The sequence below is a fragment of the Hyla sarda genome, unplaced genomic scaffold, assembly GCF_029499605.1.
Source record: "Hyla sarda isolate aHylSar1 unplaced genomic scaffold, aHylSar1.hap1 scaffold_452, whole genome shotgun sequence".
In the NCBI taxonomy this organism is placed as follows: domain Eukaryota; kingdom Metazoa; phylum Chordata; class Amphibia; order Anura; family Hylidae; genus Hyla; species Hyla sarda.
The window spans coordinates 123,552-257,321 of record NW_026610465.1 but is presented as its reverse complement, the minus strand read 5'-3'; the positions used below and the strand labels follow the sequence as shown (position 1 = coordinate 257,321).

At 47.0% G+C, this 133,770-nt stretch overlaps 2 protein-coding genes across 2 annotated transcripts; both read left to right on the top strand.

Moving 5' to 3' along the window:
* Positions 1-14,028: 14,028 nt before the first annotated feature.
* Positions 14,029-81,141, top strand: LOC130335587 (uncharacterized). Its single transcript, XM_056553903.1, has 7 exons — positions 14,029-14,094; positions 16,581-17,182; positions 34,607-34,928; positions 36,014-36,172; positions 38,579-38,707; positions 75,452-75,578; positions 78,170-81,141. The coding sequence occupies exons 2-7, from the start codon at positions 16,584-16,586 to the stop codon at positions 80,023-80,025; spliced, it is 3,192 nt and encodes a 1,063-aa protein (XP_056409878.1). The 5' UTR covers positions 14,029-14,094; positions 16,581-16,583; the 3' UTR covers positions 80,026-81,141.
* A 22,137-nt stretch (positions 81,142-103,278) lies between these two features.
* On the top strand, positions 103,279-124,462 carry LOC130335585 (uncharacterized). Its single transcript, XM_056553902.1, has 6 exons — positions 103,279-103,322; positions 107,557-107,878; positions 108,957-109,115; positions 111,622-111,750; positions 119,093-119,219; positions 121,341-124,462. The coding sequence occupies exons 2-6, from the start codon at positions 107,570-107,572 to the stop codon at positions 123,041-123,043; spliced, it is 2,427 nt and encodes an 808-aa protein (XP_056409877.1). The 5' UTR covers positions 103,279-103,322; positions 107,557-107,569; the 3' UTR covers positions 123,044-124,462.
* Positions 124,463-133,770: the final 9,308 nt, after the last annotated feature.

Below are 133,770 nucleotides of genomic sequence, written 5' to 3'. Positions count from 1 at the left end.
CAGGATTGTAGATGTGCGATCAGATCATTATACAGGATTGTAGATGTGCGATCAGATCATTATACAGGATTGTAGATGTGCGATCAGATCATTATACAGGATTGTAGATGTGCGATCAGATCATTATACAGGATTGTAGATGTGCGATCAGATCATTATACAGGATTGTAGATGTGCGATCAGATCATTATACAAGATTGTAGATGTGCGATCAGATCATTATACAGGATTGTAGATGTGCGATCAGATCATTATACAGGATTGTAGATGTGCGATCAGATCATTATACAGGATTGTAGATGTGCGATCAGATCATTATACAAGATTGTAGATGTGCGATCAGATCATTATACAGGATTGTAGATGTGCGATCAGATCATTATACAGGATTGTAGATGTGCGATCAGATCATTATACAGGATTGTAGATGTGCGATCAGATCATTATACAGGATTGTAGATGTGCGATCAGATCATTATACAGGATTGTAGATGTGCGATCAGATCATTATACAGGATTGTAGATGTGCGATCAGATCATTATACAGGATTGTAGATGTGCGATCAGATCATTATACAGGATTGTAGATGTGCGATCAGATCATTATACAGGATTGTAGATGTGCGATCAGATCATTATACAAGGATTGTAGATGTGCGATCAGATCATTATACAGGATTGTAGATGTGCGATCAGATCATTATACAGGATTGTAGATGTGCGATCAGATCATTATACAGGATTGTAGATGTGCGATCAGATCATTATACAGGATTGTAGATGTGCGATCAGATCATTATACAGGATTGTAGATGTGCGATCAGATCATTATACAGGATTGTAGATGTGCGATCAGATCATTATTACAGGATTGTAGATGTGCGATCAGATCATTATACAGGATTGTAGATGTGCGATCAGATCATTATACAGGATTGTAGATGTGCGATCAGATCATTATACAGGATTGTAGATGTGCGATCAGATCATTATACAGGATTGTAGATGTGCGATCAGATCATTATACAGGATTGTAGATGTGCGATCAGATCATTATACAGGATTGTAGATGTGCGATCAGATCATTATACAGGATTGTAGATGTGCGATCAGATCATTATACAAGATTGTAGATGTGCGATCAGATCATTATACAGGATTGTAGATGTGCGATCAGATCATTATACAGGATTGTAGATGTGCGATCAGATCATTATACAGGATTGTAGATGTGCGATCAGATCATTATACAGGATTGTAGATGTGCGATCAGATCATTATACAGGATTGTAGATGTGCGATCAGATCATTATACAGGATTGTAGATGTGCGATCAGATCATTATACAGGATTGTAGATGTGCGATCAGATCATTATACAGGATTGTAGATGTGCGATCAGATCATTATACAGGATTGTAGATGTGCGATCAGATCATTATACAGGATTGTAGATGTGCGATCAGATCATTATACAGGATTGTAGATGTGCGATCAGGATCATTATACAGGATTGTAGATGTGCGATCAGATCATTATACAGGATTGTAGATGTGCGATCAGATCATTATACAGGATTGTAGATGTGCGATCAGATCATTATACAGGATTGTAGATGTGCGATCAGATCATTATACAGGATTGTAGATGTGCGATCAGATCATTATACAGGATTGTAGATGTGCGATCAGATCATTATACAGGATTGTAGATGTGCGATCAGATCATTATACAGGATTGTAGATGTGCGATCAGATCATTATACAAGATTGTAGATGTGCGATCAGATCATTATACAGGATTGTAGATGTGCGATCAGATCATTATACAAGATTGTAGATGTGCGATCAGATCATTATACAGGATTGTAGATGTGCGATCAGATCATTATACAGGATTGTAGATGTGCGATCAGATCATTATACAGGATTGTAGATGTGCGATCAGATCATTATACAAGATTGTAGATGTGCGATCAGATCATTATACAGGATTGTAGATGTGCGATCAGATCATTATACAGGATTGTAGATGTGCGATCAGATCATTATACAGGATTGTAGATGTGCGATCAGATCATTATACAGGATTGTAGATGTGCGATCAGATCATTATACAGGATTGTAGATGTGCGATCAGATCATTATACAAGATTGTAGATGTGCGATCAGATCATTATACAGGATTGTAGATGTGCGATCAGATCATTATACAAGATTGTAGATGTGCGATCAGATCATTATACAGGATTGTAGATGTGCGATCAGATCATTATACAGGATTGTAGATGTGCGATCAGATCATTATACAGGATTGTAGATGTGCGATCAGATCATTATACAGGATTGTAGATGTGCGATCAGATCATTATACAGGATTGTAGATGTGCGATCAGATCATTATACAGGATTGTAGATGTGCGATCAGATCATTATACAGGATTGTAGATGTGCGATCAGATCATTATACAGGATTGTAGATGTGCGATCAGATCATTATACAGGATTGTAGATGTGCGATCAGATCATTATACAAGATTGTAGATGTGCGATCAGATCATTATACAGGATTGTAGATGTGCGATCAGATCATTATACAAGATTGTAGATGTGCGATCAGATCATTATACAGGATTGTAGATGTGCGATCAGATCATTATACAGGATTGTAGATGTGCGATCAGATCATTATACAGGATTGTAGATGTGCGATCAGATCATTATACAGGATTGTAGATGTGCGATCAGATCATTATACAGGATTGTAGATGTGCGATCAGATCATTATACAGGATTGTAGATGTGCGATCAGATCATTATACAGGATTGTAGATGTGCGATCAGATCATTATACAGGATTGTAGATGTGCGATCAGATCATTATACAGGATTGTAGATGTGCGATCAGATCATTATACAGGATTGTAGATGTGCGATCAGATCATTATACAGGATTGTAGATGTGCGATCAGATCATTATACAGGATTGTAGATGTGCGATCAGATCATTATACAGGATTGTAGATGTGCGATCAGATCATTATACAGGATTGTAGATGTGCGATCAGATCATTATACAGGATTGTAGATGTGCGATCAGATCATTATACAGGATTGTAGATGTGCGATCAGATCATTATACAGGATTGTAGATGTGCGATCAGATCATTATGGATTGTAGATGTGCGATCAGATCATTATACAGGATTGTAGATGTGCGATCAGATCATTATACAGGATTGTAGATGTGCGATCAGATCATTATACAGGATTGTAGATGTGCGATCAGATCATTATACAGGATTGTAGATGTGCGATCAGATCATTATACAAGGATTGTAGATGTGCGATCAGATCATTATACAGGATTGTAGATGTGCGATCAGATCATTATACAGGATTGTAGATGTGCGATCAGATCATTATACAGGATTGTAGATGTGCGATCAGATCATTATACAGGATTGTAGATGTGCGATCAGATCATTATACAGGATTGTAGATGTGCGATCAGATCATTATACAGGATTGTAGATGTGCGATCAGATCATTATACAGGATTGTAGATGTGCGATCAGATCATTATACAGGATTGTAGATGTGCGATCAGATCATTATACAGGATTGTAGATGTGCGATCAGATCATTATACAGGATTGTAGATGTGCGATCAGATCATTATACAGGATTGTAGATGTGCGATCAGATCATTATACAGGATTGTAGATGTGCGATCAGATCATTATACAGGATTGTAGATGTGCGATCAGATCATTATACAGGATTGTAGATGTGCGATCAGATCATTATACAGGATTGTAGATGTGCGATCAGATCATTATACAGGATTGTAGATGTGCGATCAGATCATTATACAGGATTGTAGATGTGCGATCAGATCATTATACAGGATTGTAGATGTGCGATCAGATCATTATACAGGATTGTAGATGTGCGATCAGATCATTATACAGGATTGTAGATGTGCGATCAGATCATTATACAGGATTGTAGATGTGCGATCAGATCATTATACAGGATTGTAGATGTGCGATCAGATCATTATACAGGATTGTAGATGTGCGATCAGATCATTATACAGGATTGTAGATGTGCGATCAGATCATTATACAGGATTGTAGATGTGCGATCAGATCATTATACAGGATTGTAGATGTGCGATCAGATCATTATACAGGATTGTAGATGTGCGATCAGATCATTATACAGGATTGTAGATGTGCGATCAGATCATTATACAGGATTGTAGATGTGCGATCAGATCATTATACAGGATTGTAGATGTGCGATCAGATCATTATACAGGATTGTAGATGTGCGATCAGATCATTATACAGGATTGTAGATGTGCGATCAGATCATTATACAGGATTGTAGATGTGCGATCAGATCATTATACAGGATTGTAGATGTGCGATCAGATCATTATACAGGATTGTAGATGTGCGATCAGATCATTATACAGGATTGTAGATGTGCGATCAGATCATTATACAGGATTGTAGATGTGCGATCAGATCATTATACAGGATTGTAGATGTGCGATCAGATCATTATACAGGATTGTAGATGTGCGATCAGATCATTATACAGGATTGTAGATGTGCGATCAGATCATTATACAGGATTGTAGATGTGCGATCAGATCATTATACAGGATTGTAGATGTGCGATCAGATCATTATACAGGATTGTAGATGTGCGATCAGATCATTATACAGGATTGTAGATGTGCGATCAGATCATTATACAGGATTGTAGATGTGCGATCAGATCATTATACAGGATTGTAGATGTGCGATCAGATCATTATACAGGATTGTAGATGTGCGATCAGATCATTATACAGGATTGTAGATGTGCGATCAGATCATTATACAGGATTGTAGATGTGCGATCAGATCATTATACAGGATTGTAGATGTGCGATCAGATCATTATACAGGATTGTAGATGTGCGATCAGATCATTATACAGGATTGTAGATGTGCGATCAGATCATTATACAGGATTGTAGATGTGCGATCAGATCATTATACAGGATTGTAGATGTGCGATCAGATCATTATACAGGATTGTAGATGTGCGATCAGATCATTATACAGGATTGTAGATGTGCGATCAGATCATTATACAGGATTGTAGATGTGCGATCAGATCATTATACAGGATTGTAGATGTGCGATCAGATCATTATACAGGATTGTAGATGTGCGATCAGATCATTATACAGGATTGTAGATGTGCGATCAGATCATTATACAGGATTGTAGATGTGCGATCAGATCATTATACAGGATTGTAGATGTGCGATCAGATCATTATACAGATTGTAGATGTGCGATCAGATCATTATACAGGATTGTAGATGTGCGATCAGATCATTATACAGGATTGTAGATGTGCGATCAGATCATTATACAGGATTGTAGATGTGCGATCAGATCATTATACAGGATTGTAGATGTGCGATCAGATCATTATACAGGATTGTAGATGTGCGATCAGATCATTATACAGGATTGTAGATGTGCGATCAGATCATTATACAAGGATTGTAGATGTGCGATCAGATCATTATACAGGATTGTAGATGTGCGATCAGATCATTATACAGGATTGTAGATGTGCGATCAGATCATTATACAGGATTGTAGATGTGCGATCAGATCATTATACAGGATTGTAGATGTGCGATCAGATCATTATACAGGATTGTAGATGTGCGATCAGATCATTATACAGGATTGTAGATGTGCGATCAGATCATTATACAGGATTGTAGATGTGCGATCAGATCATTATACAGGATTGTAGATGTGCGATCAGATCATTATACAGGATTGTAGATGTGCGATCAGATCATTATACAGGATTGTAGATGTGCGATCAGATCATTATACAGGATTGTAGATGTGCGATCAGATCATTATACAGGATTGTAGATGTGCGATCAGATCATTATACAGGATTGTAGATGTGCGATCAGATCATTATACAGGATTGTAGATGTGCGATCAGATCATTATACAGGATTGTAGATGTGCGATCAGATCATTATACAGGATTGTAGATGTGCGATCAGATCATTATACAGGATTGTAGATGTGCGATCAGATCATTATACAGGATTGTAGATGTGCGATCAGATCATTATACAGGATTGTAGATGTGCGATCAGATCATTATACAGGATTGTAGATGTGCGATCAGATCATTATACAGGATTGTAGATGTGCGATCAGATCATTATACAGGATTGTAGATGTGCGATCAGATCATTATACAGGATTGTAGATGTGCGATCAGATCATTATACAGGATTGTAGATGTGCGATCAGATCATTATACAGGATTGTAGATGTGCGATCAGATCATTATACAGGATTGTAGATGTGCGATCAGATCATTATACAGGATTGTAGATGTGCGATCAGATCATTATACAGGATTGTAGATGTGCGATCAGATCATTATACAGGATTGTAGATGTGCGATCAGATCATTATACAGGATTGTAGATGTGCGATCAGATCATTATACAGGATTGTAGATGTGCGATCAGATCATTATACAGGATTGTAGATGTGCGATCAGATCATTATACAGGATTGTAGATGTGCGATCAGATCATTATACAGGATTGTAGATGTGCGATCAGATCATTATACAGGATTGTAGATGTGCGATCAGATCATTATACAGGATTGTAGATGTGCGATCAGATCATTATACAGGATTGTAGATGTGCGATCAGATCATTATACAGGATTGTAGATGTGCGATCAGATCATTATACAGGATTGTAGATGTGCGATCAGATCATTATACAGGATTGTAGATGTGCGATCAGATCATTATACAGGATTGTAGATGTGCGATCAGATCATTATACAGGATTGTAGATGTGCGATCAGATCATTATACAGGATTGTAGATGTGCGATCAGATCATTATACAGGATTGTAGATGTGCGATCAGATCATTATACAGGATTGTAGATGTGCGATCAGATCATTATACAAGGATTGTAGATGTGCGATCAGATCATTATACAGGATTGTAGATGTGCGATCAGATCATTATACAGGATTGTAGATGTGCGATCAGATCATTATACAGGATTGTAGATGTGCGATCAGATCATTATACAGGATTGTAGATGTGCGATCAGATCATTATACAGGATTGTAGATGTGCGATCAGATCATTATACAGATTGTAGATGTGCGATCAGATCATTATACAGGATTGTAGATGTGCGATCAGATCATTATACAAGGATTGTAGATGTGCGATCAGATCATTATACAGATTGTAGATGTGCGATCAGATCATTATACAGGATTGTAGATGTGCGATCAGATCATTATACAGGATTGTAGATGTGCGATCAGATCATTATACAGGATTGTAGATGTGCGATCAGATCATTATACAGGATTGTAGATGTGCGATCAGATCATTATACAGGATTGTAGATGTGCGATCAGATCATTATACAGGATTGTAGATGTGCGATCAGATCATTATACAGGATTGTAGATGTGCGATCAGATCATTATACAGGATTGTAGATGTGCGATCAGATCATTATACAAGATTGTAGATGTGCGATCAGATCATTATACAGGATTGTAGATGTGCGATCAGATCATTATACAGGATTGTAGATGTGCGATCAGATCATTATACAAGATTGTAGATGTGCGATCAGATCATTATACAGGATTGTAGATGTGCGATCAGATCATTATACAGGATTGTAGATGTGCGATCAGATCATTATACAGGATTGTAGATGTGCGATCAGATCATTATACAGGATTGTAGATGTGCGATCAGGTCATTATACAGGATTGTAGATGTGCGATCAGATCATTATACAGGATTGTAGATGTGCGATCAGATCATTATACAGGATTGTAGATGTGCGATCAGATCATTATACAGGATTGTAGATGTGCGATCAGATCATTATACAAGATTGTAGATGTGCGATCAGATCATTATACAGGATTGTAGATGTGCGATCAGATCATTATACAGGATTGTAGATGTGCGATCAGATCATTATACAGGATTGTAGATGTGCGATCAGGTCATTATACAGGATTGTAGATGTGCGATCAGATCATTATACAGGATTGTAGATGTGCGATCAGATCATTATACAGGATTGTAGATGTGCGATCAGATCATTATACAGGATTGTAGATGTGCGATCAGATCATTATACAGGATTGTAGATGTGCGATCAGATCATTATACAGGATTGTAGATGTGCGATCAGATCATTATACAGGATTGTAGATGTGCGATCAGATCATTATACAGGATTGTAGATGTGCGATCAGGTCATTATACAGGATTGTAGATGTGCGATCAGATCATTATACAGGATTGTAGATGTGCGATCAGATCATTATACAGGATTGTAGATGTGCGATCAGATTATTATACAGGATTGTAGATGTGCGATCAGATTATTATACAGGATTGTAGATGTGCGATCAGATCATTATACAGGATTGTAGATGTGCGATCAGATCATTATACAGGATTGTAGATGTGCGATCAGATCATTATACAGGATTGTAGATGTGCGATCAGATCATTATACAGGATTGTAGATGTGCGATCAGATCATTATACAAGATTGTAGATGTGCGATCAGATCATTATACAGGATTGTAGATGTGCGATCAGATCATTATACAGGATTGTAGATGTGCGATCAGATCATTATACAGGATTGTAGATGTGCGATCAGATCATTATACAGGATTGTAGATGTGCGATCAGATCATTATACAGGATTGTAGATGTGCGATCAGGTCATTATACAGGATTGTAGATGTGCGATCAGATCATTATACAGGATTGTAGATGTGCGATCAGATCATTATACAGGATTGTAGATGTGCGATCAGATCATTATACAGGATTGTAGATGTGCGATCAGATTATTATACAGGATTGTAGATGTGCGATCAGATTATTATACAGGATTGTAGATGTGCGATCAGATCATTATACAGGATTGTAGATGTGCGATCAGATCATTATACAGGATTGTAGATGTGCGATCAGATCATTATACAGGATTGTAGATGTGCGATCAGATCATTATACAGGATTGTAGATGTGCGATCAGATCATTATACAGGATTGTAGATGTGCAATCAGATCATTATACAGGATTGTAGATGTGCGATCAGATTATTATACAGGATTGTAGATGTGCGATCAGATTATTATACAGGATTGTAGATGTGCGATCAGATCATTATACAGGATTGTAGATGTGCGATCAGATCATTATACAGGATTGTAGATGTGCGATCAGATCATTATACAGGATTGTAGATGTGCGATCAGATCATTATACAGGATTGTAGATGTGCGATCAGATTATTATACAGGATTGTAGATGTGCGATCAGGTCATTATACAGGATTGTAGATGTGCGATCAGATCATTATACAGGATTGTAGATGTGCGATCAGATCATTATACAGGATTGTAGATGTGCGATCAGATCATTATACAGGATTGTAGATGTGCGATCAGGTCATTATACAGGATTGTAGATGTGCGATCAGATCATTATACAGGATTGTAGATGTGCGATCAGATCATTATACAGGATTGTAGATGTGCGATCAGATCATTATACAGGATTGTAGATGTGCGATCAGATCATTATACAGGATTGTAGATGTGCGATCAGATCTGTTTTCTACCCGAATTCACAAATCTGTTTAACTTTCTGGCTCCAGTTGATTAAAAAATAAATAAAAAAAAAAAAAAAGTTTTAGCATTTATAGGATCCGGTCTGGAGTCTGCAAGAAGCACAGGGGATATCACCAGAGGCTTATGAGTGGCTTGCTGTAATGCTCTGCAGGGGGAGAGTTGCTGTAATGCTCTGCAGGGGGAGAGTTGCTGTAATGCTCTGCAGGGGGAGAGTTGCTGTAATGCTCTGCAGGGGGAGAGTTGCTGTAATGCTCTGCAGGGGGAGAGTTGCTGTAATGCTCTGCAGGGGGAGAGTTGCTGTAATGCTCTGCAGGGGGAGAGTTGCTGTAATGCTCTGCAGGGGGAGAGTTGCTGTAATGCTCTGCAGGGGGAGAGTTGCTGTAATGCTCTGCAGGGGGAGAGTTGCTGTAATGCTCTGCAGGGGGAGAGTTGCTGTAATGCTCTGCAGGGGGAGAGTTGCTGTAATGCTCTGCAGGCGGAGAGTTGCTGTAATGCTCTGCAGGGGGAGAGTTGCTGTAATGCTCTGCAGGGGGAGAGTTGCTGTAATGCTCTGCAGGGGGAGAGTTGCTGTAATGCTCTGCAGGGGGAGAGTTTCTGTAATGCTCTGCAGGGGGAGAGTTGCTGTAATGCTCTGCAGGGGGAGAGTTGCTGTAATGCTCTGCAGGGGGAGAGTTGCTGTAATGCTCTGCAGGGGGGGGTTGCTGTAATGCTCTGCAGGGGGAGGTTGCTGTAATGCTCTGCAGGGGGAGAGTTGCTGTAATGCTCTGCAGGGGGGGGTTGCAGTAATGCTCTGTCCCCGCAGATCATTACAGTGACCCCCCTCCCCCCGCAGACCATTACAGCGACCCCCCCCCCTTGCAGGACATTACAGCAACCCCCCCCCTGCAGAGCATTACAGCAACCCCCCCCCCTGCAGAGCATTACAGCAACCCCCCCCCCCCCTGCAGAGCATTACAGCAACCCCCACCCCTGCAGGACATTGCAGCAACCCCCCCTTTGCAGGGCATTACTGCAACCCCCCATCTCTCTCCTGCAGAGCATTACAGCAACAACACATAAGTCTCTGGGGATATCAACTGTGCTTCTTGCAGACTCCAGACCGGCTCTATAGGCCCCTGCAGAGTATTACTTGTCCCCTGCAGAGTATTACTTGTCCCCTGCAGAGTATTACTTGTCCCCTGCAGAGTATTACTTACTTGGTCCCTGCAGACTATTACTTGTCCCCTGCAGACTATTACTTACTTGGTCCCTGCAGACTATTACTTGGTCCCTGCAGACTATTACTTGGTCCCCTGCAGACTATTACTTGGTCCCCTGCAGACTATTACTTGGTCCCCTGCAGACTATTACTTGCCCCTGCAGACTATTACTTGCCCCTGCAGACTATTACTTGACCCCTGCAGACTATTACTTGCCCCTGCAGACTATTACTTGCCCCTGCAGACTATTACTTGACCCCTGCAGACTATTACTTGGCCCCTGCAGACTATTACTTGGCCCCTGCAGACTATTACTTGGCCCCTGCAGACTATTACTTGGCCCCTGCAGACTATTACTTGGCCCCTGCAGACTATTACTTGGTCCCCTGCAGACTATTACTTGGTCCCCTGCAGACTATTACTTGCCCCTGCAGACTATTACTTGGCCCCTGCAGACTATTACTTGGCCCCTGCAGACTATTACTTGCCCCTGCAGACTATTACTTGACCCCTGCAGACTATTACTTGGTCCCCTGCAGACTATTACTTGCCCCTGCAGACTATTACTTGGCCCCTGCAGACTATTACTTGGCCCCTGCAGACTATTACTTGCCCCTGCAGACTATTACTTGGTCCCCTGCAGACTATTACTTGCCCCTGCAGACTATTACTTGGCCCCTGCAGACTATTCCTTGGTCCCCTGCAGACTATTACTTGCCCCTGCAGACTATTACTTGACCCCTGCAGACTATTACTTGGTCCCCTGCAGACTATTACTTGCCCCTGCAGACTATTACTTGGCCCCTGCAGACTATTCCTTGGTCCCCTGCAGACTATTACTTGCCCCTGCAGACTATTACTTGACCCCTGCAGACTATTACTTGGTCCCCTGCAGACTATTACTTGCCCCTGCAGACTATTACTTGGCCCCTGCAGACTATTCCTTGGTCCCCTGCAGACTATTACTTGACCCCTGAAGACTATTACTTGCCCCTGCAGACTATTACTTGGTCCCCTGCAGACTATTACTTGCCCCTGCAGACTATTACTTGCCCCTGCAGACTATTACTTGCCCCTGCAGACTATTACTTGGCCCCTGCAGACTATTACTCGGCCCCTGCAGACTATTACTTGGCCCCTGCAGACTATTACTTGCCCCTGCAGACTATTACTTGCCCCTGCAGACTATCACTTGGTCCCCTGCAGACTATCACTTGGTCCCCTGCAGACTATTACTTGGTCCCCTGCAGACTATTACTTGACCCCTGCAGACTATCACTTGGTCCCTGCAGACTATTCCTTGGTCCCCTGCAGACTATTACTTGGTCCCTGCAGACTATTATTTGACCCCTGCAGACTATTACTTGCCCCTGCAGACTATCACTTGGTCCCCTGCAGACTATCACTTGGTCCCCTGCAGACTATTACTTGGCCCCTGCAGACTATTACTTGCCCCTGCAGACTATTACTTGCCCCTGCAGACTATCACTTGGTCCCCTGCAGACTATCACTTGGTCCCCTGCAGACTATTACTTGGTCCCCTGCAGACTATTACTTGACCCCTGCAGACTATCACTTGGTCCCTGCAGACTATTCCTTGGTCCCCTGCAGACTATTACTTGGTCCCTGCAGACTATTATTTGACCCCTGCAGACTATTACTTGCCCCTGCAGACTATCACTTGGTCCCCTGCAGACTATCACTTGGTCCCCTGCAGACTATTACTTGGTCCCCTGCAGACTATTACTTGGCCCCTGCAGACTATTACTTGGTCCCCTGCAGACTATTACTTGGCCCCTGCAGACTATTACTTGGTCCCCTGCAGACTATTACTTGGTCCCCTGCAGACTATCACTTGGTCCCTGCAGACTATTACTTGGCCCCTGCAGACTATTACTTGGCCCCTGCAGACTATTACTTGGTCCCTGCAGACTATTACTTGGCCCCTGCAGACTATTACTTGGCCCCTGCAGACTATTACTTGGTCCCCTGCAGACTATTACTTGGTCCCCTGCAGACTATTACTTGGTCCCCTGCAGACTATTACTTGGTCCCCTGCAGACTATTACTTGGTCCCCTGCAGACTATTACTTGGTCCCCTGCAGACTATCACTTGACCCCTGCAGACTATCACTTGGTCCCCTGCAGACTATCACTTGACCCCTGCAGACTATCACTTGACCCCTGCAGACTATCACTTGGTCCCCTGCAGACTATCACTTGACCCCTGCAGACTATTACTTGGCCCCTGCAGACTATCACTTGGTCCCCTGCAGACTATTACTTGGCCCCCTGCAGACTATTACTTGGCCCCCTGCAGACTATCACTTGGTCCCCTGCAGACTATTACTTGGTCCCCTGCAGACTATCACTTGGTCCCCTGCAGACTATCACTTGGTCCCCTGCAGACTATTACTTGGTCCCCTGCAGACTATTACTTGGTCCCCTGCAGACTATCACTTGGTCCCCTGCAGACTATCACTTGGTCCCCTGCAGACTATCACTTGGTCCCCTGCAGACTATTACTTGGTCCCTGCAGACTATTACTTGACCCCTGCAGACTATTACTTGACCCCTGCAGACTATTACTTGACCCCTGCAGACTATCACTTGGTCCCCTGCAGACTATCACTTGGTCCCCTGCAGACTATCACTTGGCCTCTGCAGACTATTACTTGACCCCTGCAGACTATTACTTGGTCCCCTGCAGACTATTACTTGACCCCTGCAGACTATCACTTGACCCCTGCAGACTATCACTTGGTCCCTGCAGACTATTACTTGACCCCTGCAGACTATCACTTGGTCCCCTGCAGACTATCACTTGGTCCCCTGCAGACTATCACTTGACCCCTGCAGACTATCACTTGGTCCCCTGCAGACTATCACTTGATCCCCTGCAGACTATCACTTGACCCCTGCAGACTATTACTTGGTCCCTGGTTTCCTGTCTTCTCTTCCCCAGCAAATCACTTGTGTTTCCTACAGACTCCACACTGGCTCCGCCTACTCGAGTCTGGTCACATGGCTGGTCACATGGTCATGACGTCATCACAGGTCCTTTAGCTGCCTAGGAAATAGCATCTACCCTGGTGCTGCTGAGGTTGGAAGCATTTCCAGGTCTGTTATTATATCTTATTATACTCGGTGACCATTAGAACTGTGCATGCGGGGAGATGGCAGCAGGGGATGCTGGGAAATGATTGATCACATGATCTATGTCACATAAGAAAGTAACATGGAGGAAGAGGCGATGCGAGGAATGTAGATACAATGTAGAGTTAGTAGATTGGCTGGAGGTCTCTTCTTCCTCTCACTCATTCCAGGTCCTACCATGTGAGCTGGAGGAGGAGGAGGCGCTGGGTCAGACCATCAGCCATGTCAGTGTTACCCAACCAGAGCGCCTCCAGCTGCGGCAAAACTCCCAGCATGCTTGGCTGTGTGCAGACTGGCTGGAGCAGCAGAGCACCGATTACACTGATCAATGTTATTCTGTGACACAGAACAGTGTATACAATCCAAGGATTACATGTAATAGTCTCCTATGGGGGCTGAAAAAAATGTAAAAAAAATATAAATATGATTTAACCCCTTCAGTAATGTTTGAATCGCCCCCTTTTCCCATTTAGAAAATAAAAAGTAAATGAATATAAACAAATGTGGTATCGCCGCGTGCGTAAATGTATGAACTATGAAAATATATCCTTAAAGGGGTACTCCGGTGGAAAACTTCTTTATTTTATTTTATTTTTTTTAAATCAACTGGTGCCAGAAAGGTAAAGAGCACCTGACATCAACAAAAACGTTTAATATGTTGTTCCTAATCATTAATGAAGACATATTGTAATATATCTTCATTAAAAAATATTAATAATTATAGCAGGTTTTTTCATGTTATACTTTTGGCCACTAGAGGTCACTCTTCTATGCCTTGTCTGCTTTGCATAGTAAATGTACAGCTCTTAGGACTGAATGCTGAAGGGCGCCGGTCCTTCCACAGGAAGTCCAGTGCCTGTCGATAGATCAGTGCCTGTCGATAGAGCAGTGCCTGTCGATAGAGCAGTGCCTGTCGATAGATCAGTGCCTGTCGATAGAGCAGTGCCTGTCGATAGAGCAGTGCCTGTCGATAGAGCAGTGCCTGTCGATAGATCAGTGCCTGTCGATAGATCAGTGCCTGTCGATAGAGCAGTGCCTGTCGATAGATCAGTGCCTGTCGATAGATCAGTGCCTGTCGATAGAGCAGTGCCTGTCGATAGATCAGTGCCTGTCGATAGATCAGTGCCTGTCGATAGATCAGTGCCTGTCGATAGAGCAGTGCCTGTCGATAGAGCAGTGCCTGTCGATAGAGCAGTGCCTGTCGATAGAGCAGTGCCTGTCGATAGAGCAGTGCCTGTCGATAGAGCAGTGCCTGTCGATAGAGCAGTGCCTGTCGATAGATCAGTGCCTGTCGATAGATCAGTGCCTGTCGATAGATCAGTGCCTGTCGATAGATCAGTGCCTGTCGATAGATCAGTGCCTGTCGATAGATCAGTGCCTGTCAATCATGCATGAGCAGCACTGTGAGCTAGAAGCCTGCATGTCACCTCCTATTTTTCGCCGTATAAGACGCACTTTTTCTTCCCCAAAACTGGGGGGGGGGGGGGAGTTGGTGCGTCTTATACGGCGAATACCTGCGGCCATCAACGGCCGGGACCCGCCGCTAATACAGGACATCACCGATCGCGGTGATGCCCTGTATTAACCCTTCAAAGCTGACCGCCGCATCTGAAGCGAAAATAACACTAATCCGGCTGCTCGGTCGCGCTGTTCGGGACCGCCGCGGTGAAATCACGGCGTCCCGAACAGCTTACAGGACACCGGGAGGGACCTTACCTGCCTCCTAGGTGTCTTCTCCGTGCCGGGATCCCCTGCGCTCTCCTTCGACGCCATCACGTCGTCCAATAGGAGCGGCGTGCGTAGCGACGTGATGGCGGCGACGGAGAACGTGGATCCCAGGGAAGAAGAAGTCCATAGCGTCGGGGACGCGGCGACAGCGATGGAGCGACATCCAGGGCAGCGGTGACGGGTCCGGAGCGGCGGGGACGCGTGACTACTACCTCCTATACCAGTGGTCTTCAACCTGCGGACCTCCAGATGTTGCAAAACTACAACTCCCAGCATGCCCGGACAGCCAACGGCTGTCCGGGCATGCTGGGAGCTGTAGTTTTGCAACATCTGGAGGTCCGCAGGTTGAAGACCACCGTTGGGTTCAGAATCTTTATGGGGGAGATTTATCAAAACCTGTGCAGGGGTCGAGTGGTGCAGTTGCCCATAGCAACCAATCAGATCGCTGCTTTCATTTTAAAAGAGGCCTGTGAAAAATGAAAGCAGCGATCTGATTGGTTGCTATGGGCAACTGGCCAACTTTTCCTCTACACAGGTTTTCATAAATCTCCCCCCACCCCCCCCCCCCCTATATTTTTAGATTTTGCACCTATAAATTGGGTGCGTCTTATGCGTCCTATAGGGCGAAAAATACGGTATAATAAATATCTAAAAATATCCGAAAATATACATTATAATTCTAACTATCTCTTTTTTTTTTTAAATCCTTTTATCCCCCTCAGAAAATGCCTATCTGCTATGTAAAAGCGTGTACCCCCCGGATGCGAGAGGCGGCCACAGAACTGATTATGCATACGTTTCCTAAAGAAAAGGATCGCATCGCGTCGTGGCTCCGTGCAATTGGCCAAGAAATTGAAAACATGGAAGAGCTGGTGGCTAAAATATTTCTTTCTAAAACAAATGCGTATCGGGTCTGCTCGTGCCACTTTACCCCGGGTGACTACATCTTTAACCCCAAAACTGGAAAGCGGAGGTTGACACCGGTCGCCGTACCCACAGTCTTCCCTGAGCGGGATGGCGTTGATGATCGGCAAAACTCATCCAGGAAAAGGAAGCGTCTAGCGGATGATTGGGAGACATCTTGCCAGTTAAGCGCGGGGGACACGTGTCCAACATGTAAAAAGACAATACCGAATACAACACAAGACAAATCAATTCAAGTTGACTCTACTGGGGATATTTGGAATCAAGAAACTTCCAAAACGGAGGCGATTCAATGTCCAAGACTGGTTGACCCCAAAAAAAGACCCGCCAAAAAGAAGCCCAAAAGACCACAAAAGCTATTTGGACCAAGGAGCTATGGCTACCGAGCAAAGTATCGTTTGTATGTGTCCACACCTGTAAAAACAAAAAAAATATAGTACCCACGAAGAGAGCATCCGCTGGGGAGGGGGGAGTAAGGCTGGGTTCGCGCTACGTTTTCCAAATACGGTTTTCCGCTAAAAAAACGTATGGCAAAAACCGTATGCAATCGTATACAACCGTATGACTCCAAATACGTTTTTTCCCCGTATACGGTTCTATCCGTTTGCATTAGAGATGAGCGAACTTACAGTAAATTCGATTCGTCACGAACTTCTCGGCACGGCAGTTGATGACTTTTCCTGCGTAAATTAGTTCAGCTTTCAGGTGCTCCGGCTGGAAAAGGTGGATCCAGTCCTAGGAAAGAGTCTACTAGGAATGTATCCACCTTTTCCAGCCCACGGGAGCACCGGAAATCTGAACTAATTAATGCAGGAAAAGTCATCAACTGCCGAGCCGAGAAGTTCGTGACGAATCGAATTTACTGTAAGTTCGCTCATCTCTAGTTTGCATCAGTTTTTGCCTACGGTTTTGCTATTTTGTTGGAATTAGTTTTCAAGCAATTTAATAAAGTTACTATTGTTCTATTGAAATTCCAATCTGCGCATGTGTCAACTCCAAAAAAAACGGATTAGAAAAACCGTGTGCAACCGTATTCTGAAATTCTGTGTACGGTTCTCATAGACAGCAATGTTAAAAGAAGCGCATACGGTTCGCATACGGTTTTCCAACCGGAGGCAAAAACGTGGTCGACAGGGTTTTTACCTGCGGTTGAAAAATCGGCAAAACCGTAACCGAGGCAAAACGGATGCAACCGTACACAACATTTGGAATACGGTTTACAATGCATTCTCTATGCGTACGGTTTCGGATACGGTCGTATATGTTTTTTTTGCGGAAAACCGTATACGGTTACCGTATTTGAAAATCGTAGTGTTAACCCAGCCTAAGGGTGCATGCACACTACGTATCTTAACCCCTTAACGACGCAGGACGTAAATGTACGTCCTGGTGACGTGGTACTTAACGCACCAGGAAGTACATTTACGTCCTGAGCGGGCCTCGGAGCGATGCTGGCATCTTGCGCGGCAGGTCCCGGCTGTGAATCGCAATCAGGGACCCGCCGGTAATGGCGGACACCCGCGAACCCGTGGATGTCCGCCATTGACCCCTCAGATGCCGTGATCAATACCGATCACGGCATCTGCAGGATCGAGGTCACTTAACAGCGCTGCCGCGGCGATCTGATCATCCTGCACGGGAGACGGAGGTCCCCTCACCTGGCTCCGCTGCCTTCCCGCAGACCAGAGCAGAAGATGACCGATAATACTGATCAGTGCTGTTACGCCGAGCGCTCCGGGTTCCCGCTCCTCCCCGGAGCGCTCGCTTCACCTCCTCCGCTGCAGCGCCCCGGTCACGTCCTCTGACCCGGGGCGCTGCGATCCTGCTGCTAGCCGGGATGCGATTCGCGATGCGGGTAGCGCCCGCTCGCGATGCGCACCCCGGCTCTCCTACCTGACTCGCTCCCCGTCTGTTCTGTCCCGGCGCGCGCGGCCCCGCTCCCTAGGGCGCGCGCGCGCCGGGTCTCTGCGATTTAAAGGGCCACTGCGCCGCTGATTGGCGCAGTGGTTCCAATTAGAGTTATCACCTGTGCACTCCCTATATTACCTCACTTCCCTTGCACTCCCTTGCCGGATCTTGTTGCCTTAGTGCCAGTGAAAGCGTTCCTTGTGTGTCCCTTGCCAGTGTTTCCAGACCTTCTGCCGTTGCCCCTGACTACGATCCTTGCTGCCTGCCCCGACCTTCTGCTACGTCCGACCTTGCTTCTGCCTACTCCCTTGTACCGCGCCTATCTTCAGCAGCCAGAGAGGTGAGCCGTTGCTAGTGGATACGACCTGGTCACTACCGCCGCAGCAAGACCATCCCGCTTTGCGGCGGGCTCTGGTGAAAACCAGTAGTGGCTTAGAACCGGTCCACTAGCACGGTCCACGCCAATCCCTCTCTGGCACAGAGGGTCCACTACCTGCCAGCCGGCATCGTGACAGTAGATCCGGCCATGGATCCCGCTGAAGTTCCTCTGCCAGTTGTCGCTGACCTCACCACGGTGGTCGCCCAGCAGTCACAACAGATTGCGCAACAAGGCCAACAGCTGTCTCAACTGACCGTTATGCTACAACAGTTGCTACCACAGCTTCAGCAGTCATCTCCTCCGCCAGCTCCTGCACCTCCTCCGCAGCGAGTGGCCGCTCCTGGGATACGCTTATCCTTGCCGGATAAGTTTGATGGGGACTCTAAGTTTTGCCGTGGCTTCCTTTCCCAATGTTCCCTGCATCTGGAGATGATGTCGGACCTGTTTCCCACTGAAAGGTCTAAGGTGGCGTTCGTAGTCAGTCTTCTGTCCGGAAAAGCCCTGTCATGGGCCACACCGCTCTGGGACCGCAATGACCCCGTCACTGCCTCAGTACACTCCTTCTTCTCGGAAATCCGAAGTGTCTTTGAGGAACCTGCCCGAGCCTCTTCTGCTGAGACTGCCCTGTTGAACCTGGTCCAGGGTAATTCTTCCGTTGGCGAGTATGCCGTACAATTCCGTACACTTGCTTCAGAATTGTCCTGGAATAATGAGGCCCTCTGCGCGACCTTCAAAAAAGGCCTATCCAGCAACATTAAAGATGTTCTGGCCGCACGAGAAATTCCTGCTAATCTACATGAACTTATTCACCTAGCCACTCGCATTGACATGCGTTTTTCTGAAAGGCGTCAGGAACTCCGCCAAGATATGGACTCTGTTCGCACGAGGCGTTTCGTCTCCTCGGCTCCTCTCTCCTCTGGTCCCCTGCAATCTGTTCCTGTGCCTCCCGCCGTGGAGGCTATGCAGGTCGACCGGTCTCGCCTGACACCTCAAGAGAGGACACGACGCCGTATGGAGAACCTCTGCCTGTACTGTGCTAGTACCGAACACTTCCTGAGGGATTGTCCTATCCGTCCTCCCCGCCTGGAAAGACGTACGCTGACTCCGCACAAAGGTGAGACAGTCCTTGATGTCTACTCTGCTTCTCCACGTCTTACTGTGCCTGTGCGGATGTCTGCTTCTGCCTTCTCCTTCTCTACAGTGGCCTTCTTGGACTCTGGTTCTGCAGGAAATTTTATTTTGGCCTCTCTCGTCAACAGGTTCAACATCCCAGTGACCAGTCTCGCCAGACCCCTCTACATCAATTGTGTAAATAATGAAAGATTGGACTGTACCATACGTTTCCGCACGGAGCCCCTTCTTATGAGCATCGGATCTCATCATGAGAGGATTGAACTTTTGGTCCTCCCCAATTGCACCTCGGAGATTCTCCTTGGACTTCCCTGGCTTCAACTTCATTCCCCAACCCTGGATTGGTCCACTGGGGAGATCAAGAGTTGGGGGTCCTCTTGTTCCAAGAACTGTCTAAAACCGGTTCCCAGTAACCCTTGCCGTAACTCTGTGGTTCCTCCAGTAACCGGTCTCCCCAAGGCCTATATGGACTTCGCGGATGTTTTCTGCAAAAAACAAGCTGAGACTCTACCTCCTCACAGGCCTTATGATTGCCCTATCGACCTCCTCCCGGGTACTACTCCACCCCGGGGCAGAATTTATCCTCTCTCTGCCCCAGAGACTCTTGCCATGTCCGAATACGTCCAGGAGAATCTAAAAAGGGGCTTTATCCGTAAATCCTCCTCTCCTGCCGGAGCCGGATTTTTCTTTGTCTCCAAAAAAGATGGCTCCCTACGTCCTTGCATTGACTACCGCGGTCTTAATAAAATCACGGTTAAGAACCGCTACCCCTTACCCCTCATCTCTGAACTCTTTGATCGCCTCCAAGGTGCCCACATCTTCACTAAATTGGACTTAAGAGGCGCCTATAACCTCATCCGCATCAGAGAGGGGGACGAGTGGAAAACGGCATTTAACACCAGAGATGGACACTTTGAGTATCTGGTCATGCCCTTTGGACTGTGCAATGCCCCTGCCGTCTTCCAAGACTTTGTCAATGAAATTTTTCGTGATCTATTATACTCCTGTGTTGTGGTATATCTGGACGATATCCTAATTTTTTCTGCCAATCTAGAGGAACACCGCCGGCATGTCCGTATGGTTCTTCAGAGACTTCGTGACAACCAACTCTATGCCAAAATTGAGAAATGTCTGTTTGAATGCCAATCTCTTCCTTTTCTAGGATATTTGGTCTCTGGCCAGGGACTACAGATGGATCCAGACAAACTCTCTGCCGTCTTAAATTGGCCACGCCCCTCCGGACTCCGTGCTATCCAACGCTTTTTGGGGTTCGCCAATTATTACAGGCAATTTATTCCACATTTTTCTACCATTGTGGCTCCTATCGTGGCTTTAACCAAGAAAAATGCTGATCCCAAGTCCTGGCCTCCTCAAGCAGAAGACTCCTTTAAACAACTCAAGTCTGCCTTTTCTTCGGCTCCCGTGCTCTCCAGACCTGACCCTTCCAAACCCTTCCTATTGGAGGTTGATGCCTCCTCAGTAGGAGCTGGAGCTGTTCTTCTACAAAAAAATCCTTCCGGGCATGCTGTCACTTGTGGTTTTTTCTCTAGGACCTTCTCTCCAGCGGAGAGGAACTACTCCATCGGGGATCGAGAACTTCTAGCCATTAAATTAGCACTTGAGGAATGGAGGCATCTGCTGGAGGGATCAAGATTTCCTGTTATTATCTACACCGACCACAAGAACCTCTCCTACCTCCAGTCGGCCCAACGGCTGAATCCTCGCCAGGCCCGGTGGTCTCTGTTCTTTGCCCGATTTAATTTTGAGATCCACTTTCGTCCTGCCGATAAGAACATTAGAGCCGATGCTCTCTCTCGTTCCTCGGATGCCTCAGAAGTTGATCTCCCTCCGCAACACATCATTCCACCTGACTGCCTGATCTCCACTTCTCCTGCCTCCATCAGACAGACTCCTCCAGGAAAGACCTTTGTTTCTCCACGCCAACGCCTCGGAATCCTCAAATGGGGTCACTCCTCCCATCTCGCAGGTCATGCGGGCATCAAGAAATCTGTGCAACTCATCTCCCGCTTCTATTGGTGGCCAACTCTGGAGACGGATGTTGGGGACTTTGTGCGAGCCTGCACTATCTGTGCCCGGGATAAGACTCCTCGCCAGAAGCCCGCTGGTTTTCTTCATCCTCTGCCTGTCCCCGAACAGCCTTGGTCTCTGATTGGTATGGATTTTATTACTGATTTACCCCCTTCCCGTGGCAACACCGTTATTTGGGTGGTCGTTGATCGATTCTCCAAAATGGCACATTTCATTCCTCTTCCTGGTCTTCCTTCTGCGCCTCAGTTGGCTAAACAATTTTTTGTACACATTTTTCGTCTTCACGGGTTGCCTACGCAGATTGTCTCGGATAGAGGGGTCCAATTCGTGTCTAAATTCTGGAGAGCTCTCTGTAAACAACTCAAGATTAAATTAAATTTTTCCTCTGCATATCATCCCCAGTCCAATGGACAAGTAGAAAGAATTAACCAGATCCTGGGTGATTATTTGCGACATTTTGTTTCCTCCCGCCAGGATGACTGGGCAGATCTCCTTCCATGGGCCGAATTCTCGTATAACTTCAGGGTCTCTGAATCTTCCTCCAAATCCCCATTTTTCGTGGTGTACGGCCGTCACCCTCTTCCCCCCCTCCCTACCCCCTTGCCCTCTGGTCTGCCCGCTGTGGATGAAATTTCTCGTGACCTTTCCATTATATGGAGAGAGACCCAAAATTCTCTCTTACAGGCTTCTTCACGCATGAAGAGGTTCGCGGATAAGAAAAGAAGAGCTCCCCCCGTTTTTTCCCCTGGAGACAAGGTATGGCTCTCCGCTAAATATGTCCGCTTCCGTGTCCCTAGCTACAAGTTGGGACCACGCTATCTTGGTCCTTTCAAAATTCTGTGTCAAATTAATCCTGTCTCTTATAAACTTCTTCTTCCTCCTTCTCTTCGTATCCCTAATGCCTTTCACGTCTCTCTTCTCAAACCACTCATCCTCAACCGTTTTTCTCCCAAATCTGTTCCTCCCACTCCTGTTTCCGGCTCCTCGGACGTCTTCTCGGTCAAGGAGATTTTGGCTGCCAAAAAGGTCAGAGGAAAAAATTTTTTTTTAGTAGACTGGGAGGGTTGTGGTCCTGAAGAGAGATCCTGGGAACCTGAGGACAACATCCTTGACAAAAGTCTGCTCCTCAGGTTCTCAGGCTCCAAGAAGAGGGGGAGACCCAAGGGGGGGGGGTACTGTTACGCCGAGCGCTCCGGGTTCCCGCTCCTCCCCGGAGCGCTCGCTTCACCTCCTCCGCTGCAGCGCCCCGGTCACGTCCTCTGACCCGGGGCGCTGCGATCCTGCTGCTAGCCGGGATGCGATTCGCGATGCGGGTAGCGCCCGCTCGCGATGCGCACCCCGGCTCTCCTACCTGACTCGCTCCCCGTCTGTTCTGTCCCGGCGCGCGCGGCCCCGCTCCCTAGGGCGCGCGCGCGCCGGGTCTCTGCGATTTAAAGGGCCACTGCGCCGCTGATTGGCGCAGTGGTTCCAATTAGAGTTATCACCTGTGCACTCCCTATATTACCTCACTTCCCTTGCACTCCCTTGCCGGATCTTGTTGCCTTAGTGCCAGTGAAAGCGTTCCTTGTGTGTCCCTTGCCAGTGTTTCCAGACCTTCTGCCGTTGCCCCTGACTACGATCCTTGCTGCCTGCCCCGACCTTCTGCTACGTCCGACCTTGCTTCTGCCTACTCCCTTGTACCGCGCCTATCTTCAGCAGCCAGAGAGGTGAGCCGTTGCTAGTGGATACGACCTGGTCACTACCGCCGCAGCAAGACCATCCCGCTTTGCGGCGGGCTCTGGTGAAAACCAGTAGTGGCTTAGAACCGGTCCACTAGCACGGTCCACGCCAATCCCTCTCTGGCACAGAGGGTCCACTACCTGCCAGCCGGCATCGTGACAAGTGCTATGTCCTATTGCGTTTTTTTTTGCGGTAATTGCGGTTTTCTTTTTAATTTCCCCACACAAATAGTATTTTTTTGGGTGCCCCATATAATTTACGGTAAAGTGAGTGATGACATTACAACGGACAACTGGTTGCGCAAAAAACAAGCCCTCATACTCTTCTGTGGATGAAAATATAAAAGAGTTACGATTATTTGAAGGGGAGGAGGAAAAAACGAAAACGTAAAAATAATCCTTAAAGGGGTCGTCCAGTGGTGAAAAACTTATCCCCTATCCTAAGGATAGGGGATAAGTTTGAGATCGCGGGGGGTCCGACCACTGGGGCCCCCTGCGATCTCTCTGTATGGGGCCCCGTCTCTCCGCCCAGATAGCGGGTGTCGACCCCCACACGAGGCGGCGGCCGACACGCCCCCTCAATACATCTCTATGGCAGAGCCGGAGATTGCCGAAGGCAGCGCTACTGCTCTGCCATAGAGTTGTATTTAGGGGGCGTGTCAGCCGCCGCTTCGTGCGGAGGTCGACACGCCCCCTTCCCGCCGGCTGTCGGGGCTCCATACAGGAGATCGCGGGGGGCCCCAGGGGTCGGACCCCCCGCGATCTGCAACTTATCCCCTATCCTTAGGATAGGGGATAAGTTGCTCACCACTGAATCACCACTGGACTACTCCTTTAAGGTCCAAATGGGCTGAGTCCTTAAGGGGTTAAAGGGGTACTCCGGTGAAAACCTTTTTTCTTTTAAATCAACTGGTGGCAGAAAGTTAAACATATTTGTAAATTACTTCTATTAAAAAATCTTAATCCTTCCTGTACTTATTAGCTGCTGAATACTACAGAGGAAATTCTTTTCTTTTTGGAACACTGATGACATCACGAGCACAGTGCTCTCTGCTGATAATAATGCTTTATTTATTGTTGTCCTTAGTGGGATTTGAACCCAAGTCCCCAGCACTGCTGGGGCAGCAGTACTAACCACTGAGCCACCATGCTGCCCTTAGCATACATCTGCTATGCATGGTTGCTAAAATGGACAGAGATGTCAGCAGAGAGCACTGTGCTCGTGATGTCATCAGTGTTCCAAAAAGAAAGGAATTTCCTCTGTAGCATTCAGCAGCTAATAAGTACTGGAAGGATTAAGATTTTTTAATAGAAGTAATATACAAATATGTTTAACTTTCTGCCACCAGTTGATTTAAAAGAAAAAAGGTTTTCACCGGAGTACCCCTTTAACCCCTTAAGGACCGGGGGGTTTTCCATTTTTGCATTTTCGTTTTTTGCTCATTGCCTTTAAAAAATCATAACTCTTTCAATTTTGTACCTAAAAATCCATATGATGCTTATTTTTTGCGCCACCAAATCTACTTTGTAATGACGTTAGTCATTGGGCACAAAAATCTACGGTGAAACGGAAAAAAAAATCATTGTGCGACAAAATTGAAAAAAAAACTTCGTTTTGTAACTTTTGGGGGCTTCCGTTTCTACGTGGTACATTTTTCGGTAAAAATGACCCCTTCTCTTTATTCTGTAGGTCCATACGATTAAAATGATCCCCGACTTATATAGGTTGGATTTTGTCGCACTTCTGGAAAAAATCATAACTACATGCAGGAAAATGTATACGTTTAAAATTGTCATTTCTGACCCCTATAACTTTTTTATTTTTCCGTGTATGGGGCGGTATGAGGACTCATTTTTTGCGCTGTGATCTGAAGTTTTTAGCGGTACCATTTTTGCATTGATAGGACTTATTGATCAATTCATTTTTAAATTATATAAAAAGTGACCAAAAATTCACTATTTTGGACTTCGGAATTTTTTTGCGCGCACGCCATTGAACGAGCGGTTTAATTAATGATATATTTTTATAATTCGGACATTTCCGCACGCGGCGATACCATAAATGTTTATTTTTATTTTTATTTACACTGTGTTTTTTTTTTTTTATAGGAAAAGGGGGGTGATTCAAACTTTTAATAGGGAAGGGGTTAAATGATCTTTATTCACTTTTTTTTTGCACTGTTATATCTCCCATAGGGACCTATAACACTGCACACACTGATCTCTTATACTGATCATTGTTATCCCATAGAAGACTATAACACTGCACACAATGATCATTGTTATCCCATAGGGACCTATAACACTGCACACACTGAGCATTGTTATCCCATAGGGACCTATAACACTGCACACACTGATCATTGTTATCTTATAGGAGACTATAACACTGCACACACTGATCATTGTTATCCCATATCGACCTATAACACTGCACACACTGATCATTGTTATCCCATAGGGACCTATAACACTGCACACACTGATCATTGTTATCCCATAGGAGACTATAACACTGCACACACTGATCATTGTTATCCCATAGGAGACTATAACACTGCACACACTGATCTCTTATACTGATCATTGTTATCCCATAGGGACCTATAACACTGCACACACTGATCTCTTATACTGATCATTGTTATCCCATAGAAGACTATAACACTGCACACAATGATCATTGTTATCCCATAGGGACCTATAACACTGCACACACTGAGCATTGTTATCCCATAGGGACCTATAACACTGCACACACTGATCATTGTTATCTTATAGGAGACTATAACACTGCACACACTGATCATTGTTATCCCATATCGACCTATAACACTGCACACACTGATCATTGTTATCCCATAGGGACCTATAACACTGCACACACTGATCATTGTTATCCCATAGGAGACTATAACACTGCACACACTGATCATTGTTATCCCATAGGAGACTATAACACTGCACACACTGATCATTGTTATCCCATAGGGACCTATAACACTGCACACACTGAGCATTGTTATCCCATAGGGACCTATAACACTGCACACACTGATCATTGTTATCCCTTAGGGACCTATAACACTGCACACACTGATCATTGTTATCCCATAGGGACCTATAACACTGCACACACTGATCTTTTACATTGATCACTGGTTTGTCATAGGAAACCATTGATCGATGATTCTGACGCTTGACTGCTCATGCCTGGATCTTCTGCACTGAGCAGTCATTCAGCGATCGGACAGCAAGGAGGCAGGTAGGGACCCACAGTAACCCCGCGTCATATCACGGCGGGCCCGGCCTCATAGTGAAGCCGGGACCCGCCTCTAATAGCGCGCAGCGCCGATTGCGGCGCCGCGTGCTATTAACCCTTTAGCCGCGCGCTCAGAGGTGAGCCGCGCGGCTAAAAGCGAAACCGAAAGTGGCCGGCTAGCTCAGTCGGGCTGTTCGGGATAGCCGTGGCTAATCGCGGCATCCCGAACAGCTGACAGGACAGCGGGAGGGCCCCTACCTGCCTCCTCGCTGTCCGATCGACGAATGACTGCTCAGTGCCTGAGATCCAGACATGAGCAGTCATGCGGCAGAATCGTTGATCACTGGTTTCTTATGAGAAACCACTGATCAATGATGAAGATCAGTGTGTGCAGTGTTATAGGTCCCTATGGGATAACAATGATCAGTGTGTGCAGTGTTATAGTCTCCTATGGGATAACAATGATCAGTGTGTGCAGTGTTATAGTCTCCTATGGGATAACAATGATCAGTGTGTGCAGTGTTATAGGTCCCTATGGGATAACAATGATCAGTATAAGAGATCAGTGTGTGCAGTGTTATAGGTCCCTATGGGATAATAATGATCAGTATAAGAGATCAGTGTGTGCAGTGTTATAGGTCCCTATGGGATAACAATGATCAGTATAAGAGATCAGTGTGTGCAGTGTTATAGTCTCCTATGGGATAACAATGATCAGTATAAGAGATCAGTGTGTGCAGTGTTATAGGTCCCTATGGGATAATAATGATCAGTATAAGAGATCAGTGTGTGCAGTGTTATAGGCCACTATGGGATAACAATGATCAGTATAAGAGATCAGTGTGTGCAGTGTTATAGGTCCCTATGAGATAATAATGATCAGTGTGTGCAGTGTTATAGTCTCCAATGGGATAATAATGATCAGTATAAGAGATCAGTGTGTGCAGTGTTATAGTCTCCTATGGGATAACAATGATCAGTATAAGAGATCAGTGTGTGCAGTGTTATAGGTCCCTATGGGATAATAATGATCAGTATAAGAGATCAGTGTGTGCAGTGTTATAGGTCCCTATGGGATAACAATGATCAGTATAAGAGATCAGTGTGCATTGTTATAGTCTCCTATGGGATAACAATGATCAGTATAAGAGATCAGTGTGTGCAGTGTTATAGTCTCCTATGGGATAACAATGATCAGTATAAGAGATCAGTGTGTACAGTGTTATAGTCTCCTATGGGATAACAATGATCAGTATAAGAGATCAGTGTGTGCAGTGTTATAGTCTCCTATGTGATAACAATGATCAGTATAAGAGATCAGTGTGTGCAGTGTTATAGTCTCCTATGGGATAATAATGATCAGTATAAGAGATCAGTGTGTGCAGTGTTATAGTCTCCTATGGGATAACAATGATCAGTATAAGAGATCAGTGTGTGCAGTGTTATAGGTCCCTATGGGATAACAATGATCAGTGTAAGAGATCAGTGTGTGCAGTGTTATAGTCTCCTATGGGATAATAATGATCAGTATAAGAGATCAGTGTGTGCAGTGTTATAGGTCCCTATGGGATAACAATGATCAGTATAAGAGATCAGTGTGTGCAGTGTTATAGGTCCCTATGGGATAACAATGATCAGTATAAGAGATCAGTGTGTGCAGTGTTATAGTCTATGGGATAACAATGATCAGTATAAGAGATCAGTGTGTGCAGTGTTATAGGTCCCTATGGGATAACAATGATCAGTATAAGAGATCAGTGTGTGCAGTGTTATAGGTCCCTATGGGATAACAATGATCAGTATAAGAGATCAGTGTGTGCAGTGTTATAGGTCCCTATGGGATAACACTGATCAGTATAAGAGATCAGTGTGTGCAGTGTTATAGTCTCCTATGTGATAACAATGATCAGTATAAGAGATCAGTGTGTGCAGTGTTATAGCCTCCTATGGGATAACAATGATCAGTGTAAGAGATCAGTGTGTGCAGTGTTATAGTCTCCTATGGGATAATAATGATCAGTATAAGAGATCAGTGTGTGCAGTGTTATAGGTCCCTATGGGATAACAATGATCAGTGTAAGAGATCAGTGTGTGCAGTGTTATAGTCTCCTATGGGATAATAATGATCAGTATAAGAGATCAGTGTGTGCAGTGTTATAGGTCCCTATGGGATAACAATGATCAGTATAAGAGATCAGTGTGTGCAGTGTTATAGGTCCCTATGGGATAACAATGATCAGTATAAGAGATCAGTGTGTGCAGTGTTATAGTCTCCTATGGGATAACAATGATCAGTATAAGAGATCAGTGTGTGCAGTGTTATAGGTCCCTATGGGATAACAATGATCAGTATAAGAGATCAGTGTGTGCAGTGTTATAGGTCCCTATGGGATAACAATGATCAGTATAAGAGATCAGTGTGTGCAGTGTTATAGTCCCCTATGGGATAATAATGATCAGTATAAGAGATCAGTGTGTGCAGTGTTATAGGTCCCTATGAGATAACAATGATCAGTATAAGAGATCAGTGTGTGCAGTGTTATAGGTCCCTATGGGATAACAATGATCAGTATAAGAGATCAGTGTGTGCAGTGTTATAGGTCCCTATGAGATAACAATGATCAGTATAAGAGATCAGTGTGTGCAGTGTTATAGGTCCCTATGGGATAACAATGATCAGTATAAGAGATCAGTGTGTGCAGTGTTATAGGTCCCTATGAGATAACAATGATCAGTATAAGAGATCAGTGTGTGCGGTGTTATAGTCTCCTATGGGATAATAATGATCAGTATAAGAGATCAGTGTGTGCAGTGTTATAGCCTCCTATGGGATAACAATGATCAGTGTAAGAGATCAGTGTGTGCAGTGTTATAGTCTCCTATGGGATAATAATGATCAGTATAAGAGATCAGTGTGTGCAGTGTTATAGGTCCCTATGGGATAACAATGATCAGTGTAAGAGATCAGTGTGTGCAGTGTTATAGTCTCCTATGGGATAATAATGATCAGTATAAGAGATCAGTGTGTGCAGTGTTATAGGTCCCTATGGGATAACAATGATCAGTATAAGAGATCAGTGTGTGCAGTGTTATAGGTCCCTATGGGATAACAATGATCAGTATAAGAGATCAGTGTGTGCAGTGTTATAGTCTCCTATGGGATAACAATGATCAGTATAAGAGATCAGTGTGTGCAGTGTTATAGGTCCCTATGGGATAACAATGATCAGTATAAGAGATCAGTGTGTGCAGTGTTATAGGTCCCTATGGGATAACAATGATCAGTATAAGAGATCAGTGTGTGCAGTGTTATAGTCCCCTATGGGATAATAATGATCAGTATAAGAGATCAGTGTGTGCAGTGTTATAGGTCCCTATGAGATAACAATGATCAGTATAAGAGATCAGTGTGTGCAGTGTTATAGGTCCCTATGGGATAACAATGATCAGTATAAGAGATCAGTGTGTGCAGTGTTATAGGTCCCTATGAGATAACAATGATCAGTATAAGAGATCAGTGTGTGCAGTGTTATAGGTCCCTATGGGATAACAATGATCAGTATAAGAGATCAGTGTGTGCAGTGTTATAGGTCCCTATGAGATAACAATGATCAGTATAAGAGATCAGTGTGTGCGGTGTTATAGTCTCCTATGGGATAATAATGATCAGTATAAGAGATCAGTGTGTGCAGTGTTATAGGTCCCTATGAGATAACACTGCAAAAAAAAGTGGAAAAAAAATTGAATAAAGATCATTTAACCCCTTCCCTAATAAAAGTTTGAATCACCCCCCTTTTCCAATAAAAAAAAAAACACAGTGTAAATAAAAATAAACATATATGGTATTGCCGCGTGCGGAAATGTCCGAATTATAAAAATATATCGTTAATTAAACCGCTCGGTCAATGGCGTGCGCGCAAAAAAATTTCAAAGTCCAAAATAGTGCATTTTTGGTCACTTTTTATATCATTTAAAAATGAATAAAAAGCGATCAATAGCTCCGATCAATGCAAAAATGGTACCGATAAAAACGTCAGATCACGGCGCAAAAAATGAGCCCTCATACCGCCCCATACACGGAAAAATAAAAAAGTTATAGGGGTCAGAAGATGACCATTTTAAACATATTAATTTTCCTGCATGTAGTTAGGATTTTTTCCAGAAGTCCGACAAAATCACCTATATAAGTCGGGGATCATTTTAATCGTATGGACCTACAGAATAAAGAGAAGGGGTCATTTTTACCGAAATATGTACTGTGTAGAAACGGAAGCCCCCAAAAGTTACAAAACGGCGTTTTTTTTTCAATTTTGTCGCACAATGATTTTTTTTTCCGTGTTACCGTAGATTTTTGGGTAAAATGACTGATGTCATTACAAAGTAAAATTGGTGGCTCAAAAAATAAGCCATAATATGGATTTTTAGGTGCAAAATTGAAAGAGTTATGATTTTTTAAAGGCAAGGAGCAAAAAACGAAAATGCAAAAACGGAAAAAACCCGGGTCCTTAAGGGGTTAAGAAACGTAGTGTGCATGCACCCTAACTGATTTACCACAATACCAAGCTGGAGAACAGCAGCAGTAGGCAGATGCCCTCTTGCTTCTAACAGACCTGGCATTTTCCCCTATTAGGGCTGCAGAAAAAAACCTTAGTTATTCCTAAAAACAGCCAAAAATAATGCATGAGGACATTTCAGACCAGTAGGGTCACACAGGAGGATCCCAAAGACTTCTAATTCATTATACAGACTTCAGAAAGTCCTACAAGCACGGATGAGGAGGATTGTACTGTATTGGAAAATCTTAATCCTTCCAGGACTTATCAGCTGCTGTATACTACAGAGGAATTTCTTTTCTTTTTGAATTTCTTTTTTCAAATTTCAAAATTGCGTTTGTTTTTTTTTCTTTCAATTTTGTCCCACAAAAATTGAAAGAGTTATGATTTTTATATGGTAAGGAGGAAAAAATGAAAATGCAAAAAATGGAAAAACCCTGAGTCCTTAACAGGTTAACCTCTTAAGGACCAGGCGTTTTTTGTTTTTCGCACTTTCGTTTTTTCCTCCTTACCTTTAAAAAATCATAACTCTTTCAATTTTGCACCAAAAAATCTGTATTATGGCTTAATTTTTGCACCATCAATTCTACTTTGTAATGACATCAGTCATTGTACCCAAAAATCGACGGCGAAACGGGAAAAAAAATCATTGTGCGACAAAATTTAAATTTTGTAACTTTTGGGGGCTTCCGTTTCTACGTAGTACATTTTTCGTTAAAAATGACCCCTTCTCTTTATTCTGTAGGTCCATACGGTTATAATGATCCCCGACTTATATAGGTTGGATTTTGTCATAACTACATGCAGGAAAATTTATACGTTTAAAATTGTCATTTTCTGACCCCTATAACTTTTTTATCTTTCCGTGTTCAGGGCGGTATGAGGGCTCATTTTTTACGCCGGGACCTGAAGTTTTTAGCGGTACCATATTTGCATTGATCAGACTTTTTGATTGCTTTTTATTCATTTTTTCATGATATAAAAAGTGACCAAAAATACACTATTTTGGATTTGGAATTCTTTTGCGCGTACGCCATTGAACGTGCGGTTTAAAAAGCGATATATTTTTATAATTCGGACATTTCCGCACGCGGCAATACCACATATGTTTATTTTTATTTACACTGTGATTTTTTTTTTTTTTTTTTTTGGAAATGCCGGGTGATTCAAACTTTTATTAGGGGAAGGGATCATTGAAAGGGTTAATGATTTTTTTACACTTTTCTTATGCAATATTATAGCCCCTAGGGGGGGCTATAACATTGCATGTACTGATCTTTAACACTGATTGATGCATCTCCATAGGAATGCATCAATCAGTGTTTTCGGCGATTGATTGCTCAAGCCTGGATCTCAGGCTTGGAGCATTCAATCGGCAATCGGACAGCACAGGAGAAGGTAAGAGACCTCCTCCTGTGCTACAGCTGTTCGGGATGATTATACCGCGGCAATCCCGAACAGCTCCCTGAGCGCGGCTCAGCTTTGAGCGTGCGGCTAAAGGGTTAATAGGGCATGGCACCGCGATCAGTGCCGCACGCTATTAGCGGCGGGTCCCGGCTTCACTATGACGCCGGGCCCGCCATGATATGATGCGGGGTTACCGTGTAACCCTGCGTTATATCACAGGAGCGGGACTAGGGGCGTAAGGTTACGCCCTTGGTCCTTAACAGGTTAAAGATCAGGAAAGTCAAAATCCAACGTCAAGCCAAAAGTCAGGAGGCCCCCATACACACGAGCTCGGATGGTTCAGCCAACTTCTCAGTTATTTGGTCAATGACCGCTCGTGGCCACATGATGATGTTTCTTTGGGAACAAGACGAATAAAGTTTGTTTGACTTACTTTGGGGCGGGAAAAATCGGCCCTTGAAGATCCAGATCTCTAATCCAGATCCGGGTCCTGAGGGTAACGCTTGTGATCTTCACCTCCTGATGGTGAATTCTGTCCCGTAGGACTGTGTCCAAACTGTGTAACCTCAAGATATCTTCACTCTTAAATTTAAAGGGGTCCTCCGCCCCTACAGCTCAAGGATAAGGGATAAGATGTCTGATCGCGGGGGTCCGGCTTTCCAAACAAATATGTTTATAACACTGACTTCGGGTAGCCGTGACGTCACGCCACGTCCCCTCCATTCACGTCTATGGGAGGGGGCGTCACGCCCCCTCCCATAGACATGAATGAAGGGGACGTGACATCAGGACCACGGCAGCCCAATACCGGCATTCTGAATATTAATGTTCAGATTGCCGGGCCGTAGATCCCAGTGCCCAGACCCCTTGCGATCTCCGGCCTGGCACCCCGGCGTTCTGAACATAAAATGTTAACATAAACATTCAGAACGCCGGTTTCGGGAGGCCATGGTCGTCACACCATGCCCCATCCATTCATGTCTATGGGAGGGGGCGTTGTGTCCCCGCCCATAGACATGAATGGAGGGGGCGTGAAACGACGCTACGATCACGATTCAGAATGCCAGGGTGCCGGGCCAGACCTTGGGACATGGCATAAGATGTCTGGGGTCAAAAGTTCTGGGTTCGGAAGGGTATCATTTTTGGGAAGAAATTTGGATCTGATTCTGTTCGTCCTGAATCTATTTGCTCATCTCTACCGCCACATTGTCCGTATCCAAGTTTACCGATAGTGGCAGGGATGGCATGGACGTTGAGGTGATTGAACATCTCATTCCACACTGACCATGGGGGGGATGAGGGGGGTTTGTTGGGCCTCCAGTAAGGAATGGTCCTCTAATAAACAATGGCGCCATGTGTGGCCGACACATCCATCTCCGTTCCTCTGTAACTTTGTCTTTTATGTCTTTCCTTCCAGGGAAAAGTCAAAAATGCCAAAATGCATCGTTGGTTATTGTCATAATTATGCGGGAATGCGGAGGAACTACTCCAATGTAATTCTCCACGGTTTTCCCACCACTCTTGACGGAATAAGAACCTGGCTGCGATCTTTAGAGCGAGGGGGTCATGTTTTCCACAACCTTGAGGAGATTGCCGCCAAAATCCACGAGGGCAAAAGGCACAACTCCTACCGCGTTTGCTCAGAGCATTTTTCCAAGCAGTGTTACGTGACGGTCGGAGAGAAGAAGGTGCTAAATAAAAACGCCGTTCCCACCATCTTCATGCCCCGTGTGATACAGGTAAGTCGTCCACGTATTGGGGGCGGGGGAGGAAATGGCAGCTGAGGGGTTTGGTCCACAGTTTGGAGAGCAACGACTGCTGCCCATGACTGACGTACGGGGCCCCTTCTCTGAGCTGGAAGCTTATACATTTTTTGCTATAGTGAGAGAAATGTTGGGGTAAACATCTGAAGGTCGATAAATGTTCAAAATAGGTGTTATGTCTCTGATCCCTTGGGAGAGGAAAATGCAGAAGGGTTAACTGGCGGGTGCCGGCTGTATATAACAGCTGACACCCCCTGAAGGAATCCGCCCTAGTATGAACAGGGCCTTACACTCCATGGGCTAGGCGATCAATCGCTGCCCACACCCAGCACCCCCCACTGTTCAAGGCCCCACGCAACACGATGAATGGGCAGGAAGCCTTGCGCCAATCATTGTACAGTGGTGGCGCTGGGTAACTGCAGCTCGGCTCCCATTCACTTCAGTGGTTGCCACCATTATACAGTAAATGACACATGGCTTCCAAACAACATAGAGGATATGACGTCTGATTGTGGAGGTCCGGCTTCTGTTCAGAACGCCGGTTTCGGGCAGCTGTGGTCGTGACGTAACATCATGCCCCATCCATTCATGTCTATGGGAGGGGGTGTCGTGCCCCCTCCCATAGACATGAATGGAGGGGGCGTGGCGCGATGTGACCATCACGGCCACATGAAACCAGCGTTCTTAACATAGATGTACAGAGTGCTGGGGTGCCGGACCTTGGGACAAGGAAAAAGATGTCTGGGGTGGAGTACCCCTTTAAACCTCAAAAGTTTTGGATTGTGAAGGGTATAATTTTCGGAAGGAAATTTGGATCTGATTCATTTCGTCTTGAATGGATTTTCTCATCTCTATCGCCACATTGTCCGTATCCAAGTTTACCGATAGTGGCAGGGATGACGTGGACACTGAACAGTTGTCTCCCCTCCAATCAGAGACTAATGGTTTATCCTGAGGGTAGAGATGGTAAAGTCTTGGAGAACCCTCTAAGGAGTGAATCTCCTCCATCTCCTGGATCAGACGATCCTGCGCTCACACTTCTCTTCATCTTCCACATTTAGGACAAAGAATTCACGAGGAGGAGAATCAATGACGGTCAGAAACCACCGAAAGCCAAAATGCTCTGCAAGGAGAACGCCAAACCGGCCCAACGTGGGAATAATCTGACAGAGATGCTGTTAAACGTCACGATAAAGATCCTCTGCCTGCTGACCGGAGAGGTGAGGATTCTGGGAGCCACAGAGGGGTGCATGGTATGCCAAGGGACTCCGGCCTGGCACGAATCCGAAATCTGACTGCAGGCTGGTCACATGACAGGCGGGAGCGAGCGCTGTGCTCATACCACAGCAGGGCATGCTCCTGACTCGACCAGCCGCGTCTTCAGGCTCCACCCCCTGACAAGGAGAGCCGGGGCGTGCTGCCCCTGAGTCAGTGGAGCGCTGTTCTTTAGTAGTAAAGATCAGGTTTTCCATAGAAGAAGAAGGGCGGAAGTTAGCCCCAGCAGGCATCAGATGACATCGCACCTGCCAGGCCACGCCCACTTCCTCCCCTCGCACACGGCAGGGAACTGGGCGGCCAAACAGGGAAGAAAATAGGTATTTATAGGGGGTTTTGCATGAAAATTCTTACAGGGATAGAGTTAGTGAGAGTCAGGGACAGATAAGGAGGGAGATAAGGGAAAGTTTAGATGATGAAAGGTACTCTTTAAATAAGGGGCATTTATGGCCTATCAACAGTATACACCCTAAATAACCATAAATAATAAAGCCGGCCATACACATGGACAGTTTCAGTGGGATATGTAAACGTGTATGGAGGTCTTCTGATGTCAGGAGAGAGAAGGGAAGAAAAGCCACAAGAGGTGTCTGGCAGCAGCTTTCTCTCATCTCTTATGTGGGGATCAGGAGTTGTTGGTCAAACACTCATTCAGCTTCTCAGCCTCATAGTCACGTGTTCAGAATAGTGAGAGAAGGAAAAGTCGCTGCCAGACACCTGTGGCAGCAACTTATCTCTCTTCAGAACAAAAAGATGAGGCATGTTACAGGGTAACCACCTAAACCTTCTCTCCCCCCGACATCTGTGATCGGAGGAAAGTCAGGAAGTCCTCGCACACATAGGTGGTTGGCTGGGACCAAGGAAATCTCCATATTTGTCCAACATTAATGTACACTACAGACCAAAAGTTTTCTTTATTTTCATGACTATGAATATTGTAGATTCACACTGAAGGCATCAAAGCTATGAAGTAACATGTGGAATTATAGGCATAACAGAAAAGTGTGAAACAACTGAAAATCTGTCCTATTCTATGTGGAAAGTGTCCCCAAGTGCAGTCACAAAAACCATCAAGAGCTACAAAGAAATTGTCTGATATGCGAAGCCCCAGGAAAGGACGACCAAGAGTCACCTCTGCTGCGGAGGATAAGTTCATTCGAGTCACCAGCAATCCCAGAAATGGCAGAAACAGCAGCTCAGATTAGAGAGCAGGTCAATGCTGCACAGAGTTCTAGAGCAGACACATCTCTAGAACCACAGAGGAGACTGTGTGAGGCCTTCATGGTAGAAGATCTGCTAGGAAACCACTGCTAAGGACAGGCAACAAGCAGAAGAGAGAACACAAGGGATGGACATTACACCAGTGGAAATCTCTGCTTTGACGCACCTGACGTCACTGCGTAGCGGCGTCTATGCAGCATACTAGGCCAGAGCCTGCCCGGAGTGGAGAAGATGACCGCCGGAGAAGGATAGCCCGGACCGGTTCACCCTCCACCCCAAATGCCGCCGGACACTGCAGGAAGGATGGATGGATGGCCCGGATCACCCCCATTATGGAGGGTGGGTGGGGGAGGGGTCCGACCGGTATAGCGGTATGGGCAAAAATCCATACCGGTATACCGCCCAGAACTACGGTGGGGGGTGCGGTGGCTCGGGGGGGAGGAGGTGCGTGGCCTTATCGGCAAGGTAATTGCCGATACCGATAATTCCCAAAATCGTGATTATCGGCCGATTAATATCGGCCATATCGATAATCGGTCGATTCCCTAATGGTAACTCCTTCAGGACTGTTGGAGACCACTTCAGGTGACTACATCAGGAGAATGAGTGCGCAGCAGGAATCAGAGGAAGATCCCAGAATATGACGGATTCTCACACTTATTGTCCTGTATATAATCCCACACGTGATCATTCAGTGCGAATCTACAATATTCATAGTCAGGAAAATAACGAAAACTCGGAATGAGAAGGTTCCAAACTATTGGTCTGTGCTGTGTAACCTGCCTTATCTGCTGCCAGACACCTCCGCTGACCTCTTGTCTTCAGGGAGAACAAAAGGATCAGACACTGAAATTCAACAATAACTGATCCATCTTTTTTGGCCTCCATAGTTAAATGGCCCTGAGGGAATCGGGGGAGGGGGGTTGTCATCTCATCTCTACTGTACGAGGGTCTATATGGCGAATGGTAGTAACAGAAGGATCTGCCAATGGTCTGTAGATAAATGTCTCCTGTCTGTGCCCGGTCTATGATGCCACCAGAAGTGGATGAACCGGGGTCAGTACCGGCCTACAGGGATTTTGTCCCATTGTCTCTGCGGTTATTATATCCGTTTTATTTTGACATTTTAGGATTATCTCCTGATGAAGAAGACCCCGAGACCCCAAACAGACCCTCATAGTCACTCACAGGTCCATGACCGAAACAAGGAGAAGATCCTAGACCTCACCAACCAGATCATAAAGCTGCTGAGGGGCGAGGTGAGCGGGGACCGGAGACCGGGCCAAAAATACTACAAAAGCCCCGGACCCCAGAACCTCAGTCTCCTCCATGTGTCACCGTACGGAGGGGATTTTGTTTCAGAAGCCTCATTAGATACGTAGTGGGGGATGGGGTTCTTTATCCTTTTTTTCCGTATATACAAGGGACATTATGATTTGGTCAAGTGCACATGTGTACTGATTGGGGAGAGGGAGAAATGCTGCCGCCATACACCGCTGGCAGTGGCTTAAAGGGGTACTCCGGAAATGTAGGGGTCTGGTGATGAGAGGTGACACTGCTGGGACATTATACAGTAATGGAGGGGTCTGGTGATGAGAGGTGACACTGCTGGGACATTATACAGTAATGGAGGGGTCTGGTGATGACTGGAGAGGTGACACTGCTGGGACATTATACGGTAATGGAGGGGTCTGGTGATGATTAGAGAGGTGACACTGCTGGGACATTATACAGTAATGGAGGGGTCTGGTGATGACTGGAGAGGTGACACTGCTGGGACATTATACAGTAATGGAGGGGTCTGGTGATGATTAGAGAGGTGACACTGCTGGGACATTATACAGTAATGGAGGGGTCTGGTGATGATTAGAGAGGTGACGCTGCTGGACATTATACAGTAATGGAGGGGTCTGGTGATGAGAGGTGGCACTGCTGGGACATTATACAGTAATGGAGGGGTCTGGGGATGACTGGAGAGGTGACACTGCTGGGACATTATACAGTAATGGAGGGGTCTGGGGATGACTGGAGAGGTGACACTGCTGGGACATTATACAGTAATGGAGGGGTCTGGTGATGACTGGAGAGGTGACACTGCTGGGACATTATACAGTAATGGAGGGGTCTGGTGATGACTGAAGAGGTGACACTGCTGGGACATTATACAGTAATGGAGGGGTCTGGTGATGACTGAAGAGGTGACACTGCTGGGACATTATACAGTAATGGAGGGGTCTGTTGATGACTGGAGAGGTGACACTGCTGGGACATTATACAGTAATAGAGGGGTCTGGTGATGACTGGAGAGGTGACACTGCTGGGACATTATACAGTAATGGAGGGGTCTGGTGATGACTGGAGAGGTGACACTGCTGGGACATTATACAGTAATGGAGGGGTCTGGTGATGATTAGAGAGGTGACACTGCTGGGACATTATACAGTAATGGAGGGGTCTGGTGATGATTAGAGAGGTGACACTGCTGGGACATTATAGAGTAATGGAGGGGTCTGGTGATAACTGGAGAGGTGACACTGCTGGGACATTATACAGTAATGGAGGGGTCTGGTGATGTCTACAGAGGTGACACTGCTGGGACATTATACAGTAATGGAGGGGTCTGGTGATGACTGGAGAGGTGACACTGCTGGGACATTATACAGTAATGGAGGAGTCTGGTGATGATTAGAGAGCTGACACTGCTGGGACATTATACAGTAATGGAGGGGTCTGGTGATGACTGGAGAGGTGACACTGCTGGGACATTATACAGTAATGGAGGGGTCTGGTGATGATTAGAGAGGTGACACTGCTGGGACATTATACAGTAATGGAGGGGTCTGGTGATGACTGGAGAGGTGACACTGCTGGGATATTATACAGTAATGGAGGGGTCTGGTGATGATTAGAGAGGTGACACTGCTTGGACATTATACAGTAATGGAGGGGTCTGGTGAGGACTGGAGAGGTGACACTGCTGGGACATTATACAGTAATGGAGGGGTCTGGTGATGACTGGAGAGGTGACACTGCTGGGACATTATACAGTAATGGAGGGGTCTGGTGATGATTAGAGAGGTGACACTGCTGGGACATTATACAGTAATGGAGGGGTCTGGTGATAATTAGAGAGGTGGCACTGCTGGGACATTATACAGTAATGGAGGGGTCTGGTGATGACTGGAGAGGTGACACTGCTGGGACATTATACAGTAATGGAGGGGTCTGGTGATGACTGGAGAGGTGACACTGCTGGGACATTATACAGTAATGGAGGGGTCTGGTGATGACTGGAGAGGTGACACTGCTGGACATTATACAGTAATGGAGGGGTCTGGTGATGACTGGAGAGGTGACACTGCTGGGACATTATACAGTAATGGAGGAGTCTGGTGATGATTAGAGAGGTGACACTGCTGGGACATTATACAGTAATGGAGGGGTCTGGTGATGACTGGAGAGGTGACACTGCTGGGACATTATACAGTAATGGAGGGGTCTGGTGATGATTAGAGAGGTGACACTGCTGGACATTATACAGTAATGGAGGGGTCTGGTGATGACTGGAGAGGTGACACTGCTGAGATATTATACAGTAATGGAGGGGTCTGGTGATGATTAGAGAGGTGACACTGCTGGGACATTATACAGTAATGGAGGGGTCTGGTGAGGACTGGAGAGGTGACACTGCTGGGACATTATACAGTAATGGAGGGGTCTGGTGAGGACTGGAGAGGTGACACTGCTGGGACATTATACAGTAATGGAGGGGTCTGGTGATGATTAGAGAGGTGACACTGCTGGGACATTATACAGTAATGGAGGGGTCTGGTGATGACTGGAGAGGTGACACTGCTGGGACATTATACAGTAATGGAGGGGTCTGGTGATGGCTGTAGAGGTGACACTGCTGGGACATTATACAGTAATGGAGGGGTTTGGGGATGATTAGAGAGGTGACACTGCTGGGACATTATACAGTAATGGATGGGTCTGGTGATGTCTGGAGAGGTGACACTGCTGGACATTATACAGTAATGGAGGGGTCTGGTGATGACTGTAGAGGTGACACTGCTGGGACGTTATACAGTAATGGAGGGGTCTAGTGATGACTGGAGAGGTGACACTGCTGGGACATTATACAGTAATGGAGGGGTCTGGTGATGACTGGAGAGGTGACACTGCTGGAACATTATACAGTAATGGAGGGGTCTGGTGATGACTGGAGAGGTGACACTGCTGGGATGTTATACAGTAATGGAGGGGTCTGGTGATGATTAGAGAGGTGACACTGCTGGGACATTATACAGTAATGGAGGGGTCTGATGATTACTGGAGAGGTGACACTGCTGGGACATACAGTAATGGAGGGGTCTGGTGATGACTGGAGAGGTGACACTGCTGGGACATTGTACAGTAATGGAGGGGTCTGGTGAAGACTGGAGAGGTGACACTGCTGGGACATTATACAGTAATGGAGGGGTCTGGTGAAGACTGGACAGGTGACACTGCTGGGACATTATACAGTAATGGAGGGGTCTGGTGATGATTAGAGAGGTTACACTGCTGGGACATTATACAGTAATGTAGGGGTCTGGTGATGTCTAGAGAGGTGACACTGCTGGGACATTAGACAGTAATGGAGGGGTCTGGTGATGACTAGAGAGGTGACACTGCTGGGACATTATACAGTAATGGAGGGGTCTGGTGATGACTGGAGAGGTGACACTGCTGGGACATTATACAGTAATGGAGGGGTCTGGTGATGACTGGAGAGGTGACACTGCTGGGACATTATACAGTAATGGAGGGGTCTGGTGATGACTGGAGAGGTGACACTGCTGGGACATTATACAGGAATGGAGGGGTCTGGTGATGATTAGAGAGGTGACACTGCTGGGACATTATACAGTAATGGAGGGGTCTGGTGATGACTGGAGAGGTGACACTGCTGGGACATTATACAGTAATGGAGGGGTCTGGTGATGGCTGTAGAGGTGACACTGCTGGGACATTATACAGTAATGGAGGGGTTTGGGGATGATTAGAGAGGTGACACTGCTGGGACATTATACAGTAATGGATGGGTCTGGTGATGTCTGGAGAGGTGACACTGCTGGGACGTTATACAGTAATGGAGGGGTCTAGTGATGACTGGAGAGGTGACACTGCTGGGACATTATACAGTAATGGAGGGGTCTGGTGATGACTGGAGAGGTGACACTGCTGGGATGTTATACAGTAATGGAGGGGTCTGGTGATGATTAGAGAGGTGACACTGCTGGGACATTATATAGTAATGGAGGGGTCTGGTGATGACTGGAGAGGTGACACTGCTGGGACATTATATAGTAATGGAGGGGTCTGGTGATGACTGGAGAGGTGACACTGCTGGGACATTATACAGTAATGGAGGGGTCTGGTGATGACTGGAGAGGTGACACTGCTGGGACATTATACAGTAATGGAGGGGTCTGATGATTACTGGAGAGGTGACACTGCTGGGACATACAGTAATGGAGGGGTCTGGTGATGACTGGAGAGGTGACACTGCTGGGACATTGTACAGTAATGGAGGGGTCTGGTGAAGACTGGAGAGGTGACACTGCTGGAACATTATACAGTAATGGAGGGGTCTGGTGATGATTAGAGAGGTGACACTGCTGGGACATTATACAGTAATGGAGGGGTCTGGTGATGATTAGAGAGGTGACACTGCTGGGACATTATACAGTAATGGAGGGGTCTGGTGATGACTAGAGAGGTGACACTGCTGGGACATTATACAGTAATGGAGGGGTCTGGTGATGACTGGAGAGGTGACACTGCTGGGACATTATACAGTAATGGAGGAGTCTGGTGATGATTAGAGAGGTGACACTGCTGGGACATTATACAGTAATGGAGGGGTCTGGTGATGACTGGAGAGGTGACACTGCTGGGACATTATACAGTAATGGAGGGGTCTGGTGATGATTAGAGAGGTGACACTGCTGGACATTATACAGTAATGGAGGGGTCTGGTGATGACTGGAGAGGTGACACTGCTGGGATATTATACAGTAATGGAGGGGTCTGGTGATGATTAGAGAGGTGACACTGCTTGAACATTATACAGTAATGGAGGGGTCTGGTGAGGACTGGAGAGGTGACACTGCTGGGACATTATACAGTAATGGAGGGGTCTGGTGATGACTGGAGAGGTGACACTGCTGGGACATTATATAGTAATGGAGGGGTCTGGTGATGACTGGAGAGGTGACACTGCTGGGACATTATACAGTAATGGAGGGGTCTGGTGATGATTAGAGAGGTGACACTGCTGGGACATTATACAGTAATGGAGGGGTCTGGTGATGATTAGAGAGGTGACGCTGCTGGACATTATACAGTAATGGAGGGGTCTGGTGATGAGAGGTGGCACTGCTGGGACATTATACAGTAATGGAGGGGTCTGGGGATGACTGGAGAGGTGACACTGCTGGGACATTATACAGTAATGGAGGGGTCTGGGGATGACTGGAGAGGTGACACTGCTGGGACATTATACAGTAATGGAGGGGTCTGGTGATGACTGGAGAGGTGACACTGCTGGGACATTATACAGTAATGGAGGGGTCTGGTGATGACTGAAGAGGTGACACTGCTGGGACATTATACAGTAATGGAGGGGTCTGGTGATGACTGAAGAGGTGACACTGCTGGGACATTATACAGTAATGGAGGGGTCTGTTGATGACTGGAGAGGTGACACTGCTGGGACATTATACAGTAATAGAGGGGTCTGGTGATGACTGGAGAGGTGACACTGCTGGGACATTATACAGTAATGGAGGGGTCTGGTGATGACTGGAGAGGTGACACTGCTGGGACATTATACAGTAATGGAGGGGTCTGGTGATGATTAGAGAGGTGACACTGCTGGGACATTATACAGTAATGGAGGGGTCTGGTGATGATTAGAGAGGTGACACTGCTGGGACATTATAGAGTAATGGAGGGGTCTGGTGATAACTGGAGAGGTGACACTGCTGGGACATTATACAGTAATGGAGGGGTCTGGTGATGTCTACAGAGGTGACACTGCTGGGACATTATACAGTAATGGAGGGGTCTGGTGATGACTGGAGAGGTGACACTGCTGGGACATTATACAGTAATGGAGGAGTCTGGTGATGATTAGAGAGCTGACACTGCTGGGACATTATACAGTAATGGAGGGGTCTGGTGATGACTGGAGAGGTGACACTGCTGGGACATTATACAGTAATGGAGGGGTCTGGTGATGATTAGAGAGGTGACACTGCTGGGACATTATACAGTAATGGAGGGGTCTGGTGATGACTGGAGAGGTGACACTGCTGGGATATTATACAGTAATGGAGGGGTCTGGTGATGATTAGAGAGGTGACACTGCTTGGACATTATACAGTAATGGAGGGGTCTGGTGAGGACTGGAGAGGTGACACTGCTGGGACATTATACAGTAATGGAGGGGTCTGGTGATGACTGGAGAGGTGACACTGCTGGGACATTATACAGTAATGGAGGGGTCTGGTGATGATTAGAGAGGTGACACTGCTGGGACATTATACAGTAATGGAGGGGTCTGGTGATAATTAGAGAGGTGACACTGCTGGGACATTATACAGTAATGGAGGGGTCTGGTGATGACTGGAGAGGTGACACTGCTGGGACATTATACAGTAATGGAGGGGTCTGGTGATGACTGGAGAGGTGACACTGCTGGGACATTATACAGTAATGGAGGGGTCTGGTGATGACTGGAGAGGTGACACTGCTGGACATTATACAGTAATGGAGGGGTCTGGTGATGACTGGAGAGGTGACACTGCTGGGACATTATACAGTAATGGAGGAGTCTGGTGATGATTAGAGAGGTGACACTGCTGGGACATTATACAGTAATGGAGGGGTCTGGTGATGACTGGAGAGGTGACACTGCTGGGACATTATACAATAATGGAGGGGTCTGGTGATGATTAGAGAGGTGACACTGCTGGACATTATACAGTAATGGAGGGGTCTGGTGATGACTGGAGAGGTGACACTGCTGAGATATTATACAGTAATGGAGGGGTCTGGTGATGATTAGAGAGGTGACACTGCTGGGACATTATACAGTAATGGAGGGGTCTGGTGAGGACTGGAGAGGTGACACTGCTGGGACATTATACAGTAATGGAGGGGTCTGGTGAGGACTGGAGAGGTGACACTGCTGGGACATTATACAGTAATGGAGGGGTCTGGTGATGATTAGAGAGGTGACACTGCTGGGACATTATACAGTAATGGAGGGGTCTGGTGATGACTGGAGAGGTGACACTGCTGGGACATTATACAGTAATGGAGGGGTCTGGTGATGGCTGTAGAGGTGACACTGCTGGGACATTATACAGTAATGGAGGGGTTTGGGGATGATTAGAGAGGTGACACTGCTGGGACATTATACAGTAATGGATGGGTCTGGTGATGTCTGGAGAGGTGACACTGCTGGACATTATACAGTAATGGAGGGGTCTGGTGATGACTGTAGAGGTGACACTGCTGGGACGTTATACAGTAATGGAGGGGTCTAGTGATGACTGGAGAGGTGACACTGCTGGGACATTATACAGTAATGGAGGGGTCTGGTGATGACTGGAGAGGTGACACTGCTGGAACATTATACAGTAATGGAGGGGTCTGGTGATGACTGGAGAGGTGACACTGCTGGGATGTTATACAGTAATGGAGGGGTCTGGTGATGATTAGAGAGGTGACACTGCTGGGACATTATACAGTAATGGAGGGGTCTGATGATTACTGGAGAGGTGACACTGCTGGGACATACAGTAATGGAGGGGTCTGGTGATGACTGGAGAGGTGACACTGCTGGGACATTGTACAGTAATGGAGGGGTCTGGTGAAGACTGGAGAGGTGACACTGCTGGGACATTATACAGTAATGGAGGGGTCTGGTGAAGACTGGACAGGTGACACTGCTGGGACATTATACAGTAATGGAGGGGTCTGGTGATGATTAGAGAGGTTACACTGCTGGGACATTATACAGTAATGTAGGGGTCTGGTGATGTCTAGAGAGGTGACACTGCTGGGACATTAGACAGTAATGGAGGGGTCTGGTGATGACTAGAGAGGTGACACTGCTGGGACATTATACAGTAATGGAGGGGTCTGGTGATGACTGGAGAGGTGACACTGCTGGGACATTATACAGTAATGGAGGGGTCTGGTGAAGACTGGAGAGGTGACACTGCTGGGACATTATACAGTAATGGAGGGGTCTGGTAATGACTGGAGAGGTGACACTGCTGGGACATTATACAGGAATGGAGGGGTCTGGTGATGATTAGAGAGGTGACACTGCTGGGACATTATACAGTAATGGAGGGGTCTGGTGATGACTGGAGAGGTGACACTGCTGGGACATTATACAGTAATGGAGGGGTCTGGTGATGGCTGTAGAGGTGACACTGCTGGGACATTATACAGTAATGGAGGGGTTTGGGGATGATTAGAGAGGTGACACTGCTGGGACATTATACAGTAATGGATGGGTCTGGTGATGTCTGGAGAGGTGACACTGCTGGGACGTTATACAGTAATGGAGGGGTCTAGTGATGACTGGAGAGGTGACACTGCTGGGACATTATACAGTAATGGAGGGGTCTGGTGATGACTGGAGAGGTGACACTGCTGGGACATTATACAGTAATGGAGGGGTCTGGTGATGACTGGAGAGGTGACACTGCTGGGATGTTATACAGTAATGGAGGGGTCTGGTGATGATTAGAGAGGTGACACTGCTGGGACATTATATAGTAATGGAGGGGTCTGGTGATGACTGGAGAGGTGACACTGCTGGGACATTATATAGTAATGGAGGGGTCTGGTGATGACTGGAGAGGTGACACTGCTGGGACATTATACAGTAATGGAGGGGTCTGGTGATGACTGGAGAGGTGACACTGCTGGGACATTATACAGTAATGGAGGGGTCTGATGATTACTGGAGAGGTGACACTGCTGGGACATACAGTAATGGAGGGGTCTGGTGATGACTGGAGAGGTGACACTGCTGGGACATTGTACAGTAATGGAGGGGTCTGGTGAAGACTGGAGAGGTGACACTGCTGGAACATTATACAGTAATGGAGGGGTCTGGTGATGATTAGAGAGGTGACACTGCTGGGACATTATACAGTAATGGAGGGGTCTGGTGATGATTAGAGAGGTGACACTGCTGGGACATTATACAGTAATGGAGGGGTCTGGTGATGACTAGAGAGGTGACACTGCTGGGACATTATACAGTAATGGAGGGGTCTGGTGATGACTGGAGAGGTGACACTGCTGGGACATTATACAGTAATGGAGGAGTCTGGTGATGATTAGAGAGGTGACACTGCTGGGACATTATACAGTAATGGAGGGGTCTGGTGATGACTGGAGAGGTGACACTGCTGGGACATTATACAGTAATGGAGGGGTCTGGTGATGATTAGAGAGGTGACACTGCTGGACATTATACAGTAATGGAGGGGTCTGGTGATGACTGGAGAGGTGACACTGCTGGGATATTATACAGTAATGGAGGGGTCTGGTGATGATTAGAGAGGTGACACTGCTTGAACATTATACAGTAATGGAGGGGTCTGGTGAGGACTGGAGAGGTGACACTGCTGGGACATTATACAGTAATGGAGGGGTCTGGTGATGACTGGAGAGGTGACACTGCTGGGACATTATATAGTAATGGAGGGGTCTGGTGATGATTAGAGAGGTGACACTGCTGGGACATACAGTAATGGAGGGGTCTGGTGATGACTGGAGAGGTGACACTGCTGGGACATTATACAGTAATGGAGGGGTCTTGTGATGGCTGTAGAGGTGACACTGCTGGGACATTATACAGTAATGGAGGGGTTTGGGGATGATTAGAGAGGTGACACTGCTGGGACATTATACAGTAATGGATGGGTCTGGTGATGTCTGGAGAGGTGACACTGCTGGACATTATACAGTAATGGAGGGGTCTGGTGATGACTGGAGAGGTGACACTGCTGGAACGTTATACAGTAATGGAGGGGTCTAGTGATGACTGGAGAGGTGACACTGCTGGGACATTATACAGTAATGGAGGGGTCTGGTGATGACTGGAGAGGTGACACTGCTGTAACATTATACAGTAATGGAGGGGTCTGGTGATGACTGGAGAGGTGACACTGCTGGGATGTTATACAGTAATGGAGGGGTCTGGTGATGATTAGAGAGGTGACACTGCTGGGATATTATACAGTAATGGAGGGGTCTGATGATTACTGGAGAGGTGACACTGCTGGGACATACAGTAATGGAGGGGTCTGGTGATGACTGGAGAGGTGACACTGCTGGGACATTATACAGTAATGGAGGGGTCTGGGGATGATTAGAGAGGTGACACTGCTGGGACATTATACAGTAATGGAGGGGTCTGGTGATGTCTAGAGAGGTGACACTGCTGGGACATTAGACAGTAATGGAGGGGTCTGGTGATGACTAGAGAGGTGACACTGCTGGGACATTATACAGTAATGGAGGGGTCTGGTGATGACTGGAGAGGTGACACTGCTGGGACATTATACAGTAATGGAGGGGTCTGGTGAAGACTGGAGAGGTGACACTGCTGGGACATTATACAGTAATGGAGGGGTCTGGTAATGACTGGAGAGGTGACACTGCTGGGACATTATACAGTAATGGAGGGGGTCTGGTGATGACTGGAGAGGTGACCCTGCTGGACATTATACAGTAATGGAGGGGTCTGGTGATGATTAGAGAGGTGACACTGCTGGGACATTATACAGGAATGGAGGGGTCTGGTGATGATTAGAGAGTTGACACTGCTGGGACATTATACAGTAATGGAGGGGTCTGGTGATGACTGGAGAGGTGACACTGCTGGGACATTATACAGTAATGGAGGGGTCTGGTGATGGCTGTAGAGGTGACACTGCTGGGACATTATACAGTAATGGAGGGGTCTGGTGATGATTAGAGAGGTGACACTGCTGGGACATTATACAGTAATGGATGGGTCTGGTGATGTCTGGAGAGGTGACACTGCTGGGACGTTATACAGTAATGGAGGGGTCTAGTGATGACTGAAGAGGTGACACTGCTGGGACATTATACAGTAATGGAGGGGTCTGGTGATGACTGGAGAGGTGACACTGCTGGGACATTATACAGTAATGGAGGGGTCTGGTGATGACTGGAGAGGTGACACTGCTGGGATGTTATACAGTAATGGAGGGGTCTGGTGATGATTAGAGAGGTGACACTGCTGGGACATTATATAGTAATGGAGGGGTCTGGTGATGACTGGAGAGGTGACACTGCTGGGACATTATATAGTAATGGAGGGGTCTGGTGATGACTGGAGAGGTGACACTGCTGGGACATTATACAGTAATGGAGGGGTCTGGTGATGACTGGAGAGGTGACACTGCTGGGACATTGTAGAGTAATGGAGGGGTCTGGTGATGACTGGAGAGGTGACACTGCTGGGACATTATACAGTAATGGAGGGGTCTGGTGATGACTGGAGAGGTGACACTGCTGGGACATTATACAGTAATGGAGGGGTCTGGTGATGACTGGAGAGGTGACACTGCTGGGACATTATACAGTAATGGAGGGGTCTGGTGATGATTAGAGAGGTGACACTGCTGGGACATTATACAGTAATGGAGGGGTCTGGTGATGACTGGAGAGGTGACACTGCTGGGATATTATACAGTAATGGAGGGGTCTGGTGATGATTAGAGAGGTGACACTGCTTGGACATTATACAGTAATGGAGGGGTCTGGTGAGGACTGGAGAGGTGACACTGCTGGGACATTATACAGTAATGGAGGGGTCTGGTGATGACTGGAGAGGTGACACTGCTGGGACATTATACAGTAATGGAGGGGTCTGGTGATGATTAGAGAGGTGACACTGCTGGGACATTATACAGTAATGGAGGGGTCTGGTGATGATTAGAGAGGTGACACTGCTGGGACATTATACAGTAATGGAGGGGTCTGGTGATGACTAGAGAGGTGACACTGCTGGGACATTATACAGTAATGGAGGGGTCTGGTGATGTCTAGAGAGGTGACACTGCTGGGACATTATACAGTAATGGAGGGGTCTGGTGATGACTGGAGAGGTGACACTGCTGGGACATTATACAGTAATGGAGGAGTCTGGTGATGATTAGAGAGGTGACACTGCTGGGACATTATACAGTAATGGAGGGGTCTGGTGATGACTGGAGAGGTGACACTGCTGGGACATTATACAGTAATGGAGGGGTCTGGTGATGATTAGAGAGGTGACACTGCTGGACATTATACAGTAATGGAGGGGTCTGGTGATGACTGGAGAGGTGAAACTGCTGGGATATTATACAGTAATGGAGGGGTCTGGTGATGATTAGAGAGGTGACACTGCTGGGACATTATACAGTAATGGAGGGGTCTGGTGAGGACTGGAGAGGTGACACTGCTGGGACATTATACAGTAATGGAGGGGTCTGGTGAGGACTGGAGAGGTGACACTGCTGGGACATTATACAGTAATGGAGGGGTCTGGTGATGATTAGAGAGGTGACACTGCTGGGACATTATACAGTAATGGAGGGGTCTGGTGATGACTGGAGAGGTGACACTGCTGGGACATTATACAGTAATGGAGGAGTCTGGTGATGGCTGTAGAGGTGACTGCTGGGACATTATACAGTAATGGAGGGGTTTGGGGATGATTAGAGAGGTGACACTGCTGGGACATTATACAGTAATGGATGGGTCTGGTGATGTCTGGAGAGGTGACACTGCTGGACATTATACAGTAATGGAGGGGTCTGGTGATGACTGGAGAGGTGACACTGCTGGGACGTTATACAGTAATGGAGGGGTCTAGTGATGACTGGAGAGGTGACACTGCTGGGACATTATACAGTAATGGAGGGGTCTGGTGATGACTGGAGAGGTGACACTGCTGGGACATTATACAGTAATGGAGGGGTCTGGTGATGACTGGAGAGGTGACACTGCTGGGATGTTATACAGTAATGGAGGGGTCTGGTGATGACTGGAGAGGTGACACTGCTGGGATGTTATACAGTAATGGAGGGGTCTGGTGATGATTAGAGAGGTGACACTGCTGGGACATTATACAGTAATGGAAGGGTCTGGTGATGACTGGAGAGGTGACACTGCTGGGACATTGTACAGTAATGGAGGGGTCTGGTGAAGACTGGAGAGGTGACACTGCTGGGACATTATACAGTAATGGAGGGGTCTGGTGAAGACTGGAGAGGTGACACTGCTGGGACATTATACAGTAATGGATGGGTCTGGTGATGATTAGAGAGGTGACACTGCTGGGACATTATACAGTAATGGAGGGGTCTGGTGATGACTGGAGAGGTGACACTGCTGGGACATACAGTAATGGAGGGGTCTGGTGATGAGAGGTGACACTGCTGGGACATTAGACAGTAATGGAGGGGTCTGGTGATGTCTAGAGAGGTGACACTGCTGGGACATTAGACAGTAATGGAGGGGTCTGGTGATGACTAGAGAGGTGACACTGCTGGGACATTATACAGTAATGGAGGGGTCTGGTGATGACTGGAGAGGTGACACTGCTGGGACATTATACAGTAATGGAGGGGTCTGGTGAAGACTGGAGAGGTGACACTGCTGGGACATTATACAGTAATGGAGGGGTCTGGTGATGATTAGAGAGGTGACACTGCTGGGACATTATACAGTAATGGAGTGGTCTGGTGATGTCTAGAGAGGTGACACTGCTGGGACATTAGACAGTAATGGAGGGGTCTGGTGAAGACTGGAGAGGTGACACTGCTGGGACATTATACAGTAATGGAGGGGTCTGGTAATGACTGGAGAGGTGACACTGCTGGGACATTATACAGTAATGGAGGGGTCTGGTGATGACTGGAGAGGTGACACTGCTGGAACATTATACAGTAATGGAGGGGTCTGGTGATGACTAGAGAGGTGACACTGCTGGGACATTATACAGTAATGGAGGGGTCTGGTGATGACTGGAGAGGTGACACTGCTGGGATGTTATACAGTAATGGAGGGGTCTGGTGATGACTGGAGAGGTGACACTGCTGGGACATACAGTAATGGAGGGGTCTGGTGATGACTGGAGAGGTGACACTGCTGGGACATTATACAGTAATGGAGGGGTCTGGTGATGACTGGAGAGATGACACTGCTGGGACATTATACAGTAATGGAGGGGTCTGGTGATGACTGGAGAGGTGACACTGCTGGGATATTATACAGTAATGAAGGGGTCTGGTGAGAATTAGAGAGGTGACACTGCTGGGACATTATACAGTAATGGAAGGGTCTGGTGATGACTGGAGAGGGGACACTGCTGGGACATTATACAGTAATGGAGGGGTCTGGTGATGATTAGAGAGGTGACACTGCTGGGACGTTATACAGTAATGGAGGGGTCTGGTGATGTCTGGAGAGGTGACACTGCTGGGACGTTATACAGTAATGGAGGGGTCTGGTGATGACTGGAGAGGTGACACTGCTGGGACATTATACAGTAATGGAGGGGTCTGGTGATGATTAGAGAGGTGACACTGCTGGGACATTATACAGTAATGGAGGGGTCTGGTGATGATTAGAGAGGTGACGCTGCTGGGACATTATACAGTAATGGAGGGGTCTGGTGATGACTGGAGAGGTGACACTGCTGGACATTATACAGTAATGGAGGGGTCTGGTGATGTCTGGAGAGGTGACACTGCTGGGACGTTATACAGTAATGGAGAGGTCTGGTGATGTCTGGAGAGGTGACACTGCTGGGACATTATACAGTAATGGAGGGGTCTGGTGATGGCTGGAGAGGTGACACTGCTGGGACATTATACAGTAATGGAGGGGTCTGGTGATGATTAGAGAGGTGACACTGCTGGGACATTATACAGTAATGGAGGGGTCTGGTGATGTCTGGAGAGGTGACACTGCTGGGACATTATACAGTAATGGAGGGGTCTGGTGATGGCTGGAGAGGTGACACTGCTGGGACATTATACAGTAATGGAGGGGTCTGGTGATGATTAGAGAGGTGACACTGCTGGGACATTATACAGTAATGGAGGGGTCTGGTGATGTCTGGAGAGGTGACACTGCTGGGACGTTATACAGTAATGGAGGGGTTTGGTGATGACTGGAGAGGTGACACTGCTGGGACATTATGCAGTAATGGAGGGGTCTGGTGATGATTAGAGAGGTGACACTGCTGGGACATTATACAGTAATGGAGGGGTCTGGGGATGATTAGAGAGGTGACACTGCGTGGACATTATACAGTAATGGAGGGGTCTGGTGATGACTGGAGAGGTGACACTGCTGGACATTATACAGTAATGGAGGGGTCTGGTGATGACTGGAGAGGTGACACTGCTGGGAAATTATACAGTAATGGAGGGGTCTGGTGGTGATTAGAGAGGTGACACTGCTGGGACATTATACAGTAATGGAGGAGTCTGGTGATGAGAGGTGACACTGCTGGGACATTATACAGTAATGGAGGGGTCTGGTGATGATTAGAGAGGTGACACTGCTGGGACATTATACGGAAATGGAGGGGACTGGTGATGATTAGAGAGGTGACACTGGTGGACATTATACAGTAATGGAGGGGTCTGGTGATGATTAGAGAGGTGACACTGCTGGGACATTATACAGTAATGGAGGGGTCTGGTGATGACTGGAGAGGTGACACTGCTGGGACATTATACAGTAATGGAGGGGTCTGGTGATGACTGGAGAGGTGACACTGCTGGGACATTATACGGTAATGGAGGGGTCTGGTGATGACTGGAGAGGTGACACTGCTGGGACATTATACAGTAATGGAGGGGTCAGGTGATGACTGGAGAGGTGACACTGCTGGGACATTATACAGTAATGGAGGGGTCTGGTGATGATTAGAGAGGTGACACTGCTGGGACATTATATAGTAATGGAGGGGTCTGGTGATGATTAGAGAGGTGACACTGCTGGACATTACATAGTAATGGAGGGGTCTGGTGATGACTGGAGAGGCGACACTGCTGGGACATTATACAGTAATGGAGGGGTCTGGTGATGACTGGAGAGGTGACACTGTTGGGACATTATACAGTAATAGAGGGGTCTGGTGATGACTGGAGAGGTGACACTGCTGGGACATTATACAGTAATGGATGGGTCTGGTGATGACTGTAGAGGTGACACTGCTGGGACATTATACAGTAATGGAGGGGTCTGGTGATGAGAGGTGACACTGCTGGGACATTATACAGTAATGGAGGGGTCTGGTGATGATTAGAGAGGTGACACTGCTGGGACATTATACGGAAATGGAGGGGTCTGGTGATGATTAGAGAGGTGACACTGCTGGACATTATACAGTAATGGAGGGGTCTGGTGGTGACTGGAGAGGTGACACTGCTGGGACATTATACAGTAATGGAGGGGTCTGGTGATGATTAGAGTGGTAACACTGCTGGGACATTATACAGTAATGGAGGGGTCTGGTGATGACTGGAGAGGTGACACTGCTGGGACATTATATAGTAATGGAGGGGTCTGGTGATGACTGGAGAGGTGACACTGCTGGGAAATTATACAGTAATGGAGGGGTCTGGTGGTGATTAGAGAGGTGACACTGCTGGGACATTATACAGTAATGGAGGGGTCTGGTGATGATTAGAGAGGTGACATTGCTGGGACATTATACAGTAATGGAGGGGTCTGGTGATGACTGGAGAGGTGACACTGCTGGGACATTATACAGTAATGGAGGGGTCTGGTGATGACTGGAGAGGTGACACTGCTGGGACATTATACAGTAATGGAGGGGTCTGGTGATGAGAGGTGACACTGCTGGGACATTATACAGTAATGGAGGGGTCTGGTGATGACTGGAGAGGTGACACTGCTGGGACATTATGCAGTAATGGAGGGGTCTGGTAATGACTGGAGAGGTGACACTGCTGGGACATTATATAGTAATGGAGGGGTCTGGTGATGACTGGAGAGGTGACACTGCTGGGACATTATACAGTAATGGAGGGGTCTGGTGATGACTGGAGAGGTGACACTGCTGGGACATTGTACAGTAATGCAGGGGTCTGGTGATGACTGGAGAGGTGACACTGCTGGGACATTATACAGTAATGGAGGGGTCTGGTGATGATTAGAGAGGTGACACTGCTGGGACATTATACAGTAATGGAGGGGTCTGGTGATGACTGGAGAGGTGACACTGCTGGGATATTATACAGTAATGGAGGGGTCTGGTGATGATTAGAGAGGTGACACTGCTTGGACATTATACAGTAATGGAGGGGTCTGGTGAGGACTGGAGAGGTGACACTGCTGGGACATTATACAGTAATGGAGGGGTCTGGTGATGACTGGAGAGGTGACACTGCTGGGACATTATACAGTAATGGAGGGGTCTGGAGATGATTAGAGAGGTGACACTGCTGGGACATTATACAGTAATGGAGGGGTCTGGTGATGATTAGAGAGGTGACACTGCTGGGACATTATACAGTAATGGAGGGGTCTGGTGATGACTAGAGAGGTGACACTGCTGGGACATTATACAGTAATGGAGGGGTCTGGTGATGTCTAGAGAGGTGACACTGCTGGGACATTATACAGTAATGGAGGGGTCTGGTGATGACTGGAGAGGTGACACTGCTGGGACATTATACAGTAATGGAGGGGTCTGGTGATGACTGGAGAGGTGACACTGCTGGGACATTATACAGTAATGGAGGGGTCTGGTGATGACTGGAGAGGTGACACTGCTAGGACATTATACAGTAATGGAGGGGTCTGGTGATGATTAGAGAGGTGACACTGCTGGACATTATACAGTAATGGAGGGGTCTGGTGATGACTGGAGAGGTGACACTGCTGGGATATTATACAGTAATGGAGGGGTCTGGTGATGATTAGAGAGGTGACACTGCTGGGACATTATACAGTAATGGAGGGGTCTGGTGAGGACTGGAGAGGTGACACTGCTGGGACATTATACAGTAATGGAGGGGTCTGGTGAGGACTGGAGAGGTGACACTGCTGGGACATTATACAGTAATGGAGGGGTTTGGGGATGATTAGAGAGGTGACACTGCTGGGACATTATACAGTAATGGATGGGTCTGGTGATGTCTGGAGAGGTGACACTGCTGGACAGTATACAGTAATGGAGGGGTCTGGTGATAACTGGAGAGGTGACACTGCTGGGACGTTATACAGTAATGGAGGGGTCTAGTGATGACTGGAGAGGTGACACTGCTGGGACATTATACAGTAATGGAGGGGTCTGGTGATGACTGGAGAGGTGACACTGCTGGAACATTATACAGTAATGGAGGGGTCTGGTGATGACTGGAGAGGTGACACTGCTGGGATGTTATACAGTAATGGAGGGGTCTGGTGATGATTAGAGAGGTGACACTGCTGGGACATTATACAGTAATGGAGGGGTCTGATGATTACTGGAGAGGTGACACTGCTGGGACATACAGTAATGGAGGGGTCTGGTGATGACTGGAGAGGTGACACTGCTGGGACATTGTACAGTAATGGAGGGGTCTGGTGAAGACTGGAGAGGTGACACTGCTGGGACATTATACAGTAATGGAGGGGTCTGGTGAAGACTGGACAGGTGACACTGCTGGGACATTATACAGTAATGTAGGGGTCTGGTGATGATTAGAGAGGTTACACTGCTGGGACATTGTTACGCCTAGCGCTCCGGGTCCCCGCTCCTCCCCGGAGCGCGTACGGCGTCTCTCTCTCCGCAGCGCCCCGGTCGGTCCCGCTGACCGGGAGCGCTGCACTGTCATGGCCGTCGGGGATGCGATTCGCACAGCGTGACGCGCCCGCTCGCGAATCGCATCCCAGGTCACTTACCCGTTCCCGTCCCCTGCTGTCATGTGCTGGCGCGCGCGGCTCCGCTCTCTAGGGCGCGCGCGCGCCAGCTCCCTGAGACTTAAAGGGCCAGTGCACCAATGATTGGTGCCTGGCCCAATTAGCTTAATTGGCTTCCATCTGCTTCCTGCCTTTATCTGACCTCCTCCCATGCACTCCCTTGCCGGATCTTGTTGCCTTGTGCCAGTGAAAGCGTTTTGTGTGTCCAAAAGCCTGTGTACCAGTACTTCTGCTATCCACCCTGACTACGAACCTTGCCGCCTGCCCCCGACCTTCTGCTACGTCCGACCTTGCTTCTGTCTACTCCCTTGTACCGCGCCTATCTTCAGCAGCCAGAGAGGTTGAGCCGTTGCTAGTGGATACGACCTGGTCACTACCGCCGCAGCAAGTCCATCCCGCTTTGCGGCGGGCTCTGGTGAAAACCAGTAGTGACTTGGAACCGGTCCACTAGCACGGTCCACGCCAATCCCTCTCTGGCACAGAGGATCCACCTCCTGCCAGCCGGCATCGTGACAGTAGATCCGGCCATGGATCCCGCTGAAGTTCCTCTGCCTGTTGTCGCCGACCTCCCCACACTGGTCGCCCAGCAAGCCCGACAGATTGCCCAACAAGATCACCAGCTGTCGTACTTGACCACCATGACTCAGCAACTCCAGTCGCAGCTACAGCAGATTCAGTCTCAGCTACAGCAGCAGCAACCATCTCCTCCGCCAGCTCCTGCACCTCTTCCGCAGCGAGTGGCCGCTCCTAGCCTCCGCCTGTCCTTGCCGGACAAATTTAATGGGGACTCTAAGTTTTGCCGTGGCTTTCTTTCGCAATGTTCCCTGCATTTGGAGATGATGTCGGATCAGTTTCCTACTGAAAGGTCTAAGGTGGCTTTCGTAGTCAGCCTTCTGTCTGGAAAAGCCCTGTCATGGGCCACACCGCTCTGGGACCGCAATGACCCCGTCACTGCCTCTGTACACTCCTTCTTCTCGGAAATTCGAAGTGTCTTTGAGGAACCTGCCCGAGCCTCTTCTGCTGAGACTGCCCTGTTGAACCTGGTCCAGGGTAATTCTTCCGTTGGCGAGTACGCCATACAATTCCGTACTCTTGCTTCTGAACTTTCCTGGAATAATGAGGCCCTCTGCGCGACCTTTAAAAAAGGCCTATCCAGCAACATTAAAGATGTTCTGGCCGCACGAGATACTCCTACCAACCTGCATGAACTCATTCATCTAGCCACTCGCATTGACATGCGTTTTTCTGAGAGGCATCAAGAGCTCCGCCAGGAAAAAGACTTAGATCTCTGGACACCTCTCCCACAGTCTCCATTGCAATCTGCGCCTAGGCCTCCCGCCGAGGAGGCCATGCAAGTGGATCGGTCTCGCCTGACCCTGGAAGAGAGGAATCGCCGTAAGGAAGAGAATCTTTGTCTGTACTGTGCCAGTACCGAACATTTTTTGGTGGATTGCCCCATCCGTCCTCCACGTCTGGGAAACGCACGCTCGCACCCAGCTCTCGTGGGTGTGGCGTCTCTTGATGCTAAGTCGGCTTCTCCACGTCTCACGGTGCCTGTACGGATTTCTTCTTCAGCCAGCTCTTCCCTCTCAGCCGTGGCCTGCCTGGACTCTGGTGCCTCTGGGAATTTTATTCGGGAGTCCTTGGTGAATAAATTCCGCATCCCGGTGACCCGTCTTGTCAAGCCACTCCACATTTCCGCGGTCAACGGAGCCAGGTTGGATTGCACCGTGCGTTTCCGCACGAAGCCCCTCCTAATGTGCATCGGACCTCATCATGAGAAAATTGAGTTTTTGGTCCTCCCCAATTGCACTTCTGAAGTTCTCCTTGGACTACCCTGGCTTCTACACCATTCCCCAACCCTGGATTGGTCCACAGGGGAGATCAAGAGCTGGGGTACCTCTTGCTTCAAGGACTGCCTTAAACCGGTTACCAGTACTCCCTGCCGTGACCCTGTGGTTCCTCCTGTATCCGGTCTCCCTAAGGTCGTTATGGACTCTGCCCGCCTTAAGAAGTGCCTCTCCCCCCCTCCCAGTCCAGTCAGGCAAGCCTCGGTGCCTCCTCATGGCCCTCGTCCTGGTGTCACACTGCCCCGTGCCAGGCCTCGCCCTCTGCCCTCCCTCCCCATTCCCACTCCTGCTGTACTGCCTGCCGTTGAGGAATCCCTCCATCCTTTCCCGGTGTCCTCATCCCAGGGGAGGCAGTTACCGGACAAAGAGAAGGGGAGACCTAAGGGGGGGGGTACTGTTACGCCTAGCGCTCCGGGTCCCCGCTCCTCCCCGGAGCGCGTACGGCGTCTCTCTCTCCGCAGCGCCCCGGTCGGTCCCGCTGACCGGGAGCGCTGCACTGTCATGGCCGTCGGGGATGCGATTCGCACAGCGGGACGCGCCCGCTCGCGAATCGCATCCCAGGTCACTTACCCGTTCCCGTCCCCTGCTGTCATGTGCTGGCGCGCGCGGCTCCGCTCTCTAGGGCGCGCGCGCGCCAGCTCCCTGAGACTTAAAGGGCCAGTGCACCAATGATTGGTGCCTGGCCCAATTAGCTTAATTGGCTTCCATCTGCTCCCTGCCTTTATCTGACCTCCTCCCATGCACTCCCTTGCCGGATCTTGTTGCCTTGTGCCAGTGAAAGCGTTTTGTGTGTCCAAAAGCCTGTGTACCAGTACTTCTGCTATCCACCCTGACTACGAACCTTGCCGCCTGCCCCCGACCTTCTGCTACGTCCGACCTTGCTTCTGTCTACTCCCTTGTACCGCGCCTATCTTCAGCAGCCAGAGAGGTTGAGCCATTGCTAGTGGATACGACCTGGTCACTACCGCCGCAGCAAGTCCATCCCGCTTTGCGGCGGGCTCTGGTGAAAACCAGTAGTGACTTAGAACCGGTCCACTAGCACGGTCCACGCCAATCCCTCTCTGGCACAGAGGATCCACCTCCTGCCAGCCGGCATCGTGACAGACATTATACAGTAATGTAGGGGTCTGGTGATGTCTAGAGAGGTGACACTGCTGGGACATTAGACAGTAATGGAGGGGTCTGGTGATGACTAGAGAGGTGACACTGCTGGGACATTATACAGTAATGGAGGGGTCTGGTGATGACTGGAGAGGTGACACTGCTGGGACATTATACAGTAATGGAGGGGTCTGGTGAAGACTGGAGAGGTGACACTGCTGGGACATTATACAGTAATGGAGGGGTCTGGTAATGACTGGAGAGGTGACACTGCTGGGACATTATACAGTAATGGAGGGGGTCTGATGACTGGAGAGGTGACACTGCTGGGACATTATACAGGAATGGAGGGGTCTGGTGATGATTAGAGAGGTGACACTGCTGGGACATTATACAGTAATGGAGGGGTCTGGTGATGACTGGAGAGGTGACACTGCTGGGACATTATACAGTAATGGAGGGGTCTGGTGATGGCTGTAAAGGTGACACTGCTGGGACATTATACAGTAATGGAGGGGTTTGGGGATGATTAGAGAGGTGACACTGCTGGGACATTATACAGTAATGGATGGGTCTGGTGATGTCTGGAGAGGTGACACTGCTGGGACGTTATACAGTAATGGAGGGGTCTAGTGATGACTGGAGAGGTGACACTGCTGGGACATTATACAGTAATGGAGGGGTCTGGTGATGACTGGAGAGGTGACACTGCTGGGACATTATACAGTAATGGAGGGGTCTGGTGATGACTGGAGAGGTGACACTGCTGGGATGTTATACAGTAATGGAGGGGTCTGGTGATGATTAGAGAGGTGACACTGCTGGGACATTATATAGTAATGGAGGGGTCTGGTGATGACTGGAGAGGTGACACTGCTGGGACATTATATAGTAATGGAGGGGTCTGGTGATGACTGGAGAGGTGACACTGCTGGGACATTATACAGTAATGGAGGGGTCTGGTGATGACTGGAGAGGTGACACTGCTGGGACATTATACAGTAATGGAGGGGTCTGATGATTACTGGAGAGGTGACACTGCTGGGACATACAGTAATGGAGGGGTCTGGTGATGACTGGAGAGGTGACACTGCTGGGACATTGTACAGTAATGGAGGGGTCTGGTGAAGACTGGAGAGGTGACACTGCTGGGACATTATACAGTAATGGAGGGGTCTGGTGATGATTAGAGAGGTGACACTGCTGGGACATTATACAGTAATGGAGGGGTCTGGTGATGATTAGAGAGGTGACACTGCTGGGACATTATACAGTAATGGAGGGGTCTGGTGATGACTAGAGAGGTGACACTGCTGGGACATTATACAGTAATGGAGGGGTCTGGTGATGTCTAGAGAGGTGACACTGCTGGGACATTATACAGTAATGGAGGGGTCTGGTGATGACTGGAGAGGTGACACTGCTGGGACATTATACAGTAATGGAGGAGTCTGGTGATGATTAGAGAGGTGACACTGCTGGGACATTATACAGTAATGGAGGGGTCTGGTGATGACTGGAGAGGTGACACTGCTGGGACATTATACAGTAATGGAGGGGTCTGGTGATGATTAGAGAGGTGACACTGCTGGACATTATACAGTAATGGAGGGGTCTGGTGATGACTGGAGAGGTGACACTGCTGGGATATTATACAGTAATCGAGGGGTCTGGTGATGATTAGAGAGGTGACACTGCTTGAACATTATACAGTAATGGAGGGGTCTGGTGAGGACTGGAGAGGTGACACTGCTGGGACATTATACAGTAATGGAGGGGTCTGGTGATGACTGGAGAGGTGACACTGCTGGGACATTATACAGTAATGGAGGGGTCTGGTGATGATTAGAGAGGTGACACTGCTGGGACATTATACAGTAATGGAGGGGTCTGGTGATGACTGGAGAGGTGACACTGCTGGGACATTATACAGTAATGGAGGGGTCTGTTGATGGCTGTAGAGGTGACACTGCTGGGACATTATACAGTAATGGAGGGGTTTGGGGATGATTAGAGAGGTGACACTGCTGGGACATTATACAGTAATGGATGGGTCTGGTGATGTCTGGAGAGGTGACACTGCTGGACATTATACAGTAATGGAGGGGTCTGGTGATGACTGGAGAGGTGACACTGCTGGAACGTTATACAGTAATGGAGGGGTCTAGTGATGACTGGAGAGGTGACACTGCTGGGACATTATACAGTAATGGAGGGGTCTGGTGATGACTGGAGAGGTGACACTGCTGGAACATTATACAGTAATGGAGGGGTCTGGTGATGACTGGAGAGGTGACACTGCTGGGATGTTATACAGTAATGGAGGGGTCTGGTGATGATTAGAGAGGTGACACTGCTGGGATATTATACAGTAATGGAGGGGTCTGATGATTACTGGAGAGGTGACACTGCTGGGACATACAGTAATGGAGGGGTCTGGTGATGACTGGAGAGGTGACACTGCTGGGACATTATACAGTAATGGAGGGGTCTGGGGATGATTAGAGAAGTGACACTGCTGGGACATTATACAGTAATGGAGGGGTCTGGTGATGACTGGAGAGGTGACACTGCTGGGACATTATACAGTAATGGAGGGGTCTGGTGAAGACTGGACAGGTGACACTGCTGGGACATTATACAGTAATGGAGGGGTCTGGTGATGACTGGAGAGGTGACACTGCTGGAACATTATACAGTAATGGAGGGGTCTAGTGATGATTAGAGAGGTTACACTGCTGGGACATTATACAGTAATGGAGGGGTCTGGTGATGTCTAGAGAGGTGACACTGCTGGGACATTAGACAGTAATGGAGGGGTCTGGTGATGACTAGAGAGGTGACACTGCTGGGACATTATACAGTAATGGAGGGGTCTGGTGATGACTGGAGAGGTGACACTGCTGGGACATTATACAGTAATGGAGGGGTCTGGTGATGACTGGAGAGGTGACACTGCTGGGACATTATACAGTAATGGAGGGGTCTGGTAATGACTGGAGAGGTGACACTGCTGGGACATTATACAGTAATGGAGGGGTCTGGTAATGACTGGAGAGGTGACACTGCTGGGACATTATACAGTAATGGAGGGGGTCTGGTGATGACTGGAGAGGTGACACTGCTGGGACATTATACAGGAATGGAGGGGTCTGGTGATGATTAGAGAGGTGACACTGCTGGGACATTATACAGTAATGGAGGGGTCTGGTGATGACTGGAGAGGTGACACTGCTGGGACATTATACAGTAATGGAGGGGTCTGGTGATGGCTGTAGAGGTGACACTGCTGGGACATTATACAGTAATGGAGGGGTCTGGTGATGATTAGAGAGGTGACACTGCTGGGACATTATACAGTAATGGATGGGTCTGGTGATATCTGGAGAGGTGACACTGCTGTGACGTTATACAGTAATGGAGGGGTCTAGTGATGACTGGAGAGGTGACACTGCTGGGACATTATACAGTAATGGAGGGGTCTGGTGATGACTGGAGAGGTGACACTGCTGGGACATTATACAGTAATGGAGGGGTCTGGTGATGACTGGAGAGGTGACACTGCTGGGATGTTATACAGTAATGGAGGGGTCTGGTGATGATTAGAGAGGTGACACTGCTGGGACATTATATAGTAATGGAGGGGTCTGGTGATGACTGGAGAGGTGACACTGCTGGGACATTATATAGTAATGGAGGGGTCTGGTGATGACTGGAGAGGTGACACTGCTGGGACATTATACAGTAATGGAGGGGTCTGGTGATGACTGGAGAGGTGACACTGCTGGGACATTATACAGTAATGGAGGGGTCTGATGATTACTGGAGAGGTGACACTGCTGGGACATTATACAGTAATGGAGGGGTCTGGTGATGACTGGAGAGGTGACACTGCTGGGACATACAGTAATGGAAGGGTCTGGTGATGACTGGAGAGGTGACACTGCTGGGACATTGTACAGTAATGGAGGGGTCTGGTGAAGACTGGAGAGGTGACACTGCTGGGACATTATACAGTAATGGAGGGGTCTGGTGAAGACTGGACAGGTGACACTGCTGGGACATTATACAGTAATGGAGGGGTCTGGTGATGATTAGAGAGGTGACACTGCTGAGACATTATACAGTAATGGAGGGGTCTGGTGATGTCTAGAGAGGTGACACTGCTGGGACATTAGACAGTAATGGAGGGGTCTGGTGATGACTAGAGAGGTGACACTGCTGGGACATTATACAGTAATGGAGGTGTCTGGTGATGACTGGAGAGGTGACACTGCTGGGACATTATACAGTAATGGAGGGGTCTGGTGAAGACTGGAGAGGTGACACTGCTGGGACATTATACAGTAATGGAGGGGTCTGGTGATGATTAGAGAGGTGACACTGCTGGGACATTATACAGTAATGGAGTGGTCTGGTGATGTCTAGAGAGGTGACACTGCTGGGACATTAGACAGTAATGGAGGGGTCTGGTGAAGACTGGAGAGGTGACACTGCTGGGACATTATACAGTAATGGAGGGGTCTGGTAATGACTGGAGAGGTGACACTGCTGGGACATTATACAGTAATGGAGGGGTCTGGTGATGACTGGAGAGGTGACACTGCTGGAACATTATACAGTAATGGAGGGGTCTGGTGATGACTGGAGAGGTGACACTGCTGGGACATTATACAGTAATGGAGGGGTCTGGTGATGACTGGAGAGGTGACACTGCTGGGATGTTATACAGTAATGGAGGGGTCTGGTGATGATTAGAGAGGTGACACTGCTGGGACATTATACAGTAATGGAGGGGTCTGGTGATGACTGGAGAGGTGACACTGCTGGGACATACAGTAATGGAGGGGTCTGGTGATGACTGGAGAGGTGACACTGCTGGGACATTATACAGTAATGGAGGGGTCTGGTGATGATTAGAGAGGTGACACTGCTGGGACATTATACAGTAATGGAGTGGTCTGGTGATGTCTAGAGAGGTGACACTGCTGGGACATTAGACAGTAATGGAGGGGTCTGGTGAAGACTGGAGAGGTGACACTGCTGGGACATTATACAGTAATGGAGGGGTCTGGTAATGACTGGAGAGGTGACACTGCTGGGACATTATACAGTAATGGAGGGGTCTGGTGATGACTGGAGAGGTGACACTGCTGGAACATTATACAGTAATGGAGGGGTCTGGTGATGACTGGAGAGGTGACACTGCTGGGACATTATACAGTAATGGAGGGGTCTGGTGATGACTGGAGAGGTGACACTGCTGGGATGTTATACAGTAATGGAGGGGTCTGGTGATGATTAGAGAGGTGACACTGCTGGGACATTATACAGTAATGGAGGGGTCTGGTGATGACTGGAGAGGTGACACTGCTGGGACATACAGTAATGGAGGGGTCTGGTGATGACTGGAGAGGTGACACTGCTGGGACATTATACAGTAATGGAGGGGTCTGGTGATGACTGGAGAGATGACACTGCTGGGACATTATACAGTAATGGAGGGGTCTGGTGATGACTGGAGAGGTGACACTGCTGGGATATTATACAGTAATGAAGGGGTCTGGTGAGAATTAGAGAGGTGACACTGCTGGGAAATTATACAGTAATGGAAGGGTCTGGTGATGACTGGAGAGGGGACACTGCTGGGACATTATACAGTAATGGAGGGGTCTGGTGATGATTAGAGAGGTGACACTGCTGGGACGTTATACAGTAATGGAGGGGTCTGGTGATGTCTGGAGAGGTGACACTGCTGGGACGTTATACAGTAATGGAGGGGTCTGGTGATGACTGGAGAGGTGACACTGCTGGGACATTATACAGTAATGGAGGGGTCTGGTGATGATTAGAGAGGTGACACTGCTGGGACATTATACAGTAATGGAGGGGTCTGATGATGATTAGAGAGGTGACGCTGCTGGGACATTATACAGTAATGGAGGGGTCTGGTGATGACTGGAGAGGTGACACTGCTGGACATTATACAGTAATGGAGGGGTCTGGTGATGTCTGGAGAGGTGACACTGCTGGGACGTTATACAGTAATGGAGAGGTCTGGTGATGTCTGGAGAGGTGACACTGCTGGGACATTCTACAGTAATGGAGGGGTCTAGTGAATACTGGAGAGGTGACACTGCTGGGACATTATACAGTAATGGAGGGGTCTGGTGATGACTAGAGAGGTGACACTGCTGGGACATTATACAGTAATGGAGGGGTCTGGTGATGACTGGAGAGGTGACACTGCTGGGACATTATACAGTAATGGAGGGGTCTGGTGAAGACTGGAGAGGTGACACTGCTGGGACATTATACAGTAATGGAGGGGTCTGGTGATGATTAGAGAGGTGACACTGCTGGGACATTATACAGTAATGGAGTGGTCTGGTGATGTCTAGAGAGGTGACACTGCTGGGACATTAGACAGTAATGGAGGGGTCTGGTGAAGACTGGAGAGGTGACACTGCTGGGACATTATACAGTAGTGGAGGGGTCTGGTAATGACTGGAGAGGTGACACTGCTGGGACATTATACAGTAATGGAGGGGTCTGGTGATGACTGGAGAGGTGACACTGCTGGAACATTATACAGTAATGGAGGGGTCTGGTGATGATTAGAGAGGTGACACTGCTGGGACATTATACAGTAATGGAGGGGTCTGGTGATGACTGGAGAGGTGACACTGCTGGGACATTATACAGTAATGGAGGGGTCTGGTGATGATTAGAGAGGTGACACTGCTGGGACATTATACAGTAATGGAGGGGTCTGGTGATGACTGGAGAGGTGACACTGCTGGGACATACAGTAATGGAGGGGTCTGGTGATGACTGGAGAGGTGACACTGCTGGGACATTATACAGTAATGGAGGGGTCTGGTGATGACTGGAGAGGTGACACTGCTGGGACATTATACAGTAATGGAGGGGTCTGGTGATGACTGGAGAGGTGACACTGCTGGGATATTATACAGTAATGAAGGGGTCTGGTGAGGATTAGAGAGGTGACACTGCTGGGACATTATACAGTAATGGAAGGGTCTGGTGATGACTGGAGAGGGGACACTGCTGGGACATTATACAGTAATGGAGGGGTCTGGTGATGATTAGAGAAGTGACACTGCTGGGACGTTATACAGTAATGGAGGGGTCTGGTGATGTCTGGAGAGGTGACACTGCTGGGACGTTATACAGTAATGGAGGGGTCTGGTGATGACTGGAGAGGTGACACTGCTGGGACATTATACAGTAATGGAGGGGTCTGGTGATGATTAGAGAGGTGACACTGCTGGGACATTATACAGTAATGGAGGGGTCTGGTGATGATTAGAGAGGTGACGCTGCTGGGACATTATACAGTAATGGAGGGGTCTGGTGATGACTGGAGAGGTGACACTGCTGGACATTATACAGTAATGGAGGGGTCTGGTGATGTCTGGAGAGGTGACACTGCTGGGACGTTATACAGTAATGGAGAGGTCTGGTGATGTCTGGAGAGGTGACACTGCTGGGACATTCTACAGTAATGGAGGGGTCTAGTGAATACTGGAGAGGTGACACTGCTGGGACATTATACAGTAATGGAGGGGTCTGGTGATGACTGGAGAGGTGACACTGCTGGGACATTATACAGTAATGGAGGGGTCTGGTGATGACTGGAGAGGTGACACTGCTGGGACATTATACAGTAATGGAGGGGTCTGGTGATGGCTGGAGAGGTGACACTGCTGGGACATTATACAGTAATGGAGGGGTCTGGTGATGATTAGAGAGGTGACACTGCTGGGACATTATACAGTAATGGAGGGGTCTGGTGATGTCTGGAGAGGTGACACTGCTGGGACATTATACAGTAATGGAGGGGTCTGGTGATGGCTGGAGAGGTGACACTGCTGGGACATTATACAGTAATGGAGGGGTCTGGTGATGATTAGAGAGGTGACACTGCTGGGACATTATACAGTAATGGAGGGGTCTGGTGATGTCTGGAGAGGTGACACTGCTGGGACGTTATACAGTAATGGAGGGGTTTGGTGATGACTGGAGAGGTGACACTGCTGGGACATTATGCAGTAATGGAGGGGTCTGGTGATGATTAGAGAGGTGACACTGCTGGGACATTATACAGTAATGGAGGGGTCTGGGGATGATTAGAGAGGTGACACTGCGTGGACATTATACAGTAATGGAGGGGTCTGGTGATGACTGGAGAGGGGACACTGCTGGGACATTATACAGTAATGGAGGGGTCTGGTGATGATTAGAGAGGTGACACTGCTGGGACGTTATACAGTAATGGAGGGGTCTGGTGATGTCTGGAGAGGTGACACTGCTGGGACGTTATACAGTAATGGAGGGGTCTGGTGATGACTGGAGAGGTGACACTGCTGGGACATTATACAGTAATGGAGGGGTCTGGTGATGATTGGAGAGGTGACACTGCTGGGACATTATACAGTAATGGAGGGGTCTGGTGATGATTAGAGAGGTGACGCTGCTGGGACATTATACAGTAATGGAGGGGTCTGGTGATGACTGGAGAGGTGACACTGCTGGACATTATACAGTAATGGAGGGGTCTGGTGATGTCTGGAGAGGTGACACTGCTGGGACGTTATACAGTAATGGAGAGGTCTGGTGATGTCTGGAGAGGTGACACTGCTGGGACATTCTACAGTAATGGAGGGGTCTAGTGAATACTGGAGAGGTGACACTGCTGGGACATTATACAGTAATGGAGGGGTCTGGTGATGACTAGAGAGGTGACACTGCTGGGACATTATACAGTAATGGAGGGGTCTGGTGATGACTGGAGAGGTGACACTGCTGGGACATTATACAGTAATGGAGGGGTCTTGTGAAGACTGGAGAGGTGACACTGCTGGGACATTATACAGTAATGGAGGGGTCTGGTGATGATTAGAGAAGTGACACTGCTGGGACATTATACAGTAATGGAGTGGTCTGGTGATGTCTAGAGAGGTGACACTGCTGGGACATTAGACAGTAATGGAGGGGTCTGGTGAAGACTGGAGAGGTGACACTGCTGGGACATTATACAGTAATGGAGGGGTCTGGTAATGACTGGAGAGGTGACACTGCTGGGACATTATACAGTAATGGAGGGGTCTGGTGATGACTGGAGAGGTGACACTGCTGGAACATTATACAGTAATGGAGGGGTCTGGTGATGACTGGAGAGGTGACACTGCTGGGACATTATACAGTAATGGAGGGGTCTGGTGATGACTGGAGAGGTGACACTGCTGGGATGTTATACAGTAATGGAGGGGTCTGGTGATGATTAGAGAGGTGACACTGCTGGGACATTATACAGTAATGGAGGGGTCTGGTGATGACTGGAGAGGTGACACTGCTGGGACATACAGTAATGGAGGGGTCTGGTGATGACTGGAGAGGTGACACTGCTGGGACATTATACAGTAATGGAGGGGTCTGGTGATGACTGGAGAGGTGACACTGCTGGGACATTATACAGTAATGGAGGGGTCTGGTGATGGCTGTAGAGGTGACACTGCTGGGATATTATACAGTAATGAAGGGGTCTGGTGAGAATTAGAGAGGTGACACTGCTGGGAAATTATACAGTAATGGAAGGGTCTGGTGATGACTGGAGAGGGGACACTGCTGGGACATTATACAGTAATGGAGGGGTCTGGTGATGAGTAGAGAGGTGACACTGCTGGGACGTTATACAGTAATGGAGGGGTCTGGTGATGTCTGGAGAGGTGACACTGCTGGGACATTATACAGTAATGGAGGGGTCTGGTGATGTCTGGAGAGGTGACACTGCTGGGACGTTATACAGTAATGGAGGGGTCTGGTGATGACTGGAGAGGTGACACTGCTGGGACATTATACAGTAATGGAGGGGTCTGGTGATGATTAGAGAGGTGACACTGCTGGGACATTATACAGTAATGGAGGGGTCTGGTGATGATTAGAGAGGTGACGCTGCTGGGACATTATACAGTAATGGAGGGGTCTGGTGATGACTGGAGAGGTGACACTGCTGGACATTATACAGTAATGGAGGGGTCTGGTGATGTCTGGAGAGGTGACACTGCTGGGACGTTATACAGTAATGGAGAGGTCTGGTGATGTCTGGAGAGGTGACACTGCTGGGACATTCTACAGTAATGGAGGGGTCTAGTGAATACTGGAGAGGTGACACTGCTGGGACATTATACAGTAATGGAGGGGTCTGGTGATGACTAGAGAGGTGACACTGCTGGGACATTATACAGTAATGGAGGGGTCTGGTGATGACTGGAGAGGTGACACTGCTGGGACATTATACAGTAATGGAGGGGTCTGGTGAAGACTGGAGAGGTGACACTGCTGGGACATTATACAGTAATGGAGGGGTCTGGTGATGATTAGAGAGGTGACACTGCTGGGACATTATACAGTAATGGAGTGGTCTGGTGATGTCTAGAGAGGTGACACTGCTGGGACATTAGACAGTAATGGAGGGGTCTGGTGAAGACTGGAGAGGTGACACTGCTGGGACATTATACAGTAATGGAGGGGTCTGGTAATGACTGGAGAGGTGACACTGCTGGGACATTATACAGTAATGGAGGGGTCTGGTGATGACTGGAGAGGTGACACTGCTGGAACATTATACAGTAATGGAGGGGTCTGGTGATGACTGGAGAGGTGACACTGCTGGGACATTATACAGTAATGGAGGGGTCTGGTGATGACTGGAGAGGTGACACTGCTGGGATGTTATACAGTAATGGAGGGGTCTGGTGATGGCTGGAGAGGTGACACTGCTGGGACATTATACAGTAATGGAGGGGTCTGGTGATGATTAGAGAGGTGACACTGCTGGGACATTATACAGTAATGGAGGGGTCTGGTGATGTCTGGAGAGGTGACACTGCTGGGACATTATACAGTAATGGAGGGGTCTGGTGATGGCTGGAGAGGTGACACTGCTGGGACATTATACAGTAATGGAGGGGTCTGGTGATGATTAGAGAGGTGACACTGCTGGGACATTATACAGTAATGGAGGGGTCTGGTGATGTCTGGAGAGGTGACACTGCTGGGACGTTATACAGTAATGGAGGGGTTTGGTGATGACTGGAGAGGTGACACTGCTGGGACATTATGCAGTAATGGAGGGGTCTGGTGATGATTAGAGAGGTGACACTGCTGGGACATTATACAGTAATGGAGGGGTCTGGGGATGATTAGAGAGGTGACACTGCGTGGACATTATACAGTAATGGAGGGGTCTGGTGATGACTGGAGAGGTGACACTGCTGGACATTATACAGTAATGGAGGGGTCTGGTGGTGACTGGAAAGATAACACTGCTGGGACATTATACAGTAATGGAGGGGTCTGGTGATGATTAGAGGGGTAACACTGCTGGGACATTATACAGTAATGGAGGGGTCTGGTGATGAGAGGTGACACTGCTGGGACATTATACAGTAATGGAGGGGTCTGGTGATGATTAGAGAGGTGACACTGCTGGGACATTATACGGAAATGGAGGGGACTGGTGATGATTAGAGAGGTGACACTGGTGGACATTATACAGTAATGGAGGGGTCTGGTGATGATTAGAGAGGTGACACTGCTGGGACATTATACAGTAATGGAGGGGTCTGGTGATGACTGGAGAGGTGACACTGCTGGGACATTATACAGTAATGGAGGGGTCTGGTGATGACTGGAGAGGTGACACTGCTGGGACATTATACGGTAATGGAGGGGTCTGGTGATGACTGGAGAGGTGACACTGCTGGGACATTATACAGTAATGGAGGGGTCAGGTGATGACTGGAGAGGTGACACTGCTGGGACATTATACAGTAATGGAGGGGTCTGGTGATGATTAGAGAGGTGACACTGCTGGGACATTATATAGTAATGGAGGGGTCTGGTGATGATTAGAGAGGTGACACTGCTGGACATTACATAGTAATGGAGGGGTCTGGTGATGACTGGAGAGGCGACACTGCTTGGACATTATACAGTAATGGAGGGGTCTGGTGATGACTGGAGAGGTGACACTGTTGGGACATTATACAGTAATAGAGGGGTCTGGTGATGACTGGAGAGGTGACACTGCTGGGACATTATACAGTAATGGATGGGTCTGGTGATGACTGGAGAGGTGACACTGCTGGGACATTATACAGTAATGGAGGGGTCTGGTGATGAGAGGTGACACTGCTGGGACATTATACAGTAATGGAGGGGTCTGGTGATGATTAGAGAGGTGACACTGCTGGGACATTATACGGAAATGGAGGGGTCTGGTGATGATTAGAGAGGTGACACTGCTGGACATTATACAGTAATGGAGGGGTCTGGTGGTGACTGGAGAGGTGACACTGCTGGGACATTATACAGTAATGGAGGGGTCTGGTGATGATTAGAGGGGTAACACTGCTGGGACATTATACAGTAATGGAGGGGTCTGGTGATGACTGGAGAGGTGACACTGCTGGGACATTATATAGTAATGGAGGGGTCTGGTGATGACTGGAGAGGTGACACTGCTGGGAAATTATACAGTAATGGAGGGGTCTGGTGGTGATTAGAGCGGTGACACTGCTGGGACATTATACAGTAATGGAGGGGTCTGGTGATGATTAGAGAGGTGACATTGCTGGGACATTATACAGTAATGGAGGGGTCTGGTGATGACTGGAGAGGTGACACTGCTGGGACATTATACAGTAATGGAGGGGTCTGGTGATGACTGGAGAGGTGACACTGCTGGGACATTATACAGTAATGGAGGGGTCTGGTGATGACTGGAGAGGTGACACTGCTGGGACATTATGCAGTAATGGAGGGGTCTGGTAATGACTGGAGAGGTGACACTGCTGGGACATTATATAGTAATGGAGGGGTCTGGTGATGACTGGAGAGGTGACACTGCTGGGACATTATACAGTAATGGAGGGGTCTGGTGATGACTGGAGAGGTGACACTGCTGGGACATTGTACAGTAATGGAGTGGTCTGGTGATGACTGGAGAGGTGACACTGCTGGACATTATACAGTAATGGAGGGGTCTGGTGATGACTGGAGAGGTGACACTGCTGGGACATTATACAGTAATGGAGGGGTCTGGTGATGACTGGAGAGGTGACACTGCTGGGACATTATACAGTAATGGAGGGGTCTGGTGATGACTGGAGAGGTGACACTGCTGGGACATTATACAGTAATGGAGGAGTCTGGTGATGAGAGGTGACACTGCTGGGACATTATACAGTAATGGAGGGGTCTGGTGATGATTAGAGAGGTGACACTGTTGGGACATTATACGGAAATGGAGGGGTCTGGTGATGATTAGAGAGGTGACACTGGTGGACATTATACAGTAATGGAGGGGTCTGGTGATGATTAGAGAGGTGACACTGCTGGGACATTATACAGTAATGGAGGGGTCTGGTGATGACTGGAGAGGTTACACTGCTGGGACATTATACAGTAATGGAGGGGTCTGGTGATGACTGGAGAGGTGACACTGCTGGGACATTATACGGTAATGGAGGGGTCTGGTGATGATTGGAGAGGTGACACTGTTGGGACATTATACAGTAATAGAGGGGTCTGGTGATGACTGGAGAGGTGACACTGCTGGGACATTATACAGTAATGGATGGGTCTGGTGATGACTGGAGAGGTGACACTGCTGGGACATTATACAGTAATGGAGGGGTCTGGTGATGAGAGGTGACACTGCTGGGACATTATACAGTAATGGAGGGGTCAGGTGATGACTGGAGAGGTGACACTGCTGGGACATTATACAGTAATGGAGGGGTCTGGTGATGATTAGAGAGGTGACACTGCTGGGACATTATATAGTAATGGAGGGGTCTGGTGATGATTAGAGAGGTGACACTGCTGGACATTACATAGTCATGGAGGGGTCTGGTGATGACTGGAGAGGCGACACTGCTGGGACATTATACAGTAATGGAGGGGTCTGGTGATGATTAGAGAGGTGACACTGCTGGGACATCATACAGTAATAGAGGGGTCTGGTGATGACTGGAGAGGTGACACTGCTGGGACATTATACAGTAATGGAGGGGTCTGGTGATGACTGGAGAGGTGACACTGCTGGGACATTATACAGTAATGGAGGAGTCTGGTGATGAGAGGTGACACTGCTGGGACATTATACAGTAATGGAGGGGTCTGGTGATGATTAGAGAGGTGACACTGCTGGGACATTATACGGAAATGGAGGGGTCTGGTGATGATTAGAGAGGTGACACTGGTGGACATTATACAGTAATGGAGGGGTCTGGTGATGACTGGAGAGGTGACACTGCTGGGACATTATACAGTAATGGAGGGGTCTGGGGATGATTAGAGAGGTGACACTGCTGGGACATTATACAGTAATGGAGGGGTCTGGTGATGACTGGAGAGGTGACACTGCTGGGACATTATACGGTAATGGAGGGGTCTGGTGATGACTGGAGAGGTGACACTGCTGGGACATTATACAGTAATGGAGGGGTCTGGTGATGACTGGAGAGGTGACACTGCTGGGACATTATACAGTAATGGAGGGGTCAGGTGATGACTGGAGAGGTGACACTGCTGGGACATTATACAGTAATGGAGGGGTCTGGTGATGATTAGAGAGGTGACACTGCTGGGACATTATATAGTAATGGAGGGGTCTGGTGATGATTAGAGAGGTGACACTGCTGGACATTATATAGTAATGGAGGGGTCTGGTGATGACTGGAGAGGTGACACTGCTGGGACATTATACAGTAATGGAGGGGTCTGGTGATGATTAGAGAGGTGACACTGCTGGGACATTATACAGTAATGGAGGGGTCTGGTGATGATTAGAGAGGTGACACTGCTGGACATTATACAGTAATGGAGGGGTCTGGGGATGATTAGAGAGGTGACACTGCTGGACATTATACAGTAATGGAGGGGTCTGGTGATGACGGTATCATTGTGTGTCAGGTTCCTATAAGGTGTCAGGATGTGGCGGTCTATTTCTCCATGGAGGAGTGGGAGTATGTAGAAGGACACAAGGATCTGTACCAGGACATAATCATGATGGAGGATCAGCGGCCCTGCATATCATCGGGTAAGGAAATATACCTCCAATAAGTAGAAAAGGTTTTCTAACTTCCCATTTGTCGGGTTGAGGAGATTATCCAGTATTGGGGCTATGGTGGGGAAATTAAGAACAACCTTCTCTTTCCTGGCCCTGATTCCCGTAGCTCCTGTTCGTCTCTTTCTCGCCCTTTATTAGTTTCTCTTTCCTTCTTCCGAGATGAGTGTTTCTTGCAGGACCTTCCCAATCAGCCAATTACTGGCCAAGACGGGACACCGGGCACCAGTGATTGGCTTTGCCGGCAGGTCCTGTTCCATATCATCGTCTTGGAGGCAGAAAGAGGAAAGAATATTGGGGACCAGAAAGACACGAACAGGAGTTACAGGGAATCAGGGCAGGTAAGTGGAGGTTTGTCTTTATTTCCCCTACCCTAGCACCATATTATGGAAAAAATAAAATAAACTGCATAAGGCTGGGTTCACATGACGTTTTGGCAATACAGTTTTCTATCAGGTTTTTTAAACCGGACCAAATCGTATGCGACCGTGTGCTAAAAAAGAAAATGTATACGGTTGGAAAATGTGTGTCAGGTTGCATAAAGTTTTTTTTAAAGAAAATCCAATCCAGTTTTAACATTTATTTTATTTTTAAATAAAGTTCCTATTGTTCTAATGAAATTAGTCCTGTAGGATTGCTATGCGCATGTGCAAAGAACCTATAGTGAAAACCGGATTGAACCATAGACACCTACGGTCCTCGTTGACTTTCATGTTAAAACAACCGTATACGGCTACAATATGGTTTTTCACCCGGACAGAAAGCCGTGGTCGACCGCAGGAGATTGGCGGCGGGACCCGGCTGTCAATCACAGCCGGAGTCCCGCTGCAGCTGCCGGAGTCGCGATCGCGCCGGTCCTGGCAGCATTAACCCCGTAGATACCGTGAACAATCCTGATCACGGCATCTATGGTGTTGACAGGGGGAGCGCTCTCTCCCTGTTCACCAACTGCGGCGCCACGATACGATCGCGGGTCGCCGTTGGTTGCTATGGCAGCAGGAGGTCAGATCACGATCTCCTGTCTGCCTGCTACGGAAGCCTGTGAGATCCAGCCAGAGGCTGTACAGTGTGCAGCTGATCGGGTCGTACTGTAATGCAGTAACAATGTATTGTAGCATAGTATAACCAGTAAAAAGTGTAAAAAAAATTTATAAAAATTCTTCAATAAAAGTATGAAGTGTAAGAAAAAAAAAAATGCCCATTTCCCAATAAAAGCCGTGTATTATCACCAAAAAAGATCAAAAACGCAAATCATATACATAATAGGTATTGCCACATCCGTAATGTTTTGTACTATTAAACTATAATGTAAATTATCCCGCACGGTGATCGCTGTAAAAAAAAAACGGCTACATTTGCCAATTTTGGTACAAATAGCGGAATAAAAAAGATCAAAAGGAAGCATGTATCGCAAAAATGATACCAATAAAAAGTAGAGCTCATCCCGCAAAAAATAAGCCCTCACTCAATGGCGTCGGATGAAAAATAAAAAACTTACGGCTGTTGGAAAATGAATGGCAGAAAAATAATTTTGCTCAGAAAAAGAACATAGAAAGCGACATAACATGGGCATCGCCATAATCGTAGCGACCCCAAGAATATATATAAAATCACTTTTTCCGCACAGTGTACACAAAAAAAATTAAAAAAAAGCCACAAATTTTCCAGTTTTTCACAATATTTTGAAGTTTTTCACAAAAAATGCACCACGTACATAAAGTACAATATGTCACGAAAAAATAATCTCAGAATTGCCCCGCTCAGAAAAAGCGTTCTAAAGTTATTACCATTTAAAGAAAGAGATACCTGTCGAATTAAAAAAAAAAGAGCCTGGTCATTGAGGTAAAAAATGGATCCGTCCTTAAGGGGTTAAAGGGGTACTTCGGTGGAAGACTTTATTTTATAATCAACTGATGCCAGAAAGTTAAGCAGATTTATAAATTACTTCTATTAAAAAATCTCAATCCTTCCAGTACTTATTAGCAGCTGTATACTACAGAGGAAATTCTTTTCTTTTTGGATTTCTTTTCTGTCACGACCACAGTGCTCTCTGCTGACACCTCTGTCCATGTCAGGAACTGTCCAGAGTAGGAGAAATTCCCCATAACAAACCTATGCAGTTCCTAAAATGGACAGAGGTGTCAGCAGAGAGTACTGTGACAGAAAAGAAATGCGAAAAGAAAAAGAATTTCCTTTGTAGTATACAGCCAATAATAAGTACTGGAAGGATTAAGACTTTTTAATAGAAGTAATTTACAAATCTGTTTAACTTTCTGGCACCAGTTGATAAAAAAAAATAAAAAATTACACTGGAGTACCCCTTTAATGTCAAAGGGAACCATTGGTGTCTGTTGAGCATGAGACTGAAGTGAATGGACTGTTTGAACGAGGTCCTGACCGGAGACGCCAATGCAGATATGAACGAGGCCTAATAAGTCCTGAATTGTCCAAAGCGAAGCATCGTAGCAGAAGTCCGTCAATAAATGGAATGTTTTTGAAATGTTGGCTTTGTGAATGGTCCATTAAGTATGGAAAGAATAATATCTGTGACTTTATTTTTACAGGTCTCCCATGTGACAAGGCGTCCCTTCCAGGAGTTTGTATAAATTGTTCCAAACAAGATAAAAGTATTTATAGTGGCCAGAAATCTCCGTGCCATGAAATGTGCAAAATAGAACCGGCAAAAAATGTTTTAGGATCAACAAACTCAAGAGACAAAATAGAAAACCTAGAACATAATGGCTCCTATTCAGACGTGTCAACATTTATTAAAGAGGAACCAGTCTCCGATGATGGAGGAGACATCACAAACTCCTGCGGTAACACAGAACAGTATGTATGTATGGCGGAACGTGTGACGTCTGAAGGAGACGTTCCACCAGATGTCAATCAGTCTACACGGGCAGGAGGCGACCAGCACTGTCCATCTACTCCTAGTGACACCTACACATATACACAACATACGCCGAACAATCCAACTATTCATCGAGAAGTGGAATGTACAGCGCAAAAAAGAATGTATACCCCAGAAAGTATCTCGGCTAACACGTGTAATATACCCGAGGATCATACACAATACACAGCTACTTGTCTTATGGTGGAGCCACTGGATGGTGTACAATATAGAACTACTCTTATTATGGTGGAGCCAGAGGATAATGCACAATACACGTCTACTCATACTACGGTGGAGCCATTGGGTCATGGACAATACACATCTACTCATATTAAGGTGGAGCCATTGGATGATACACAATATACTTCTACTCATATTAAGGTGGAGCCAGAGGATAATCCACAACACACGCCTACTCGTACTAAGGTGGAGCCATTGGGTCATGGACAATACTCAACTACTCATATTAAGGTGGAGCCATTGGATGATACACAATATACTTCTACTCATATTATGGTGGAGCCATTGGGTCATGAACAATACTCAACTAGTCATACTATGGTGGAGCCAGAGGATCATACACAATACTCAACTACTCGTATTAAAGTGGAGCCAGAGGATCATACACAATACACAACTACTTGTACTAAGGTTGAGCCATTGGATCATGGACAATGCACGTCTACTCGTATTAAGGTGGAGCCATTGGATGATACACAATACATAACTACTTGTATTAAGGTGGAGCCAGATGGTCATACACAGTACAGAACTACTCACATTAAGGTGGAGCCAGATGATCATACACAATACACGTCTACTCGTATTATGGTGGAGCCATTGGATGATACACAATACACGTCTACTCGTATTATAGTGGAGCCATTGGATGATACACAGTACCAAACTCCTTGTATAAAGGTGGAGCCAGACGACCATACACAATACACATATCTACAACAACATCCATACCCTCCTATTACCGAGGCATGTGACAGAGCAGATGCCACCAACACGTCTGTGCCGACAGATCCTATACAGCAATACCCATCAATTCACATCAAGGAAGAACCAGTCTCCTTGGTGGAAAGAGATGTCCTCAATGTAACGTCCTATAGATGCATCGAGTGCTCCGAAGTCTTCACAGCCAAGTTAGATCTTATCTGTCATCAAAACATTCACAAAATAGAGAAACTGAAGTGTCCGGAATGTGGAAAATACTTCTCCAATATGTCCAATCTTTCCAATCATATCAGGAGCCACACGGGAGAGAAGCCTTACTCCTGCCCCGCCTGTGCGAAACGTTTCACCAGGAAGAGCACGCTCATTATACACCAGAGGATCCACACCGGAGAGAAGCCCTTTGTCTGCTTAGAATGTGGACGAAGCTTTCCCGGTAGAGGATATCTGAGGAAACATCAAAAGGTGCATAAACCCAAGAGGCCCATGACTGTCCGGACCCTCCTCCACATGCCGATGACCCTCATAGTAGACTCTAATGTGGCCCCGCTGCAGATAAGCTGACTCTAGTACATCAACATGGACGTGGAACAAGCTGTCCAGTGTTTCACGGTGCTGGTTACCAGGACAGACATGGACTATGGGGATCTCTGCACTATGGACACGTTTTTTTCCCATGAATAAAAAAAAAAAACACAACACGGTTGGTGTTTCGGTTTAGTTTAAGAGTGCAACTTAGACATCGACCAATAATCGGTACAATACCCGGCATTTAACAGATCTTAGAATTTCTGTAATATAGTTGTTTATTTTTGAAGCAGAGTCAAGGTGTTTTCTCGTTGTTCTTAAAGGCCTTCTACTTGGAAGAACTTGTCAGGAATAGGGAAATAAATAGGACGAAAGAAGAAACTTACACTGAACTATGATGGCCGCGTCATTCTTGTTTCAGGGGGTTCCGCCTAAAAGGTCGTAACATAAAACAGTCTCCTCTAGAGGTCATGTTCTCCATCTGATCCTAATTGTGGGAGCCACCACACTTCTCGGGGAGATGAGCCACTACTCTTCTCGGGGAGATGAGCCACCACACTTCTCGGGGAGATGAGCCACCACTCTTCTCGGGGAGATGAGCCACCACTCTTCTCGGGGAGATGAGCCACCACTAGGGGAGTCCAACAGCAGCTCTCTCACCCCTCCCACTGGCTGAACGTGTATGGAGGATTGAGTGGGATGGCGAGCTATTCAACCAACACCTACTCTACCTTATTTGGCCAGCTTTTTGTATAATTCACCCAGCTTTATTACAATCCTGTTTTTGTAGAGTCATAATAGGATTCAAGTCAAGTAGTGGTCTCTGAATATGTAGCCCTCCAGTTGTTGCAAAACTACAACATCCAGCATGCCCGGACAGCCAACAGCTCAGCGTGCGTGTTATTCAGTGGGGAGAGGAGAGAAACCTGCAAACATCTCAGGCGGCAGATTATGGCTAGAGACGAGAAAAGGATCAGACGTTGAAATCAGGGGGTCCCCATACACGTCAGTTGGTGGTCCAGATGACTTCAATGTATATGGGGGACCTTTACATGCAGCAGATTGACTCTATTTAGGGTAACTCTTTCCTGCCTGTGGTTTAGCACGTTTGGTAGCCAGGAAAATGTTCTGACATCTAGTGCAAAAAAAAACCTAAACCATAAAAAAAAAATACATAAAATAAATATATAGATAATTGTTTTATTAAATTATTTACATATATATAATCAAATCTCTACATTTGATTTAGTTGAATTGCATGAGATAAGACATTTGTGCCTGTAAGTCAGTGTTTCCCAACCAGGGTGCCTCCCACTGATGCAAAACTACAACTCCCAGCATGCTCTCCTGTCAAGAAGTTGTGTAGCCCTCGTTATCAGTGTGGTATTGTCTCCCAACTCCCTGACTCCTCCCTCTCTCCTGACAGTAAGTTGTGTAGTCCTCTCATTGTCTGAGCGGTGTTGCCTCATTATCTTCTTGACTCCTCCCTCTCCTGACAGGAAGTTGTGTAGTCCTCTCATTGAAAGTGTGGTGTTGCCTCATTAGCTTCCTGACTCCTCCCTCTTCCCATGAAGTAATGTATTATTCTCTGCTGTCTCAGTAGGTGTGGCTAGGTCTTGTCTCTGAGCTCTAGCTCCGCCCCTTAGTGATGTCACCACCTCTGAAGAGTTCCTACAGTTACATTACCATCTCCCTGTCATCTAATCCAGTGTTTCCCAACCCAGGTGTCTCCAGCTGTTTCAAAACTACAACTCTCAGCATGCCCGGACAGACGTTGGGAGTTGTAGTTTTGCAACAGCTGGAGGTCAACAGTTTTAATATCACTGATGTACAGGATCAGGCAGGGGAGGGAGGAGTCATGTAGTTAAAGACAACAATGAGAGGACTACACAACTTCCTGTCAGGAGAGGGAGGAGTCAATAGATAATGAGGCAACTCTGCACAGACAATGAGAGGACTACACAACTTACTGTCAGGAGAGAGGGACGAGTCAGGGAGCTGCTGAGACAACGCCACATTGACAATGAGAGGACTACACAACTTCCTGACAGGAAAGCATGCCGCGAGTTGAAGTTTTGCAACAGTTCGAGGTAGCTTGGTTGGGAAACCTTTGCCGTAAGGTGCCATTCATGCTGCATTTTGTGACCCCCCCACCTTCCAATTCCCCCTCGTGTGACGCCGTGTCTATAGTCCTAGGACCATCCACAGTCCTGCACTTGATTGCACCGGAGTCAGATCAGTACGATTCAGATACATTGAATATTTCTTGAACTGGTGCAACTTTAGTTCCGGAGGAGTAGAATTTAATCACTGTCCTTTTAAGAAGTTCCCCTGATTTAAAGGGGTACTCCACCCCTAGACATCTTATCTCCTATCCAAAGTATAAGATGTGTGATCTCGGGGGTCCCGCCGCTGAGGACCCCCTGCGATCTTGGCTGCTGCACCCCAGACATCTGATGAACTTCGCTCAGTGCCAGATGACTGGCGATGCCGGGCGGAGGCTCGTGATGTCACAGCCACGCCCCCTCAATGAAGTCTATGGGAGAGGGCGTGACTGCAGACTTGCATTGAGGGGGCGTGGCCGTGACGCCACGAGCCTCCGATGCTGCCCCCGATGCTCTTAACGAATGCAGGGAGATCGCGGGGGTCCCCAGCAGCGGGACCCCCACAATCAGACATCTTATCCCCTATCCTTTGGACCTATTGTTCTAGAAAATCCAGACTTGTAATAAGATTCAGCGTCAGTGGCGTCTGCTCGGGATAGTGAATTCGCAATAGTGGAAAAAAAACAGACTGAGTCAGTCAGGGGTCCTACAACTGATTCCTCCTCCAGCCTAGAGAGAAATGCCTCGGGGGGCTCAGTGTCCTGTTCATTTATGCCTAACAAAAGGGAGGGTTTACAAAGCCACTCCCACATACAGTACAGAGCCACGCCCATACATACAGCACAAAGCCACTCCCACATACAGTACAGAGCCACGCCCATACATACAGTACAGAGCCACGCCCATACATACAGTACAGAGCCACGCCCATACATACAGCACAAAGCCACTCCCACATACAGTACAGAGCCATGCCCATACATACAGTACAGAGCCACGCCCATACATACAGTACAGAGCCACGCCCATACATACAGCACAAAGCCACTCCCACATACAGTACAGAGCCACGCCCATACATACAGTACAGAGCCACGCCCATACATACAGCACAAAGCCACTCCCACATACAGTACAGAGCCACGCCCATACATACAGTACAGAGCCACGCCCATACATACAGTACAGAGCGACGCCCATACATACAGTACAGAGCGACGCCCATACATACAGTACAGAGCCACGCCCATACTTACAGTACAGAGCCACGCCCATACATACAGTACAGAGCCACGCCCATACATACAGCACAAAGCCACGCCCATACATACAGTACAGAGCCACGCCCATACTTACAGTACAGAGCCACGCCCATACATACAGTACAGAGCCACGCCCATACATACAGCACAAAGCCACGCCCATACATACAATACAGAGCCACGCCCATACATACAGTACAGAGCCACGCCCATACATACAGTACAGAGCCACGCCCATACATACAGTACAGAGCCATGCCCATACATACAGTACAGAGCCACGCCCATACAGTACAGAGCCATGCCCATACTTACAGTACAGAGCCACGCCCATACATACAGTACAGAGCCATGCCCATACATACAGTACAGAGCCACGCCCATACAGTACAGAGCCATGCCCATACTTACAGTACAGAGCCACGCCCATACAGTACAGAGCCACGCTCATACATACAGTACAGAGCCACGCCCATACATACAGTACAGAGCCACGCCCATACATACAGTACAGAGCCACGCCCATACATACAGTACAGAGCCACGCCCATACATACAGTACAGAGCCACGCCCATACATACAGTACAGAGCCACGCCCATACATACAGTACAGAGCCACGCCCATACATACAGTACAGAGCCACGCCCATACATACAATACATAGCCACGCCCATACATACAATACAGAGCCACACCCATACATACAGTGCAGAGCCATGCCCATGCATACAGTACAGAGCCACGCCCATACATACAATACAGAGCCACGCCCATACAGTACAGTGCCACGCCCATACAGTACAGAGCCACGCCCATACATACAGTACAGAGCCACGCCCATACATACAGCACAGATCCACGCCCATACATACAATACAGAGCCACGCCCATACAGTACAGTGCCACGCCCATACAGTACAGAGCCACGCCCATACATACAGTACAGAGCCACTCCCACATACAGTACAGAGCCACGCCCATACATACAGTACTCGTAATACAGGGTTCTCTGATGCACCAGACATCTTTTTTACATTGCACTGTAGTGGGTACTAGGAGGTAGTTATTGTACAGGTTAGCTGGGAGTTGTAGTCCTTTAACTGGCACGTTGCAGGCCGGTATAGCTAATCTAGTGTTTCCTGTAACCTAACCATACAAATAAAAAAAAGTACAAAGTTATGAAAATTACAGATGAAGATCTTTACAGGTTCTGTGACACGATATCTGAAAGGACATGATAGGAAATGACCAGAGGCCAAATGAAGAGAGTAATGTATTGCAGAGAGACCCTTGTTCAGCCTTCTTCTCTCTGGCGTAGACATTACAGCACTATGTGGCTTCAGCACTTGATCCAGCAGATCTACACATTCTAAGTACCTACTATAGTCCATGTTGCAATCTGGCTTAGGGTCCCTGTGCTGATACCTCATTACCTCGTATAAGGATTGGGGCTGCTGCCGTTACTGTGTAGTCAATATAAGGAAATCACGCTTGTCTTTATACTTAACCAACAGCATGATCCCTCTGTTAAGTGCCCAATTATTGCCCAAGTGTATATCCAATTTGTGGCCTCTTATATAGGTTATATAGAAGCTGACAAATAGCAAGTGTATGGCCATCTTTAGACAATGGTGTCACCCTACGTAAGGATTATGTGGACTAGGTAAGGATTATGTGGACTAGGTAAGGATTATGTGGACCAGGTAAGGATTATGTGGATTAGGTAAGGATTATGTGGACCAGGTAAGGATTATGTGGATTAGGTAAGGATTATGTGAACCAGATAAGGATTATATGGACTAGGTAAGGATTAAGGGGATTAGGTAAGGATTATGTGGACTAAGTAAGGATTATTTACCTTTATTTTTATGCTGGGGCGCTATGACCATTTGGTTGGCAGAGGAGGCATTATTATATGTGGGGGCACAAGACGGCGGGCATTATTATATGGGGGGTAAAGGACAAGGGGCATTATATGGGGGTAAAGGACAAGGGGCATTATATGGGGGTAAAGGACAGGGGGCATTATTATATGGGGGTAAAGGACAGGGGGCATTATTATATGGTCGGTAAAGGACAGGGGGCATTATTATATGGGGGTACAGAACAGGGGGCATTATTATATGGGGGTACAGAACAGGGGGCATTATGTTATGGGGGGATAGGATAGGGGCATTATTATATGTGGTGGAACAAGATAGGGCATTTTCATATGTGGGGAGCACGGAACAGGGGGCATTACCACTTGGGGGCACAAGAGGGGACATTTTTACCAATTTGCGGGTACAGGTGGCCTTTTTACCACTTGGGGACACAGGAGGCATATTACCACTTGGCACAGGGGGCATTATTACTGTATGGTATGGAGAAATGCAGGTCATTATTACAAATGAATATATGGGGCATCATATTATTATATGAGGGCACAGGGGGACATTGTATGGGGCAAAGGGGGCATTATCAATGAGTATGTATACCATTGGGGCATTATTTGTGAATGGGATCACAGGAGAGGCATTATCGATGTATGGGGGGCACAGTAGGGGCATTGTCGATGTATGGGGGGCACAGTAGGGGCATTGTCGATGTATGGGGGGCACAGTAGGGGCATTATCGATGTAGAGGGGCACAGTAGGGACATTATTGATGTATGGGGGCACAGTAGGGGCATTGTCGATGTATGGGGGGCACAGTAGGGGCATTATCGATGTAGGGGGGGCACAGTAGGGGCATTATCAATGTATGGGGGGCACAGTAGGGGCATTGTCGATGTATGGGGGGGGCACAATAGGGGCATTGTCGATGTATGGGGGGCACAATAGGGGCATTGTGGATGTATGGGGGGCACAGTAGGGGCATTGTCGATGTATGGGGGGCACAGTAGGGGCATTGTCGATGTATGAGGGGCACAGTAGGGGCATTATCGATGTATGGGGGGCACAGTAAGGGGCATTATCGATGTATGGGGGGCACAGTAGGGGCATTGTCGATGTATGGGGGGCACAGTAGGGGCATTGTGGATGTATGGGGGGCACAGTAGGGGCATTGTGGATGTATGGGGGCCACAGTAGGAGCATTGTGGATGTATGGGGGGCACAGTAGGGGCATTGTCGATGTATGGGGGGCACAGTAGGGCATTGTCGATGTATGGGGGGCACAGTAGGGGCATTGTCGATGTATGGGGGCACAGTAGGGGCATTATTGATGTATTGGGGGCACAGTAGGGGCTTGTAGATGTTGGGGGGCACAGTAGGGGCATTGTCGATGTATGGGGGGCACAGTAGGGGCATTGTCGATGTATGGGGGGGCACAGTAGGGGCATTGTCGATGTATGGGGGGCACAGTAGGGGCATTGTCGATGTATGGGGGGCACAGTAGGGGCATTGTCTGTATGGGGGCACAGTAGGGGCATTATTTATGTATGGGGGGCACAGTAGGGGCATTCTCGATGTATGGGGGGCACAGTAGGGGCATTATCAATGTATGGGGGGCACAGTAGGGGCATTATTGATGTATGGGGGCACAGTAGGGGCATTGTCGATGTATGGGGGGCACAGTAGGGGCATTATTGATGTATGGGGGGCACAGTAGGGGCATTGTCGATGTATGGGGGGCACAGTAGGGGCATTGTCGATGTATGGGGGGCACAGTAGGGGCATTGTCGATGTATGGGGGGCACAGTAGGGGCATTGTCGATGTATGGGGGGCACAGTAGGGGCATTATCGATGTATGGGGGGCACAGTAGGGACATTATTGATGTATGGGGGGCACAGTAGGGGCATTATTGATGTATGGGGGGCACAGTAGGGGCATTATCTATGTATGAGGGGCACAGTAGGGGCATTGTCGATGTATGGGGGGCACAGTAGGGGCATTATCAATGTATGGGGGGCACAGTAGGGGCATTATTGATGTATGGGGGGCACAGTAGGGGCATTGTCGATGTATGGGGGGCACAGTAGGGGCATTGTCGATGTATGGGGGGCACAGTAGGGGCATTATCGATGTATGGGGGGCACAGTAGGGACATTATTGATGTATGGGGGGCACAGTAGGGGCATTATCGATGTATGGGGGGCACAGTAGGGGCATTGTCGATGTATGGGGGGCACAGTAGGGGCATTATTGATGTATGGGGGGCACAGTAGGGGCATTGTCGATGTATGGGGGCACAGTAGGGGCATTGTCGATGTATGGGGGGCACAGTAGGGGCATTGTTGATGTATGGGGGCACAGTAGGGGCATTGTTGATGTATGGGGGGCACAGTAGGGGCATTGTCGATGTATGGGGGGCACAGTAGGGGCATTGTTGATGTATGGGGGCACAGTAGGGGCATTGTTGATGTATGGGGGGCACAGTAGGGACATTATCGATGTATGGGGGGCACAGTAGGGGCATTGTCGATGTATGGGGGCACAGTAGGGGCATTGTCAATGTATGGGGGGCACAGTAGGGGCATTGTCGATGTATGGGGGCACAGTAGGGGCATTGTCGATGTATGGGGGGCACAGTAGGGGCATTGTCGATGTATGGGGGGCACAGTAGGGGCATTGTCGATGTATGGGGGGCACAGTAGGGGCATTGTCGATGTATGGGGGGCACAGTAGGGGCATTGTCGATGTATGGGGGGCACAGTAGGGGCATTGTCAATGTATGGGGGGCACAGTAGGGGCATTGTCGATGTATGGGGGGCACAGTAGGGGCATTGTCGATATATAGGGGGCACAGTAGGGGCATTATTAGTAAGGACATTATTGTACATATTATTATAGTCATCATACTCTGCAGAGACGAGTCACATTTGGGAGAAGTCACATTCAGGGGTGACACCATTTTCTACTGTACAAGACGCCAACCCTAGTGACAATTGGTTCTAAGAGGCCCAGAAAATGTCCCCCGAAACCATTACACCAGCAGCCTGGACCTGACACAAGGCCGGAGGGATCCAGGCTTTATATTTCCACCAAATTCTGCCCCATCTGATGTCACCGCGGAATGGAGACTCCTCAGACCGGACAACGTTCTTCCATCTTCCAGTTCTGGTTCCTGTGTGAATTGTGGCCTTAGTTTCCTGTTCTTAGGTGACAGGAGGGGCCCCCGGTGTGATCTTCTGCTGCTGTAGCCCATCTGCTCCAAGGTTGGACGTGTTGTGCGGTCAGAGATGGGATTCTGCAGACTTCGGGTGTAACCAGGGGTTATTTCAGTCACTGTTGCCTTTCTGCCATCTCGAACCAGTTTGCCCATTCTCCTCTGACACTAACAAGACATTTTCCTCCAGACAGCCGCCACTTTTTGGATATTTTCTCTTTTTTCGGACCGTTCTGTAAACCCTGGAGATGGTCGTGTGTGAGAATCCCAGGAGATCAGCAGATTGTGAAATCCTCAGACCGGCCCGTCTGGTGCCAACAACCAGGACACGTTCACCATCACTTACATCTCCTTTCTTCCCCATTCTGAAGATCGGTTTGAACTTCAGCGAGTTGTCTTGACCACATCTACATGCCTAAACACAATGTGTTGCTGCCATGTGATTGCTGATTAGGTAATTGTGTTAGTTGATCAGGTGTCCCTAATAAAGTGGCCGGTGGGTGTATATCTGGACATGGAATAAGAAACAGACGTCATTATTTATTGGCCTAGAGCAGTGGTCTCCAACCTGCGGCCCTCCAGCTGAACTACAACTCCCAGCAGGCACTCTCAACCTAGAGCACTGTTTCCCAACCAGGGTGCCTCCAGCTGTTGCAAAACTACAAGTCCCAGCATGCCTGGACAGCCTTTTAATTTTTTTTTTTTTTTTAACAATTTATGTCCAACCAAAAATGGTTTGTTTGAAAATTACAGTACAGAATTTGCTGTTGCAAAAGGGAAAACAGTCTAGAAAAAATGCTTCAAAACTGAAAAAAAAATTAAAAAAATAAAAAATATACCCATGCCTGAAAAATAAATAAATAAATAAAAACAAAAATAAATCAAAAATATACCAATGAGTGAAAAATGCTTAAAACATTAAAAATAAACAAATAAATAAATAAGACTAAATTTTGATGTTAATTTGTTTTCCCTTGTTATGCCGAGCGCTCCGGGTCCCCGCTCCTCCCCGGAGCGCTCACGGCGTCTCTCTCCCTGCAGCGCCCTGGTCAGTCCCGCTGACCGGGAGCGCTGCACTGACATGGCCGTCGGGGATGCGATTCGCACAGCGGGACGCGCCCCGCTCGCGAATCGCATCCCAAGTCACTTACCCGTCCCGGTCCTCTGCTGTCATGTGCTGGCGCGCGCAGCTCCGCTCTCTAGGGCGCGCGCGCGCCAGCTCTCTGAGACTTAAAGGGCCAGTGCACCAATGATTGGTGCCTGGCCCAATTAGCTGATTAGTTTCCACCTGTGCCTTGCCCTACTTATGCTCACTTCCCCTGCACTCCCTTGCCGGATCTTGTTGCCATTGTGCCAGTGAAAGCGTTTCCTTGTGTGGTCCTTGCCTGTGTTCCAGACCTTCCCCTGCCGTTGCCCCTGACTACGATCCTTGCTGCCTGCCCTGACCTTCTGCTACGTCCGACCTTGCTCTTGTCTACTCCCTTGTACCGCGCCTATCTTCAGCAGTCAGAGAGGTTGAGCCGTTGCTGGTGGATACGACCTGGTTGCTACCGCCGCTGCAAGACCATCCCGCTTTGCGGCGGGCTCTGGTGAAAACCAGTAGCTACTTAGAACCGGTCCACTAGCACGGTCCACGCCAATCCCTCTCTGGCACAGAGGATCCACCTCCAGCCTGCCGAATCGTGACATCCCTTAGTCTCCTCAGCAGCACAAACAGGGGGTTCCGCCCCTCTGTGAACTAATAGGACAGAGGAATTTTTTACTATAAAAAAAACAAAAAACGTAGTGAGGCACCTCCCCAAGTGCCCAAATAATGCACCTGCTCCCACCAGGACAGTGAGTAAATTATAAAGTATCAAGAAACCATAAAATACAATAGGGAGGGAGGCTTGTGCTGCTGAGGAGACTAAGGGAAAACAAATTAACATCATAATTTAGTCTTCCCTGTCGTCCCTCAGCAGCACAAACGGGGATATAGTAAGAATAACCCCTGGGGAGGGATCTCCTGCCTTGCAGAATTAAGTACAGTTCTAGCAAATAAAGTGTCACCAGAAAGGAACGATGTCCCTCTATAGTGCTTCAGGAATGTAATAGGAGTGCTCCAAGGAGTGCTCCAAGGAGTGCTCCAAGCTGCTCTAGAGGAACAGAACCACGTTCTGCCCAGGATGTCGAAATCGACCTAGTAGAGTGAGCCTTGGTAAATTCTGGTGCAGATAACCCTTTGGCAGAATAACAAAGATCTCTACATTCTCATATCCAACGGGATATGGATGGCTTAGAAGCCTTAATTCCTTTCTTTGCTCCCTGGTATAAAATAAGAAGATTTTCCGCCTTTGCGAAAATCTTTAGTTCTTTCAAGATAAATTTTAAGGCACCTTACCAGCTCCAGGGTAACCAGTTCTCCTTCAGAGGAATCAGGTTCAGGAAAGAATTGAGGAAGAGAAATCATCTGGTTAATATTAGCGAAGGAGGCCCCCTTCGGAATAAATGACGGAAGGAACCTCATTAGGACCTTCCCACGTAGAAAAACTGTGTACGGTTCTATAGCACCCAGAGCCTGGCACCAACTCTCTTGGCCATAGTTATTGCTAATAACAGGGTTAATTTTAGGGTGAGGAACCTAAGTTCCACCTCCTGAAGAGGTTCAAACACATAACTGTTGGAGGACCAAGGAAAGATCCCAAGGGGTCACAGGGACAGTAGTTCTAGGCCGTAACCGAGACAAGGCCTTGATGAAGGACTTGACCACCGAGTCCTGGGAAAACCGTCTGTGAAAGGACGCTGATAAGGCTGCCAGTTGAACTTTGATGGAATTCGGAGAGAGTCCCTTGTCAAACCCGTCTTGGAGAAACTCTAGTAAGGCTGGAATTGGAGGATTAGCCGGATCAATCTTCTTACCAAGGCACCACTTGTGGAAGATCCCCTTTATTTTGGCATAGGCTTTGTTGGTAGACTCACTCCTAGAGTGAGATAGTGTGCTCCGAATACGGTCCGAAAACCCTCTGGCTTTTAATAAGGACCTATCAACCTCCAGGCTGTCAAGTTGAAGGATCTGAGGTTGTGGCAAAGCTGTTTACCTTGAAACAGCAGGTTCCGCCTGAGGGGAAGCTTCCAGTATACTCCTCTGCTCATCTGAATGAGTTGGGAGAACCAGGATCTCTTGGGCCAAAACGGGAATATGGCTATCACGGAGGCTTGATCCTGTCTGATCTTCATCAATACCCTGGGTATCATGGAAGTTGGTGGGAAGATATAGGCCAGCTTGAAGTCCCAGATGATCGTCATTGCATCGGTCTGGAAAGGACTGTCTGATGGATAAAGGGAGCAGAACTTCTCTACTTGGCGATTGGCTCTTGTTGCCATGAAGTCTATCTCTGGAAGACCCCAGAGATCCACGATCTGAAGGAATACTTCCCGGTTGAGAGTCCATTCTCCTGGAACTGTAAGGTCTCTGCTTAAGCGATCTGCTGTAATATTTTCTATTCCTTTTATATGAACTGCCGACAATCTGGGAACACTGGCCTCTGCCCACCTGAAGATCTTTGCTACTTCTAGAAGTAACGTAGTAGATCTTGTTCCTCCCTGCTTGTTTATATAATAAACGGCTGCCATGTTGTCTGTCCTTATTTTGACAGCTTGACCCTTGAGCAGAGGATAGAAGTGAAGAAGAGCATAATAGATTAACTCTTTCACGTTGGAGGTTAGGGAAAGTTCTTCTAGACTCCATCTTTCTGCTACCTTTCTGCCTAGAAGATGAGCGCCCCAACTTAATCCTGAGGCGTCTGTAGTAAGAATCAGCCATCTTGGTTCTAGGAGATACATAACGTCCTGGGGTGTTTCCCACCAATTCAGGGATCTGCGCACTGACAGAGATAGTCTGACTAGTGTGTCCAGGGAGGAAGTTTTTCGGTCCCAGCACTGGAGAATTTGGGACTGAAGAGGTCTCATGTGCCAAAGGACCCATAGAACAGCCTCTGCTGAGGAGGATAGGAGACCTAGGAATCTCATAAGAGTCCTTAGAGATATTTTGTGGGGTACTCGCAGGAATTGATACCTCCTGGAAATTCTGTCTTTCCTTGCGGGGGAGAGAAATATTCTCATATTGTGGGAGTCTATAAGAAATCCCAGAAAAGTCTTCTGTCTCTCCGGAGTCAGATGAGATTTTTCCATATTTACTACCCACCCCAGCTTGTGAAGTAGATTCAGAGTTAAGCTGGTCTGATGAAGAGATTCCTCCTGGGACCGGGCTAAAATAAGCCAGTCGTCCAGGCACGGGACTATACGAATCCCCTGAATCCTGAGAACGGCCATCATGGATGAGATCATTTTGGTAAACACAAAAGGGGCTGTAGAGATCCCGAATGGGAGTGCTCGAAACTGGAGGTGGTGAAGTGCCCCCCTGATCCAGACCGCAATGCGGAGGAATCTTCTGTTTTCTACAGCGATTGGGACATGGAAGCGTCTTTCAGGTCCAACGATGTCATAAAGTCGTCCTTTTGGAGCAGCATCTTTACTGATCTTATGGTTTCCATACAAAATCTCTTTTTTACTATATGTTTGTTTAGATAGCGGAGGTCTATAATGAGTCTCCATTTTCCTTCTGGTTTTGGGACTAGGAACACTGGGGAGTGAACCCCCCTGCCTCTTTCTAGCAGAGGCACTGATTCGACTGCCCGAACAGATATGAGTTCCAGAATAGCTTCTTCCAGAACTCTCTGTTTTGGTTCTTTGGGAACAGTAGATACAAGGAACCACTCTTGAGGTTGAGAGGATAGAGGTGGAGAGTACCCTTTGAGGATTATGTTTAATATCCACAAATCCTTTATCGTAGATCTCCAGGCAGGAAGAAAATGGAGTAGACGACCGCCCACTGGAAGGTAGTCAGAATTCGTTTTTTTTGGGGTCCTTTCCCCTAGCTGCTCCTCTTCTAGAGGGACCGGCACCTCTCCCACGTGAAGATCCTTTAGATGGTCTGGAACGCTGGGGTGAACGATCCCTTCTTGGTTGAGAATACTTTCCTCGAAAGGACCGATAAGGGACGGGAAGATTCTTCCCCTTCCTATTAGATAGCTCTTCCATTATAGTGTCCAATTCAGGACCAAAGAGCTTATCAGGCACATATTCTAAATCACACAGGCTGTATTTAGATGAGGTATCGCTGGGCCACTGTTTGATCCACAAAGCTCTGCGGGCAGCACAGGACGGGGACATACTACGTGCCGCCAACTTGACCTGCTGGTTATTGGCATCGTTAACATAGTCTATGCCAAGATTAACGTATTTAAATGACCTTAGTAGGTCTTCACGGCTTACACCCGAGTCGATATCATCCTGAACTCTGGAGATCCAGGATTTCATGGCTTTAATTCCCTCAAATAGTGCACAGCCAACAGAGGTCTGACTGGTAGCAGTAGTATATGTGCGTCTTAGGGTCACTTCAATTCTGCGGTCCATAGGATCGGAGAGGTTGGACCCCTCGTTAGACGGGATAATGGTTCTTTTTGATAATTTCGCAATAGCTAAATCAACCTTGGGGGGGGAGGGGGGAGAGATCCAAGATTTACACTTAGTTTGATCGAGGGGAAAGAGGGTTTTTAAACGCCTGTTGATAACAGGAGCCTTTTCCGGATCCACCCATCCCCCTTAGTCAACTCCATAAGAGAATCATCAACTGAGAAGACTCTGGGACCCCTAAAGGTTGAAGGGGTTTCTTCGTGCCCTTCAGGCTGACCTTCCGACTGCACAGCTCGGATACATTTTGGGAATTTCTCAATTGGGAAATTCTCTTTCCCTTGGACTACTATGTCCTCAGAAGATGACGAATTCGCCTCATCTACCACCCTAAACTCCTCTTCAGAAAGTACTAAGATGGAAGATTCACCCCTTCTGGGGGTTTTTGCTACCAGTGGGGCTACAGCGAGGGAGTCCTTTAACTCCTTAATAGAGGAGGCTACAAAATCCTTCACCCATAAAAACATGTCTTGCATGGACGGTTCCTGGTTTGGAGGCAAAGTGGAAAATTCATATCCATCAGGTAATGGAGTATTACAGGAAGAACACTACAGTGGTCCCTCAAGTTACAATATTAATTGGTTCTGGGACGACCATTGTATGTTGAGACCAGAACTCTATGGAAATCTGGTAATTGGTTCTGAAGCCCCAAAATGTCATCCAAAAATAAGAAAAAAAAGTGAGGATTAAAGAAAAATAAGTAGATAAAGCAAGTCTTTACTTATAAAAGTAATAAAGATCTGCTGGGAACTGTAAATCACTGTCTATGTCAGTGTTTCCCAAGCAGGGAGCCTCCAGCTGTTGCAAAACTACAACTCCCAGCATGCCCGGACAGCCAAAGGCTGTCCGGGCATGCTGGGAGTTGTAGTTTTGCAACAGCTGGGGCCACCCTGCTTGAGAAACACTGGTCTATGTAGAGGACATGAGTCCTGTAAGTAAAAAAAGTAATGGAGTCGCCCCCACCTGGTGTCCAAAGGAGCAGCTAACCCTGGTACAGGTAAAGTGTACAGAACATGTAATACCAGACACCAGTCAGTGCATACACTTCAGTAATACAGGTAAAGTGTACAGAACATGTAATACCTCCCTGTACTGTAGGGGGCGCTACCAGACACCAGTCAGTGCATACGCTTCAGTAATACAGGTAAAGAGTACAGAACATGTAATACCTCCCTGTACTGTAGGGGGCGCTACCAGACACCAGTCAGTGCATACGCTTCAGTAATACAGGTAAAGTGTACAGAACATGTAATACCTCCCTGTACTGTAGGGGGCGCTACCAGACACCAGTCAGTGCATACGCTTCAGTAATACAGGTAAAGAGTACAGAACATGTAATACCTCCCTGTACTGTAGGGGGCGCTACCAGACACCAGTCAGTGCATACGCTTCAGTAATACAGGGGTTTTACCAGTGAATGCCCATTCTGATTGGTCGGTTCTTCCGGCCATTGACACGTTTCACAGATCGGGACTGTCTGTACATTGTATGTTGAGTCTGGTTTCAACTTACGATGGTCCAGAAAAGACCATTGTATGTTGAAACTATTGTATGTTGAGGCCATTGTAAGTTGAGGGATCACTGTATATTCTTCCTTTTATGTGTGGATTTTCCCCTAGGGTCCTTGCGGCCACTAGAGCCCCCAGAATCCATAGATGACATCTATAAATAAAAAAATATATATATAAAAAATTATTAAAAAGTAGAACCAGAAATTAAAACAGAGAGAGAGAAACCTAAAACCTACAAGATAAGAACAAGCTTGGATAGAAGAAAAAAACAGGCAGGTAAGACACAGAACGACAGCAAAGGGAGTACAGGACACCAGCAAAGGGAGTACAGGACACCAGCAAAGGGAGTACAGGACACCAGCAAAGGGAGTACAGGACACCAGCAAAGGGAGTACAGGACACCAGCAAAGGAAGTACAGGACACCAGAAAAGGGAGTACAGGACACCAGCAAAGGGAGTACAGGACACCAGCAAAGGGAGTACAGGACACCAGCAAAGGGAGTACAGGACACCAGCAAAGGGAGTACAGGACACCAGCAAAGGGAGTACAGGACACCAGCAAAGGGAGTACAGGACACCAGCAAAGGGAGTACAGGACACCAGCAAAGGGAGTACAGGACACCAGCAAAGGGAGTACAGGACACCAGCAAAGGGAGTACAGGACACCAGCAAAGGGAGTACAGGACACCAGCAAAGGGAGTACAGGACACCAGCAAAGGGAGTACAGGACACCAGCAAAGGGAGTACAGGACACCAGCAAAGGGAGTACAGGACACCAGCAAAGGGAGTACAGGACACCAGCAAAGGAAGTACAGGACACCAGCAAAGGGAGTACAGGACACCAGCAAAGGGAGTACAGGACACCAGCAAAGGGAGTACAGGACACCAGCAAAGGGAGTACAGGACACCAGCAAAGGGAGTACAGGACACCAGCAAAGGGAGTACAGGACACCAGCAAAGGGAGTACAGGACACCAGCAAAGGGAGTACAGGACACCAGCAAAGGGAGTACAGGACACCAGCAAAGGGAGTACAGGACACCAGCAAAGGGAGTACAGGACACCAGCAAAGGGAGTACAGGACACCAGCAAAGGGAGTACAGGACACCAGCAAAGGGAGTACAGGACACCAGCAAAGGGAGTACAGGACACCAGCAAAGGGAGTACAGGACACCAGCAAAGGGAGTACAGGACACCAGCAAAGGGAGTACAGGACACCAGCAAAGGGAGTACAGGACACCAGCAAAGGGAGTACAGGACACCAGCAAAGGGAGTACAGGACACCAGCAAAGGAAGTACAGGACACCAGAAAAGGGAGTACAGGACACCAGCAAAGGGAGTACAGGACACCAGCAAAGGGAGTACAGGACACCAGCAAAGGGAGTACAGGACACCAGCAAAGGGAGTACAGGACACCAGCAAAGGGAGTACAGGACACCAGCAAAGGGAGTACAGGACACCAGCAAAGGGAGTACAGAACACCAGCAAAGGGAGTACAGGACACCAGCAAAGGAAGTACAGGACACCAGCAAAGGGAGTACAGGACACCAGCAAAGGGAGTACAGGACACCAGCAAAGGGAGTACAGGACACCAGCAAAGGGAGTACAGAACACCAGCAAAGGGAGTACAGGACACCAGCAAAGGGAGTACAGGACACCAGCAAAGGGAGTACAGGACACCAGCAAAGGGAGTACAGGACACCAGCAAAGGGAGTACAGGACACCAGCAAAGGGAGTACAGGACACCAGCAAAGGGAGTACAGGACACCAGCAAAGGGAGTACAGGACACCAGCAAAGGGAGTACAGGACACCAGCAAAGGGAGTACAGGACACCAGCAAAGGGAGTACAGGACACCAGCAAAGGGAGTACAGGACACCAGCAAAGGGAGTACAGGACACCAGCAAAGGGAGTACAGGACACCAGCAAAGGGAGTACAGGACACCAGCAAAGGGAGTACAGGACACCAGCAAAGGGAGTACAGGACACCAGCAAAGGGAGTACAGGACACCAGCAAAGGGAGTACAGGACACCAGCAAAGGGAGTACAGGACACCAGCAAAGGGAGTACAGGACACCAGCAAAGGGAGTACAGGACACCAGCAAAGGAAGTACAGGACACCAGAAAAGGGAGTACAGGACACCAGCAAAGGGAGTACAGGACACCAGCAAAGGGAGTACAGGACACCAGCAAAGGGAGTACAGGACACCAGCAAAGGGAGTACAGGACACCAGCAAAGGGAGTACAGGACACCAGCAAAGGGAGTACAGGACACCAGCAAAGGGAGTACAGGACACCAGCAAAGGAAGTACAGGACACCAGCAAAGGAAGTACAGGACACCAGCAAAGGAAGTACAGGACACCAGCAAAGGGAGTACAGGACACCAGCAAAGGGAGTACAGGACACCAGCAAAGGGAGTACAGGACACCAGCAAAGGGAGTACAGGACACCAGCAAAGGGAGTACAGGACACCAGCAAAGGGAGTACAGGACACCAGCAAAGGGAGTACAGGACACCAGCAAAGGGAGTACAGGACACCAGCAAAGGGAGTACAGGACACCAGCAAAGGGAGTACAGGACACCAGCAAAGGGAGTACAGGACACCAGCAAAGGGAGTACAGGACACCAGCAAAGGAAGTACAGGACACCAGAAAAGGGAGTACAGGACACCAGCAAAGGGAGTACAGGACACCAGCAAAGGGAGTACAGGACACCAGCAAAGGGAGTACAGGACACCAGCAAAGGGAGTACAGGACACCAGCAAAGGGAGTACAGGACACCAGCAAAGGGAGTACAGGACACCAGCAAAGGGAGTACAGAACACCAGCAAAGGGAGTACAGGACACCAGCAAAGGAAGTACAGGACACCAGCAAAGGGAGTACAGGACACCAGCAAAGGGAGTACAGGACACCAGCAAAGGGAGTACAGGACACCAGCAAAGGGAGTACAGAACACCAGCAAAGGGAGTACAGGACACCAGCAAAGGGAGTACAGGACACCAGCAAAGGGAGTACAGGACACCAGCAAAGGGAGTACAGGACACCAGCAAAGGGAGTACAGGACACCAGCAAAGGGAGTACAGGACACCAGCAAAGGGAGTACAGGACACCAGCAAAGGGAGTACAGGACACCAGCAAAGGGAGTACAGGACACCAGCAAAGGGAGTACAGGACACCAGCAAAGGGAGTACAGGACACCAGCAAAGGGAGTACAGGACACCAGCAAAGGGAGTACAGGACACCAGCAAAGGGAGTACAGGACACCAGCAAAGGGAGTACAGGACACCAGCAAAGGGAGTACAGGACACCAGCAAAGGGAGTACAGGACACCAGCAAAGGGAGTACAGGACACCAGCAAAGGGAGTACAGGACACCAGCAAAGGGAGTACAGGACACCAGCAAAGGAAGTACAGGACACCAGAAAAGGGAGTACAGGACACCAGCAAAGGGAGTACAGGACACCAGCAAAGGGAGTACAGGACACCAGCAAAGGGAGTACAGGACACCAGCAAAGGGAGTACAGGACACCAGCAAAGGGAGTACAGGACACCAGCAAAGGGAGTACAGGACACCAGCAAAGGGAGTACAGGACACCAGCAAAGGAAGTACAGGACACCAGCAAAGGAAGTACAGGACACCAGCAAAGGAAGTACAGGACACCAGCAAAGGGAGTACAGGACACCAGCAAAGGGAGTACAGGACACCAGCAAAGGGAGTACAGAACACCAGCAAAGGGAGTACAGGACACCAGCAAAGGGAGTACAGGACACCAGCAAAGGGAGTACAGGACACCAGCAAAGGGAGTACAGGACACCAGCAAAGGGAGTACAGGACACCAGCAAAGGGAGTACAGGACACCAGCAAAGGGAGTACAGGACACCAGCAAAGGGAGTACAGGACACCAGCAAAGGGAGTACAGGACACCAGCAAAGGGAGTACAGGACACCAGCAAAGGGAGTACAGGACACCAGCAAAGGGAGTACAGGACACCAGCAAAGGGAGTACAGGACACCAGCAAAGGGAGTACAGGACACCAGCAAAGGGAGTACAGGACACCAGCAAAGGGAGTACAGGACACCAGCAAAGGGAGTACAGGACACCAGCAAAGGGAGTACAGGACACCAGCAAAGGGAGTACAGAACACCAGCAAAGGGAGTACAGGACACCAGCCAGCTCCGAGAGACTGACCTGGAGAACTCTCAGCCTTAAATAGGGCGCCACTGAGCTGACATATAGGCTCCGCCCATCTACTTCCTGTCTAACCGGGAGGAAGAAAACTAGCTTTAAAAAGGAAGAAACCATAGGAGGAAACCCTAGGGTGAGAGCTTAAAAACAAAAGATAAATGAGAAGAAATGCCAGTGCTGCTAAAATAATCGCTGTCTCGCTCCTAGCAAAAAAAGAACGGAAGCGGAGGTAACAGCGCCGAATCCACAGGGCGTGGAGGCTCCGGGAAAATGGCGCCGAACGCTGAGAAGAAACCTGAGAGATACAGGTAGGGAAACAAATACACACAGGGTGTAGAAAAGAACAAAATATATATCATATAGGAGCAGCACGTCCAGCTCACACACGGACAGAAAAAAACTCACTAAGTGCATTATATAGACACTTGGGGAGGTGCCTCGCTACGTTTTTTGTTTTCTTATAGTAAAAAATTCCTCTGTCCTATTAGCTCACAGAGGGGCGGAACCTCCCGTTTGTGCTGCTGAGGGACGACAGGGAAATAAACTCTCAAAAATATACAAATGCATGAAAAAAAAGCCTGCAAAAAATGCTTCAAAAATGGAGAAAAAACTAAAAATAAACTAAAAAATAAACTAAAAAATATACCATTGTCTGAAAAAGCCTGCAAAAAAATGCTTCAAATCTAGAAAAAAAACCTCAAAATTAATTAAAAAAAAAAATATATATATAGATTAGTTAGGAATAGCCGTATTAGTCCAGTGATGCAAAAAGCAAAATCATCGGTAGTTGCAGAATCTTGTAATTACCTTTTTTATTGGACTAACAAGATGCTAATCTACAAAATGCTGTTAGTCCAATAAAAAAGGTTATTACAAGATACTGCAACATTTTATGATTTGCATCTATATATATATATACCAGCTGAGTACCCGGCGTTGCCCGGTTTTTCCTTCCTAATCCTTGTTGGGGAGGAGAATAAACAAAGGAGGAAACTTTTGACTTCATATCCCGTCCTCATATATTGTTGTCATATCCCAACCCCATATCCGTCCTCCTATCCCGTCCTCCTATCCCGTCCTCCTATCCCGTCCTCACATCCGTCCTCCTATCTCAACCTCCTATCCCATCCTCCTATCCCGTCCTCCTATCACGACCTCCTATCTCAACCTCCTATCCCATCCTCCTATCCCATCCTCCTATCCCATCCTCCTATCCCATCCTCCTATCCCGACCTCCTATCCCGACCTCCTATCCCGACCTCCTATCCCGTCCTCCTATCCCATCCTCCTATCCCATCCTCCTATCCCGACCTCCTATCCCGTCCTCCTATCCCGACCTCCTATCCCGTCCTCCTATCCCGACCTCCTATCCCGACCTCCTATCCCGTCCTCCTATCCCATCCTCCTATCCCATCCTCCTATCCCGACCTCCTATCCCGTCCTCCTATCCCGACCTCCTATCCCATCCTCCTATCCCTTCCTCCTATCCCGTCCTCCTATCCCGACCTCCTATCCCATCCTCCTATCCCGACCTCCTATCCCGACCTCCTATCCCATCCTCCTATCCCGACCTCCTATCCCGACCTCCTATCCCGTCCTCCTATCCCGTCCTCCTATCACGACCTCCCATCCCGACCTGTAATATGTGACCAGGTAATGAAATATCTCCGGCCGCACAGAAGTTATGTGGGAAGATACATTTCCCATTGATTTACATGGGACTTTAAACAAAAACCCCGACCCTCACAAATGGGGGTAGTTAAGGGTTAAATTAACTCTCCTATATTTTAAGTGGACATATAAGTAACATGTGACCAAGTATTATGGAAATATCTCCAGCCGTTTGGAAGTTCTGCAGTAACATATATTTCCCATTGACTTGTATGGGACTTTATACATAAGCCCCGCCCCTGGCAAATGGGGGTGAGTAAGGGTTAAATCACCGATCCTATGTTTGTTGGTGACATATAAGTAACATGTGACCAAGTGTAATGGTAATATCTACAGCCGTGTGGAAGTTTTTGTGGAACATACACACATATATACACACACATATATATACACACACATATATACACATATACACATATACATAGACACACACACATATATATACATATACACATATACATACACACACATATATACACATATATACATACACACATACATACACACATATATACACACACATATACACACATATATACACATATACACACACACATATACACACATATACACACACATCCATACACATATACATACACACACACACACATATATACATACACACATATATATATACATCATACATACATAATGTCCCTCATTTACTTAGAAAATCGGTTTGTAAGTCTATGTTGCTTTTTCCCCCCAGTATTTATTATTATGTTGCTTTTTCCCCCCAGTATTTATTATTATGTTGCTTTTTCCCCCCAGTATTTATTATTATGTTGCTTTTTCCCCCCAGTATTTATTATTATGTTGCTTTTTTCCCCCGGTATTTATTATTATTTTGCTTTTTTCCCTGGTATTTATTATTATGTCGCATCCTGTTTGTCGCACGTGGGTTTTGTTGATTTTGGTTTCCAACTCCTCTGAGTTGTCGGGAAAAAATCCACAACAATTCAACAAATTCGGGTTGGAAACCTTTATAAATACGCGGGAAAGCTCAGAAATGTCAGGTTACGCCCCTTTTTCGGGTTTGGGAAAATCCACATCGGGTCCGTCGGGAAAAAATGTTGCATCGTGTCGCAGACTGGCTCGTGATGTCTGCAACATGTCACAGACAAAGATGCGACAAAAAAAAAACAACAAAACAAGTCGGGTTTAGAATAGTAAATGAGGGACAATGAGTTTTATAGAGAGAGAGAGAGAGAGAGAGAGAGAGAGAGAGAGAGAGAGAGAGAGATAGAGAGAGGGAGAGAGAGAGACAGACAGACAGCGAGAGAGCGCAATGCCTGAAAAAAATGCTTCAAAAATGAAAATATTTATAAATAAACTCTCAAAAATATACCAATGCATGAAAAAAGCCTGCAAAAAAATGCTTCAAAAATTGAAAAAAACAAAACAAAAAACATCAAAAATATACCAATGTCTGAAAAAAATTCTTCAAAAATTAAAAAATAAATAAATAAAACTCTCAAAAATATACTGATGCCTGCAAAGGGCTTGCAAAAAAAAAAAATGCTTCGAAAATGAAAAAATATCAAAAATATACCAATGCCTGAAAAAAAGCCTGCAAAAAATGCTTCAAAATGGAAAATAAAATAAATATATATATATAGCAATGCCTGAAAAAATGCTTCAAAAATGAAAAATAAATAAATAAAACAACTCTCAAAAATATACCAATGTATGAATAAAGTCTGCAAAATATTCTTCGAAAAAAAAAAAAAAAAAAAAAGCCTTAAAAAACCTACAAAATGCAAGGTCAAAAAGCTGTAAAAAATTCAAGAAAAGTCTGAAGGTTTCCGCCTCATTTTGCCTGTAAATAATGATGGGTCCAGGCCGCCTGGAATGAGTTTTTCTGCAGTTCAGCATTGAGGGGGTTAATGCTGTCAGGAGCCCTGAGTACAGGGGCGGGGCTTGTGTCATGTGACAGATCACATGGGCAGGAAGTGGGGGCTGCAGCGCTGGTGCTGCTGAGGTTGGAAGCATTTCCAGGTCTGTTATTATATCTTATTATACTCGGTGACCATTAGAACTGTGCATGCGGGGAGATGGCAGCAGGGGATGCTGGGAAATGATTGATCACATGATCTATGTCACATAAGAAAGTAACATGGAGGAAGAGGCGATGCGAGGAATGTAGATACAATGTAGAGTTAGTAGATTGGCTGGAGGTCTCTTCTTCCTCTCACTCATTCCAGGTCCTACCATGTGAGCTGGAGGAGGAGGAGGCGCTGGGTCAGACCATCAGCCATGTCAGTGTTACCCAACCAGAGCGCCTCCAGCTGCGGCAAAACTACAACTCCCAGCATGCTTGGCTGTGTGCAGACTGGCTGGAGCAGCAGAGCACCGATTACACTGATCAATGTTATTCTGTGACACAGAACAGTGTATACAATCCAAGGATTACATGTAATAGTCTCCTATGGGGGCTGAAAAAAGTGTAAAAAAAATATAAATATGATTTAACCCCTTCAGTAATAAATGTTTGAATCGCCCCCCTTTTCCCATATAGAAATATAAACATGTGGTATCGCCGCGTGCGTAAATGTATGAACTATAACAATATATCATTAAAGGGGTACTCCGGTGGAAAACTTTTTTTTTTTTTTTTAAATCAACTGAAGAAAGTTATACAGATTTGTAAATCACTTCTATTAAAAAAAAATCTTAATCTTTCCAGTAAGTTTCCTTTTTAATGTCTGAATACTACAAAATGGAAATGATTTTCTTTTTGGAACACAGAGCTCTCTGCTGACATCACGAGCACAGTGCTCTCTGCTGACATCTCTGTCCATTTTAGGAACTGTCCAGAGCAGCATATGTTTGCTATGGGGATTTTTCTCCTACTCTGGACAGTTCTTAAAATGGACAGAGATGTCAGCAGAGAGCACTGTGCTCGTGATGTCAGCAGAGAGCTCTGTTTCAAAAAGAAAACAATTTCCTCTGTAGTATTCAGCAACTAATAAGTACTGTAAGGATTAAGATATTTTAATAGAAGTAATTTACAAATCTAAAAAGGAAAAGAGTCTCAGCTCACCTGGGGCGTGCACGGCTACCTCCAACCAAAGTAGAAAAAGGCCAGCACGGCTGAGTGAAATCTTCAAAACTTTATTCACGAATCCTCGTTAAAAACCTTCATGGTGGCAGAAAGACACGGACATATACAAAAGTAGAAATATTGCACATGGAAAAACAGTCCCAAACAAGGCTGACGCGTTTCAGGTTGCTATACCCTTACTCATAGCTTGCCAATACTCAAATGAGAATGCCTTATATACTGCAAGGCCATCCCTGCCATTAGGAAGGGGAGGGACATCTTATGTCAGTGTGCAATCCAACACAAGTAAAACCAGGAAAATACATGTATCATTAAAAAACTCACATATAAAATCCAATAGGACTATATAACAGCTATGGGAAACAAAACAAGTGGTGGACTTTTTAGTAATGTAGTATTAAGTCCGTCTTGTTATTCAGGCCATGCGGATATGTACAATTCAACAAGTAAATCCACATGATCTCTCTATTATGAAGAATGCGTATAAGATCACCTCTTCTTCTACTTCTTTTGATTTTTTCAATGCCATAAAAACGCAAGGACGATATGTCTGAATTATGTTTAAGAAAAAAATTTTTGAGACATTAGACATGCTAGGTACCAAAGGACCGGCAGCGTGCCTGATATGCTCCTGCATTCTCTTTTTTAAGGTGCGTTTAGTGCTACCTACATAATCCATTTTACAAGTAGTGCAGGTGACTCTATATATTATGAAGGTACTATCACAGTTAATAAACTCGCGAATCATATGGATTTTACCATCTATTGTACCTTCTATTTTATTGCCCTTTGTTGCATAGGGGCGCACCACACACCTTGCGTTACCGCACTTATGGAAACCTTTAATTGTCAGCCAGGTCGACTGCTCCTCCTCTACACAAGCCATACTAGGAACAAGCAGGCTCGATAGAGTTGGAGCACGTCGGGCAGAAAACCGGACCCCTGGTTAGAAGTAGAAGAGGAGGTGATCTTATACGCATTCTTCATAATAGAGAGATTATGTGGATTTACTTGTTGAATTGTACATATCCGCATGGCCTGAATAACAAGACGGACTTAATACTACATTACTAAAAAGTCCATCATTTGTTTTGTTTCTCATAGCTGTTATATAGTCCTATTGGATTTTATATGTGAGTTTTTTAATGATACATGTATTTTCCTGGTTTTACTTGTGTTGGATTGCACACTGACATAAGATGTCCCTCCCCTTCCTAATGGAAGGGATGGCCTTGCAGTATATAAGGCATTCTCATTTGAGTATTGGCAAGCTATGAGTAAGGGTATAGCAACCTGAAACGCGTCAGCCTTGTTTGGGACTGTTTTTCCATGTGCAATATTTCTACTTTTGTATATGTCCGTGTCTTTCTGCCACCATGAAGGTTTTTAACGAGGATTCGTGAATAAAGTTTTGAAGATTTCACTCAGCCGTGCTGGCCTTTTTCTACTTTTTTCTAATTTACAAATCTGTTTAACTTTCTGGCACCAGTTGATTTAAAAAAAAAAAGTTTTCCACGGGAGTACCCCTTTAATGATCAGAAAATTCAAAATCCAACGTCAAGCCAAAAGTCAGGAGGCCCCCATACACACGAGCTCGGATGGTTCAGCCAACTTGTCAGTTATTTGGTCAATGACCGCTCGTGGCCACATGATGATGTTTCTTTGGGAACAAGATGAATAAAGTTTGTTTGACTTACTTTGGGGCGGGAGAAATCGGCCCTTGAAGATCCAGATCCGGGTCCTGAGGGTAACGCTTGTGATCTTCACCTCCTGATGGTGAATTCTGTCTCGTAGGACTGTGTCCAAACTGTGTAACCTCTAGATATCTTAAATGTAAAGGGGTCCTCCGCCCCTACATCTCAAGGATAGGGGATAAGATGTCTGATCGCGTGGGTCCGGCTTTCCAAATAAATATGTTCATAACACTGACTTCGGGTAGCTGTGACGTCACGCCACGTCCCCTCCATTCACGTCTATGGGAGGGGGCGTCACGCCATAGACATGAATGGAGGGGACGTGACATCAGGACCACGGCAGCCCAATACCGGCGTTCTGAATATTAATGTTCAGATTGCCGGGCCGTAGATCCCAGTGCCCAGACCCCTTGCGATCTCCGGCTCGGCACCCTGGCGTTCTGAATGTTTATGTTAACATTTATGTTCAGAACGCCGGTTTTGGGAGGCCATGGTCGTGACGTCATGCCCCCTCCATTCATGTCTATGGGAGAGGGTGTGATGCCAAAATCACGGCCACCCGAAACCGGCATTCAGAGCATAGATGTTCAGAACCCGGGGGAGCCGGGCTTTGGGACAGGGAATAAGATGTCTGGGGTGGAGTACCCCTTTAAACCTAAAAAGTTTTGGATTTGATCCAAATTTGAACTTCCTTAGTGTGAACAGGGCCTTACACTCCATGGGATAGGAGATCAATCACTGCCCACACCCAGCACCCCCACTGTTCAAGGCTCCACGCAACAAGATGAATGGGCAGGAAGCCTTGCGCCAATCATTGTACAGTGGTGGCGCTGGGTAACTGCAGCTCGGCTCCCATTCACTTCAGTGGTTGCCGCCATTATACAGTAAATTACACATGGCGTCCAAACAACATAGAGGATAAGACGTCTGATTGTTGGGGGGGGGGTCCGGCCGCTGTTCAGAACGTCGGTTTTGGGCGGCTGTGGTCGTGATGTCACACCTTGCCCCATCCATTCATGTCTATGGAAGGGGGCGTTGTGTCCCCGCCCATAGACATGAATGGAGGGGGCGTGAAACGACGCTACGATCACGATTCAAATGCCAGGGTGCTGGGCCGGACCTTGGGACATGGCATAAAATGTCTGGGGTGGAGTACCCCTTTAAACCTCATAAGTTTGGGGTTCGGAATTGTATCATTATTGGGAGGTAATTTGGATCTGATTCAGTTCGTCCTGAATCTATTTGCTTATCTCTACCGCCACATTGTCCGTATCCAAGTTTACCGATAGTGGCAGGGATGGCATGGACATTGAGGTGATTGAACATCTCATTCCACACTGACCATGGGGGGGATGAGGGGGGTTTGTTGGGCCTCCAGTAAGGAATGGTCCTCTAATAAACAATGGCGCCATGTGTGGTCGACACATCCATCTCCGCTCCTCTGTAACTTTATTTTTTATATCTTTCCTTCCAGGGAAAAGTCAAAAATGCCAAAATGCATCGTTGGTTATTGCCATAATTATGCGGGAATGCGGAGGAACTACTCCAATGTAATTCTCCACGGTTTTCCCACCACTCTTGACGGAATAAGAACCTGGCTGCGATCTTTAGAGCGAGGGGGTCAGGTTTTCCACAACCTTGAGGAGATGGCCGCCAAAATCCATGAGGGCAAAAGGCACGACTCCTACCGCGTTTGCTCTGAGCATTTTTCCAACCAGTGTTACGTGACGGTCGGAGAGAAGAAGGTGTTAAATAAAAACGCTGTTCCCACCATCTTCATGCCCCGTGTGATACAGGTAAGTCATCCACGTATTGGGGGCGGGGGAGGAAATGGCAGCTGAGGGGTTTGGAGAGCAACGACTGCTGCCCATGACTGACGTACGGGGCCCCTTCTCTGAGCTGGAAGCTTATAAATTTTTTGCTATAGTGAGAGAAATGTTGGGGTAAACATCTGAGGGTCGATAAATATTCAAAATAGGTGATATGTCTCCTGATCCCTTGGGAGAGGAAAATGCAGAAGGATTAACTGGCGGATGACGGCTGTATATAACAGCTGACACCCCCTGAAGGAATCCGCCCTAGTATGAACAGGGCCTTACACTCCATGGGCTAGGCGATCAATCGCTGCCCACACCCAGCACCCCCCACTGTTCAAGGCCCCACGCAACACGATGAATGGGCAGGAAGCCTTGCGCCAATCATTGTACAGTGGTGGCGCTGGGTAACTGCAGCTCGGCTCCCATTCACTTCAGTGGTTGCCGCCATTATACAGCAAATGACACATGGCTTCCAAACAACATAGAGGATATGACGTCTGATTGTTGGGGGGGGTCCGGCCGCTGTTCAGAACGCCGGTTTCGGGCGGCTGTGGTCGTGACGTAACATCATGCCCAATCCATTCATGTCTATGGGAGGGGGTGTCGTGCCCCCTCCCATAGACATGAATGGAGGAGGCGTGGCGCGATGTGACCATCACGACCGCATGAAACCAGCGTTCTGAACATAGATGTACAGAGAGCCGGGGTGCCGGACCTTGGGACAGGGAAAAAGATGTCTGGGGTGGAGTACCCCTTTAAACCTCAAAAGTTTTGGATTGGGAAGGGTATAATTTTTGGAAGGAAATTTGGATCTGATTCATTTCGTCCTGAATGGATTTTCTCATCTCTATCGCCACATTGTCCGTATCCAAGTTTACCGATAGTGGCAGGGATGACGTGGACACTGAACAGTTGTCTCCCCTCCAATCAGAGACTAATGGTTTATCCTGAGGGTAGAGATGGTAAAGTCTTGGAGAACCCTCTAAGGAGTGAATCTCCTCCATCTGCTGGATCAGACGATCCTGCGCTCACACTTCTCTTCATCTTCCACATTTAGGACAAAAAATTCACGAGGAGGAGAATCCCCGACGGTCAGAAACCACCAAAAGCCAAAATGCTCTGCAAGGAGAACGCCAAACTGGCGCAACGGGGGAATAATCTGACAGAGATGCTGTTAAATGTCACGATAGAGATCCTCTGCCTGCTGACCGGAGAGGTGAGGATTCTGGGAAACCCAGAGGGGGGGGGGGGTGCATGGTCTGCCAAGGGCAACGTTGTCAGAATGTTCTACTCTAAGGGGCCACAAGTACTTAAAGAGTACCTTACATCAAAAAACATGCAGTCTGGTCACATGACGAGCTTAGCGCTGCTCCCCGCCTGTCACTCAGACAGGCGGGAGCGAGTGTTATGCTTGTACCTCAGCAGGGCACGCTCCTGACTCGACCAGCCGCGTCTTCAGGCTCCACCCCCTGACAAGGAGAGCCGGCGCGTGCTGACCCTGAATCAGTGGAGTGCTGTTCTGCTAGTAGTAAAGATCGGGTCTGCCATAGAGGAAGAAGGGCGGAAGTTAGCCCTGGCAGGCATCAGATGACATCGCACCTGCCGGGCCACGCCCACTTCCTCCCCTCGCACGCAAAAAAACTGACACGGAGTGCTCCCTGTGTGAAATCAGTGGTGTCACCAAGGTGAGGGATTTGTTAGAAACTTGCTCACCTGGTGTGGTTGTACTCAAGAAGCACAACACTCCGAAGGGCATAGGAGGCAGATGACTGCAGCGGCTTCCCATGCCGGCTAATCAGCGTGAAGACAATAGGATCAGCGGGAGGAGAGGAAGTGGAAGCTGGTGATCGCGCTGTCAGAATAGCGAAGGTAAGACCAGAATATTTCCATACATTTATTTAGTTCAATGCAGTGCAACGCGTTTCAAAACCATCAGTTTTTTTTCATCAGGCGTCGCGACGCCTGATGAAAAACAGATGGTTTTGAAACGCGTTGCACTGCATTGAACTAAATAAATGTATGGAAATATTCTGGTCTTACCTTCGCTATTCTGACAGCGCGATCACCAGCTTCCACTTCCTCTCCTCCCGCTGATCCTATTCCCCTCACACGCGGCAGGGAACCGAGCTGCCGAACAGGGAAGATAAAAGGTATTTATAGGGGGTTATGAGTGAAAATACTTACAGGGATAGAGTTAGTGAGAGTCAGGGACAGATGGGGAGGGGGATCAGGGAGAGTTTAGGGGATCATAGGGGCATTTATGGCCTATCAACAGTATACACCCTAAATAATAAAGCCGGCCATACACATGGACAGTTTCAGTGGGATATGTAAACGTGTATGGAGGTCGTCTGATGTCAGGAGAGAGAAGGAAAGAAAAGCCACAAGAGGTGTCTGGCAGCAGCTTTCTCTCATCTCTTATGTGGGGATCAGGAGTTGTTGGTCAAACACTCATTCAGCTTCTCAGCCTCATAGTCACGTGTTCAGAATAGTGAGAGAAGGAAAAGTCGCTGCCAGACACCTGTGGCAGCAGCTTATCTCTCTTCAGAACAAAAAGATGAGGCATGTTACAGGGTAACCACCTAAACCTTCTCTCCCCCCGACATCTGTGATCAGAGGAAAGTCAGGAAGTCCTCGTACACAAAGGTGGTTGGCTGGGACCAAGGAAATCTCCATATTTGGCCGACCCGGACCGCTGTAATGGTGTCCAGATGATTATACGGTGACTGCAGTCTTTTACCTTTATTGCTGTTTGTTCTTTTCTTACTAATAAAAACCTTTTCTCCAAAAGTCAGGTACAGTGGGATAGGCGTGGCCTGGGGTTCACCAATCACCACCGCCGCCACGCCTATCCTGCCTTCCAGCGCTGGGACCACTGTGTCTTACTACACAGTGAATCCCCAACGCATGCGCCCATCCCGTCTGCTCCAATGTGCGCGCACCACCGCGTCCTGAATTGACAGAGCGAGCACTCGCTCCTGACGTCTATGCGCTCAGTGCACGCGCGCTGTATTAGAGGCACTGACCGGACAGATGTTGGGAGCGAGCGCTCACTCTGTCAACTCAGGACGCGGTGGCGCGCGCACGTTAGAGCCGACGGAATGGGCGCATGCTCTGTGGAGTCGGTGTGTAGTAAGACACAGTGGTCCCAGCGCTGGAAGGCAGGATAGGCGTGGCGGCGGCGGGGATTGGTGAACCCCAGGCCACGCCTATCCCGACTGTACCTGACTTTTGGAGAAAAGGTTTTTATTAGTAAGAAAAGAACAAACAGCAATAAAGGTAAAAGACTGCAGTCACCGTATAATCATCTGGACACCATTACAGCGGTCCGGGGGTCAGAATATGATGCCGGCTGCACTTTAATGTATAACCTGCCTTATCTGCTGCCAGACACCTCCGCTGACCTCTTGTCTTCAGGGAGAACAAAAGGATCAGACACTGAAATTCAACAATAACTGATCCATCTTTTTGGCCTCCATAGTTAAATGGCCCTGAGGGAATCGGGGGAGGGGGGGTTGTCATCTCATCTCTACTGTACGAGGGTCTATATGGCGAATGGTAGTAACAGAAGGATCTGCCAATGGTCTGTAGATAAATGTCTCCTGTCTGTGCCCGGCCTATGATGCCACCAGAAGTGGATGAACCGGGGTCAGTACTGGCCTACAGGGATTTTGTCCCAATGTCTCTGCGGTTATTATATCCGTTTTATTTTGACATTTTAGGATTATCTCCTGATGAAGAAGACCCCGAGACCCCAAACAGACCCTCATAGTCACCCACAGGTCCATGACCGAAACAAGGAGAAGATCCTAGACCTCACCAAACAGATCATAAAGCTGCTGAGGGGCGAGGTGAGCGGGGACCGGAGACTGGGCCAAAAATACTACAAAAGCCCCGGACCCCAGAACCTCAGTCTCCTCCATGTGTCACCGTACAGAGGGGATTTTGTTTCAGAAGCCTCATTAGATACGTAGTGGGGGATGGGGTTCTTAATGTTTTTTTCCATATATACAAGGGACATTATGATTTGGCCAAGTGCACATGTGTACTGATTGGGGAGAGGGAGAAATGCTGCCGCCATACACCGCTGGCAGTGGCTTAAAGGGGTACTCCGGAAATGTCTGGTGATGAGAGGTGACACTGCTGGGACATTATACAGTAATGGAGGGGTCTGGTGATGATTAGAGAGGTGACACTGCTGGGACATTATTCAGTAATGGAGGGGTCTGGTGATGATTAGAGAGGTGACACTGCTGGGACATTATACAGTAATGGAGGGGTCTGGTGATGATTAGAGAGGTGACACTGCTGGGACATTATACAGTAATGGAGGGGTCTGGTGATGACTGGAGAGGTGACACTGCTGGGACATTATACAGTAATGGAGGGGTCTGGTGATGACTGGAGAGGTGACACTGCTGGGACATTATACAGTAATGGAGGGGTCTGGTGATGACTGGAGAGGTGACACTGCTGGGACATTATACAGTAATGGAGGGGTCTGGTGATGACTGGAGAGGTGACACTGCTGGGACATTATACAGTAATGGAGGAGTCTGGTGATGATTAGAGAGGTGACACTGCTGGGACATTATATAGTAATGGAGGGGTCTGGTGATGATTAGAGAGGTGACACTGCTGGACATTATACAGTAATGGAGGGGTCTAGTGATGACTGGAGAGGTGACACTGCTGGGACATTATACAGTAATGGAGGGGTCTGGTGATGATTGGAGAGGTGACACTGCTGGGACATTATACAGTAATGGAGGGGTCTAGTGATGACTGGAGAGGTGACACTGCTGGGACATTATACAGTAATGGAGGGGTCTGGTGATGATTGGAGAGGTGACACTGCTGGGACATTATACAGTAATGGAGGGGTCTGGTGATGACTGGAGAGGTGACACTGCTGGGACATTATACAGTAATGGAGGGGTCTGGTGATGACTGGAGAGGTAACACTGCTGGGACATTATACAGTAATGGAGGGGTCTGGTGATGACTGGAGAGGTGACACTGCTGGGACATTATACAGTAATAGAGGGGTCTGGTGATGACTGGAGAGGTGACACTGTTGGGACATTATACAGTAATGGAGGGGTCTGGTGATGACTGGAGAGGTGACACTGCTGGGACATTATACAGTAATGGAGGGGTCTGGTGATGACTGGATAGGTGACACTGCTGGGACATTATACAGTAATGGAGGAGTCTGGTGATGACTGGAGAGGTGACACTGCTGGGACATTATATAGTAATGGAGGGGTCTGGTGATGATTAGAGAGGTGACACTGCTGGGACATTATATAGTAATGGAGGGGTCTGGTGATGACTGGAGAGGTGACACTGCTGGGACATTATACAGTAATGGAGGGGTCTGGTGATGATTAGAGAGGTGACACTGCTGGGACATTATTCAGTAATGGAGGGGTCTGGTGATGATTAGAGAGGTGACACTGCTGGAACATTATACAGTAATGGAGGGGTCTGGTGATGATTAGAGAGGTGACACTGCTGGGACATTATACAGTAATGGAGGGGTCTGGTGATGACTGGAGAGGTGACACTGCTGGGACATTATATAGTAATGGAGGGGTCTGGTGATGATTAGAGAGGTGACACTGCTGGACATTATACAGTAATGGAGGGGTCTGGTGATGACTGGAGAGGTGACACTGCTGGGACATTATACAGTAATGGAGGGGTCTGGTGATGATTATAGAGGTGACACTGCTGGACATTATACAGTAATGGAGGGGTCTGGTGATGATTATAGAGGTGACACTGCTGGGACATTATACAGTAATGGAGGGGTCTGGTGATGACTGGAGAGGTGACACTGCTGGGACATTATACAGTAATGGAGGGGTCTGGTGATGACTGGAGAGGTGACACTGCTGGGACATTATACAGTAATGGAGGGGTCTGGTGATGAGAGGTGACACTGCTGGACATTATACAGTAATGGAGGGGTCTGGTGATGACTGGAGAGGTGACACTGCTGGGACATTATACAGTAATGGAGGGGTCTGGTGATGACTGGAGAGGTGACACCTCTGGACATTATACAGTAATGGAGGGGTCTGGTGATGAGAGGTGACACTGCTGGGACATTATACAGTAATGGAGGGGTCTGGTGATGAGAGGTGACACTGCTGGGACATTATACAGTAATGGAGGGGTCTGGTGATGATTGGAGAGGTGACACTGCTGGGACATTATACAGTAATGGAGGGGTCTGGTGATGACTGGAGAGGTGACACTGCTGGGACATTATACAGTAATGGAGGGGTCTGGTGATGACTAGAGAGGTGACACTGCTGGGACATTATACAGTAATGGAGGGGTCTGGTGATGACTGCAGAGGTGACACTGCTGGGACATTATACAGTAATGGAGGGGTCTGGTGATGACTAGAGAGGTGACACTGCTGGGACATTATACAGTAATGGAGGGGTCTGGTGATGACTGGAGAGGTGACACTGCTGGGACATTATACAGTAATGGAGGGGTCTGGTGATGACTGGAGAGGTGACACTGCTGGGACATTATACAGTAATGGAGGAGTCTGGTGATGACTGGAGAGGTGACACTGCTGGGACATTATATAGTAATGGAGGGGTCTGGTGATGATTAGAGAGGTGACACTGCTGGGACATTATATAGTAATGGAGGGGTCTGGTGATGACTGGAGAGGTGACACTGCTGGGACATTATACAGTAATGGAGGGGTCTGGTGATGATTAGAGAGGTGACACTGCTGGGACATTATTCAGTAATGGAGGGGTCTGGTGATGATTAGAGAGGTGACACTGCTGGAACATTATACAGTAATGGAGGGGTCTGGTGATGATTAGAGAGGTGACACTGCTGGGACATTATACAGTAATGGAGGGGTCTGGTGATGACTGGAGAGGTGACACTGCTGGGACATTATATAGTAATGGAGGGGTCTGGTGATGACTGGAGAGGTGACACTGCTGGGACATTATACAGTAATGGAGGGGTCTGGTGATGACTGGAGAGGTGACACTGCTGGGACATTATACAGTAATGGAGGAGTCTGGTGATGATTAGAGAGGTGACACTGCTGGGACATTATATAGTAATGGAGGGGTCTGGTGATGATTAGAGAGGTGACACTGCTGGACATTATACAGTAATGGAGGGGTCTGGTGATGACTGGAGAGGTGACACTGCTGGGACATTATACAGTAATGGAGGGGTCTGGTGATGATTGGAGAGGTGACACTGCTGGGACATTATACAGTAATGGAGGGGTCTGGTGATGACTGGAGAGGTGACACTGCTGGGACATTATACAGTAATGGAGGGGTCTGGTGATGATTAGAGAGGTGACACTGCTGGGACATTATACAGTAATGGAGGGGTCTGGTGATGATTATAGAGGTGACACTGCTGGACATTATACAGTAATGGAGGGGTCTGGTGATGACTGGAGAGGTGACACTGCTGGGACATTATACAGTAATGGAGGGGTCTGGTGATGATTAGAGAGGTGACACTGCTGGGACATTATTCAGTAATGGAGGGGTCTGGTGATGATTAGAGAGGTGACACTGCTGGAACATTATACAGTAATGGAGGGGTCTGGTGATGACTGGAGAGGTGACACTGCTGGGACATTATATAGTAATGGAGGGGTCTGGTGATGACTGGAGAGGTGACACTGCTGGGACATTATACAGTAATGGAGGGGTCTGGTGATGACTGGAGAGGTGACACTGCTGGGACATTATACAGTAATGGAGGAGTCTGGTGATGATTAGAGAGGTGACACTGCTGGGACATTATATAGTAATGGAGGGGTCTGGTGATGATTAGAGAGGTGACACTGCTGGACATTATACAGTAATGGAGGGGTCTGGTGATGACTGGAGAGGTGACACTGCTGGGACATTATACAGTAATGGAGGGGTCTGGTGATGATTGGAGAGGTGACACTGCTGGGACATTATACAGTAATGGAGGGGTCTGGTGATGACTGGAGAGGTGACACTGCTGGGACATTATACAGTAATGGAGGGGTCTGGTGATGATTAGAGAGGTGACACTGCTGGGACATTATACAGTAATGGAGGGGTCTGGTGATGATTATAGAGGTGACACTGCTGGACATTATACAGTAATGGAGGGGTCTGGTGATGACTGGAGAGGTGACACTGCTGGGACATTATACAGTAATGGAGGGGTCTGGTGATGACTGGAGAGGTGACACTGCTGGGACATTATACAGTAATGGAGGGGTCTGGTGATGACTGGAGAGGTGACACTGCTGGGACATTATACAGTAATGGAGGGGTCTGGTGATGAGAGGTGACACTGCTGGACATTATACAGTAATGGAGGGGTCTGGTGATGACTGGAGAGGTGACACTGCTGGGACATTATACAGTAATGGAGGGGTCTGGTGATGACTGGAGAGGTGACACCTCTGGACATTATACAGTAATGGAGGGGTCTGGTGATGAGAGGTGACACTGCTGGGACATTATACAGTAATGGAGGGGTCTGGTGATGAGAGGTGACACTGCTGGGACATTATACAGTAATGGAGGGGTCTGGTGATGATTGGAGAGGTGACACTGCTGGGACATTATACGGTAATGGAGGGGTCTGGTGATGACTAGAGAGGTGACACTGCTGGGACATTATACAGTAATGGAGGGGTCTGGTGATGACTGGAGAGGTGACACTGCTGGGACATTATACAGTAATGGAGGGGTCTGGTGATGACTAGAGAGGTGACACTGCTGGGACATTATACAGTAATGGAGGGGTCTGGTGATGACTGGAGAGGTGACACTGCTGGGACATTATACAGTAATGGAGGGGTCTGGTGATGACTAGAGAGGTGACACTGCTGGGACATTATACAGTAATGGAGGGGTCTGGTGATGACTGGAGAGGTGACACTGCTGGGACATTATACAGTAATGGAGGGGTCTGGTGATGACTGGAGAGGTGACACTGCTGGGACATTATACAGTAATGGAGGGGTCTGGTGATGATTGGAGAGGTGACACTGCTGGGACATTATACAGTAATGGAGGGGTCTGGTGATGACTGGAGAGGTGACACTGCTGGGACATTATACAGTAATGGAGGGGTCTGGTGATGACTGGAGAGGTGACACTGCTGGGACATTATACAGTAATGGAGGGGTCTGGTGATGATTAGAGAGGTGACACTCCTGGACATTATACAGTAATGGAGGGGTCTGGTGATGACTGGAGAGGTGACACTGCTGGGACATTATACAGTAATGGAGGGGTCTGGTGATGATTAGAGAGGTGACACTGCTGGACATTATACAGTAATGGAGGGGTCTGGTGATGACTGGAGAGGTGACACTGCTGGGACATTATACAGTAATGGAGGGGTCTGGTGATGACTGGAGAGGTGACACTGCTGGGACATTATACAGTAATGGAGGGGTCTGGTGATGACTGGAGAGGTGACACTGCTGGGACATTATACAGTAATGGAGGGGTCTGGTGATGACTGGAGAGGTGACACTGCTGGGACATTATACAGTAATGGAGGGGTCTGGTGATGACTGGAGAGGTGACACTGCTGGGACATTATATAGTAATGGAGGGGTCTGGTGATGACTGGAGAGGTGACACTGCTGGGACATTATACAGTAATGGAGGGGTCTGGTGATGATTGGAGAGGTGACACTGCTGGGACAATATACAGTAATGGAGGGGTCTGGTGATGACTAGAGAGGTGACACTGCTGGGACATTATACAGTAATGGAGGGGTCTGGTGATGACTGGAGAGGTGACACTGCTGGGACATTATACAGTAATGGAGGGGTCTGGTGATGACTGGAGAGGTGACACTGCTGGGACATTATACAGTAATGGAGGGGTCTGGTGATGATTGGAGAGGTGACACTGCTGGGACATTATACAGTAATGGAGGGGTCTGGTGATGACTGGAGAGGTGACACTGCTGGGACATTATACAGTAATGGAGGGGTCTGGTGATGACTGGAGAGGTGACACTGCTGGGACATTATACAGTAATGGAGGGGTCTGGTGATGATTAGAGAGGTGACACTCCTGGACATTATACAGTAATGGAGGGGTCTGGTGATGACTGGAGAGGTGACACTGCTGGGACATTATACAGTAATGGAGGGGTCTGGTGATGATTAGAGAGGTGACACTGCTGGACATTATACAGTAATGGAGGGGTCTGGTGATGACTGGAGAGGTGACACTGCTGGGACATTATACAGTAATGGAGGGGTCTGGTGATGACTGGAGAGGTGACACTGCTGGGACATTATACAGTAATGGAGGGGTCTGGTGATGACTGGAGAGGTGACACTGCTGGGACATTATACAGTAATGGAGGGGTCTGGTGATGACTGGAGAGGTGACACTGCTGGGACATTATACAGTAATGGAGGGGTCTGGTGATGACTGGAGAGGTGACACTGCTGGGACATTATATAGTAATGGAGGGGTCTGGTGATGACTGGAGAGGTGACACTGCTGGGACATTATACAGTAATGGAGGGGTCTGGTGATGATTGGAGAGGTGACACTGCTGGGACAATATACAGTAATGGAGGGGTCTGGTGATGACTGGAGAGGTGACACTGCTGGGACAATATACAGTAATGGAGGGGTCTGGTGATGACTGGAGAGGTGACACTGCTAGAACATTATACAGTAATGGAGGGGTCTGGTGATGATTAGAGAGGTGACACTGCTGGGACATTATACAGTAATGGAGGGGTCTGGTGATGATTAGAGAGGTGACACTGCTGGGACATCATACAGTAATAGAGGGGTCTGGGGATGATTAGAGAGGTGACACTGCTGAACATTATACAGTAATGGAGGGGTCTGGTGATGATTGGAGAGGTGACACTGCTGGGACAATATACAGTAATGGAGGGGTCTGGTGATGACTGGAGAGGTGACACTGCTAGAACATTATACAGTAATGGAGGGGTCTGGTGATGATTAGAGAGGTGACACTGCTGGGACATTATACAGTAATGGAGGGGTCTGGTGATGATTAGAGAGGTGACACTGCTGGGACATCATACAGTAATAGAGGGGTCTGGGGATGATTAGAGAGGTGACACTGCTGGACATTATACAGTAATGGAGGGGTCTGGTGATGACGGTATCATTGTGTGTCAGGTTCCTATAAGGTGTCAGGATGTGGCGGTCTATTTCTCCATGGAGGAGTGGGAGTATGTAGAAGGACACAAGGATCTGTACCAGGACATAATCATGATGGAGGATCAGCTGCCCTGCATATCATCGGGTAAGGAAATATACCTCCAATAAGTAGAAAAGGTTTTCTAACTTCCCATTTGTCGGGTTGAGGAGATTATCCAGTATTGGGGCAATGGTGGGGAAATTAAGAACAACCTTCTCTTTCCTGGCCCTGATTCCCGTAGCTCCTGTTCGTCTCTTTCTCGCCCTTTATTAGTTTCTCTTTCCTTCTTCCGAGATGAGTGTTTCTTGCAGGACCTTCCCAATCAGCCAATTACTGGCCAAGACGGGACACCGGGCACCAGTGATTGGCTTTGCCGGCAGGTCCTGTTCCATATCATCGTCTTGGAGGCAGAAAGAGGAAAGAATATTGGGGACCAGAAAGACACGAACAGGAGTTACAGGGAATCAGGGCAGGTAAGTGGAGGTTTGTCTTTATTTCCCCTACCCTAGCACCATATTATGAAAAAAATAAAATAAACTGCATAAGGCTGGGTTCACATGACGTTTTGGCAATACAGTTTTCTATCAGGTTTTTTAAGCCGGACCAAATCGTATGCGACCGTGTGCTAAAAAAAGAAAATGTATACGGTTCAAAAATGTGCATCAGGTGGCATTCAATCCGGTTTTAACATTTATATTATTTTTAAATAAAGTTCCTATTGTTCTAATGAAATTAGTCCTGTACGATCGCTATGCGCATGTGCAAAGTAAAAAAAAGTCCTATAGTGAAAGCCGTATACGGCTACATTATGGGTTTTTCACCCGGACACAAAACCGTTGTCGACCACGGTTTTGGAGTACGGGGGGAAAAAAAAGTGAAAAACCAAACTGGAAGTAAAACTGACGCAACCGGATGCATCGTTATGTATACGGTTTTCAATTATTTGTCTATAGATACATTGTCCGATACGGTTTCAAAAACCGTTTCACAACGCGATGTGAACCCTGCCTTCCCCTTTTAATATATGGGGTTATCAGTTGCGTAATTGTTTCGCTTCTCCCCCATTATCATAAGCCCCACAGAGGGTCCCTAGTTCAGTGTCCTCATCTCTCCGGGGCCCTGTCCTGTCCTACACAAACATATCGTGATATGAGTGGGCACTGTGTAATACTTCGTTTTTCGTGTGGTGGCGCTGCAGGGAACCCAAACACTTTCCATTAGGCTTCCTGTCAATCTGTGACCACTGGGGACGACACTGTGTGATCTGTTCTTTTTTATAAGGGACCCATCTAAGGCTGAGTTCACATCTATGTTGCATTTTCGTTCGGGCAGTGTTTTCCAACCAGGTTGCCTCTAGCTGTTGCAAAACTATAACTCCCAGCATGCCCGGACAGCCGGAGGCTGTCTGGGCATGATGGGAGTTGTAGTTTTGCAACAGATGGAGGCACCCTGTTTGGGAAACACTGTGTTCGGGTAATAAATAGAGGGACCTGATTGGGCACAAGACCGAAACCCAACAGACCCCATTAAAGGGGTACTCCGGTGGAAAACTGTAATTTTTTAATCAACTGATGCCAGAAAATTTAAACAGATTTATAAATGACTTCTATTAAAAAATCTTAATCCTTCCAGTACTTATTAGCGGCTGTATACTACAGAGGAATTTCTTTTCTTTTGTGGATTTCTTTTCTGCCACGACCACACTGCTCTCTGCTGACACCTCTGTCCATGTCAGGAACTGTCCAGAGTAGGAGAAATTCCCCATAGCAAACATATGCAGTTCCTAAAATGAACAGAGGTGTCAGCAGAGAGCACTGTGACAGAAAAGAAATGCGAAAAGAAAAAGAATTTCCTCTGTAGTAAACAGCCGCTAATAAGTACTGGAAGGAATAAACATTTTATAGTAGAAGTAATTTACAAATCTGTTTAACTTTCTGGCACCAGTTGATTTAAAAAAAATATAAAATTCCACCAGAGTACCCCTTTAGTGTGAAAGGGAACCATTGGTGTCCGTTGAGCATGAGACTGAAGTGAATGGACTGTTTGAACGAGGTCCTGACCGGAGACGCCGATGCAGAAATGAACGAGGCCTAATAAGTCCTGAATTGTCCAAAGCGAAGCACCGTAGCAGAAGTCCGTCAATAAATGGAATGTTTTTGAAATGTTGGCTTTGTGAATGGTCCATTAAGTACGGAAAGAATAATATCTGTGGCTTTATTTTTACAGGTCTCCCATGTGACAAGGCGTCCCTTCCAGGAGTTTGTATAATTTGTTCCAAACAAGATAAAAGTATTTATAGTGGCCAGAAATCTCCGTGCCATGAAATGTGCAAAATAGAACCGGCAAAAAATGTCTTAGGAGCAACAAACTCAAGAGACAAAATAGAAAACCTAGAACATAATGGCCCCTATTCAGACGCGTCAACATTCTCCGATGATGGAGGAGACATCACAAACTCCTGCGGTAACACAGAACAGTATGTATGTAGGTCGGAACGTGTGACGTCTGAAGGAAACGTTCTACCAGATGTCAATCAGTCTACACGGGCAGGAGGCGACCAGCACTGTCCATCTACTCCTAGTGACACCTACACATATACACAACATACGCCGAACAATCCAACTATTCATCGAGAAGTGGAATGTACAGCGCAAAAAAGAATGTATACTCCAGAAAGTATCTCGGCTAACACGTGTAATATACCCGAGGATCATGCACAATACACAGCTACTTGTATTATGGTGGAGCCACTGGATGGTGTACAATATAGAACTACTCGTATTATGGTAGAGCCAGAGGATAATGCACAATACACATCTACTCGTACTAAGGTGGAGCCATTGGGTCATGGACAATTCACGTCTACTCGTACTAAGGTGGAGCCATTGGGTCATGGACAATACACATCTACTCATATTAAGGTGAAGCCATTGGGTCATGGACAATACTCAACTACTCATATTAAGGTGGAGCCATTGGATGATACACAATATACTTCTACTCATATTATGGTGGAGCCATTGGGTAATGGACAATACTCAACTAGTCATACTATGGTGGAGCCAGAGGATCATACACAATACACAACTACTTGTACTAAGGTTGAGCCATTGGGTCATGGACAATGCACGTCTACTCGTATTAAGGTGGAGCCATTGGATGATACACAATACATAACTACTTGTATTAAGGTGGAGCCAGATGGTCATACACAGTACAGAACTACTCACATTAAGGTGGAGCCAGATGATCATACACAATTCACGTCTACTCGTATTATAGTGGAGCCATTGGATGATACACAGTACCGAACTCCTTGTATAAAGGTGGAGCCAGACGACCATACACAATACACAGATCGACAGCAACATCCATACCCTCCTATTACCGAGGCATGTGACAGAGCAGATGCCACCAACACGTCTGTGCCAACAGATCCTATACAGCAATACCCATCAATTCACATCAAGGAAGAACCAGTCTCCTTGGTGGAAAGAGATGTCCTCAATGTAACGTCCTATAGATGCATCGAGTGCTCCGAAGTCTTCACCGCCAAGTTAGATCTTATCTGTCATCAAAACATTCACAAAATAGAGAAACTGAAGTGTCCAGAATGTGGAAAATACTTCTCCAATAAGTCCAATCTTTCCAATCATATCAGGAGCCACACGGGAGAGAAGCCTTACTCCTGCCCCGCCTGTGCGAAACGTTTCACCAGGAAGAGCACGCTCATTATACACCAGAGGATCCACACCGGAGAGAAGCCCTTTGTCTGCTTAGAATGTGGACGAAGCTTTCCCGGTAGAGGAAATCTGAGGAAACATCAAAAGGTGCATAAACCCAAGAGGCCCATGACTGTCCGGACCCTCCTCCACATGCCGATGACCCTCATAGTAGACTCTAATGTGGCCCCGCTGCAGATGAGCTGACTCTAGTACATCAACATGGACGTGGAACAAGCTGTCCAGTGTTTCACGGTGCTGGTTACCAGGACAGACATGGACTATGGTGATCTCTGCACTATGGACACGTTTTTTTCCCATGAATAAAAACGAAAAAAAAAAAAACACGGTTGGTGTTTCGGTTTAGTTTAAGAGTGCAACTTAGACATCGACCAATAATCGGTACAATGCCCGGCATTTAACAGATCTTAGAATTTCTGTAATATAGTTGTTTATTTTTTATTTTGAAGCAGTCAAGGTGGTTTCTCGTTGTTCTTAAAGGCCTTCTACTTGGAAGAACTTGTCAGGAATAGGGAAATAAATAGGACGAAAGAAGAAACTTACACTGAACTATGATGGCCGCGTCATTCTTGTTTCAGGGGGTTCCGCCTAAAAGGTCATAACGTAAAACAGTCTCCTCTAGAGGTCGTGTTCTCCATCTGATCCTAATTGTGGTCCTGTGGGATATAAGGTGGCCTTATTTGTGTCAGCCCATCCGGATGATTTTGGCAAATCATCTGAGGAGTATGGTGGCTCCCCGACTCCTCCCAGAGGGCAGATGTCCGTTGGATGATTTGATGGCTGATTCTTCTGTTTTCAAGGAAATAAGCCACCACTCTTCTCGGGGAGATGAGCCACCACTCTTCTCGGGGAGATGAGCCACCACTCTTCTCGGGGAGATGAGCCACCACACTTCTCGGGGAGATGAGCCACCACTCTTCTCGGGGAGATGAGCCACCACACTTCTCGGGGAGATGAGCCACCACTCTTCTCGGGGAGATGAGCCACCACTCTTCTCGGGGAGATGAGCCACCACTCTTCTTGGGGAGATGAGCCACCACTAGGGGAGTCCAACAGCAGCTCTCTCACCCCTCCCACTGGCTGAACGTGTACGGAGGATTGAGTGGGATGGCGAGCTATTCAACCAACACCTACTCTACCTTATTTGGCCAGCTTTTTGTATAATTCACCCAGCTTTATTACAATCCTGTTTTTGTAGAGTCATAATAGGATTCAAGTCAAGCAGTGGTCTCTGAATATGTAGCCCTCCAGTTGTTGCAAAACTACAACATCCAGCATGCCCGGACAGCCAACAGCTCAGCGTGCGTGTTATTCAGTGGGGAGAGGAGAGAAACCTGCAAACATCTCAGGCGGCAGATTATGGCTAGAGACGAGAAAAGGATCAGACGTTGAAATTCAGCGCGGCCCACTGTTCTTCCTCCCGACTTCATCTGTTGGGAAAGAGTCAGGGGGTCCCCATACACATCAGTTGGTGGTCCAGATGACTTCAATGTATATGGGGGACCTTTACATGCAGCAGATTGACTCTATTTAGGGTAACTCTTTCCTGCCTGTGGTTTAGCACGTTTGGTAGCCAGGAAAATGTTCTGACATCTAGTGCAAAAAAAAAAAAACTAAACCATAAAAAAAAAAAATACATAAATATATAGATAATTGTTTTATTAAATTATTTACATATATATAATCAAATCTCTACATTTGATTTAGTCGAATTGCATGAGATAAGGCAGTTGTGCCTGTAAGTCAGTGTATCCCAACCAGGGTGCCTCCCACTGATGCAAAACTACAACTCCCAGCGTGCTCTCCTGTCAAGAAGTTGTGTAGCCCTCTCATTGTCAGTGCGGTATTGTCTCCCAACTCCCTGACTCCTCCCTCTCCTGACAGAAAGTTATGTAGTCCTCTCATTATCTGTGGGGTGTTGCCTCATTATCTTCTTGACTCCTCCCTCTCCTGACAGGAAGTTGTGTAGTCCTCTCATTGTCTGTGGGGTGTTGCCTCATTATCTTCTTGACTCCTCCCTCTCCTGACAGGAAGTTGTGTAGTCCTCTCATTGTGTGCTTGTGAGGTCAGAGATCCCCTTACGCTGGGGTCACATGTCAGGCCTCCAGCTTTAATGAGGCCCCCACCCCTGCACAATGTATAGAGCCGAGTCCTGGTTATTGTTTAGTCATGTCCAAACAGCGTCCGCACTAAGGAGAGGCCATCAATAATTCTTCCCTGGGAAACCCCTTTAAGGCCATAAATCAGGGCGCCTCCAGCTGTTGGAAAACTACAACTCCCAGCATGCCCGGACAGCCAAAGGCTTTGTACAGGAGCCCCATAGCTTCACCCTAGGGCAGTGATGGCGAACCTTTTGGAGCCCGAGTGCCCAAACCGTTATGCAGCCAACTTTTTTTCCCCTCAAAGTTCCAGCACAGCAATTAAATCAGAATACTGAGGTTTAAGTTTAGAAAAAACAACTCATTCAGTGTCCATAACTAATTAACATATTTGGGCTTAAAAGAACACAACAGAGTTCAATCATCCAAACTTGTTTTTTTTAATTGATAGTTTATAGTTCCCCCCCCATTAGGTAGGCAGTATAGTCCCCCCCCCCCATTAGGTTGGCAGTATAGTCCCCCCCCCCCCCTCATTAGGTTGGCAGTATAGTTCCCCCTACATTAGGTTGGCAGTATAGTTCCCCCCACATTAGGTTGGCAGTATAGTTCCCCCCACATTAGGTTGGCAGTATAGTTCCCCCCCACGTTAGGTTAGCAGTATAGTTCCCCCCACATTAGGTTGGCAGTATAGTTCCCCCCACATTAGGTGCAGTATAGTTCCCCCCACATTAGGTTGGCAGTACAGTTCCCCCACATTAGGTTGGCAGTATAGTTCCCCCCCCACGTTAGGTTGGCAGTATAGTTCCCCCCACATTAGGTTGGCAGTATAGTTCCCCCCACATTAGGTTGGCAGTATAGTTCCCCCCACATTAGGTTGGCAGTATAGTTCCCCCCACATTAGGTTGGCAGTATAGTCCCCCCCACATTAGGTTGGCAGTATAGTTCCCCCCACATTAGGTGCAGTATAGTTCCCCCACATTAGGTGCAGTATAGCTCCCCCCCATTAGGTTGGCAGTATAGTTCCCCCCACATTAGGTTGGCAGTATAGTTCCCCACATTAGGTTGGCAGTATAGTTCCCCCCACATTAGGTGCAGTATAGTTCCCCCACATTAGGTGCAGTATAGCTCCCCCTACATTAGGTGCAGTATAGTTCCCCCTACATTAGGTGCAGTATAGTTCCCCCTACATTAGGTTAGAATCAAAGGCGAATGACCAGGGAGTCAGGAGTTTGTCTGGCGCAGAGAGGAACCATCAGACAGCCAAGTAAAATCAATGGATTTATTAAATGCAAAGCGTTTCGCTGCGCATGCGCAGCTTCATCAGGCATGACAAGGGGAGGCTGGTAACAGGTATATATACCTCCAGGAATTAACCATTAGAGTGCTTTTTGGAAAGAGTTGTTACATAGAATTACATATCCATATGACAATGTATGAAAAAAAAATATAAATAAATATAAACAGAAATCACAAAAATAATAATAAGACAGCAATATGAAAGCACAATGCAATCCTATAAACATATGTATATAAATATATATATAATAATATAATTATAATTATCGCATGTGATGTGAATGTAACACCACAAGCGACTCAAGAAGTCGCACCGCTAAATCACCTTGATTTTTTCTTCGTTCCTTCTGTACTGTTCACCCTGGAGCGCCCCACTGTGTATATATTTATTCCTTATGTTTTATTATCTAAGTTTTGTTTATTTTCTTTTCTTTTCTACATATAAATATTTTTGTATTTTTAATTTATTTATTGTTTGTTAATTTGGATTCTTGTACGAATATTCACACCCTGCGTTTTCGCCGGTTGCTGTATTCAATATCGCACTAGTTAATTGAGTTCATCTTATTTTCTAAGTAGTGTTCATACATTTCCTATTCGATCAGTTGCGATTTGGTTTATCGCACTGTCATTTATTATTTTTTATTTTTTAATAAGGCAGCGATATACAATTAAATAATAATTTTTCTATCTCTTGAATCAATTGACATGACTCTTTATATCATATATATTTTTTGAAATAATATCCAATTCGTGTTGTTGAATGCCGCACCGGCGATTAAGCGGTACGACTTCTTGAGTCGCTTGTGGTGTTACATTCACACCACATGCGATAATTATAATTATATTATTATATATATATTTATATACATATGTTTATAGGATTGCATTGTGCTTTCATATTGCTGTCTTATTATTATTTTTGTGATTTCTGTTTATATTTATTTATATATTTTTTTCATACATTGTCATATGGATATGTAATTCTATGTAACAACTCTTTCCAAAAAGCACTCTAATGGTTAATTCCTGGAGGTATATATACCTGTTACCAGCCTCCCCTTGTCATGCCTGATGAAGCTGCGCATGCGCAGCGAAACGCGTTGCATCTAATAAATCCATTGATTTTACTTGGCTGTCTGATGGTTCCTCTCTGCGCCAGACAAACTCCTGACTCCCTGGTCATTCGCCTTCGATTCTACACCTATCCAGGAGGGCTGCAGTGGACCTGCTTTCATATCTCTTCTGCTCTTAACCTTGTTGTGTGTGGGCGCACACCCAACTTCGGTAAGCGGCTTGGGAATCACCTTCCCCTACCCCCACCTGCAAGATCTACTGATCCCGCACATGAGGCGCCTTCCTTCCTTTCCCGACATTAGGTTGGCAGTATAGTTCCCCCGACATTAGGTTGGCAGTATAGTTCCCCCACATTAGGTTGGCAGTATAGTTCCCCCGACATTAGGTTGGCAGTATAGTTCCCCCCACATTAGGTTGGCAGTATAGTTCCCCCCACATTAGGTTGGCAGTATAGTTCCCCCTACATTAGGTGCAGTATAGCTCCCCCCGCATTAGGTTGGCAGTATAGTTCCCCCCCACATTAGGTTGGCAGTATAGTTCCCCCCCACGTTAGGTTGGCAGTATAGTTCCCCCCCACGTTAGGTTGGCAGTATAGTTCCCCCCACATTAGGTTGGCAGTATAGTTCCCCCCACGTTAGGTTGGCAGTATAGTTCCCCCCACATTAGGTTGGCAGTACAGTTCCCCCACATTAGGTTGGCAGTACAGTTCCCCCACATTAGGTTGGCAGTATAGTTCCCCCCACATAAGGTTGGCAGTATAGTTCCCCCCACATTAGGTTGGCAGTATAGTTCCCCCCACATTAGGTTTGCAGTACAGTTCCCCCACATTAGGTTGGCAGTACAGTTCCCCCACATTAGGTTGGCAGTATAGTTCCCCCCCACGTTAGGTTGGCAGTATAGTTCCCCACATTAGGTGCAGTATAGTTCCCCCGCATTAGATTGGCAGTACAGTTCCCCCACATCAGGCTGGCAGTATAGTTCCGCCAGTATAAAGCAGAGCTGTGTTTGTATAAAGCAGAGCTGTGTGTGTGTAGAAAGCAGAGCTGTGTGTGTATAAAGCAGAGCTGTGTGTGTGTGAATAGATGTGTTAGTATAAAGCAGAGCTGTGTGTGTGTGAATAGATGTGTTAGTATAAAGCAGAGCTGTGTGTGTGTGAATAGATGTGTTAGTATAAAGCAGGTTGGCAGTATAGTTCCCGCCACATTAGGTGCAGTATAGTTCCCCCACATTAGGTGCAGTATAGCTCCCCCTACATTAGGTGCAGTATAGTTCCCCCTACATTAGGTTGGCAGTATAGTTCCCCCCACATTAGGTTGGCAGTATAGTTCCCCCTACATTAGGTTGGCAGTATAGCTCCCCCACATTAGGTGCAGTATAGCTCCCCCCACATTAGGTTGGCAGTATAGTTCCCCCCCACATTAGGTTGGCAGTATAGTTCCCCCCCCCACGTTAGGTTGGCAGTACAGTTCCCCCACATTAGGTTGGCAGTACAGTTCCCCCACATTAGGTTGGCAGTATAGTTCCCCCCCCCACGTTAGGTTGGCAGGATAGTTCCCCCCACATTAGGTTGGCAGTATAGTTCCCCCCACATTAGGTTTGCAGTACAGTTCCCCCACATTAGGTTGGCAGTACAGTTCCCCAACATTAGGTTGGCAGTATAGTTCCCCCCCACGTTAGGTTGGCAGTATAGTTCCCCCCACATTAGGTTGGCAGTATAGTTCCCCCCACATTAGGTTGGCAGTATAGTTTCCCCCCACATTAGGTTGGCAGTATAGTTCCTCCCACATTAGGTTGGCAGTATAGTTCCCCCCACATTAGGTGCAGTATAGCTCCCCCTACATTAGGTGCAGTATAGCTCCCCCTACATTAGGTGCAGTATAGTTCCCCCTACATTAGGTTGGCAGTATAGTTCCCCCCACATTAGGTTGGCAGTATAGTTCCCCCCACATTAGGTTGGCAGTATAGTTCCCCCCACATTAGGTTGGCAGTATAGTTCCCCCTACATTAGGTTGGCAGTATAGCTCCCCCCACATTAGGTGCAGTATAGCTCTCCCCACATTAGGTGCAGTATAGTTCCCTCCCACATTAGGTTGGCAGTATAGTTCCCCCCCCACGTTAGGTTGGCAGTATAGTTCCCCCCCACGTTAGGTTGGCAGTATAGTTCCCCCACATTAGGTTGGCAGTATAGTTCCCCCCCACGTTAGGTTAGCAGTATAGTTCCCCCCACATTAGGTTGGCAGTATAGTTCCCCCCACATTAGGTTGGCAGTATAGTTTCCCCCCACATTAGGTTTGCAGTACAGTTCCCCCACATTAGGTTGGCAGTACAGTTCCCCCACATTAGGTTGGCAGTACAGTTCCCCCACATTAGGTTGGCAGTATAGTTCCCCCCACATTAGGTTGGCAGTACAGTTCCCCCACATTAGGTTGGCAGTATAGTTCCCCCACGTTAGGTTAGCAGTACAGTTCCCCCCACATTAGGTGCAGTACAGTTCCCTCACATTAGGTTGGCAGTATAGTTCCCCCCACATTAGGCTGACAGTATAGTTCCCCCGCATTAGATTGGCAGTATAGTTCCGCCAGTATAAAGCAGAGCTGTGTTTGTATAAAGCAGAGCTGTGTGTGTGTATAAAGCAGAGCTGTGTGTGTGTATAAAGCAGAGCTGTGTGTGTGTGTGTGTGTGTGAATAGATGTGTTAGTATAAAGCAGAGCTGTGTGTGTGTGTGAATAGATGTGTAAGTATAAAGCAAAGCTGTGTGTGTGTGAATAGATGTGTAAGTATAAAGCAGAGCTGTGTGTGTGTGAGAATATATGTGTAAGTATAAAGCAGAGCTGTGTGTGTGTGAGAATAGATGTGTAAGTATAAAGCAGAGCTGTGTGTGTGTGAGAATATATGTGTAAGTATAAAGCAGAGCTGTGTGTGTGTGAGAATATATGTGTAAGTATAAAGCAGAGCTGTGTGTGTGAGAATAGATGTGTAAGTATAAAGCAGAGCTGTGTGTGTGTGTGTGTGTGTGTGAGAATATATGTGTAAGTATAAAGCAGAGCTGTGTGTGTGTGAGAATATATGTGTAAGTATAAAGCAGAGCTGTGTGTGTGAGAATATATGTGTAAGTATAAAGCAGAGCTGTGTGTGTGAGAATATATGTGTAAGTATAAAGCAGAGCTGTGTGTGAGAATAGATGTGTAAGTATAAAGCAGAGCTGTGTGTGAGAATATATGTGTAAGTATAAAGCAGAGCTGTGTGTGTGAGAATATATGTGTAAGTATAAAGCAGAGCTGTGTGTGTGTGTGTGTGTGAGAATATATGTGTAAGTATAAAGCAGAGCTGTGTGTGTGTGAATATATGTGTAAGTATAAAGCAGAGCTGTGTGTGTGTGAGAATATATGTGTAAGTATAAAGCAGAGCTGTGTGTGAGAATATATGTGTAAGTATAAAGCAGAGCTGTGTGTGTGTGAGAATATATGTGTAAGTATAAAGCAGAGCTGTGTGTGTGTGTGAGAATATATGTGTAAGTATAAAGCAGAGCTGTGTGTGTGAGAATATATGTGTAAGTATAAAGCAGAGCTGTGTGTGTGAGAATATATGTGTAAGTATAAAGCAGAGCTGTGTGTGTGTGAGAATAGATGTGTAAGTATAAAGCAGAGCTGAGTGTGTGTGAGAATAGATGTGTAAGTATAAAGCAGAGCTGTGTGTGTGTGTGAGAATATATGTGTAAGTATAAAGCAGAGCTGTGTGTGTGTGTGTGTGAGAATATATGTGTAAGTATAAAGCAGAGCTGTGTGTGAGAATATATGTGTAAGTATAAAGCAGAGCTGTGTGTGTGTGAGAATATATGTGTAAGTATAAAGCAGAGCTGTGTGTGTGTGAGAATATATGTGTAAGTATAAAGCAGAGCTGTGTGTGAGAATATATGTGTAAGTATAAAGCAGAGCTGTGTGTGTGTGAATAGATGTGTAAGTATAAAGCAGAGCTGTGTGTGTGTGTGTGAGAATATATGTGTAAGTATAAAGCAGAGCTGTGTGTGTGTGTGAGAATATATGTGTAAGTATAAAGCAGAGCTGTGTGTGTGAGAATATATGTGTAAGTATAAAGCAGAGCTGTGTGTGTGAGAATATATGTGTAAGTATAAAGCAGAGCTGTGTGTGTGTGAATATATGTGTAAGTATAAAGCAGAGCTGTGTGTGTGTGAGAATATATGTGTAAGTATAAAGCAGAGCTGTGTGTGTGTGTGAGAATATATGTGTAAGTATAAAGCAGAGCTGTGTGTGTGTGAGAATATATGTGTAAGTATAAAGCAGAGCTGTGTGTGTGTGAGAATATATGTGTAAGTATAAAGCAGAGCTGTGTGTGTGAGAATATATGTGTAAGTATAAAGCAGAGCTGTGTGTGTGAGAATATATGTGTAAGTATAAAGCAGAGCTGTGTGTGTGAGAATATATGTGTAAGTATAAAGCAGAGCTGTGTGTGTGTGAGAATATATGTGTAAGTATAAAGCAGAGCTGTGTGTGTGAGAATAGATGTGTAAGTATAAAGCAGAGCTGTGTGTGTGTGTGTGAGAATATATGTGTAAGTATAAAGCAGAGCTGTGTGTGTGAGAATAGATGTGTAAGTATAAAGCAGAGCTGTGTGTGAGAATAGATGTGTAAGTATAAAGCAGAGCTGTGTGTGTGTGAATAGATGTGTAAGTATAAAGCAGAGCTGTGTGTGTGTGAATAGATGTGTAAGTATAAAGCAGAGCTGTGTGTGTGTGAATAGATGTGTAAGTATAAAGCAGAGCTGTGTGTGTGTGAATAGATGTGTAAGTATAAAGCAGAGCTGTGTGTGTGTGAATAGATGTGTAAGTATAAAGCAGAGCTGTGTGTGTGTGAATAGATGTGTAAGTATAAAGCAGAGCTGTGTGTGTGTGAATAGATGTGTAAGTATAAAGCAGAGCTGTGTGTGTGTGAATAGATGTGTAAGTATAAAGCAGAGCTGTGTGTGTGTGAATAGATGTGTAAGTATAAAGCAGAGCTGTGTGTGTGTGAATAGATGTGTAAGTATAAAGCAGAGCTGTGTGTGTGTGAATAGATGTGTAAGTATAAAGCAGAGCTGTGTGTGTGTGAATAGATGTGTAAGTATAAAGCAGAGCTGTGTGTGTGTGTGTGTGAGAATATATGTGTAAGTATAAAGCAGAGCTGTGTGTGTGAGAATAGATGTGTAAGTATAAAGCAGAGCTGTGTGTGTGTGAGAATATATGTGTAAGTATAAAGCAGAGCTGTGTGTGTGTGAGAATATATGTGTAAGTATAAAGCAGAGCTGTGTGTGTGTGAGAATAGATGTGTAAGTATAAAGCAGAGCTGTGTGTGTGAGAATAGATGTGTAAGTATAAAGCAGAGCTGTGTGTGTGAGAATATATGTGTAAGTATAAAGCAGAGCTGTGTGTGTGTGAGAATATATGTGTAAGTATAAAGCAGAGCTGTGTGTGTGAGAATATATGTGTAAGTATAAAGCAGAGCTGTGTGTGTGTGAGAATATATGTGTAAGTATAAAGCAGAGCTGTGTGTGTGTGAGAATATATGTGTAAGTATAAAGCAGAGCTGTGTGTGTGTGAGAATATATGTGTAAGTATAAAGCAGAGCTGTGTGTGTGAGAATATATGTGTAAGTATAAAGCAGAGCTGTGTGTGTGAGAATATATGTGTAAGTATAAAGCAGAGCTGTGTGTGAGAATATATGTGTAAGTATAAAGCAGAGCTGTGTGTGTGAATATATGTGTAAGTATAAAGCAGAGCTGTGTGTGAGAGAATATATGTGTAAGTATAAAGCAGAGCTGTGTGTGTGTGAGAATATATGTGTAAGTATAAAGCAGAGCTGTGTGTGTGTGTGAGAATATATGTGTAAGTATAAAGCAGAGCTGTGTGTGTGTGAATATATGTGTAAGTATAAAGCAGAGCTGTGTGTGAGAATAGATGTGTAAGTATAAAGCAGAGCTGTGTGTGTGAGAATAGATGTGTAAGTATAAAGCAGAGCTGTGTGTGTGTGAGAATATATGTGTAAGTATAAAGCAGAGCTGTGTGTGTGAGAATAGATGTGTAAGTATAAAGCAGAGCTGTGTGTGAGAGAATATATGTGTAAGTATAAAGCAGAGCTGTGTGTGTGTGAGAATATATGTGTAAGTATAAAGCAGAGCTGTGTGTGTGTGTGAGAATATATGTGTAAGTATAAAGCAGAGCTGTGTGTGTGTGAATATATGTGTAAGTATAAAGCAGAGCTGTGTGTGAGAATAGATGTGTAAGTATAAAGCAGAGCTGTGTGTGTGAGAATAGATGTGTAAGTATAAAGCAGAGCTGTGTGTGTGTGAGAATATATGTGTAAGTATAAAGCAGAGCTGTGTGTGTGTGTGAGAATATATGTGTAAGTATAAAGCAGAGCTGTGTGTGTGTGAATAGATGTGTAAGTA

Coding starts and splice junctions, on each gene's coding strand:
- LOC130335587 (XM_056553903.1), top strand. CDS start 16,584: ATGCCTATCTGCTATGTAAAAGCGTGTACCCCCCGGATGCGAGAGGCG. Junction 17,183..34,606: donor TACCGAGCAAAGTATCGTTT/GTATGTGTCCAC, acceptor CTTTCCTTCCAG/GGAAAAGTCAAAAATGCCAA. Junction 38,708..75,451: donor TAAAGCTGCTGAGGGGCGAG/GTGAGCGGGGAC, acceptor ATTGTGTGTCAG/GTTCCTATAAGGTGTCAGGA.
- LOC130335585 (XM_056553902.1), top strand. CDS start 107,570: ATGCCAAAATGCATCGTTGGTTATTGCCATAATTATGCGGGAATGCGG. Junction 111,751..119,092: donor TAAAGCTGCTGAGGGGCGAG/GTGAGCGGGGAC, acceptor ATTGTGTGTCAG/GTTCCTATAAGGTGTCAGGA. Junction 119,220..121,340: donor GCTGCCCTGCATATCATCGG/GTAAGGAAATAT, acceptor TTATTTTTACAG/GTCTCCCATGTGACAAGGCG.